This window comes from Archocentrus centrarchus, chromosome 7 (assembly GCF_007364275.1).
Source record: "Archocentrus centrarchus isolate MPI-CPG fArcCen1 chromosome 7, fArcCen1, whole genome shotgun sequence".
In the NCBI taxonomy this organism is placed as follows: domain Eukaryota; kingdom Metazoa; phylum Chordata; class Actinopteri; order Cichliformes; family Cichlidae; genus Archocentrus; species Archocentrus centrarchus.
In genome coordinates this window covers 22,688,556-22,824,270 of record NC_044352.1, presented here as the reverse complement: position 1 = coordinate 22,824,270, position 135,715 = coordinate 22,688,556, and the positions used below count along the sequence as shown (strand labels likewise).

Below are 135,715 nucleotides of genomic sequence, written 5' to 3'. Positions count from 1 at the left end.
TAAAACCCCTGAAATTCGAGATTAGAATGTGATGACGGGCTTTGTTCCATGCCGGTGTCAGAGTGCTCATACGCTCAAAGGAGGGGAAGATAAATGTTTTTTTTCCCCGCTTTCCTTTTTCACTGTGGGCTGAATTGTGCATCTTTGCGAGCGTGTTTGTGGGAGAAAAACCGAAGGCTGTCTGCTGAGCTGTATCTGTGTCTCCAGCAGGGCAGCTGATTTGGTTTGTGAAGTATGTTAATAATCAAATGATCAACAAATAACAGATGTATTAGTTCATGCAGCTTGAAATGTCAAGGAGGCTAAAAGCGGAAATCTAATACAGAAAGCCCAGTTGCATTGTATTATTTTCTGTGACAAACCCTCCGGTCCAAATTATGTAGGGCCTCCTACAGTGAGTAATCTTTACAGAAAACGGCGCCAATATTTTGTAATTAAGCTGCAGTAAGACGACAAGTGCTGCCACAGATGGAAGTTGCAGAACTCGCATCATTTTTTCTTTCTCAGTGTGGAGGTGGATGGGGGAAGTAAAAGAAAATTGCCCCATGATTGAAAAAGAAAGTAATAAATGAATACTTGACTTATTGAATTACTCACTCTGTCTCTAGCTAACAAGAAGAGTCCATGAGTGAGAAGAAGGGATATCAGCTTGTGCCATTTCCACTTCCATCACATGGCCTTTATTGGAACGCCTAAAAAAAAAGTAGAGGGACCCCCCGCACATTTCTGAGATACAGTCCTGGCCTCCAGATTATGTTTAGTTATTTGAATCGAGATTAAGTTGTACCGAATGATTGGACGACATTGCAGTTTGCTGTTTTATTTTTGTTTTGTTTGTTTTTTCCTTTTTGTGTGTGTGTGTGTGTGTGTGTGTGTGTGTGTGTGTGTTGAGTATGGTTCAGAGCCACTGTAGTTTCAGTGACTGGTCGTTTCCCTGTAACTTACTGAACACTGTCTTCACTGCAGCTGTAACTGTAATAAATTTGATTTATCTTAAGAAGAATCTCTTATTCATTTTAAACCAACAGCACACACTTCACTGTACATTCGCATTAAAAGGCATTTCTACTATTACTCGGATTTTCATGTTTATGTTGCAAAACTTGAATCACACAGAACTTGCTCTTTAAGTGTTCAATTTTTGGTGCTTTTAATTATATGAATTAATGTGGTGTGTTCAGTTACACATGAGGTAACAGTGTTTGGTTTTTCATATATTATCTCATTTCTATTTGAAGTAGTTTGTGGGTTTTTTTTTTTTTTCTTTTTTTAGCAACAGGATGTGTGTATATCAAATCATTCACAATCAAAGTCTTCTGAATACTAGAATAATTTATTAGGCCTTTTTTTTCTCCTTTGAGGTGGGGTCTCCTCAAAGCTGTAATCTGCCCGTCACTCCAGTACCAGTTGAAAATACTACAATACAATACAATACATGTATACTGTAAGCACATATCCCTCTACTTAATTTTCAGAAAGCATGACAAAGCAGGGACTTTTTTTCAGCTTTCTCTTCAGAAATGAGCGGACGTGGCTGTACATTAAATGGGTGAAGTTACGTTTTTTTATAGATGACTCATCGGTGCCTGTCCTATGGTTTATTATTCTGTTTTCAGTACAGTGAAGGTGAAAGACTTTTGGGTGACACAAGAATAGATGCAAAAGGAAAGAGCAGGAGAACAATAATTGCACAGATGATAAACTGATGGTAATGGTCTTTTTTTCTTTTTTTTTTTTTTGCTTTTTTTGGGGGGGGAATTAAGTTGGTAATAGTAAAATTTAATTATTCGGTATTCTGGGCCCTCATTTCTTTGAGAACAAAGGCTGTATATGAAAGATGGAAAAACCCACTGTGATGTCACCCATTGGTTTAAAAAGCAGTTTTTGAAGCTTTTGATTTTAGCATTATGGCCATCATCATGGGCTTTTCTAATCAGAGTTTACTATACTTATATATTATAAATACATTAAAAATGCTTTAAGAGGCACCAGCACCAAGTCTGTTTTCTAGCAGCCATGTAGCAGTTAGAGCCCATCCACCTGTCAAAGCGGCCACACCTCGAACTTTAAAACTTCGAGGTGTGGGTGAGTTATGATAAACAATCTGATGTACAGCCATTATGAAGGAGGAAATTAGGTATACAGAAAAGTTTTTTGGACCTGGTTGCAAACAGATTTAATTCTGCTGTTTAATTCTGTGAGTCAACACAGGGGTTGACTCACTTTTGGAGCTGGACTCAAGTAACCATTCAGAGAACTGCAGGTTTTGGCTTAGTTTCATTTTTTGGCTCTGGAGGTTGAATTGTTTTAAAAAAAAAAAAAAAATGTAGAGATGGGTTTACTATTAGTGGGGCAGAAAATATCAGGGATGACCGGAGGAGAGGAGTTTTATCTAAAACCATAAAGTTTATTTTAGCAGATCTGAGTGAACTTGTCAGGGCTCAGCTTTACACTGTCAGACTAAACCAACAGGCTTCTCACATATTGTTATTCCTTGTCAAAACCTGGTGCCTCTATTACCTACAGTGCAAGTCATCAGCAGACACTGTCGTTGGCATTAAGTGTGTCAGTAGTGGGTAATGTAGACATGACTCACTGGCCTATCATCACATTTCATGCAGCTTCATCCCTGCAGTGTCAAAGGTTTTATAAAACTTTTTTTCCACATATGCAGAAGTACTCCTTTACAGACATCGGTGGAATCCCCCTTTAATTGAAGGCCATCTGATATTTATCCTTTTCACTGCAAAAAGAAAAAAAAAAAGTACTGAACTAGCTGCTTATCCTTGGAGTCACACTTCAAACAGAAAAAGCTGGAGTGGATTTTACGGCACTTTGTGTCACCTGTTCAGCAGGTTAGCAGCCTCCTATGTGAGATGCAGAGTCCACACCTGCTCTTCCCTAAAGATTTCACATCTAAAAACGAACTTTTAGGAAGTGTCTGGAAACAATTCTGTGAACTTTCATTGACTTTACATGTACAGCTTGGGCTGCTGATGAATCTGTGGGCTTCTAAGCACTGACATCACAGATCAAACCCTTGCCAGGTTATATTCTCGATGTGCATTTTTCTACGGATGGGCCGAAAAATGCATTTTTCCATCTGCACAAGGCATTCTGAATATTGCCATACATTATCAAATGTATGATTTTAATTTATCATAGGCTAAATGATCAATAGCATTTCATATATTGATGAGGTGTATAAACTTCTCTGAGGCTTGATACCACATCCCTTTGTAATCCATTAACCTCTCCCTGGAGTTCAGGCCAACCTTAGATTTATAGGGACCTACAGTAATAAATCCGCTTGTACATCGTTTTGTGTCTTGGGGATTTTGCAGTGCATTCCAGGCGAGAAAGCGCCATCTATCCTACCCTCATATTCTCATCTGCATTTTAACAGCTTCAACAACATCCAAAACAATTTGCATTCCCTTTCAGAAACCTTGTGTGACTGTTTAAATGTATTTCCTGGTTAGAGTTGGGATATTAGCCTCTAACCAGAGTCTCTCATTGTGGTAGAACGGTGAAGCATTGGTTGTCCAAAGCGACACCTTGGTTTTGACACCATTTGGCTCCCCGGTTGGGAGCCTTAACCTCATCAATCTTGCTGCTAAACGGAGAGCACTCAATAGGGTAGTGTATCGACGCGCTCTGAACTCCATTGTTCACTGGAACTGAGCACTCAGCAGGTTAGAGGGCTGAGTGTCTCCTTGGATCAATGCGAGGGCTGTTAGCCCATTGCAGCAGCAGAGGGCTACCGTGGCTCTGTCAGCATTACACACACACACACACACACATCCTCTCCACTCATTTAAAACTCCTTGACTACTTGAGTGTTGATCCTGGCTCAGTTTTTGTTTTTGCATCACACTGATTTGGGGTAATTTACATCCTAGCAACACAGATCCAGTTCTTCAAGCGTCAAGCCCCACCCAGTTTCCAAACATCTGCCTCCAAGGGGAAGTGTTCTATAATTTGCATTGGAAAGGTCACGGACAATTCCCAAAGAGGATGAAAAACTAACACTTCCTCTTCCCTGTGAGATAGGACAAACGCATGTATGTATCTGGGAGCAATCTATTGCAATATGTGATGCGTGGTCAGACCTTTGGAAACAAAGCCGGGTGGCTTACCCCTCTGGAAATATCCTTTTTCTCCATAGGAATCCATGTTTCTGACGATGTTATTGCCATCTGCAGTGATGTCTCTTAATTATTTCAAGATGTTTTCATCAAAGTTCTGCCACTTTAGTTTCTTTTGTATATTTTAGTGTTTCTGTGTAGTTGTTAACCTCATTAGCAAAGTGGCTCTAGAAACTGAAGTCTCTATCAGTAGAGATTGATCTGTCTGTCTCACTGGTCAAACACTTTGACCAGTGCATGCCACAAACTAGTAACTTAGCACAGAGACACTGATTGAGACATACTCATGCTACGTGTACTCCTATTTGTACTAGCGCAAATCTGACAAAATCTCTTACAGGTAAGTATGTACGGAAGCTTTTCTTCCATTATGTACTGTATCTCGAAATTTCAACTTCATTACTTGAAATTTCAAGTTAGAGGTCTTGAAATAATGACATACTCAGGAGTAACTTGAAATTTCAAGACACTCAGTAACCCCCAAATTTTGAGATACTACCTAAAAATTTCAAGTTACCTCTGCATGGCATCCCCCCCCCCCCCAATGTCTGAGACAAGCTTCCATAAGTATCAGATCAGATAATATGGGTTGGACTGCAGGCTTTAATGCTTTTCAGCTGATTAACATACAATTTGGTACACACATTTACGTTCCCCTCAGCACAAATTGGACTTCAGTGATCTTTGGACTTTTCATATAAGGCAACTTAAATTTAAAAATGTCTACTTGTGTAGTAGTTGCTGTTTCAGCTTTTCCAGATTTCCTCATGTACTTTATATTATATTTATTACTAGGGTTCACATGATAACATACTAAACTAAAAAAAGGAAACACAGGAAAATGGAGCTCCTACTAAATGCTAACGTGAGCATGTTAGCATTTGGCTCAAAACTCTGGAGTAAGTTACAGCAGAGCTGCTGGCTGTACTCTTTTTATTGAATATTCTACATTTGCTCATAGGTTAGCGGTTTTTCTCTGACTGATGCATTTCCTCAAAAGTACTTGAGCAGTGAATGTGAGGAAGCATGGGTCACCTCCAAAAGCTCTCTGCGGCTGTCTCTCTAAAAGCAGCTTACCAGCTCTGAGCGGCCGCTGAACACTGGCTCCTTCCTGGTGAAAATGAGAACATTTGACAAGCCAAGGTCACCAGGGGGCTTTGCCTGTATAAGGCTTCAATCGCAGGGCCCAGCGAACACCGCAAAGTCATAAAGCACTTTGTCATCACTCGCTATATAAACTCTCAACAATCAAGTGGGATCACATTCCCTGCCTCCCACCCTCCCACTTTGTGTGGCCTGTGTCACTTGATTTTTCTCCTGGCGCTGTTTCAAATCCAAATGGAGTATGTGGATACTGGAGGGCTGTCATGTTAAAGGCTGTGAGGCCTCTTTTGAACCTGAAGGAAAGCTTTAGTCACTTCACTGACAGGTAAAGGAAAGCGCTGGTAAGGGGCAATGAGGGAAAACAGCAGCAAGCTGTTAAAAGAGCAGGGAGGTGGGTACTGGCTGTATTTATGAATGGTCCAGTAATGAGCCATCAGGAGCGTGGTGGCCATGAGAACATGTGGGGAGACAAGAGGTAGAAAAAAACAAATGCCCTTGTCCTGCACTCGTAGAGAGATTGGATTATCCAAGGGAAGGCCTGTCAGCCGGCTGAGGGACCGCGGCTGGAGGCGGCGCAGGGGCAACAGGTGCGACGCTTGCCAGCATTTGTGCAAATTAGACTAATCACAGGGCCTGACTGTGGAACACCTGAAGCATGCTAGTGGCCAGGCAGGGGGGAGATGTGGAACAGAAAAGAAAATAAAGGGAGGAGAGTTCAGCACTGGCTTACAGTTTTTGCAGACACAATGGGTCTTGCATTCTGTTAGCACGGCTATTTAACTTTATACAGTATTTGTCTTAGCATTTACACATTTGCTGTGGTTAATCTGTAAAGCTGCAGACAAAGACCACAGACTGCTTAAAACAGAGGGACAAAGCCACCGTGACACTGCTTATTGGCGTTTTGAAACCCTCTTGGTTTGTTTATTTATTTATTGTTTGTTTTCTAACCATATTTGGACAGTTAACTCTAGCCCCGCTCACAGTGGACCTGTGATCCAGTCTATTAAAAATAATAATAATAATAAAAAAAAGATGCAAACAAGCAAAAGCACACCAGAGAAACTGAACAGTCCCTTTTAGTACAAGACTAAACAAGTCAAAACAGCACCAACCTGTTGCTTAAAGCAGCTCCAGACCCCAACAATGCATGACTCTAAGCAGTGAAATACCTTAAACTGGTGTGTTTAAATGATGAATGCTCATTAGCTTCACTTGCTGTCATGAAGGGGAAAATTAGCTAGTTGTGCATTTTAACATCAGAGTGGCTGTGCGGCTTCTAGACGAGCGTTATATGTTTCTGGTTTGCGTCACAGTGCTTAGCTAGTAGTTAGCAAGTGTTTGCAAACAAGTCAGTGTCTCCTCTGCAAACTACAGGCGACTGCGGCAATCTTTTAGCGACCAAAGCCCTGCAGGCCAGTGGTTGTGTCACAAATATGGCTCTCGAGCATTGTGTGCATAAAGTCACCAAGAAACATCTATACAGTTTATGAATGCAGCTTTATAACTAAGCAGTCAAGATATAATATCTATGTCAATCAGTTTGCAGATCCCAGAACTGCCTCTTGTCATTCTCAAACATCAGAAACCATGTATGCCATTTGTTTAACATGTTCATCACACTAAAATGCTACTTTTGCTAATTAGCATGCAAAGTAGGCTACAGCTAAGGTAAATTCACCTGGCCCACACATTAGCATGCTTTGAGCTACATTTGTGTGTGGTTTAAAATAACCACATGAAAAGAATATAGTCTTCTACAAACCTGCCAATCTTATGTTTACAATTCCAAAAATGTTTCTGATAGCAGGGCACATTTTTTAGCGCGCACACACACACACTGACTTTATTTTCATGTTTGTATGAGAGATGAGGGTTGTGTTCTGGTTATAAAAGCAAGGTTGCCGAGCGCCTATGTCATTTTGCTGTTAAATTGCCATCCTGCAACTTGTGGAGCAATTTCCAAATTTTTGTTTCAAATTTATGAGGCTCTGACTCGACTCTGAATGTAAGTCGTTCCTGTGAAATTCTCTGCAGTTGCAATAAATGTCTCATTGTTTACAGTTAATTGATGTATTATCACAAATAGATTGAATGTAGTTGCCAACTTGACCCAGTTGAATTGCAAACTGATAGCAGACTGATAGCAGAATGACACCCTCCCCCCCCCCTTGTTGCCATTTTATTGCTGTTTTGACCCATGAAAATCGCTTTGAAGATGGAAACTGACTGTGACTGGCTGCAGGTCTGGCCCGTGTCTTTGAAGTAACCATTTCAAAGGAAACAAGATCACAAGTTCATTGCACACGGTTGCAATCATTTTGGTTGTGCTGCAGTCTCCAACCACCTTCTTCCGTAGTGTGACTGTAGCACAAAATGTACAAACAAAATCTTGCTAAAACTACTCCACTTAATTGCGCAAACCACAGAGGTTGCCAGGAATTTATAGTTTCTTGCAGTTGAGTGATAGAGAGACTGCAAGTAAACATTAACAAGAAATACTTAACACGTACACAAATACACTAAAGTTTTTCAATTTAAGAGTGTTTAGCTGAACTTTTTCAGCCAGGTCGAATAACAACCCTCTGCAAGAATGAATCATCAGGTTTGTCTCTTTTGCAGACCTGCTGGCAAAAGTTAGACGAAGAGAGCTTCCACATTTTTTTTTAAAGAAGTTTTCTATTTACTGTGAATATTTTCAAATAATTTTCATCTTGAACTCTGTTGAAGGCTAGTGCGTACTTTTAAATCCAGAAGAGGCTAAGCTTAAAATTCACAAAATTATATTCTGTAGCTTTCAAACTGTAGGCATTGAATCACTTATAGAACTTTCCAGAGGCCTAAACATTCACCCACCAGACACATGTGAGTATTAATGAGTAAATAGGGTCTGTGAAAAGGGGGAAGGCCGTACATTCATCGACCTTGTCCTCCAAAATTGGCATGGATTGTCACAGGGAAATACAATCCACATTTTCATGCCTTTAGAGGGGAGGAGAGTGAGAGAAAAAAATAATCCCAAAATCCCTCAGTGGACACCCAATGTCTTGTTTTGGAGGGTCTGCGGTACTCTGGATTCTTCTGGTAACAGAAACCCAAAGTGAATGATGGATGTTTTCTATTATTAGCATCAGCAGAATCTTCCCAACCTTTGCTACAAATATCACATTGCTGATGTATTCCATATTAAATTACTGAGTTTTAACTGAGCCGTGCTGAGCAGTGTCTGTTATCAACAACCATAATGTGGAAGATTAGCACACACATGATGCCCACCTGTTGCCCAGCTCTGTTTTATGAAGGTCGCAGCTGTGATACTGAAACCGGTCTTTTTAAAGGCTCTCGTGTTGTTCATATGGGGCTGGTGATATTCAAGAGTCATTCAGCAGAAATAAAGCTGATTGTGACATGTTAATTTTAAATCTCTCCCAACAGTTGTGCTACAATGTCACCAACCAGACACAACATGAAACTCTCAGGCTCGAACCTGCTCAATCCCACTTAAGCATTTTATTGAATCTTTAAGAACAGATCCCACCACATGCTGCGTTTGAAGAGCAACAGTTGTCACGCTGTTTAAAGTTCAGTATGATCCTGCAACCAGCCAATGTGAACCACACGAGAGAAGTGACCTTAATGGTACATTTCCCCTGTTTTCATAGCAAATATGCCTTAAAAAGCTCCCAGAGAAGGTCGCAGACCTTATAATACAATCAGGTAATCAAAACAGGGCAAGCAAAACTAATGTTCAGTCTTGTGTCTGCCAGAGATTTTATTCATTAACCAAAGCTAACTACATTAACGCGTCTTTTGGCAATCATTCACCGCCAGCGGCCGACTGCCAGCACGCTGCAAGCAACATCTTTCGGTTTTGTTCTTACGTTTATGCTGAACGAGGGAAACTTGAGCACAGCAATGTTAAAAGTTAAGTTAAAAAAGAAAAGAAAAGAAAATGGGACTACTTTTTAAAAAGACTGTCCATTCATTCTTGGTTCTTCTGTTTCTATTGATGTCAAAGATACTGTGCAGGACTTAGACCAAAAGGTGTCAGCAACGACAATAATTCATTACAGCAGTTTTATTTCAACTTTTCTGCTCTTTTGACTCAGAGATTATTGCAGCAATTCACCCAGTTCCCATATATAAACACATTTTCTGTTTTGCTTCCACATCTCTGACCAAAACTTCATCTTTTTTTTTCAGCTTGACCTGCAACTGCTCATTTTCAAAAGTCAGAAACGAGTGACACTTCCTGTATCGTGGGACCAGATAAATTTGTTTCTTCACGTAATTGAGACTGTGCGGCTCGCAGCGAGGGGAATTATTAAGGCCACACAATGCAGGTGCATACGCACGCCCAGTAACGTCTAACGCTCTTGTATGTACAGACAAACCACTTTAAGCTGCTTTCATCATCATTTTCTTTCTGCTGAAATTACCGCTGAAAGGCTTTCACATTATTAACATAAAAATGAGTCACACTGTGCTGGTGCTAGAGTCAAACGGTTTTACAGCTCTGTTGAACGCTGTCTGTTCTGTGTTCCAGCCGTCATCGCTGAGCAGAAACACCATGTTGGACCATTCCAGCTTATTGTCAGCCAATATGCCAGGCTTTTTCCCTGAAAGAAAATGATCCCGTTCCCCTCGGACTCACGTCAAATTAACTAAATTTACAGCTTAGCACTTAAGAACTTCTCCGTTTGCCAAGAAAGCAGCAGCAGCAGGCCTCGGTTGCCAGTTAGCGGCGCTTCGCTGTGGCAAATGAAGTGGAATGAGAATTGCTCTAGCTTCTGAGAGAGCACCGGGCCATTTGACTTTTTTTTTTTTTTGCTGTGAGCTCTCTTCTTTTGGATCAGACTTATAGAGTGATAAAAGACTCCCACTCAACTCTGGAGACCTCTGGTCCAATTCTGAAGCAAAACTACTTGAAGGGTAATGGCCACGTGGCTGTGAGCCAGCCTGGATCAACCATTTTATGCACTTGTTTCTGCTTGCTGTCTGCAACTAGTTGTTTGTTCTGCTGACAAAGTTGTGTTTAACTCCGTGGATGACTAATCTGTGGCAATGGGCAAACTTGAGGCAAAGTAAAACAAATAGAACACAATGTTTGGTATTTCTTAGTAAACATTTATGTAACAGGGTTGACAGGAGGCTCATTTTTCACAAGCTGTTTAAAGGGCCTCAACGCTAATCTTTCCACTGGATTCAGTTTGTGTTTGTAAGATGACAACTGCATGTTTACCGAATAACATCTCCCACGTAACGTTACACCCCCCCCCCCCCAACCCCCCCCTCTGTGAAAATGTGTTCACTTCAAACAGAGCTCACAGAAATATGGGAAGTGTGTTTGTTCCCAGCAAACCACGTTTAATTCTGAGCGTGACGGTCACATCTTAACTTACAGTCAAAGACAGGAAGGCAGTGGGTTTTTGATCAACATTTAAAATGCATCATCAGGTGTAGGCACCTGGCTCCGACTCATCTAAACGCTGTGTTACAATAAAGAAGTTCCTGTTTCGGGAAACTTCTAAAGGCCAAACTCATAACAAAAGCTCGACTAATCTGCAACATTTATCTATCACTGATGAAGTCTTCATGTAATTCCTTTTTTTCTATTCAAGTGCAAACAAAACACTGTAATCCTGCCTCTAACACACCCTGAATAAAAGAAACTAAAAGGAATGAAGCTTTTCAAATGGAAAAAAAACCCCAAAAAACATGAAAAATTATCTGATTCACAGCCGTAAAGATTGAATCAGCAGTTTCTGCACAGTTTGTTCCACTTTCTGTGTGAACTGGCCAAACTTGAATCCAGTTTTTCTGGTTTTTGATGTTAATAACATACCACCGTTTGTTTGTTTTTAGTAACCGAATGTTCCAGCAAAACTGTGAGAAAAGAATACATTGTTATCAGTATGTTCTTATGGGAAAAAACATGTTTAAAGATGAAGGTTTCTAGATACTCTGCCCTCTGAAGAATGTGAGATAGTTTATGGGGGGGAAACAAAAGAGAGAGAGAAGGAAAAAAAAATGTTACCAGACCAGAAACAAAAACACAGGTGTTGTGCAAGAGGAGAGATGATTCAGCTCTGCTAAACATATAGAGAAGTACATAAGAGCTGCGTGCTGGAGAGAGTGCATGAAATCATGCAGCAGGAGGATGAAGTCGATGCTTGTTTGACCAGCGGTTGCTATGTTGAAGGGCTTAAAAACATCCTAGTTCTCTTCGTGTGGTTGGCCATAAATGTGGCAAATATAAAACGGACGGAAATCGCTTGATTTTTGCAGATCTTTGTAGACCAACTTTGGTGTTTGATGTTTGAAACTATCTCAAGTTACAAGTCAGACTTTCCTATGAACGGCTTTAATAGTGATTCTTCTGTAGACATGGAAACTCCAGTCTTGGCTACTGTTCTGTTCTTGAAGTCTTACTCTTAAAGGGACAGATCAGCACAAAATCAGATATGCATATTTTCCTCTGGCTTGTAGTAGATTGTTTTGGTGTGACTTAACTAATTTTGGAGACATCAGCTGTAGAAATGTTTGCTTTCGTTTGAACATAATGGGACCAGATGGTGCTTGGTAAGTGCCAAAAATACATCTGAAAATAGCAGCAGCATCATTACAGAAATTATGACCAGTTTAATAATAATTATTATAATGATGATGAAAAAAATCAACAAATCTTGTGAGCAGTTTTCTGCTGTCTATACTCACTGTATATCAATATCAAATCAACCAATCACATGACAGCAACTCAGTGCATGTAGACATGGTCAAGACAACCTGCTGAAGTTCAAAGTGAGCATCAGAATGGGGAAGAAAGGTGACTTTGAAAATGACATGGTTGGTGCCAGAGGGGTAATTCAGAAACTGCTGCACTGATGAACTGATGCACTGGGATTTTCCAAAAAAGAGAAAATATCCAGTGATCCATATCCAGCAATTCTTTGGGAGAAAATGCCCTGTTGATGCCAGAGGTCAGAGGAAAATGGCCAGACTGCTTTGAGCTGATAACAAGGCAACAGTAACTACTCGTTGCAACAAGGGTATGTAGAAGAGCATCTCTGAATACACATTGTACAAAGTGGCAGCAGAAGACCACTCCTAAAAACAGGAAACTGAGGCTACAATTTACATGTGCTCACCAAAATTGGACAATAGAAGATTGGAAAAACATGGTCGACATTCAGGTGGTACGGTCAGAATTCGGTGTAAACAACGTGAAAGCATAGATCCATCTAGGCTGCTGCTGGTGGTGTGACGGTCTTCTGGATATTTCCATTATGCCACTTTTGGGCCTTAGTAGCAACTGAGCATAGTTTAAACACCTCGGTCTAACTGAATATTGTGGCTGACCATGTTCCTTTGTACCCATCTTCTGACGGCTGGTTCCAGCAGAATAATGTGCCTCACAAAGCTCATATCATCTCCATCTGGTTTCTTGAACATGACAATGAGTTCACTCTACTCAAATGGCCTCCACAGTCACCGGATCTCAATCCAGCAGAGCAGCTTTGGGATGTGGTGGAACGGGAGATTCGTGTCATGGATGTGCAGCCACTGTGTGATGCCATCATATCAATATGGACCAAATTCTCTAAGGCATGTTTCCAGCACCTTGTTGAATCTGAGAATTAAGGCAGTTCTGAAGGGGTTTATAAATATAAGGGGTGCTGCTAACTAACATTACAGCTCAGCCCATAGCAACACCAGTAGTATTTTTTTCTTCTACATTATTTTTGCCTGAAGCTGAATGACAGGCTTGAGATTTCTGCACTGATCAAACTTTGATCCTGGTTCACAGATGCCAATAATATCACAGACCCAACATTCGAGAGGAACAACAGCATATCTAAACAGAGCCACATAAGGCAAAGCCACATGTTTCTAAGGCCATGCATCCAATAAGGTCTTGTTAATGGTAAATTGGATGAGTGTGTGTCCAATTCTCCATTTCCTCAGAGGTGTCTCAGCAGCAACAGCTGCTACCAATGGCAAAGCAGCGTTTTTCACACAGCCCCCTTTTCTGCAGTGTGACTGGGGTCTTTCCAAAATAAGCTCATACACATGCAAAAATAGATAAATGAACATCTATTGCAAAGGGCAGCGGATTTAAAGAGAGGTCTAACCGGGGCACAGCGCTGAAAGCGATGACGGAAACATCTCATCCAAAAACGTAAACTATAAATGGGCCAATGAAGCAGTAAAATGAGAGGAGCAGACATGTCATACATACACGACACACAATATATTATATACCTGTGGGGCCTATCAACAGGAAGTTACTCTTATGACAAGATATGACTCAAGACAGGTCATTCATTTTATGCAAAATGTTTCTCTATTTGTGGCCAGAACCCCATTTTGCAGCTTCAGGATTTAGTTATAATAACTTTTCTTGCCCCATTTGAGGCAGACATCAGCTGTTGAAGCTGAAAGTGTGTCACAATCTAAATCTGTCTGTTGTTAAGCTCTCATGAAACACCCACTCTCATGTTCCTCGTGCGGTGCATAATTTTGCGTATTTTCAGGAGTACTTAAAGAAGTTTCACTAACAACACACTCGCAGGACGCTGTAATAAAATATTTTGGTGATATAATGGTGTGGGCTTGATAAGATTTGTAGCTATCAATTCTAATGTAACAATAATGATTAGTGTTTCCATACCTACCTTACACTGCACAATATTAGCATGAAAAAATGCAAACCAAAAGCCAAGATTGTTGAACATTTTTGACCAAAAGAAGCACTGAGCACAATAGATGGGCTAAACCACAGAGAACACGGTGAGGATATATTTCAGATCCGAGTACTGTGCAGTCTGGTTCCAAAGAGGAAAGCTGGTGCCACTGGATTTCAAATGGGCTTCAGCACAAACAACAAGCCTTGCTACTTCTATCTTCATTCAAAGACCACAATTTTTTATATTTCTCTACTGCAATTTTTCTTGATTTATGCTGTATTGATGTCACATATCACATGACTTAAGTGTGATTTATATATATATATATATATATATATATATATATATATATATATATATATATATATATATATATGCCATGAGAGAGAGAGAGAGATAAATAGATATAAGTTGTCAGAGTAATTACACTGACAAAAAATTTTGAAGTATTCAATACCACTTAAAACTTAATATTGAAAACCTGACAAAGCACATTATCCATTTGTATAATTGTTTAATTGGGTTATTGTTTAAATATGTCAACGAGATTGGGGGCAGTGTTGGGTAAGCCAGCTCAGGCATAATAGTAATCAGGTCAGTTTGTTCCCAAGCGCCTCCAGGTCACACGACAGTGTTTTTAGGCGAGATACCAAATTCAAAATGACCCCAAAACACTGTCACAAGTGTATGTGAAAGAAAAGATGCCATGAGATCATGTTCTGTAGTGTAAAGTGCTTTGATGGATAGAAAAATGCTGAGTAAATGAATTATATTTACCATTTTGAAATCATATGAACACATATTTGTATAGCTGCTGTTTGTAGCTCTGTAGTTAGGCTTTTCTTGAAATTGGTTTCACTGGTTCAACCAATGATTATAAAGAATGAGTAAACAAGTATTTGTTATTTCATTATTACTGTTGTGCTGAAACTACAAACTCCTGTGACAATTCACCCGCAGGTCAGTGGCTTATTGACTCATGTATGCTAACCAAACATTTTTTTTGTTGTTTCACTTAAAATCATGAGGGAATTTTCAAACCGCAGAAAAAGGCACATGGCTGTATAAGTTTGTGCAAAGAAAACCCCAACAACATGTTTTTTAACAGATGAAAGGGGTTTACGAGCTAAGGCGGTAAAGAAACAGTAGCATCAGTAAGCTAGGTAGCGAGCGCGCTAACTATCTAATGACCACAAATTGCCATTAAAACTGCATTACCTGGTTTTCTTTTTCCAACTGAGTGGAAACAAATACACAGTTGCCTCTTTATACCATAGATCATGTGTTTAAAAAAAAAAAAAAGAAAAAGGATGTAACCACCATGACATCAGCTACTGGTTAGAGAAGTCCTGACTTGAACCCTCAAGGTGATCATGATGAGCTAAGAGTGGGTTTTCCTACCCTAAACCATACCCTATAGAGATTAACAGTGATCGCCCACTTTTTTCCCCTTTCATTCTCTCCATTGAGGTTTCAGAAAATCGTTATATTGCATTGAACTAATCCAAACAGCTATGAGGTGAATCATGACTATAAGAAATTTGGATTTGGAATAAAAGAAAATAGAGGGGAAAAAAAGAAAAAAAAAGCTAAAAGACTGTGTGCATAATAACTTTTAATAAAGGAACTACTTATCCCATGTATGCAATTTGCAATGTATTCCAAATCCCAGATTCTATTGTGAATAACTTTAAACCTTGAATTTAATCCTTTTCATTACTGTAGTGTTGTACCATAATAATAGTTTTGAATAGATTTTGTAGTTGTGTTGTGTGTGTGGTACAGTGCTTTGTTACTGACTGCAGTCACCGCTGGGTCAGTTTCTGAAGTTTTACGCTCACTAAGCTCAGGGGTTTAAACGTGACCGTGGTAATAGTGACCTCCACTCATCTCCACTGTTTCAGTTTCTGATTGCAGGTAGTCCACAACATCGCAAATAAAATGCATTTTTGGTTAAATTAAAAAAAAAAAAAGGCGGATGTCATACAGACTTGTGGTTTCTACCATCATTTCATAGCATAGCTCGCAGTAAGTCTGATTTGGATGTTTCCAATATTATGGCTAATAAAAAAATTCCCTATGGAGAATGTGAATGAAATTTTTACTTTACTTTAAGCTCACTGTTGTCCTCCTTTTTTAGCTTTACTGGGGACAAAATAAGCATTATGTTCTGTTCAGTAAAGCTTCTAATTAGTGATTGAGGTCATAATCTGTTTAAGAGAGCTTAAAGGTAATTTTCGCATAGATTTCTATGCGATTACTTATTTTTGCAACTAGAAGAACCATCCCCTGCTGGCTGTTGGAAGTAATGCAGGGTTAAAGCACTTAGACTTGGGCTTCACTGGTGACTTGTCATTGTAGGTTTATACAGCATATCAAATAGACACAGGTTAACACTGAACTGCACAACTGAGTGAGCAGATTTAAGTTCATCATTATGACTGTCTGTGGTAGTTGATCCCTAATATGCATATTATGCACTGTTAAAATTAAAATACTGATAACAACAGCTTAATTCTTCTTTATTTTCCCACTTCATTAAATTAACATTTGCCAGTTAGGTCTGAAAACAGGTTCCAGTAACTCATTTGTGGCCTTACAGTAACAGGAAGCAACAAAGGTGGAGACAGGCAGAGCAGACCAGGAACAGTGTGTTTGTTTCAGTCACGTGTACCTGGAGGCAGTTTTGGCAAAGAGATACAGAATTAACCAAAGTGCACTGTAGATATATCTCACTGTATTCGCGTCAGAGGCCGTAACACAGGGTGCTGAAGATGCTCCTTCAGGTTGGCAGTCATCAGTACATACTGTACAGTGCAGTTTACACCACAAACCTTTAGCTCGTATGACCCAGTTGGCCTTACTGATCTGCAGTGGTATATTTTCTGTGGATTTCACACCTGTGTCTGTTCTCACTCTGAGTGAGAACAGACATGATTACACACATTAACACCTTTTTTTTCAGCTGTGCCTAAATGAGTATGAATCAATACGTAACACCATCCATATCTACACTTTCACTTTTTAGTTATCTTCAAATACGCCATATTTACCCTTTACTACAGTGCACATCTTCATGTGACAACACTTTGCTTAAAGCTTTAATTTCGGATACGTGCATATTTTTGCATGTTGTGCTGGCATGCCTAAATGAGTCTCTGCCATGTGATTGGCTGGTTAGCCAATTGCTTTAATGAGCTACAGGTGTCCCTAATGAAGTGGCAGGGAAGTGTATGTACAGTAGGCTGTATTATCTCAGTTTTCCCAATCACCTGGTATGCATGTATATTCTAAAATGTCAGTTTCCTTGATGCTGATATTTTGTATATTGCTCAGTTTTTCTTGATTTCTGTGCCTCCTCTTACTTTGCGCGGTTGCAGTGGCTGACCATCCACACAGTTATTATAATAGTTTATTCTCATTATGTATGATCACACTCCATGGTATCATGGCTGTCACATTTTTTCCCTCTCCGAGCTCTCCCTCGCTGTCTATTACTGCAGGACTCGGGAACAGGCAGGCAGCGAGTCCAGGACAGGATAAATCCATAAATCCTTCCACAGTGGCTACCCTCTTCAGACTACACTGTACAATATCTGTCTTCATCTTAGAGTGCACAGGCCCAGCCACCTGCTTTTCCTCTGCCCCCCCCCAATCCACGCTTTGTGAACTTAATAAAAGCTGCCATTAAGCAGCGCTTCATCTGTTTGGGCCCTAATCTGCCTTATAGGCATCATGTGACCACATATGCAGTGCACACCTGTCGTGTATGTTCCCAGCCTCAACTGTTGCCTCTCCCCGCCGCTCACACACTCACTCAACCTGTTCCTGACACATCAACCAAATGTATGTCAGTGTTGCCTGACACACACACACACACACACACACACTCTTTTAATACATAAAACTTGAGGGCATTTTGCGTGAAAGCAGAAAGTATGAACTGCTGAAAGACATCATAGTCATTGTTTTTTTCCCCTTTATTCAAAAACACACTGACACCACAAACAGGCCTAAAGTTATCCAGTATGTTTTTTTTATTTCACTGAGTGAAAAGCTCAATATTTGCATAAGACATGCAAAAACATAAATATAGAACAATGAAGATGAACAGCACTGTATCCAAGTGGAAAGAAGCAACACGACGAGAATGAATGGTAGTGCTGAGGGCAACAAATTCAAGTAGAGACTTTTTAAAAAAATTGCTTCATTGTCTAGTTTTCATATAAAACGTCTCATAAATCGAGCCAAATTGAACGCTAACGGGAGATGGCTTTTAGTCCAAAAGTGCAATATATTTTACAAAGTCTAAATTGTTGCTCTGTTTATCCACTGCTCTGCAGTGAGCAGGCTGCTTTCATATTACATTTTTCCAGCAGTGGAAATACATCTCTGTTTATTTCCCCCCTATTTTTTTATACCATCCTTTTTACTCTGTTAATTAAAACAGTAAAACGATCTGTCGTTTCAGCAGCAGCCTATGCAGGATTTGGAGGTCGTTTCCGTCTGGTTTTGTGTAATATAATTTTCATGTTTATTCTTTTTTTTTTTTTTTTTTTTTCCCTGGTAGATTATATACAGGATACCAGCTGGCTGACAGATGGTGATGCCTTTACCCGTGCTTTCTTTTTCCTTTTTTTTTATTAAAAAAAAACATCACAAGGAAGAGAAGGAGGAAGGACAGGAACAGCTGTAGACGAGGGGACAGACAGTCAGCACACTGGCCACTGGGTGACATGAGGGAGTGGGAGGAGAACCAGCACATGGCTTAAAGAAAAAAAAAGGTAATAATAATAAATGTGCCCTGTTACCAGTGAGCAAGACACGGAGAGCCATCTTGTTAGCAGTAGCGGGCCTCTAAATCTCAATAATGGTCCTCACTCTGATCCTGTTCTCACACCAGAATGTGAAGAATGAACAACGGGCGACCCCGACAACAAATATTGTTGATTCCTCTACCTGCGTGAATGCAGATGTTTTGTTTTTGTTTTGTTTTTTTTTTTTGTTTGTTTGTTTTCTTCCATTTCTGTGAAAAAAAAGTTGAGTTTATAGAGGAACAAGTAGGAAACTGAGGTTATGGCCTGGACTGCAGGTCTCAGTAGGTGGGACAGAAGAGCCGCAGCTTATCTCTCTGAGGACGCACACACACACACACACACACACACAATTCAGTAGTATCACTGACTGGGAGCGCTACTTTTGCACTGCTGTTGTCCAGCAGCAGCTTCCTCCCTACACGTGACTGAAGCATTACTGAGCATGTGTCTTGTCGTAATAATTATAGCTTCTTTATTTTCTTAAGTTTTTTACAAATTCTGCTATTTTACACCCTTGCAGACACACACACACACGCACAAAACTGAATTCAAGTGCACAACATCTCCCAGCCCCTGCAGTTATCTCAGCAAATGAAGAGAAAGCAAAACAAACGTAGTAAATGCCTCTGCTTTGCAACAGAGTCTCGGGAGACAGTTCAGTCTGTGCCCACAGCAAAGTAAATACAGACCAAGATTTTCAGTTAATGAGAGGGGTGGGGGTGGGGGGGGTGAGGAAATCATACACAGAAAAAAGACAATGAATCAAATGAATCAATAAATAAGAGAAACATCCATGAATGAATTCAAATCAGTGTATTTTTAGTTTGAGAGAAAAGAAATCAAATATAAGGCAAGTAACGGCACCTGCCACTGCTATAATATGAACAACTTCTAATTAAAAGAGGTCACGCACACAAGCAAACTATGATGAGGCTATTTGAATTTTTAACTTTTTATTATTCATTTCTCCTTTTTTACCGTTTTCTTTTTAAAGGAAGCTGTTCATCAAAGAGCATTTTGTTCATATATAGTCATTTTTTACAGAGGAAAATACTGTACAACCTTTTTTTTTTTCTTCTTCTTCTTCTTCCTCCCAAAACAATATCTTGAGGAATATCATCTACACACATTATTTTGTTTCCCTATATTGTGATCATTTATTTCCAATGCTAAGCTCGGGAGATAATTCATGATCAGCGAGTCCACTCCTCAGTCGTACATATTCGCTCGATAAAAACCAGAGGGTGGTTTGACAGATTTATAATTTAGTACTACAGTAAGTGAGCGTTGCTATGAACTCCTTAAGAATGAATTGAAATCACAGTCCGTATTAGTGTTTCATACAGGGGCGCCGTTTTTCTGACGCACCGCATTTCCTTTTTTTTTTTTTTTTCTTTTTTCCTTTCTTTTTTGGGTACTGTCCAATCACAGAAGAAGCAAAAATAAAAACCAATCTTTAAATAAACCACAGAACAACAGTTCTTTGTCACACTAACATCTATTTGTGCATCAAAGCAAAAGTGAACTAAAACAACATCTTTAAAGCAAATTCCCTGTTAAAAGATATATATCATTCTTTTTTTCTTTTCTTTTTTTTTTTTCTTTCCCCAGACGGTAAAAATGAACCTAAAAAGTGCAATAACACTCTAAAAATTTCTCATTGGAAGGTCACATAAATATTAAATAAAAACCATTACAACAGGAGCTCAACCACAGCCATAGTGAATGGAAAACAAAACGCCGCTGAGGCATTTTCGGTCTGTACATTTTCAACATAAAACACACTCCCTGACGCTTCCTCTATACCCCCCAATCCCCCCCACCCCAACCCCTTCCCGTTGCTGCATCTGAGTGACTCATCATTTCCTCCGGTCAGTCTTGAAATACCCCCCCCACACACACGCGCGCGCACACACACACACACACACACACACACACACACACACACACACACACACACACACACACCCACCCACCCCCTAACCAAATAATCCTGCATGACTTGCCGGGCATTAATCAAGACCTCTCCGGCTTACAGATCGATATGCTTCTGACTAAACAACACAACAAAAGGACTTTTTTTTTTTAATGCAAAGATGCAAATGGTAACAAAAATATTTTTAAATATACTTATGACTTATCTATCATCATGGTCAGCTAATAGAAAAAGTGCACTACCCACGCACAAACTTGACTCCTCCACAGGGGCCTAAAATTACAAAGGTTTAAGCTTGGATTTGGTGCTAGTTGAACATTTTCTAGCAGAATGTCAGAGAGAACTGTCGTTGGCGGCTTAAAGGACGCCGGACTGCAGCTGAGACCGACCAACCAGCTGTTGGTCGAGTCCGTGTATCATTGAGAACAAAGGAAAATACCAAAGAGATGGGAACAAGCAAAATGTAACCCCGTTCTCTCAGTGTCTAATAATAATAATAATTAATAATAAAATAATACAGAAAAAGATCAAATGTTTGAAACACATCCTATTTCCCCTTAGTGATTCACGTCCCTTTTTCTATGTATCCACGGCTCTGCAGTTCATGTCGCCTGTGCCAGCAATTTCCTTTGTATCATCTTTCGCACGCACGCACACACACACACACACACACACACACACACTTACATATATAGTTATATAGAGAGATTTGTTTTTGTTTTTCTAACGTGTTTTTTTTTTTTGTCCACACAAAAAAGTGAAAAAATGAAAATAAATTAAAGTCAAACATGCACGCACACAAAAAGACTGATGTGTAGTAAAATGCTTTACATTGCTGTCCCATGTGTGAAACAGGGCCTAACTCTGTGTGTCTCCATTCGTATTTTTTAATGCATAATTGAATTAATAATGTTGGTCATCTTGTAAACATCATAATAAATCATTTCGGGCCATCATTCTCTCCACGCTGTTGTTGTTTTTTGTCGTCATCTGAAGTCTCTCCACATGATAAATGAGGCCACTTTCATTTTCGTTTATTCATAGTACACAGAATCTTTCTGCAGTTTCTAAACTCAGTTTGTTTGTTTTTTTATTTATGGGTCAGCATCTTCTTGCTTTTCCAGTTGGGAAGCATCAGTGTGGTTAACGGAAGCATTGAAACTCTGGCCATTGTCTTTTTCACCGTCAGGCTCTGCCATCGAATCATCGTTTGAGTCAGTGTTGATATCATCTTCTGCCTCTGCCTCTTCCTCCTCATCCTCCTCCTCCTCCTCTTCTTCATCCTCTTCCTCTGCCTGCACCTCCTCCTCTGGTGACATGTCATCCTCAGCCTCCCCGGATGTTCCCGTGGTGTCGTCCTGAGCTGCCGGCAGACCCAGCGGGGTTGAGGGGTTGTGGGCTGATCGTGCTGTGTTGTGGTGCATCTTCTTGCTGAGGTCCAGGGAGTCGCTGAGGCCCAGACCGGCGGCATTCTTCAGGAAAAACAGTGAGCTGCTGGTGTCTGTGCCCAGGTTGAGGGAGCTGTCCAAATTGATGGAGGATGGTGGGTATGAGTGATTATAGTCAGAAGCAATGCCACCTGTCTGGTAGATCATGGAGGGAGTACTGCTGTTGATGCTGTGGGACAAACCGTGGAGGCCACCAGGTGAAGATGTAGACAGACCCATGGAGGACGGAGGGACTGCCGCCACATTTCCTCCCAGGTGGTGCGCCCCCTCCTGCTTTGGTGACACAGACGGCAGCTCGCCTCGCTCCTGCTTCTCGTGTTTTCTCTTGTGGGAATCCATCTGGGACATGCCCACCACTGTGTGCTTACACTCGGGGAAGGTGCAGTGGAAGTGTGAGCACTTGAGCTTATATTTGCAGTCAGGAACCTCACAGTCAGCACTGGAGCTGAACTGGCAGAAGCCAGCAGCGCTGATCACATCTTGCTTGCCGTGGTGCTTGCGGTGGGCCGTCACCTTGGTGCTATCAGTGCAGCGGAAGCCACAGCGCAGACAGTGGAAGTGGGTGCTGTTGCCTGAAAACTGGCAGTCAGGAAAGTTGCAGCTGAGCGAAGATTTGAAGCGCTTGAAGTCGTCCAGGACCAGGTTGTCTACACGGTCGTGGTGCTGGGCGTGCTTGTACATGTGGGTGCGGCCACAGAACTTGTAGCCACAGTTCTCACGAGTGCAGTGGTAGTGGGTCACTTTTAGAGAAAACTGGCAGCTGGAGTCCTTGCAGTTCTCGTAGAGGTCATAGCGCCGGAATCCCTCCAGCATCATCCCCTCGTCCAGCATCTTACGTGACGATGCAGTCTTTCGGCGCTTGCCATATGGAGACATGTCCTCGATTATCCAGAAGCGCTTCTTTGCACCAGTGGCTGTGGGAATGGAGATGGTGTTGCCTAAAGAAAAGAGAGAAGCGCATTAAAACAAATAATCAGGTGGTTTATAAATTAAAACCCACAAATTACAAACAAATGACTGTCCTGGTTAAAACTCTAATGTTCAACCCCGGTCAGCCAGGAGTGGTTCACAGCTGAGTAAGCACAGCTAGCCACAATTTTTTTAATTCCTAATTTCCTGAATGATTAAATAAGGAGGGGGGGGGTGATAGATTGACTGTAAGGCATGACACTTTTACAGGGTGTCTCGGGCCTCCAAAACAGAGGCGGAGCTGGGAGTCTTAACCAACCCTCTTATCTCCATATTTGTTTTATGAGGGGCACCCACCTTTTTTGCAACACCCTGGGGTCACTGCTAATGATGTGATCCCTGTTCTGCAAGACAGGAAGCAGCGGGCCTCGATAAAACTTGAGGCGAGATTAAATAAGAGCTTTGCTGATGCAGCCTTGTTAATGGAAGCTAAACAAGGCCCAGGGTTCACAGAACAGGTGCCAAATTTACTGCTCTCTCGCTAAATCCTAGTGATACTCAAAGGGAAAGTACGCACAAAGGTGCAAGTGAAGTGATTACAGACATATTTGCTGTTCTGTTAGCCACACAGTAAGCATGCAACTTTCAGCATTTCTGCATAAATGTTCTCTTTTTGCATGCTTCCTTTTTTTTCATCTTTTCATAACAATAGTGCAGAATGAGAAAGGCTGGATCACACAGTTAAATGCTGCACAGGACTCAGTAATTGAGAATGACAGCTGCAGTGTTGGTTTGCGCCGGGGATAAGTACCTGCAGCATCCTGCACTATAGGGACGTCATTTTTAACCGGAGACGGAGTGGCAATGATGGGGCTGAAAGCTGGTGTGTTGGTTGGCATGACAACACTCCGAGTGGCTCCCAGAGAGGCGCTGAGCAGAGAGTATGACAGACAGGATGGAGAAAGGAGGTATGGGAGTGAGGGGAGAGGAGGTCGGAGGAGAGCAGGAGAGAGGGATGGGGCCTGGGACTGTAGGCCAGGCTGAAGAGTGGAAGGAGGAGGAGGAAGAGGAGGTGGTGGTAGTGGTAGTGGTGGAGGAGGCGAAGAGGAAGAAGGAGGTGCATTCTGGGTAGCGCTAGTGTCAGCAGGGGTGGTAGGAGCAGAAGTGGTGGTGTGGCAGCCTTGTCCTGGAGAGACAGGTTGACCAGAGAGGGTGAAGGACAGGCAAGAGGGAGAAAACACACAGAGACGGGAACAAAGACAAACACGGGGACCAAATCATACATACACACACACCCACACACACACACACACACAGAGGGATGGGAGGCAAAAAAAAGGGAAAGATAAAAGATAAGAGAATGATACAAAATGAGGCCCATTCAAGACAAGTAACCCAGCCAAAACAACAATGATGAGAGCAGTGGATAATTCTGGCAACACATGGAGAAATGTGAAAAATCAGAGACAGGCTAAGATTTAGGAAAAAATATAGAGGAGAATCCATTTATTCAATAAGTTTGAGGAAAAAGAGGCTGTTTCTCATTTCCTTTCTCCCAAAACTCAAACCACTAAAAGTGCTAAAGTAGACATAAAGCCACAGGGATGATCTCTGGCCAGAGGAAAATGTAATAAGCTACATACAGTGCAATATCTCAAACCACTGATGTACAAAATGGAGGTTTTATGAGGATGACCAGACAAACTGGAAACCGTCTTGTCCACAACTCATAACATAAGAATAAAGCATTGTCATCAGCCACATATATTATGACTAATGCATCTTATTGATTGTAAATCAGAATTGTGACTGGAGAACGCATGAAATGACAAGTTGCTAGCTTTCCGGGAGGAGTGTGGACTGAGTGATGCATGACGTGTGTTGCACTGTTCATCTTTAGACTAAACTGCACCAAATGTTGGCATGCTGACGTGTCGAGTTCACATATTCTCACCTGCTGGAGAGCTATCGTTGCCCACAGGTGTGCTGGTGCAGCTTCGGTCCTGGTTAGAGGACTCAGAGGAAAGGCCCAAGGGGCTGCCGCCTCCTCCCATGTAGTCCATGTAGTCATCATTCTCATCCGCAACATTGGAAAAGCTGGAGCTGATGCCAGGCTGGGTCGTTATGGACCCGGGCACCATACCCGATGCATGCTGGTGCATCTCATCCGCCCTGCGGCTGAGTGACATCACCTAGAAGAAGAAGAAAAAAAAAAAAACAAGTAAATTATTGCACAGTGACTTATGAAACAAACATCTTGGATTATAAAGAATCAATGCAGGTGTTGGCTCTTGGCGTACAACCAAGCATTTCTCAAGATGTCAGAAGTACATTTTGAGAGAATGAACTTCATACTTTTGTCATTATATGAAGGCTACAACAACAACAACAGCAAGAAAGAAAAACCAACAAACAGAACTAGAAAATCTACATTTTTATCCACAAAGGGTACAATCCCACACCTACTGCAGAGGTTAACTGAGGAAATTACGTGTTAAAAAAAAAAAAAAAAAAACTTCATCAAAAGAATGTAATGAGTGATTTGTTATTGACTGGTATGGCAGGATATGAGCAGTACTCTCTTTTTTACAGAGCATCACATGTCTTCTGTAGTCTTTCCTTGAACATGAAAGGAAACAGCAGAATGCTGAAAAAGAAATACGTAAAAAAAAAAAAACCTGAGAAAACCAAACAAACCAGGTCAACAAGTTACCAAGACAACGCAAGATCTTAAATAAAAAAAAAAATCATAACAGGAAAGGACTTTCGCCGCTTAAGATTTGTTTTACAGTTGCTCGCATGTTTTTAATCCTTACTTTTCTCTTTATTTTATGTTATCAGAAGATTTTTGAGCCGCCCTTATTGGAAGGGAAGCCCCCCCCCCCCCCCCCCCCCCCCCCCCCCCCAAAAAAAAGAAAAAAAAACCCACCCAAAACCACTAACAGCGGCGTGTTTGCATGAACATAAAATATAAAATTTAGATAAAAAATATAGGCAGACAGACACGTTATCAATCCCGTGAGGGAAATTAGCAGAATAATAAAAGCAGAACTGCAGATCAGCAGAACAAGACACTCAATATAGGAGAAAAAAAGATACGTGCAGTATACATCTGAATGTACAGTGAGAAATTAAAGAGCGATATGAACACGTGCGTTAAAAAATAAAAAAAAAACGTATGCACCGTTAGTAGTGCAGTGCTGATGGGTGAGTTGTTATACAGTGTTATGATAAAAAAGTAGAAATACTGAACAATATTTATGGTCAAAACTGACGATAGCAGGAAAAAGATAAAAATATCTGCAATCAATAAATGCTCAGTGTGGCAGCTGAGGGAAAGTACATACAGTACACAATTTAATCTCTCTGTAAAAGGGCGTGTGATTCCTTATAATATGTTTGAATAAACAACTATTCAGCACAGGTTTCGGTTCGTTGAGAAGTTTAACCTGTATTTTTTAATTATCTTTATCAAAATGTGTCACACGTTGCCGTTTGCGTGCTTGTACCTGGGATGGGACTCTGTCAAAGTTCTTCCCGAGCATCCGCCTCATGTGCTTGCGTGCATGTGAGGTCATCTGGTGTTTGAGCAGGAAGGAGAACTGGCAACCCTCACGGATGCAGTGGAAATGGCTGTTGACTTGGTTATACTTACAACCTGCAGGAAAAAAAAAACAAAACACAAAAAAATAGTAACAGCTCAATTTGTCCTTGGCTCATTGTGCCGCGTCCAAAAACGGCTCCCGTGCCAAACGCAATATTATCACTGTGACGGCGTTATGATTACATCAAACACAAAGTGAAATATTTTGAGGTTTTTTTTTTTTTTTTTAATTTCATGATATAGCTCTGACAAAAGAGGGATCGGGTTTCAAAGTGTTTCAGAGTGTACATGTAGGAGGAATATTAGATCACTCTGGTGTCATACTGAGCAAGTCAAGGCTTCTTGTGCACTAAACCTGTGGAGCTCTTTTATTACACTGACATGCTTTATTCAATTAGGAATTTACATAAATAAATTCTCATTTTCTGTGGGCCAATAATGCACACACCCCTGCAAACCAAAGTAAATATACAATTATTCCCATATTAAATTCATTTTTCAAAGTATCTCCATTGTCATTTTTCCTTTTGTTCTCCGGTGTGTTGCTGTCTGCTCTATATTCTTCTGCTCTTTTCCAGTGTTTTAACCGGTCTACCTCTAATTGCTTTATGATTTCAAATTAAATGAATGTGCCGTTTTGTGCCTGTTAATCAAATACCATTATATAAAAGCAGGCAGAAATAATTGAAAGAGTAACATGCTGGGCAGGTGCTAGCATGTCAGTAACCATGGCACCCACTTTAAGAGAAAAACATGTCTGTGTCATCAAATAGCTTTTGCACACACAACGTTTTAAACACGCAAAGTTGAGCAAATAACAGTAACCCCCGTGACACGGAGGGCCTTTTGTGAGACAGAAACCAGGTAACATCAGCAGCGGTGCTCAGTTTAATGTTGCTGCCATGGATACTGGCAACCCATCAATTCTTTATAACTGGAGTGCCAGCAATGGTAATCCTTTCTGTTTTTTTCCCCCTCCAGCCCAAACAATACACTTGGCAGATCAGGCTGGGGACAAAAAACAGCTGTTTAGGGCCTGGTTTTGTTTGCTTTGTTTCTGCGCTCTGAAAAGCTTGTGTAACCGCCTGAAAAAAACAGATCACTTTTAATTCATTTCTGTGTGATGGCAGCGGTGGCTGTGAGGCGCAGCTTCACAACACAAACAGGCTAAACCAGACAAGCCAGATAATTAACAAACACAAACCTAATTGCTCATTTCTGACAGGGGCAAAAGAAAGAAGAAAACAACCTGGATGTGATTGCCCTCTTTGACATTATTGCTCATATAGTACAGGCAAGACTACCTCTGGGACTTGAGGTGCCATTGTGAATATGCAAAATGCAGCAACAAAACCTACGAGGCAGACTTGTTTCATGCTTCTTAAACCACTCACAATGCATGACACCCTGTTTGCCAACACTGGTCTCTCTCCCTTTGTAAACACGGGGAATATCCTCTTGCAACAGACAGTACAAATTAGTCTACATCTTTCTCAACGTAACACCTTTAATCCACACATCTCTCCTGGCAAACTATTTTGAAAAGGTGTTCCGGTCGACGTGGCTGATGCGAGGAGCGAGAGGCAAAACTTATACAGGATCAGAAGTTTTTGTTTTTCCTTACCCAGCCTCCCACACTCCTCCCTCTTGGTGAAATATTTGAAGCCATTAGCGGCGCGACGCTCTGCCTTCTCATGCTTCTTGATGTGCCACGGCAGCTTGGTGGTGATGTTAGTGACAAAGAAGCAGCCAGGCCGCAGACAGTGATAGTGGCCCCTCATTCTGAACTCGCAGTGCTGCAGTGGAGACACATAATTTCCAATTTCATGACTCAAATGTCGTGAATGTTTGAAAGCCAGAGGAGCTGATTAATTTTATTTGATCTTTCTTTGTGAGCAAAGTTTAAGCGAACACTACACACAGTTCCTCCAAAAAATAAATAAATAAATAAAAATAAAAAATAAAAAACATAATCAACACCTCGCAGTCTTTTCCTCTCTGGTTATTTGGTACAATTACTTTGCTTTTCCAGGCATCCCACAAACACCCCTCCGCTCTAACATGTCTGTACACCACCATCTGTTTGTGAGGCCCAGATCCCAAAGGACCGGGCCAAATAAGATCTTCTCAGTTCAGGAGATGGAGACTGGGGTGGGGGGGTGGGGAGGAGAAGGAGAAGGGAGGGGGACTTTTTTTTGAGAGGGGTGATTTTCGACACATTAATGAATTCATTTAAACGGTTTTCCAAATACGGGCTCATGAGAGCAGGCAGGGGCTGCCATTTAGGTTTCATTTGCGAAGCATTCCCCTGATTTTTGCCCTATTCCAGACAGCCTTGTTTACTGTGCAAGTGACAATGATTTATTGGGTAATATCAGCTAAATTGGCCTTTTCTGAGAGGAGAATGCGGCAGTCAAAATGACATCATTGACATATAAACAGGCATTACTGGGGTGAGTCGACTGTCTTTCTCAGCAGAGATGGAAGGCGGGGAGCAGTGGTTGTGAAAGCCTTGAGTCAAATAACCTCAAATACTGGTCTAATAGATAGCATACTTCATGCTTAGAAACCTCTGGGAGATGACAGTAGGTGATTCAGCTCCTGGCTGAGTTATCAAGCCACACTCACCTGGTTGGGACAGAGACACTGAAGAGAGTAGTAGGAAAACTGGTCGCGGACGTTGATCAGGTTGTTGTTTGGGTTGATGTGGTCCAAGCAGTGGGATTCTGCCTTTCCAGAGGTCTTACACACATACTTGCAATTGCCAAACAAGCAGTGGAAGTGGAACTTATTTGAGTATTTACAGTCAGTAGCCAAACATGGATCACTGCATGAAAAAAAAAAGGAAAATATAGTTTAATCAACTTGTGGAAAGTACGAAGGAAAGCAGCACACTGTGTATAAAACCCAAAGCTTTCTCATACTTCTCCTGGAACTGCAGGAAACCAGGTTTGACTTGTGGCTTAGCATTTTCTAGAGAGGTGGTGGCCAGAGGGGAACTGGATGGCAGGTTGGGCATCGAGGCTGGCATCTGAGGGATGCTGCCGGTCAGCTGCTTCCAGGCCAGCAGGGAGGGGGGAGGAGAGCTGTAGCCACCAGAGGAGGAAAGGTGTCCAACATCCATGGAGGGATTGTTGGCCACGGAGACAGGGGCAACAGGCTGCAGCTGGGCTCCCTCACCGGAGTCCTTGCCCTCACCGAACGGAGGCTCCGACTTCACTTTCAAGGTGGCTCGGAGGTGGAAGCTGAAAAACAAGATGGAAGCTCTTTTTTTATACCGATCAATAAAAGCCAAAAACTAAAATGCAGAGAGTGAGGGTAGCGTGACACTCACTTAGCATGTTTTATAGCCCCATCCACAGTGCTGAAGAGGGCACCGCAGTCCTCTACCAGGCAGTGAAAGTGAACCTTGTGAAGGAAGTCGCACTGAGCTTCACAGAAGTCATCTGTGTCAAACCTTAACAGACACAGATAAGAAAGACTGTAAATTTACCACCGTTTAACAAAAACACAGCCTGTAAGGACATCTGGTGCAACTTTTCACCTGACGGTAAACGTCCTTTGGTCTGTCATACTGTAACTACCATACTGTCATTTCAAATTTCTGCAAGAGCATATTTTTTATTTTTCAGGGGGTTTCCAGTGATACAGTATGTGAGGAATAGCATTTACAGGAAAAGACTGTCCAAGGACGTGCACAGCTTTTTAACATTCTGACTGTTTTCTCGCTATCATAATGAATCCAGTGACTCTAGGCGCTTTTTGCATATGTGTGTGTTGTTGTTGTTGTTGTTGTTGTTTTTCCATACCTGCGGAGGTATGTCCTCCAGATCTCAGTGGGTTTTTCTGGCAGGGGCCTCTTCAGCACTTTATTCAGATACTGTGCTGCCTCAGAGGTGTCACCACCCTCGCCTGCCTCTAGTTCTGTCTTCAGGTTCATGGCACTGAAGAGGGCAGGGTTCACCTGTGACATCTACAAAACACACAGCACAAAAATCACCAGCTGCTGGGTTAGCTGCGCATATATAAGCTGAGCACACTCATATGTTAGTGAGAGTATGAGAATGAACTCCCTCCCTCCCTCACATACACACAGACACACACACACACACACACACACACACACACACACACACACACACACACACACACACACACACATGTGGATGGTTTGGCGAAACTAAAAAGGGCAGCCAGATTTACAAACATCCGGGCTTTCGCTTGAGTGAAGGCCAAGCGTGTTTGCCAAGCATCCTCTGGGAGCTCCTGTTAACCCTTTTTATGTAATGTGGTGGCTTGCAGCAAACCAACAAAAAGCTACGATGGCAACAGCTGAGCTGCTAGACAGCAGCTCTTCTCCGACGTCTGGGTGAAATGACTGCAAGTCTGAAGGTGAGCTGTCCTAGAGGAAGGTTAAAATGACAACGTGCGTAGAGGTGCACGGAGGGGAAGGTTGGGGGTGGGGGTGGGGGGGAGTTATGATCAGTTGGCGAGAGTAAATAAATGGTGGCTGATCTGCCATTACATCATCAACATGATGGAAACCACCTGGCAAATTTGTACCAGTCAGATGAGATATATGACTAAGACAATGTCCATTTTAATCTTCACAGAAAATCTACATTTCCATACGCTAACATTTAGACTTGTTAAAAAATGAGGGCAGCGCCTTCCTGCTTTTTTTTTTTTTTTTTCCCTCCACTGACTTTTTAATCAAATAATTTATAAACCCTATGAATAAATGTAGAGTGAGGCAGGGGGAAGAAAACGTATAAAGGAGGAGGAAAAATTGGACGGCGAGTTCAAAACAGCTCATCAAAAAACAAACATCTCTATATATCTGGCATGGCACCCAGCTACTGCTTCATTGTATTAATTTGTGAGAGGTGCAGCGAAAATTACACTCTATGAAAAATGGCTGGAAAATTTAAATGATACAAACTCATCTTATTAGCCGTGAAACATTAAAAAACAAACAGGCCCCTTCGTGTCCCGCTAATTTGTCTTGGGATGAAAGGCGTTTGATGGATGGATCTTACCTTATTCATAAGCGAGGATAAAAGAGATGTATTCCCTGGTACAGGGTGTCCGTTTGATTCATTACTGGAACAAGGAAAATGAACAATGTTTAGTCAAGATTTGCATGAGAACAGTAAATATTACTATTTATCACACAAGGTGTGCCTGTATAATGAAGAAGAAAAATGCTGTCTTCTTAAGAAATAAGATCTGCTGTGGGTTGGAGGGAAGATTGGAGTTGAAGGTTTATGTAAACATCCTTCTCTCTCTCTCACACGCACACACAAAAAATAATGGAGAAATATGTTGAGACTTTTCTAATTGTATGCACGTTCATATAAATTAAATATTTTGAATTTAACCAGCGCTGCCAAACATGTAGAAACCATTTATCATTCAGAGAAGCTGAATGTTCTTGTTGATTTTTGATTTTTTTGCATATATATATATATATATATATATATATATATATATATATATATACATGTAGGCTGAATTGGTTAAAGACACACTAATTAACATCCTTCATTTTGAATTAACCCTTAGTGTACCACGCAGGCCTCATACCTCTGTTCTTTCTTGCTCAGGTCCAGGCTGTGTTCCTGTGTGGAGTCTTGGGAAGCCCCAGAGCTGGCGTCTACTGGCTCCTTCTTCACTTGAACCAGATTGAACTGGCTCGCTGATGCCGGCTGCCCATTCCCTGAGGATCAAGCCAGAGATGCAGAGGAGAGAAGAGACAACAAAGTTATTGTTGGTCAGCATTATTACTCTATGACAAGATCCAATCTGACTTCTGTCCTGGCCCGAAAAGAATACTCCGAGTGATAATTATTGCGAAATTATGTCAGGCCGTCAAGCCTTTTAAATGGTGATTGAGAGGCGGGAGATATGAGGGAAAAAGACTCCTTTTTCTGCAGCACTTGTCACAACTCATTTGCCAGGCTGCCTCTTAACTGGTCATTAAGTGAGATGCTAATGCTGAGGGAAAGTGGCAGTCTCAGATTGGCCACCCCCTCCCTTCCCACCTTCCCGGGCTCCTTGTTGGCCTGACAACGGACGGCAGCCAATGCCACTGAGCATACCCACAAGGAACATGGGTGCTATGTCGGTCAGATTGGAGCTGACAGCCAATCAGATTGGTTCAAATAGCGTGACCCCTCGATCACATTCCCCTCCAAATAGGTATTCAGTGAATGCTGTGAGTGAGGACAGGAGCGCTGAATTGAAATAAATAAACACCAGGGGATGACCTGAGGTAAAAATGCTGACAGGAAGGTGAATTCTGGCCCCCCCTCCCAATCCCAAGGGATTGAAATATTAATTTATCCCGGGGCTATACAGAGAAAGCTGAGCCTTTGGTTGACAATAAGTGGTAGTTTATTTTAAAATATATATGTGAGTGGGAGGGGTGAGAGCCCTGGCGTAGCCTCTGAGACACTAAAACTGGAGTGCACCAGCAGCCACGATCGGTTTGGTGAGAAATCTGTTGTTTAAAAATTAGGGCTGGTGTTGAGGGATTGTGACAGGCAAGGTCATGGGCAACCAAGTGTGTGCCCTTGGCCCTAAGCCTGATGGGGATCCTCTCCTTTTCCTTGCTACAGAGAAAACAAGACCAGCCTACGTAAGGGGGAAACCAACCAAAGGCCCCCCCCCCCAACTACAAGATGACCCAGAGACATATCAGGCAGAATACAAGTGGAAAAGCCAGTCTTGGGCCTTGTCAGCTGAAAGCTGGGAGATGGGGAAGTGTCAGTGTCAGTTCAGTTTGACAATGGCTGAGGTTGGAGGGGCCGGGGGTGGAGCAGGGGTGGGGCTAAAAGAAAACAATAGTCAAACAATTTTGCGTCTGGTTTGAGGTCACTGAAGGCTCACCAAGTCTCTGTCCAGCTCTCCTTCCCTCCCCCAACTTGTTAAGAGTATACCCAAAATTAACTACCCAGACAAATCCTGCCTTGTCATCAACAATTAAATCAGCTCTCAGACAAAACGAGAGCACATTATATGAAGAGCACCCACTCACTACATGATCTGCACATGATCACCATGCTGAGTAAAGTATATTTTTAATACAATCAGTGGATGCTTTGACTGCTCAAGGTAGATCATAGTGCAAAACAGTGTTACTCTGATGCACATCATGATTTCTTTCTTTTTTTTTTTTTTTGCATGCACTTTGCAAGGAGAGAGAACAAATGAGTTTGACTCAAAGCAGCTTCTTTCTGGAAATTATCCAGGAATAATGTACCACCATGTAATTACTCCGGATAAGATACAGAGCTTGTGAAAGATCATTTGTACTGTGTGTCTAATTAGTAAACCCTTCAGATGCTTGAATCTCTGGGAAAAACACTTAGGGGTAAATTAGAGCGGAACATTAATGAAAAAAAAAGAAAAGAAAAAGCTGAGAAAATACTGAACGCAGAAACAGGAAAAATGCACAATTCACCGCAAAAGAGGCGAAGTTTCACAACCCGATGAAAAAATAAACACTGAGAAAAATAGCCACAAACACAGTGACTTTTCTCACACCTTTTTGAACAGAGAAGCACAAACCACTTCCTCCTCATTTTAGCCCCAAATGTCCTGTTCACACATTTTATGAAGCAAATATGAGAAACAAAACCACACAGCAACCCCCCCATCCTGTGTCTGCTCTAAAGTTTTACAAAAAAAATGTGTGCGATTAAAATAGGAGAGCTTATTTGAAATAACTTGTTTTTCAGCAAAGGGATCTGAGCTGTAGCTGAGTGAGCCATTGAGAGGGGTGGTGAAGACACCATCTGTGGAGGCCCCTCCCTCAGTGGGGGCCTTTGCCTGTGCGTTCAGACTACCTGCTGGAAGCCCAGAGGTGGAGCTCAGTCTGACAGCCTGGGCTCAGCTCGGCTCCTCGGAGCAGCTGCCCCAGCTCTCTCCCAGGGCCTGTCCTGCTCCAGGAGCACCACCAGGAATTGTAATCCTTCCCAGTCCCAACATCCGGAGCAGTCCCATTTACAATCCATACCCCACCTGCTCGGGTTGAGTGCACGGAGTATGCACTGCAACCGAACGCAAGACTATGCTCTGTTGTGCATTATCAATTGAAGACTTTAACTTCATTTTCATTCAGAGGCTTTGTTTAGAGCACTGTGATAAACATAGACAAGCCAATTACCTCTGAAATTTATGTGAATTACATTTATGCTAAATAGAGGCTGACATGTTTTGTGGAAACAGAAGGTTTCTAGAAATTCAAAAAGTGCGTCTTTGCTGATGACTGCAACTGTGACTGAATTCTTGTATCAGTGAAAAAAAAAAAAAAGCCTGTTTCTTAGCTCTGGTGCATCGAGTCATTTCTGCCTGAGTGATTTCTGTTTTTTTCTTTTTATCAGTTTTCATAGAGGATACAAAATTTTTTTATTTTTTTTGTTCTCGCAATTTCTGAACTTAATTTCATTCCACCTCCATTTGCTTGGAACGGGCGCAGACAGAGATAAGAGACCAATGATGAGGAAACATGTTCAACACAACCCCCAGGAGCCCCCTCTCTGAACATCATAAGAGACTTTTACAGGCTCTACTCTCCCCTGTCAGCGCATTTATCTCCAAATGGATTGTGGGTATCTAACAAACGATCAACACAATAACAAGCCAAGAGCAGAGGACCATGCCTCCGGAATGTCCCTTTAAGCCTGAAAGCAGCAGCTTTTCTGCCCTTCTCACTGCTCTGGGATAGTTACAGAGATGACCTCTGAGTGCTCTCTCTCTCTGCTTTGTCCACAAAGAGGAAAAAAGGATGTATCATATTATACACATTTGGATATGTAGTCTCCTGTTTTTCATGTACATTTTGATTCATCTGTTTTTGATAAAAACAAGAGAGAACTGAAATAGTAACTTTTAGATGGATAGCAAAAATTACTTATACTCACATTATGTTATCTATTCATTAATATATAAGATAAACATGGCTATAAAAACATGACTGTTAACTGACTGACCTGTGTCTGGGCTGCTGGATGGCTTGAGGGCAGCAGCCGCCAGTCTGGCCATCATGGGTGAAATCAGACCCTTGCTTGCAGAGAGCTTCTCCATAATGGAGGAGGTGGCAAAGGAGGTTGGGGTGGATGCCATGGCTCCATCTGCCCCCACTGTGGAGCAGCCTTGGGTCAGTGAGTCAGTGGGCATGGAGTGGGCCCCTGAAGACACAGCTGATATCAGGCCAGCGGCTGGAGGAGGTGGCTGGAGAGGAAGCCTGGGCATAAGGGGAAAGAATGGGCTGGAGGTGGCCAGGGCACTGTTGGAAAGAGCAAGGGCCACCGGCATGTTGCTGGGCAAGGCCTGAGACAGCAGGGTGGACATACGCTGGCCCGCACTGGGCAGCGAGGAGGTCAGCTTGAGGGCGTGGCCCGATGTGGATGAGGAGGAGACAGCAGTGGTGGGCGTGGTCAACAGGTGTGGTACAGTGGTGGACTGCTGGGTCGTAGGTGAGGCACTCAGGCTGGAGTTCTTGCTGCTGATGGCCGAGAAGTCCATCAGGTCATCGTTGCTGGATTCCTCTGGCTCATCCTTTGGCACCAGGAAGGTGGAAGAGAGGCCCATGACACCGGAGGAGCGAATGTGTCTGCGTTCATGTTTGCGCTTATGGGAGGTCATCTGGCTGGTGGAGGTAAAGGTGAAGCCGCAGCCTGAGCGGATACAATGGAAGTGGTTGGTGGCTTTGCTGTAGACGCAGCCCTCATACTTGCATTCCTCATACTTATAGAACTTCTTGAAGCCATCTTTGGCGTAAGCATCATCCTTGATGTGGTAGCTCTTGTGCTTCTCGATGTCACACTTGTTCTTGAAGGTGAAGGTGCAGCCTGGGCGCCTGGAAAACAAGCAGAATAATGTGATCAGGTGTGATGAAGCCTTGTCAGTGCCTCAGTATGATTCCACTTTATAATGAAGTGGAATGATAACTGGGGTGGTTCAGTGACACAGCAGCAGCTCACTGACACATCCCCACCTGCAACCTTTGCCAGAGGATTACATTCCTGGGAGGGAGATGACTCGACAAAGTAACTTTCCATTATTATTATTATTTACAACTATTCCTTTTTCCTGGTGTTTCTTTGTAATCTCATATAAGGATCATGTTAATATTTCCTTTCTTCTGATGCTGATTCGTTTGCTTTATGTACTCTAATGACTTTTGTACATTTGCAAGTCACAACACAATGAGATCTCAGTTGATCGAAGGAGAAACCACATTAGGTCTGTTCACCTGCAGTGGAAGTGTGTTGTCTTCTGCCCGTAGAACTGACATCCGACTGTGCCACAGTCCTCAGTAGCGCGAAACCTCTGGAAGCCATCGTTGATCAACTGGGCGTTCTTTTTATGGAAGTTTTCATGGGTCATGACATCTGAAGTGCTGGTGTACACCTTGCTGCACCCCACCTGCAAAGCAGAGTCGGAGCGTGTTAATCGAAAGCCAGATCTGGGCCCGAAGCGTGCATGAGTTTCACTTTGCAAGAATGGTTTGTAAAATGCTTTAAAAGTGATCTGATATACTGTACTAGATGTATAGGAGGCATCTCATTGTGGTTAAGTAAATGCTAGTGGCCTAGAAATGTGTAGAAGAAGAATGTTTTCTCACATTCAAGATTTAATTTGTGGTAACACCAGAGCATTTTGAGTTTCATCTCAAACCTGTGAATTGGAAACAATCTTGCCATTGTGACAATTGGAAAGAAAGAAGAAAAAAAAGATGACTGAAAGAGACAGTGGCCACAGAAGGCTGCTGAAAGTACAGTACCTTCCTGGCAAAGCAGCCTTTTAGAAAAGGAAATTCATATTTGGAGAGTGACGGTGAGTCGCCACAAACTAACTTACTGTAACTCAGAACAAATTTCAGTAGTGGAGGGGGGAGACAGGAGTAAGATGACTGTCTCAGGCTTTAGTTTAAAAATGCTCTGGTACACATGAGCCCTCAGAGCCAACAAAGGGGGGGAAAAAACAGGTAATGTTTGAATTAAAAGCAGCAATTGTATATCATCCATGGCACTTTTCACCCGCACAAACCGGGCAACTTCTCCATATTGAGTCAAACAATGAAAAAAATTCCACTCGGTTCTTTTCCCCCTTAAATCAAGAGAGCCGATGCCAACATCTGCAGGTTCTCAGGGACTTTTAAAACAAGGGCTGAAATGTCCTAATAACAATTACGCCGTTACAGGGGTTTAAAAAAGAATATATCTCAAGCCATCCTGGGCTGCACTGCTGCCCTGCTGGTGAGAAAGCTCTCGGCACAATGACACATTGAAAATAAGCAGATGTAAAAAAAAATTAAACAAATCCAGAGGGGGAATAATCTTCAACTGGCTGCTTGGTACTAAAAGATGAAAAATGTATAGTTCATATAAACACCTAACTGAATTTTAGCCATGCCAATTAAGGAGCGAGAGAGTGAAGAGGTGGGTGAAGCACAAGCAGCCTCACGTGTATTTACCCTTTTTCAGTTTTCTTTTATTTCGCTGAGGACACGTTTTGCAACCTGCTCTGTGAACACACTCTAGTAGAAATGGAAAAAGTGAGTTTCCATTTCACAAATATGCAGGTAAACTGTGACTTTTAAACATCCTGGAGTTGTGCATCTTGCAAGTGGCCTGATTTTCCAAATCTGGCCATGATTTATGTAAAGTTGCTCATTTTTGCCTGACTTATCCTGTTTTAAACAAAATTATGTCATTGCCCTTAAAAAGCTGCTTTAAGACACTGGGCAGAACCAGGCTGAATAAACATTTTGTGGACATCATGAATGACGCATTTATCTATATTTCACATTCTTTGACAGCAAGGAAGCAGTGGTTGTTTTGTACTATATGTAATGCTCAAGCATGTGGAACCATATCTGCATATTTGTTTCCATGTTTGTGCATGTACCTTTGTGGGTTTATTGCGGGTACGTGTGTAGGTGGACGGGGAGATGTGAGTCTGTGTAGTGTACCTGCATGCAGTGGTAATGGGTGCTTTTTCCATTGAGGTGGCAGCCATGATAGTAGACACTGCAGTCGTCCAGAGGGCTGAAGCGCATGAAGCCATGCTGCAGGGAGTTGTCCCTCTTCTTGTGCATGTTGTAGTGCCTGATTACATCCTGCTTACTGGTAAACCTCTGCAAAAGGGGAGGGGGAAAATGTACGGCAACAGGTTGGTGTTTATTTAAACCAGTCACAGAATCAGCAACAAGTCACTTTATCTCTGTGGAAGCAGCAGCTGCAACATGCAGGAGCCAATTGGCAGTTGGGGAGGGATGTGCGCATGGCAATATAGAGGGACAGGATGTCTTTAAACATGACGCATTCTGTGGTTATTAATTTACTTTGCATATCTCAAAGTTGTGCCCTATCCAAATGCAGCGCTGAAGGCCCTGGGAGTCTCTGAATGCAGAGGCTTCCACGTGGAACATAAAGTATGTTCCTCATACACTCTTTGTTTCTGTTCCCCCCCCACCCCCCCCACCCTCAACTTTTTTTTAAATTAAGATGAATCAATTGACATGCAAGATAACAGTTCTGATGTTTTTGTGTCTGGAAAAATTATGTTCCATGCAGATGGTTTCTCAGACGTGCACAGGGGAAAACAGAAGACAATAAAACAAACAAACAAACAAGTGAACCAAAAAAACAGTTTCCCTTTCAATTCGCTGAGATATGATTCCATTTTTAATTAAAGCATTAACGCTCACTTTTGGTGCAGGTTTCGCCTGTAATTATAAACGAATATGCTAAGATGCCTGCCCTCGAAAACTGTAAAATATATTAAATAATAATAATAATAATAATAATAATAATAATAAATCCCTCCCACCCCCAGGAGGCTGGGGGGGGGGCAGAAAAGTCACTCCACAGAGACCTGCAGCTACCAAATCTTCTGTAATTGGGTTTAAGCTGATGTTACAGAAACTGTAACAGGAGAAGCTTAAATCAATGAGACAGTTCTGTCTTCTATCCATATTTATCTTCAGTTGAGGGAAAAACATCAGAAAGAACGATTCTAAAAAGCAACTAATTGCTGTACAAAGTAGGGTAATTGCTTTGTGTCATGTGTTCCACTTGTGCTCAAGTAAAAAAGCCAAGATCATTCCCTTGCCGCTGGCCTGTTTCCCACTGTATCTTTCTGACACACTTAAACTAAGATTTTAAATCTGACTGATAATTGTCTCAGATTTGGGGTTTTTTTCGAGATTTTTTTTTCTAAAAAAAAAAAAGAAAAAAAAGAAAAAAAAACAGATCTCAGGCCTGTACTTTTCTGTTATCTAACGGTGACAGGTTGAAGAGTGGTCGTGGTACATTCGATCCATCAAGCTGTCCAAAATAGGCCATGGAGAGAGCTGACTGGGAAAAAGATCTCATTTTCAGTTGAGTGGTGATGAAGGTTGGGAGCCACTTGCTACATTTATTTTAGGATTCCCACTAGTGTGGCAAGATGCACACTCTCTCCCATGTACAAGCCCATGAAAGGAGAATGTTAAGACTCAGCCAATCGCCCGGAGGCTGGCAGTGGGATAATATTCCAGGAGTGTGTGTCATGTAACATTTCATGAGTTATCGCTTTGAAAGGGGCTGCTCATCACTGCCTGCCTGTTTTTTTCAGTATTGACATCCTGGGAACTGGCTTCCAAAGCATATCTGTGTTTCCATGCGACGCAGCAGCAACAGAGAAATGTGGACCTGACCGTGGAAATTGCCATGATAACCTGAACTAACACTCTAAATAATGACATGAAATGATTTTCCTTTGTATTCCTCCAAGAATGTGTCTCATCAGACTGTGAAGTGGGATTCAAGCAGAAAATGAAAGCTTAGATCTGTAATGCTTTTCACCACATAAACAATATTTATCAAGCGGTAATCTCTCTTGATCAGGAGCAGACTGGAGATTACATCTGAAGATGGCTTAATTCAGAAACTTGTTAAGAAAGGAAAGGAAATACACACAGCTCTAGCTGTGCGTGGATTTTTTTCTACATCTTCGACAAATCTGCCCGTGTTTGTCTAACTCTTTTGGACCATATGCTACAGCAAACACAAGGCCTGTATCATGATCTGCCTTGTGTTTTTTTTCTCCTTCCTGTGCCATACATGACGCACCTCATGGGACCGGGGCAAGATTAATACCGTGAAAGTGGATTAAAGCCAGGCCCCTTACGGTGCCAGTGTCATTAGGATAAAAAAAGAACAAATGGATTTTTTTAAAAAGGCCATATTTCAGGATACTTACAATTAACCTTTGTAATGAAAGGCCAACTGTCAAAGACCAACTGTTCCCGAAGATGCCTGAAAACTGAATAGATGCAAATACCCATAGGCTGCTTGGTAAACTGAAGACCAGCAAACTTTGGCTGTGTCCTTAACTTATCTAACCGTGCTGATAATCAACGCAATTTAAGTGCTCTCTAGCTGGTTTCAATCTGTGATGGTGGCCCTGGAAACAAAATGACCTTTGTGTTATTTATTAAGCCGTGAACAGTCAGAATGCTTGAGAAATGTTAAATGTATATAAGAGATTAGGTACTCACACTCACCTGGTAGTTACAGTCAGGGTCCATACAGTGATAATGCTCTCTGTACTGGTAGGCACAGTGCACGTGTCCACAGTGTTGACTTCCAGAGAACCTAAAAAAAAAAAAGAAATTACAGGACACATTTTAACAGCCACACCGAGCAGTGACAACAAAAGCACATCAGAGCTCATCACACAGAGAACGACCACGGGGATGGAACGGCTGAAGCTTCCAAAGAGGTTGGTTTAATTAAAAAAAAATGATCATCAGCAAATCGAGAATGATTAATGAAGAAATTATTTAAAATCCCTGAAAACAAACCAAATAAAACAGGCGGAGAAGCTTTCCGAGGCATTACGCTCGTGTCGTACTTTCACCTTCAAGGTAACACAGCTCAAACCTTCAAACTGACTTCTGCTCGCAACAATTTGCCCGTCTGTCACACCAATTTCAGCCAAATTATCTCCATTTATTTCTAAAGCAGCCGTAAGAGACCCTTATTACACTGAAACCCCGTTACTTCACAGACATACACACGCAGCCACTCAATCACCAAGAACCCTATGACTACTTTATTTCTCATCGCTGTGAAAAAGCTTGTCAAATCAATGTGCACTTCTTTCAGGTTACCCACAGTTTTGCTCTGTGAGGTAAAGGGTCAGGTATCCTGAGACTCAGTGGCTGTGTCTGCTTTCCCTCTTCAAAACCCGTTTGCTTTCTTTTATCTGGAGTGCACAAACCGGATATTAGTCTGGTGCTACTTCAAAAAAAAAAAAAAAGGCAGCTACTTGCCACAGTACAGCCACTTTTACAGTGGTGATTATAAGCCTGACGATGATGACTGTTAAAATCCTCCAATTACCAGTGAAAACACACAAATAAACATTTGCGCTGCTGCTGCCAAGAACTCCATCTGTTAGTGCAGAGGAGAGGGGGAAAAGGGGGCTAAGTAATATTTTTTCCATCTCTCTCTCTGTTTTTTCCTTGTTAGGATTATCCCAGAGCTGCATTTACAGATCACTTTGCTGAGTTCATTAAGTTAATTGAATGGCATATCCACTACTGTTTTTAAGTTGGCTGCGTGCGCGCGTATGCGTGCATCTGAGCCTGGAAAATAGCGATGGAGAAAGACGGGAGCTTTTGGAAAGGTCTGATGGCTCTTTTAGAAGAAATCAAATAGAACCAGAAGACAAAATAGGTGCGAACGCACTAAAGGCAACATATGGCCAAACTATTAATGGTTTTCCATACTGTTCTTTCACACACATACACACGCTAGTTCACACTGATGAACACACAAAGACCCCCCCCCCCCTTCATCCCCCTGAGACTATGGCCCACCCCTCCGCTCAGTGCCCAGCTGTATCACTTTGCCTCTGGACAATTCCCACTTGCCGCGTCAGGGGGCCTAATGGGCCTCTGCTATTCAGCAGCAGATTAAATATTAATATCGCCACGATACAGAGATTGCAGCGCATCTCCAGTTACAATAGAGATACACAGATCAAAGTGCCGAGGCAATGGTTGGTGCATGAAAGCATTTAAAGAGTGAAAACTGCAACTAAACACTACCAGGAAAGCTCTTTAAATCATCAAACTGTTGTGTGGTGAAGAGATGAACTTTTTTCCCCCCTCTTCCTTTTGCAACACACGTGGATAGAAACACATTTACAAAGCTGCTTTTTAGTGTTAGTGTGCACTCATTAGCCTTGGCTCTAAAGAGGACACTCCCCTGCTTCTACCTCCCCTCTCAGTGCTACATTTGCCCTTTTTATGAGCCCTCCTTTTCCATTTTTTTTCCTCCCTCCTCTTCTTTGCTTTCCCTTTTTTTTTTTTTCTCAACCCCAACACGGAAATTGAAACTGTATCTGGGCTTATCTGCAACCTCCCCGTGCATCAACTGCCGAGATGTTTAGACAAATTTTATGCATTATGCAGCGCAAATATCAAAACAGTTCTTGGCAGTGCCAGCAGAAGCCTCATTAAAAATTCCTTAATTAAATCTTCTTGCAAAATGTAATCAGTCCAAGGAAGGGGTTTTGTGTGTGCGCGTATGTGTGCAGAAGAGGATGTGTGTATGTGTGTGTCTGTCAGTGCCAAGGCTTTGATTTGTGCCCTTCATGTTATGGCTTGGAGAAGTAATCATTAACGCCAAAGCCACTTTGGCTTTTCAAATGCTGTTTTTCTTTCTTTTTAAACGGAATAAACAAACAAGTGATAATCACCTTTCTAGTGTCGCCTCAAGATGAATCCAGATTGGGGGACATTGTTCTGTGTCCACTGAAACATAAGATAGCTCCTCTCCCCTGATGCTTTTGTCTCTGTTGGTGTGAATGACTGAGTTTTTAGATCAGTCAGTGGCTCAGATTTTCAACAATAAACTGCAGAAGTCAAGAGGAACTCGGCCTGATCTCATATCCTCTCATAACGTCAGTCACAGCTAATAATACAAAGTTGCACAAGGATTATGTTCTTCTTAATGTTTTACTGCTTTACACACTGTGAGCATTTATTCAGCCAGTTACAGTAAGCCATCATCAAGCCATTTCTCTTTCATTACCCCTCATCCTTCAGATTCCACTCAGCACATAAATTTCAGTCTTTTCTTAATTAATTTACTGTGCACAGACACTCTCATACCACTGAATAAAATGCACCATAGGTGGATAATAAAAAAGGGTTGCCTCTGTTTTCAGTATATTTTTTTCATTGGTGCAGCACATTGAGGGATTTGCATACCTGGCAATATATTTCTGGTAGAGGTTGATGTCGTCGCTGGCGGGTTTATCTGGTGGCAGACCATTCCTAATGCAAGTGCAAACACAAAAGAGACAGGATTAATGGCGAGGTTGGGCTGCCTGTTGTTAATAAAAACAAACTGACACAATATTTACTTACAAGCCGCTCCCAAACTTTGGACTATCAATATACATTTTCCCGTGGCATAACAGCGTTTTCGTGCGAAGTATGAATCAAGGATGGAAGCATACACTCTTTGATGCATGGTCTCCCAACCAATGAAAGGCAAAATGCAGGAGCAAAAGGACATTAATCTTTTATGGGGGTATTTTGGTGAGTGCTTATATGCAAAACTGGATAATGGGCAAGTGGAGAAAAAAGCTACGAAAACGCCTTTTCTGATACTCTCTAGAGGCTCCGGCTGTAATGTTGATGTCAAGTCGTCTCCAATCAGTCTGGACTCCAACAAATATGTAAGGCCACACTGAGGCTGTAAGTTCACACAATCAAGCTCACTGTATCGGTTTCAACTCAAATTAATTCATTTTAAAGCGGGAAATCAAGAAGAATGTATCACAGGCATGGCCAGGAATGGCACTTTTTCTGATTCCCTTTATGAAGCTGGCAGCAGTAATGCCTGTATAATAACAGTCATAGTACCGTATTGGTCCTGTTTGCTCCCTCTCAGCAAGTGGCATTTAGCTCCATGTGAGCAACTCCACACAGGGATGACCTGAGGTTAATCTGGCCCAGAGGGGAAGATATGCTGCCAGACATTCTCCCTAGTACCCCATCTCCTCCCTGTACACAAGCACCAGACTGGGTCAGTTAGCCACGACTGCAGCTTCACTGAGCCCCAGCCTAACAAAGGCCAAAACCTGAGGGAGAGGTGCCTGAGGGCTCTTGAACAGTGTCTTTGATAGGTCTTGACTAACTAGAGACAAGGTCAGAACCAATCAAACAGACTCTGGGAGCTGTTTCCTACTGGTAGAGCACACAACTGTAGGTTAGCTCCCCAAACCCCTCGTTTGGTTCCTTTAAAGTGCACTCGTCAGGCAGTGTTGAGTCGGCCCCTGTGACTCGCCGGGAGGTTAGTCATGGCTCCAAAGTAATTAAAGGGAGAGTTGTTACACCCTAGCCAAACGAAGGAAGTCAGTCACTTTGCGATGACTGTGCTAAATCAGTCTCCACGGAGTGCTACAGCGAGTAAACAGTTCATGCGCCTTCGCAACTCATCATGTCGTGGATCTATTGGGCGCTATGCGCCATTTCACACTACATTCCCGTTGGCTGCTGTGAAGGTAGCAATTACCTTTGCGTGAGGCTAACTGACTCACAGTAGCAGTTAAGTGTATGTGAGCCTCACATTAGCTCCAAAGGGGTTCCACTGAGAGAGAATCAGAGTGTAGCAGGCAGACCGGTGAGCTTGGTATTCTCCAGTAAACTTAAAATTAGAAATTCTCTGGAAGGCTATCTAAGTTTTCAGCACATTTTAGCAGAGTTAATCCAAAACAAATGCAATATGTCAAACAATAATGTGGTCAAATGCACATATCAAAGTTACCAGTATGAGAGGATTAGCAGCTGGATAATTAGCATTATCTATTGTCCACCAAGTTCTGTATATTTTATCACCTTTTGTTATCTAAGGAGATTAAGTTTTGGGGTACATTTTCAGCTGCACAGAATTTTTAACTTTTTTTTTTTTTAACAACTTCTATGAATTATAAAGTTTGAGCAGACTCACTTAACAGAGGACACAGTGCCAGTGGTGATGGAGTCAGTCTTAGAAAAGCTGGACTTCAGGTAGTCAGAGGCATTGAAACTTATGTGTCCTGCCTGGTCGACCGTAAGCCCCGGGGCAATGCTGGCTCCAGCTGTACCCACAGTGGGGACACCAGGAGCTCCAGGGTTCCCTGGTGCTGTAGAAATGACATTGGGCACCAGTGACGGCTCAGGGTTTCCTGGCATTAGCTTCGGAATTGTTCTGATGTCATATTTTGAAGGGCGACCCACTTTGCCAGTCTTAAAGGCGATGGAACCGCCCATGTCAGGGTTGCCCTCGCCAGGCTTGAAGGGAAGCAGAAACTTGATGTTCTCCAGGTCATACTTTGAAGGTCGCTTGTAAGCATTACCATTCTGCTGCTGTAAACTCTCACCCATCTTCAGCTTCTGAATAAAGAAGTCATACTTGGACGCTCGAGAGGCCATGTTCTGCATGTGAGAGGGATTAGTTGGCTGAGAATTACCCAGCTGAGGTGCTACTGGCTGTTTGTGGTCCAGGCTGGGGGGGTAAATCTGTGCCTCGGCTCCCGGTAGGCAACCGGAGGTCTGGAGCATGGTAGCACTCTTATCTTGAGCCAGTTTTGAGTTGAGGTCGTCTGGTTTAGGCGGGGAAGCATGCATGGGCCAAGGTAGGGTCTCTCCAGCTTTTAGCTTGCGAATGTACTCTTCGTACTTAGAGAAGCGGGCGCGCCGTGAGGCTTCCTCACTGCTTAGGGATGAGGCGTCTGAGGTAGCAGCTTTGAGCTTCTCAAAGCTGATCTTCTTGGTCAGCTCATCCCTTACCTGCTGGTCATCATAACCGAACATTCCCAGAAATTCATTCATGGTGTTGGCTGCATAGTCTCGCAGGGCAGATGCTTCTCCTGCACAAAGACAACAAGAAAAGATCTCCTATGTAATATGTATAATTCTGATAATTAAAGTTTTTCCATTAGCATATGTTTAATGTGTACTGATCTTTCAAGCAGCGAAATTAATCACAAGTCAACCCATTGCTCAAGACATCTTAATCAGTAGTCTAATTCAGGTCACTCAATCAGTCTATGAAATGATTCCCTCTCCCTTCATACTTACTGATGCTCACTAAAACATGTGTTACTGTGTTTTTTCATTAAGTTTGTTAGTTACAAATGGATTAATCTGGTAAAGAGAAAAACATATTTTGTCAAGCAAATTAATGAAACAACATTCTGGCAACAATACTGCTCTGCTGTGGTCATGCAAGATTACTAAATTAACACGACTACATCTACTGCAGTGCACGTTTCTGCACAGTAATAAAAATAATAATAATAACGATAGCAAATTTGACAACAGGAAAAGTGCTTCTGCACTGCAACCTACAACATCTGTAAATGTTGGTGTATTTGTGTGTCTACAACCAGTCTGAGGCAATGCTCTTCCTGTTTTGGTTGCACTGTAAGTCAGTCCTGCAGAATTTGCAGGAGACTGTACGAAAGGACACACTCACTTATGAAAAGAGAAATCTAATCTTCAAAAAATCATTGTGCTCTTGATATTATATATATATATATATATATATATATATATATATATATATGCATGCATATAAGATACTTAAATACTGAGTCACCCACAATATAAAAAATATGAAATTCTGATTTTATAACTTTTAGAAATGAGGATTTGAGTGCATTGCATTTAAAACTGAATTATTATATTATAGGCATTTCAAATCATCCCCTTATGAAACTTCAAATAACATATTTTAAAATAACAAGATTACTGAAGCCAACTTCAAAAATGAAAACACGTTTGCAAACTGAAACATCACTTTTATTTTAAGAGTCCATTAAATTGGACAACTTCCCCAAGGACACGGGCGAAATATAGTTGATGTATAGTTTAATTGCATTATGTGGAGATTAATTCTGCCCCATTAACTTTCATCCAAGTTAGCGCGTGGGGTCAGAGAGTGGGGAAAAGGGAAAGATGATCTGGCCTGAAAGCAGTGACGGACCGAGCTCTGCCTTAAAATAGAGGAGCGTGGATAGAGAGGAAATAACGCGGCAAGAACATGAGAGAGACAGAAATCAAAAGAAAAATGGGAGAAGGAGGAAACACTTGTGTTTGCAGATCCACCTAAATAAAAGAAGAAAAAAAAATGTAATTGCTGCTTTGCCACTTTGCATAGTACACAGCAGGCCAGAACATAGATATGCTAGTAATGCAGCAGATGATAATGTCAACTGAGCCATGTAAAACCTTTGGCCTTCTTAACTCAAGCTTGGCACAGTCACAGGGCCAGGGTCCAAAGTCTTTTTTTAAAAAACCATTTTATTGCTGTTTTCATCACCAGAGCACACACGAGCTGGCGAGAGGTAATATCACCTACCACCAAGGTAATTAATACACAAATATTTCTGCTCTTGTCTCGTATTTCTCAGTTATTGCTAAATCAGTCGCCGTGCCCTGCTTTTCACATCTCTTGCGCAGCATGTAAAATAATCCCCAAATTTCCATCCACCGTGTTGGGGCTGTTCCTCTGCTCAGTGGATCAGTATGAAACAGTATCCGGTGGATCGAAGGGGCATGAAAAATTTAAGAGAAATAGATCAGGTATTTGTGAGGAAACGCTTACATGTTTTCCTCAGATTATTTTATCAGATGTGCCGTGTTTGCACATGTACTGAAACCACAGAATAACTAACATAGTGTACATACAGGTATTCACGGCACACCTTATTCTATACTTTTTAATTTTTACCCACAGTGTTCAATACATCTGAGTGAAAAGTCTTTTTAAACTGTCATTTGAATAAACAAATCTGACTCAATTTTCACAACTTTGGGACTTGTTGGATTTTACTTCTACTTTATTTATAAGGGCGTCTCAGGTCACAGTGTATCCATTTGGCTCTAAAGTTAGGGCAGACTCACCCACACCAGTATGAGTCAGAAAGTGCAACTAAACCTTTATGACTGAAAAATGATATTCAAAAACAGCATGGCACAATAATCATAGATCTCTATTTTCTGACTTAAATATTACATAACACCTCCGGAACAGAGGTTCAGGAGCATACCTGTAACTGCCAATGACTGCAAAGAGAGTAGTTTCTGTCATGTGAGCGCCACATCCCTATTTTCATATTTCCTCACAGTATTATCACCACCTTCTCCCAAAAAAAAAACAAGCAGAGTCTCTTTGTTCATCAGCGCAGCCACGTGACGTGCTATCAATGAAAGGCAAATGATTGGACTTGAAGGGATTATGACGGGGACCGACAGGAGATAACCCTTCTAAAACACCATGTAAATGAGGTTTCTACTCAAACACTATCTGGCTGCCTCTTAATCGTGTCATGTGACACCAAGTGGGAAACTGTGTACGGGTGGAATCGAGATTGAGATGTTACAGCGCACCCCTATTAAATAAAAAATAATAATAAACTATCTCTCTCTCTATTTCACCTTCATCCATTTCACTGTTCGCTAACACGTCTGACATTTCCCTCCGCACTTGCTCGTGTGACTGGAAAATCCACAAAGAAGTGGTTTCTAATCTTGACACTTCAAGCAAACAAAACCCATCACACGACATAGACCTGCCTTGTCTATATTTGAGGCAATTAGGCCGCATTTTCCCTCCCAGATATGATAGCAAATGGGCATTATATCTCCTTTTGCTGACCAAACATGGCCATCAGTGTGGCATAGCTTCAGTGCTCAAAGGACTGAGAGGCAGAGGTGTTGCTGATGATAAAGATGCATGTTAGCAGCTATATATGGACTAATCTAGAGTCTGGATACCTTGTAAACGCCATCCATTTTGAACAACAAATAAAAAGTGCAAACCACACAGCTAAAACCCATGTTTTAATAAGTTTAAGTGGTTCCAGTTTTATCTGCAAACATATAAAAAAAACGGGCTTTTTCATAAAGTACAATAATTTAAATAGAGCTATTTATGTTCATGCCATTGAGTTTAAGTGTGTTTTGTTTAAATGGACAGTGCTGCACTAATAAAGAGCTGCTTTGAATAAATGACACTATGCGCATTTGTTTGGAGTAATTTGTCACACGCACAAAACTATGAGGCTTCAAACTTCCTCACTGTTGGGTTAGTTAATTAACAGGCAGCAAATAGAGAGGGCTTTGAAATAGCTTGAAATGAACAATAACCTTTTACAGTGAACCCAGAATTGCAAATGGAAGTCATGGTCAAGCCTGTTTGATCCATCGCTATGAGCATCTCTGTCATTGCTTTCAAAGTTTTTATTCATTGAGTTTTTTTTTCCATTGACTGGCTTATGAGGGCTCTAATGCGACATCTAAATTATCTAGGAAAAGTATTCTGGGGTTTTGCACTGATAGGAAATCCGCACGATGCCTCAATGTGAGGAGTTAAATGTTTTGAAGGTCGCAGTTTCTCTCATTGATCTTGCAATGTTTGTTAATTACATTGTCACTGATGTTGTGAGAGATAATTAAGCCACTATGTTTATATGCATAATTATGTGCACTCCATATCAGCCTTTGAAAGACAGTGGCGAGAGAGGGAAACAGAGAGAGGCAGAGAGAGAGAGAGAGAGAGAGAGAGAGAGAAGGGGAAAAATGTTTTAATTGTGAGCTGAGCAGAAACATGGCAATATAGATGCCCTAGTTACAATCAACAAAGAGCAACTCAGAAAGAAAAAAAAAAAAACTCTAAAGACAAGATTTGCAACTGATGCAGAATGCTCTCCCTGCAGTCTTCAAACGCCGGCTTTGTTCTGAGATTTTAAAATAGTAAGAGAGCCAGTGAAGGGAAAGGTGCAGGCCTTCTATAGAACAGTAATGCATATTTACAGACATGCTTTTTTAAGGCCATGAAATAAACAAAATGACTAATTAAAACCACAAAACCTTTTTTCATTTGCTTCTGAAATGAAACCTGCTTCACTTTCTGAGAAGCCCCTGCCCCCGACTCTGTGTGTGGCCAGAGCCACGGCTGTACAGTTTCTGAAAACAAAAAGAAATGAAGACAAAAAGCAGCATGTGTACATGACTCTGAGGTACATACTTAAACCTAGATGAAAGCTCGAAAACTGTTAAAGTGAGGTGAGCGAGCACAAAACGAGACTTGTTTGTGTACCGCAACAACCGGTCTCACCTGCAAATTGCCCCCCCCCCCCCTTCTATGGGTGTCGGTGAAGCAGGCTTTATCTATTCATATAACCGAGCTCTGTTTTTTCGCCTTTTTTACAGCTCCACGTTTTTAACTTCTGCAATACAAGCCCAGTGTTTCCGACAGCGCGTGCGTGCGTGTGTGTGTGTGTCAACTTTCAAGGGTCACAAAGTGTATGACACCGAACAGCACTTTCTTTAAAAGATTGTTTGTGGCATTAACGCGAGCACTCAACCTCATTCAGGGGGAGAGTGTGAAGTCTCTGCCGGCTTTATCTATTTGATAATCAGCGAGTTATACCGAGGGAACATCATGTCAATATTAAACAGGGGTTACTGTGAGTCATTTACAAGAGAACATAGTATTGAGGACTTTATTAAATGAACACACGAAGTCACTCTTGTTTGTGGGAAGGTATTAAAATACTGTAGTTAAGTGTGATATTGCACTGCTCTATAACTTCCCCGTTTCTGACTTATTTGACAGCTGATCTCTTGAATTTGACAACTGCAGAAAAAAACAAAAAACAAACCCGAACTCCTCCATGTGAGACTCCTCCGTGTAATAGAGGAGCTTGAAGCAGTGGCTAAGTTTAGTGAGCTTAGGGAAAAAATCAAAGACTCAATATGTAATCCTGGGTGTAATATGAAGCTTAGCCTGGCCCTGCCATGTGCTCTTAGCCCTCAGCTGCTGGGAGAATGCATAAACGCCTAAATGCCTTACGTTGTAAGCCTACTCCAGTTATGAATTTCTTCGTACAGTTAAGTTCATGTTTTCCCCCCCTGGCCTGCCAGCTGAATCTGTCTTTAGAGTAATAATGTCACTGACTATTCATAATGTAACTCTAGAGTGTCTCTTTCCAATAATGGACACACTTAAGCTTATGTGGATGTGGCAATGTCACCTCTCCTCTCTCTAAGCCTTTGAAGGCCAAAGGTAGTGTTGGTGTGAGATGTTTATAAAAGGGTCAAGTATAAGTCAAAGTATGAAACAGACTGATTAAAGGGCACAATCAAAATCTACCTGGAGAGGAGAAAGGTGCTTGGCGACTCTGGGCCTCACTTGGCGGCATGTAGGCGTCATCTTTTGAAGGCCTGTCTTCAGCCTCTTTGTCATCAGGGTAACTGCCATCTTGGGACACCGCCACAGGCTCAGCCTCCTCTCCATTGTCTTCCTCGTCACTGCAACCTTTGGGCTGTACCATGTACACGCCCTCAGGAGGGCAATCTTCATCATTGCTGACTTTGAGTTCGTGCTCCTGCTCATCATCGGGAGCTGGGGGCTCCTCGCCATACTCGCCGTTGACCCACTTCTCAATGGCCTCGCGCCTCTTCTGGTCCTCCTCCAGGCTCTGACTTAGGCTCAGGCTCTCGGGGAAGTTGGTCTCGTTGTCATCGTAGTGGGAACTACCACGCTCGCTGTTTTCTGCTACACTCTGGTCTCCCTCTGCGTTCTGGGAGCTGCTGTCGAACACCACCTGGCGGCTCAGCTTGGCACAGATAGCATTGAGTTTTAGGCCACCTTTTCTTTTGGCGGCCATCTTGGGTTTTCCTGAGGTCGTTTCAGTGCATAAACTCCTTTCAGCTGATGGAAACAAGAAGAAAACAGGTATAATATTAGCTGCTGCTGTAAGTTGTTCACTACCACAGTTATCTGTGTTACAGTTGAAGTAATATTACTCTTCTGTGAACGAACGTCTGCAGACATGCTTTCAGTGTCACGGAAACAAAGTTCGAACCTGCTTTTTCCTGTCAGTAACTTGTACTGATTTTAAGCACCACAATGGAAAAATAAACAGGCATAGACAACAGTGACTGCTCCTATTAATAACATCCAAAAGCACTTAACAATAACAGCTCGAGACTGGAAGGACACCCAGAGATACTGTACATATCTTTCTAAGTCACAGTTCTTTGGTCAGCTCAGAGTTTAACAGAGTGTGGTTGGAAAAAAAAAGAGCGAAAAAAAAAAAAAAAGCTTAAGCAGCTGAAACCATAGGCTGATAGATATCAGACCCCCTGCAGTACTACAAGCTGCAAATACACGGCTACATAATCCTTCACATGACAGCGCTATAGAGACACTGAAATGTTATCTTCACTCTCACCTCAAGAGGCTGTGGTCCTGCCACTGAGTGGCAGGGGGGGGGGGCACTGCAGAGCATTAAAGCTGTCAGGATGTGGAGTGAAATCGTGGCACACTTTTGGCCTTTTTAGACCCCTGATCTCTTATTGGTTATTAAGTGAGATTATATGCTTTGACTGTTCCTTTTTGTCTTTACTAAAAGAAAAACAGTGTGTGTAAAACGTGTCGTTTCTGTATTTTGCAGATCTTTGCTTAAACAAGAACAAGAAAGTATGCATCTAAACAAGTCTTAAGCATTTTTCTCCCCCTGTGTGGCCTCTCTGAACAATAGCACATGATAGTATGTGCTTTGAGGCAGGAATGGGTGGCATTATTTCAACCCAAGTGGGGCTATCTTTATAACATGTCCTGTGATGAGGCAGGAACAGCTGCATGTGGCATTCCATATCCAGAGCTACCTTTTTAGGGCAGAAACTGCACTCTGTTACCTTTCACGTTATTTCCAGAGCAACCAAAGTTCATCCACCAGCGGCAATTTCTGGACAATTTGCAAAGAGGTTTTAAAAAAGTTTGAGGTGGCAGTGACTAATAGAGCATTCACAATATCAAAAAAAAAACACAAGAGAAAAAAAAAAAACCAGTAAAATAACCGGGGACTGTGCTGCGTCGAGGCTCAGTGAAAACAGTTAAAGACCCAGCCACATCAGAGATCTTTCTTCTTGTGCGATGGTGTATTGAATCTTAACTCAGGCACACTGTTGTTAAAGATAATGCACAATATTGACTTACGGATACACCGTTTCAGCGGAGAAAAAATGTGCGATATCAGAGGTAACAAAGTTCTATCTTAAAGACTCGATTCACTTTCTGTATCAGTGAGTACGAGCCTCTTCATTTTCCCTCAGCCATAAAGCCAAGCACAATCATGTGTGAGCCATTGCCTGCATTATGTAAATCACATCGGTGCAACATAAAATCCTGTTTTCATTTTCTTTTGCAAAGCTGTGGAATCATTAGAGGATATGCAATTTGAGGGAGTTTACAGATCACCCCATCGCCAGACAATGCACCCCGCGCGCTACCCACACATGCTTTCTCAGTTACTGTATTTACATTGCGGGCTTCCTCTCTGAAACAATGACTTCAGGAATTATGTAGTTTTGAGGGGCCCGTATATCACAGGCACATTACTGTACAATTTAGAGTCAGACAAATTCAGGCGGGGTGGTGGGGGTGGGGGGGTGGGGTGAAAGGGTCACCTTTAAGAAGACAGCAATTTTGAGGAAAAAGAAAATCAGCTGGAAAAACTATTAGGAAGTGGAAGACATAAATTTTCTTTCTTTTTTCAGAAATGCTCTCCGAAGGAAGATTGAGGTCATTTGGGTGTTGCTGTGGAGGTCATTTTTTCTGTTTACTGTGTTCAGTATTTCATGCTTTAACTACCGATTTCCTTTGTATTGCCATTTCAAGCTCCTTGTAGGAAATGACCCCTACACAGTTGTTTCTTTCCATTAGCGCCTATTTACGTATGATTTTCTGTTAACAATAAGGAGAGTGACTGGAGGACCGAGTGCTACTGATTCAGTATCTAAGCAGGCCATTAAACTGAATTATCAGACATCTTAAGCACATATTCAGTGTTTTCTTTTAAAGGTAGGGTGTGATTTAAAACAAATTAAATATTCTGAGCTTCCCCCGAGGAGGAACATGCTATGGTTCAATGCTTTATGGAAGCAGTCTGAACTATTATTTGTGCTGTGGGTTTTCTGTCCACAGGACCTTTTTTTTTTTTTTTTTTTTTTTTTTTTTGCTATTGCTTACAATAAGGATCACTATGGTAACACTAAGCTGTTTACCTCAAGTCGTTTGTGTGCATGATGCCGTACAATGAGATAAAATCTGTGGGGACTTACACGAAAGAATAACTTTTCCCTCTGGGACCAACTCCCCCACCTCCCCGAGAGTCCAGTAAGCATTCTGCCTTATTAATGAATATCAGAAAGAAAAACAACACTGTCACATGCATCGGACATTATTTACAGTCTGTTTTAGCCTGGTGTGCTAATTGTCAAGGAGGAGACACCTCAGTAAGCACTGGGAGTTGGGAAAAACAGGCAGGTCTGAATTTGAACGCAACAGCTGAAACTAATTTTTCCGACTGCTTATGTTAGCAGTGACATTATTTTTACTGGAAACAGTGCAGGACCACAAAGGAGCGCCACGCAGTGTCTGTATAAGGCCAAAACCTGAGGAAAAAGTCAAGAAACTATTTTGAATACATTTCGACAAGGTCAGGTTCTTTTTCATCTTCAGTCAAAAATAAGCGCAGTGGTGCATAAGTGCAAGTTCTGCTGGGTCCTGCTTCTTCTCAGAGGTGGATGACACAGACTGCGTTTGAGTCTAGCCCTCTGCACTGACAAACTAACTGCTCCTCAGCTCCAAGCCCCACAGGTCTTGTTGGTTTTTTTTGATGCAGAGTGTCTGTGTGCCAGAATGATATCATGCCCAATCAAGTGGTGTTTCAAATCCTAATAACGCTGTTGGAAGTGCATTATTTGTGTGAACGTGCACAGACTGTAATCAAGGCAGCTACGGGTAAAAGGGTGTGGGAGTTAACAATGGTCGTGACTGGCAGGGTCACGGCTTTTACCTCTTTGTGACAAAAAAAAAGAAAAAAAAAGAAAGACCGAGCAGCTCACATCCAAAATGTTTGCAATGAAGAAGCAGAACTACATTTATAACATATAGAAAATTGAATAACTTGACTTTATTGTTAATTCAGAGAGCAGCACGCCATAAACAGCCCAACTCCCTGCAGTGTTTCAGTTTGTATGGAGCGAGCACACAGGAGGGGTCTGTATATAAGAGAGGTAGATATTACCTGTTTAAACTGAAGCTTATCTCTTCAACTAATCAAACAGATACAGGGCCTGTTGTAGATTCCTGCTGAGTTTCAACATGACTGACACAGGGACAACCCCCCCCCACAATATCTCAAGTTAATTAATACAAACAGGGTCTGGGAGATGTCTGTTCAGCTCAGGATTATTTTACAATATGCAACAGAGAGGTGCATTAGCTCTTTAATAAAAAAAAAAAAGAAAAGTCTAGTTATAACTTCATGAACCTATGGCAGATTAATCGACAAGGCTGCAGCTCCCTGTGTGTAGCTCAGTGAACCTTTCATGTCTCTGGCTCTCAAGGGAGATGTATGCGCGAGTGTGCGTGCATGTGTGTTTCAGAGAAATCACTGAGCCACACACAAACATACACAGACAGTCTTGAAAATTACCATGTTTTTATTTTTGTAAATTTACGGCTTGCAGGAAGAGAATGTTTTCCTCTTCTCGCTCTTCCCCCTGCATGGTAGAGAGGCTGCGGCAGCCGCAAGGAAGTCAAGCGGAAAGTCACTGATGGACAACTACGCCATTGCACCCAGACCCCAGCATCTGGCCCCTCTCTCATTTTTATTACAGAAGAATAACAATAAGCAGGTCGCCGACCCCGCCGTGAGATTTTGCCACAGTTTTCTAACAGTCGGTGCAGCCGATGCTGAGAAATTTCCATTTTTCCACATGCATATTTAATTGAGTTTTGTCCCAGTGGTGCGGAAATGATTTGTTTTTTGCTCTCTGTTCACTTGACTCCTCTTCGGAGTCGCTAACCCTGATTAAGACGTTCCCGTTAATTTCCCAGCGCACACCTTTTTTTGTGCATTAATGGTTCTGATCGTCTAATTAAAACTTCTCAGCTCGGCTGCTGATCACCGCTCGTTGTGCCTCTGACCTGAAGTTTTAATTGCCGCATCAGAAGCGATAATAATAATTTTGAGGTTCTGATGATTAAAAACAATGCCATTGCCAACTAGTTGATAGATGGGGGTTTGCGGTGGGCACATCTGAGGAGTTTATGCAGAGAAGAGATTTACAAAAGGGGCTGTAAAGAAAGCTTTATGCTACCAAGGAGCAAGCAGGGTTTGGGGGTGTGTGTGTGGGGGGGGTCCTACCATAGGTGATGGGGAGGGGGTGGCAGAGCATATGGAAATCTCAGAGTCTTCCTGAAGAAACAGGTTTGGCTGGGACTGGGATTTAGCGTTCCCCACCTCAAATCTAAATCTGCCACTGCCTGATCCACTTTGGAGCTCTACTTACTTGGCAGGTTTGCCAGGTTGGGGACGAGAGAGAGATGGGGAAAAAAAGAGCGCAAGAGAAAGAACGATAAAGGCACATAAAAGATGACGACAGTCCAATACCTTCTGCTTATTTTCATAAAAAGATAATAGCACAGTAGGCACGTTACAAAAGGAGCATTGTTCATAAAGTGACTGAAAGGAAAAAAGGAACCTGTGGTGAACACGGCCTTTGTCATAAAACATGATACTGATGAGATATATATGATATGTAGATTACTGTCAAAACAGGAGAAGTGAGTTGCTTGTGATCTTTTTTGAAACAGTACTTTCACACTGTACCATTTAGATCACACAAACTGCAGTAATGATAGGAAATGATTCAGTCATGAAGAGAGAGGCTGCACCCGGGAAACTGCCACCAGCACCAATGTGTCACATTTTGTTCTTTTTTTAAACCACTGGATTTCTATTGGATTTTTTTTTTTTTAGGTTTAGTACAAGATCAATGTTTTGCTGACAAGCTACTGTGCACGCAAGCAGGCAGCCGCATTCATACAGTGCAATGATACATTGACATAAAGTCAGGAGGTAGCTTTCTTCTCCACCCTGCCCTCCTCCTGTCCCTCTCTCACAGATCTATTTTATTATTAATCAGTTGGTTGCACATCTGCCTGCTTGTTTTTTGTTTTTTTTTGCTTTTTTTTTTTTTATCAATAAAGCACTTATTGCTTTTAGTCTAGAATTTGACCTTGCACATTGTCTGCTGTCTTTCTGAGGCTGCTGACCTTGAAGGACCTGTTTGGACTATTTCACTTCAGTTCAGTCCACAGGCTGTTAACACAAGCCCTCAGCCAAGTGCCACGCTCCCGTCACACCGCCGTAAAACACAAACAAGACACTGCAGGACAAAGGCAGACACAAATGGCCCCAGTAACACACTCGCTGAATGCACAGGACAATGGCTGAGGAAAACAATGTATATTACAAGTATAGATGGAGGAGGAAAGACTGTGAACTTGAGGGCAATCAGGCAGGAAAGTTGAGATCTAAGGACAAATACGCCCTCAAGCTTCATCACAAACAGGGTAATTATGGGATTTTCCAGAATAGAGGACAAGCAATCTAAAATGGTCTAAGGGAGAGAAAAAAAAAACAATCTGACATGAGTGACAAGAGTCATTCTGACAGCTACGTACCAAAACAGCCAACTTTTATTCAGTTTGCTGTTAGGGTAATTCATGGGACACACGGCTAACTTGTTAAAATTGTACATCAAATCTGGACTCACAGCTGGCACCAGATGATGACTTAATTTGCAAGCGGGTTGCAAGAGGCAGAAAAAAAAAAAAAAAAGAGACGGGCTTTAAAAAATACACAATCGCACACGGTCCCATGCTTCCACAGACTGAAACAAGGGAAATTTATTCTTGAAGCTTTGTTTTGAGGCTCGTGTTCAGTTTCAAGACACCAGGAGTGCAATTTGATAAGCCAACCGCCATGGTAAATGAGCAGACGACCCCTGTGTCCCTCCCTCATGGTTGCTGTTCTTGGTGAGGGAGCAAGGCAGTGTGGGTAGTACAGTGCAAAAGGGGCTCAGCGGTGCACCTCTCGAGGGCCCTTGAGCTAATATCTGTACAGATTAACTGCTTCAGTTGTATTTTGGTCACGGGGATCTCTCTTTGCCTTTGTGGCTTGTTGGGAGGGAGAAGGGAGATGCGTGTTGAGTGTGTGTATTATGCTCATACTGTGTTAGTTGCACTCTTTCTTCGGCGGTGAAGTAAACGATCTGCTTGCCAAAGAGGTCAGCAGCCCCTGGACTGATGTGTGTCACTCCACATAATTATCTTTGGGGACGTATTTAGTTTACCAGAATCTCAAAGTGTGCTGCTAACTAAGTCTTCAACACCCTCCTACGATCACCTACCCCCTCAATTTCTTCGCAGGACACACACACACACACACACACACACACCCACTGTCAATCCTCCAGGGTAAACTCAGCACACGCTGCTCCATTAGTTATCAATTAATTCTGGAAATCTCCACCTGGCTTGCACACGCAGATGAAGCCAGCGCATGTACGTAGCACCACTCTAAACAGGAAGTTGAGGAGAGCGTGCCTTGTTTGACTTGCGAATGTGGGTGAGAGAGTGTGTTCGTGTGTCCATGCGGGTGGCACTTTTGTCCATGAGGTTAACCTTGATATGAGGCCCTGTCAGGCCAGATAATGTCAATCAATGACAAGCCCTCACAGATAACCCCTAATGTGAAGCCTAAAAAGCAAAGCTGTTTAGATCTTTAGACATGCCCCCTTTCACCAGCATATGAATTGCATTACAAGGAAATGAGCTGTGGCATTTCTTTAATAAGACTCTTAAGACATTTTGACAGCATATAAGGCCCTGCGCCGTTAAAAAAAATTAAATAAGGCCCCTGCTGACAAAGCCTCCTCACACGAGGCAGCGTTCTGATGGGCAGACCCAAGTTCCTGTTAAGTAGAGGAAAGGAAAAGACAAGGGGGGGATGGGGGGTGGACCTTTCCCTCCTTTTCTTTTTTTTTTTTCCCTTTTCTCCAGCTCCCAGGGACTTCTTAATTGATTTCCAAGGTTATGTTTCAAATTTGTTTTTCAGCTCCGGGGGCCTTGTGAATGAGACTACCAGTCAATGTTTTTCATCAATTCCCCTAAATTCGGCCCGGTTCAGACCGTTTGCATCAGATCCCGCCGAACCCCACTCTCATCCCACCTCCTCCCTCTCCTCCCCCTTTGCCCCTTTTTTCTCCCTCTTCTCTCCTTGAAAAGAAAGACGGAGGTGACATTAACCCAAGAAAAAAAAAAAAAAAGAAAGACAGAAAAAAAAACCATGTATTTCCAGACAGGATGCCTGCGTTGACAACATCGATCCCTGGCTACCATTAAAACATTTGCTCTGCCTGACAGACTTTCGTCTTTTGGACTTTATATGCAGCAGAATGAATCACAGGTGCCTGTTAAAATGTCATCCCGTGCAGCTTCGCAACCTATCCGGAAAATAATAATTCAGCTTTTTTTTAAAACTCTTAAGTTTTTACCACTTTCCACAGTTTTGCTATTCAAATAATAATCTATGAAGCACAAGTCCATTTTTTAATTAAAATACATGTTTTCTCAGTGTAAGAGAGGAAGTGATAAGAATGAGTCTTCCTGCTTGTAGGAATTTGCATTTTTTTTAACCCATGTGACTGAATCTCCTGCCAGAACTTTAGTTGTTCTTCTTTTCTGACAAGCAGAATGGATGTGACTACAGGGTTTGTGATCATGCAAGACAATTTAAAGTGTTTATTTGTACTGTGTGTGGTTGGGAAAGTGTGGTTGTAAGCATACTGTATACGTTAAGTGGCTGTAACCAATATTAAGCGTGTGCTGGTGTGTGCACACTGCATGCCTGTTTGCAGGTTTGTAAACAGCAGGGCACTGAGCTCTGAGCTCTCCTTCTGCTCCTGTATGTGTAGCGGCTGCAGGGTCACATCATTTGCACTGAGATCCCACACAGTCAAAAATGCATACTGACATTTTGACAAGCTCAGGAAAAACTGATCCACGGCGAGGATAATAAACACGCCACCGTGTCAGTGGCAGGGGGAAAAATAGCGTGGTTTACCGAAAAGTTCGACGTGAACTGCAGGCAGAAATAAATGTGGCAGTTTTTACTTAAAACAGGAACATTTGTGTTTCTGGGAGTTCAGTAGAGGGAGGACTGTGCTGTGACTGAATTTGAAGGTGTGATAAAACAACACTCACAATAAGGGGAAAAAATAAAAATGAAAGAAGCAAAGCTGCTTTACAGGAAAAAAGAATGCCGTCTATTTTGGGTCTCAGTATACAAAAGGAAGTGCCGCTAAGTTGACTCAAACAAATAAATTTGCTTTTGATAAAACCACAGCAACTACTTTTGCATTCTACACCAAACCCACTTTGTTTCCTGCGTCTTTATCTTCATGACTTGCCACATTTAGTAGAAGCCAGTCAGTAAATTGTCAAGCACAAACAAGTGAAGGCTTTAAAATGGTGCAGTGTTGATGGCTGAAAGTGTAATTTTATTTGAAAAGTGACAGTTTAAAGGAAAGCCTCAGAAGTCAACACGGCGCGCTTGCCTATTTGCGCTGTAACCAGCTGCCCGCTTTACATTTCTGCAACATTAATATTCCTCTTATTATTATTTTAAAGTGAAAACGGATACTCTGTTGAAGTGCAAATCTGATGAATTACAGGAGCAGATTGCTGCTATTAATTATTAAAACCTATTTTATAAATATTCAGGTCTGTCATGCATCTAATAATGAACGCTTTAGAGGAGGTTACTTCCTGCGCGCATCCTAATGTGTCAGAAATATCGCTTTTAATCACACTCGTGTCAGTGAGTGTGCTGGGTTTGAACCTGCCGAAAAAATCTAACAAATCAAGGAAACTCAGATGGCCAACTACCGTGCTCATCACAGCTTTTCCGTTCCTGCTGTTTCGCGTGATCCAGGTTTGTCTCCTGCCCCGTCTAAAGACGGAGTGAAAACCTCCCTGCTGCATTCTTACTCTGGTAATTTGAATGGAGAATAATGCATCGGCAGCACTCTACCTTCTGGACACACCTAGTCCCAGCGCTACTGCTGCCATATGCTGTGTTGATACATATTCATAACACTTTCTCGTGTGTGAGAGCGATGAGGCTTAAATGAGTGTATCACAGCTTCAAATGGGAAGGGGGGGAAAAAGCAAAAAGGAAAAGCCGGGCACAGAGAAAGTTGGACATTTCCTCATATCTTAATCCTTTTCCTACAAAGGAAAGTTCGGGTGCTGGTAGGTTATCCCAGTGCTTCCATGAGGATAAACTAGAAGCTGTGGAGTTTCAGGATCGGCTCCCAGAAGCTGCGCGAGGCGACTGTCAGGAGTTGGATAATCTGTCAGGTGGGCCGGATGGTCTCACTGGTAGGATGAGAGTCAACAGCACTGTACCACGACCTCCATACACCCCCAGCAGTATCTACATATGCTGCATAGGGCATACACACAACCAGATAGGCGCACACACAGACACACTGTGGAGCACTCTAAGATTAACACTGTCAGAGCTACAATGATACCCCTTCATTATCTGCACACGGGGCCTCCTTCATGCGCTTGCTTGCCTCACTGTCCTCTCCACTGCTTCTCTGTGGAGGTAGTAATTACTAAAGCTAACATTTCTTTCTCTCTATGCCTCCACCTACCCTCCGCTTCCCCATCATTTCTTTCTCTTTATGCAGTGCACTCAAGTGCCTTGCCAGCTTTTTGCCAACTGATGACACAGCTGAAGGTACGCCACTGTTGATGGCAGTACCAGTGTGACTCCCTGCGTGTATGTGTGAGTGCCGTATTATGAGATTATGCCCAGCTGATGTGCAATAAAGGCGCAGTGTGGTAGCCCAGATTCAGATCAGTCAGCTGGGGCAAACACTCATTCTGGTACAGCAACAGAGAAATGCTTGATGTACCACTGCAGTATCTGTTGTACTATACATTGTTGATGTAACAGGCTGGGATCAGAGAGATGTTCCCTCTTTCATGGCATTTTTCATTACCAACAATGCTCCTACTCTCTAGCTTTCTTCTTCCTATCCCACTGGAACTATGGCTTTATCAAAGGTGATAGCTTGCTCAGGCACATTTTCTCAAACGTCTTCTTCAGCCAGCCATTTCCCAAGCTGCTCTCGGGTAAACGTCACTCATAAAAACTGGGGAAGATTTGATGGTGAGATCAAAAAGAGAGGAAGGACAGCGAGGAGAACAGGGAGATGGAGGGAAATAGGAATGATACCCTCCTCCCCTATCTGACACCAGCAACTGCTGAGGGTAATTCCTCCAAGCAGGGCCTCTGTTTTCAGACGCAAATACAACAAAACGCAGGGTGCTGCCATGAGACATCAAAATGGGCGATTTTGACTTCAGAGGGTCTTCAGATGCTTGAGGAGTTGTCAGTGTTGAGCCAGTGGGACTGAACAGAGAGAACAGAAGGTACCAGCAGGCTGTTAACAACCAATACGGGAACCACGCCAGAAAGACCGTCTCCTCCCAAAATGCCAGTCGGCACCAGATCACTAAAGGCTTCCACCATACTGTAATATCCCACCTGAGCACTTTCATCTGTTCAAAGTTAAATGGCTTAAAAGTTTATCAGCTGCTGTATGCCAGCTTTGTATGTGATCAGTGCTGTTTGCTTGTTTGCCTGCCTGGTTATCTATTTATCACCAAGATTACCCAAAAACTGCATAAAACCTTGTGGATAGGTGGCGTATGGGCAAGCACGGCCTTTGATTACTTTTTTTTTTTTTAATGAATGGAGGCCCTTCTAGCTGCACCACTGGGATAATTTCCACATGTATGTGCCTTAAAGGCAGGAAGACAAAAGAAAGAGATGAAATGTAAAGCCCTTTTTTTAAAAAAAAAAAAAAGGACTAAAGCCTCAACAGGTGCTTTGAGATAATTTATCAGGAATTTCATGTTCTCTGCTTCACAGAGAGATTTTCATCAGCCAATCAAATACTTGCTTTGTTCTTTGGAGACCTGAGCTGTGTTGTGACACGCTGAGAGGGATGTCCACGTTTTCTCCTGTGTTGCTCCCGCTCATTCTCGGAGCATTAGGCTGAGTCTAAATAGCCTCAAGGAGATTAGGGTAGCTCATATTCAAATGCACTTTTCTTCTAAAACCCACTCCACGAGTGGGCCAAGGAGATCAGCGCAGGAGCCTGGTGAGATGGTAGTCAGAGATGATTCTGTCATGTATAAATCAGCACAGAGGAGGAAAAGAGACAGAGAGGAAGAGGAAGAGAGAAAGGCTGGGGTAAAAGACAAACAAGTGTTGGCTCTGCTATATGAGTTTAGTTAGCTAGAGAGTTAGTGCATGAGTTATGGCTAGCGAAGGGCTGAGGGACGCTGTATTTATGAGGGGACTGAGTGAGTGTTAAATCCCTGGTAAGAAATAAAGTCGTCCCTGAGCGAACAGGGGAAACATTTCACTCAGTCTAAGAGGTGCATTGAAAAAAAGATGAAAGCCATCCCTCTTTCAGGGGAAGCACTCGTCTACATTCACTAAAATTGCTTTATTCCTTAAAAAATGCTATAGATCACATCCAAGTGGACAGAACCTCATATTTGAATAGAGAAGAGGATTCTGTGTGTGTGCATAATATCAACCGAGTTCAGGAGCCAAGGAAAGGGAAAGAATCTGATTCTTCTAAAATTGCATGCGGATTTTGTGAGGGATCTTTGGCTAAGAGAAGCTGCCAAAACACACAGTGCACTTGTTGCAGTGCAAGGGTTCATCCAAGAAAAGTTTTCCATTGTGGTTTACCCAGGAAAAAAGTAGTTTTTTTTCCAATTCAAATATTTGATTTTAGCTATCTAAATGACTATTTCCCAATATATGCCACCAAATAGTTAAATGCATATAATTTCTTTATATTTTATTTTCTTACTAAAAACTTTGAGTGTTCTATGAAGCCTGAAACAAAGGAAGGGCCAAAGAAAAAGGAAAAGCTTAACACTGCACTTTGTGCACATCCAACTCCAACTCAGACCTCTCTCCAAACCCCTGCAGTAGTAATAACAATTATTACTTAAAAAGGCAATATTTTTGCATTAACTTAAAAGGCTATATCTTTTTCTTCCTCTCCAGTCTGTGCAGCCTCACTTACTCTAAGTATCTTCATAAATCACCAGTTACTGTTAACATGTACTCCACAATTCAGTCATCAATCTCCTACCAGGTCAGAGTGAAAACAGAGGGGGAAATGTCTGCTTAGTAAAATGTCTCTCTCGTGAATGCTGCTACCACCACCCACTGCTCAGACATATATGTGTGCTCCCACACACACACACACACACACACAAAGTGCGTGTACCATACACACATCAGTTGAATAGCAAACACACACACGCCCAGCACACTACAACACAAGCAGTCCTATGGGACATGGGAGCAGTTGCCAGATCGCTACGGTAAAGCAAGCCAAATTCAATTCTGACCTCACCTTTCACTCTGCTGCTTCCATTTGTTATAAAAACAAATAAACAGCGAGTGTGAAGTTAGAGTCGGCCAACTTCTGCCTCAACAAGAAATATCAGGCCCGAGCTCAAGCAGTGTGCTGCTTGGGAGACAGACACCCACAGGGCCACATGTAAATCTGTGTTTATGTTCACAGACACAGTATTTATTTAACCAAAAGGAGAAAATCTAATTGTACACAAGGAGGATTATTGCTCTCAGAACCGTGTCTCCACAAGAGAAAAAAGGACTCCTTAGCCTTTCTTCAACAGACACTGTTTACATCAGCAGAGTGGAAAATCCCTGCGACGACAAACCGCTCCATCACAACATCTGTATCTAAACAGCCAAATCAATCTCGACCAACACCGCAAATTACCTCATAACAGATCTGAAAAGAGCTGCACTTGACATCAGAGCAGAGGGATTTACGTGCTTTTTAAGAATTTCTTGTTTTTGTTACGTTTATTTATGCATAAATATAAATGTATAAAGTATAATAATATTTCCCTCTGAAGTAAGTAAAAAAGCACATGTATTAAAAGCATGAAAAATAATATAATGCAAAGTAATTTAAACTGTATCGTATTTAATTATAGTATGATTTTAATTTACTTGCTAAATAAAAACAAACTTTCCACCAGTGAAGTTCAGAAACATCCAACTGCAGCACAGGAGTGCTCTGAGGCCTGGTGCAAAAAGTTCGAGACAAAACTTCTGAACAGGCGAAAGATCATTAAAACAAGTTTATTACAGACGTGAATGACATTTAATGCACCATAGGCGGAAATGTGCAAATGTACATAAAAACGAAAATCTTTTTTTTTTCCAGAAAACAAACATTACACCTGCTATTTCCTCACTCTCACACACAGACAAGCACACACTTTGACACCACCCACTACATCACTACACATGCGTGCCTGACTCATGCCAACAGCAAATAGTAGCAAACCCGTTCATCTCGAGGTAGCACTCAACTCCTGTGTGAGAGTGTGTGTGCGTGCTTGCGTGTGTGTGTGTGTGGGGGGGGGGGGGGGGGGGGGGGGGGGGGGGGGGGGGGGGGGGGGGTGAGGAGGGAGGGAGGGAGGGAGAGAGACAGAGAGGGAGAGAGAGGGAGAGAAAGGTATGTGTGAGTCTTACCTGGCAGCAAACCGCCCTCTGCGCTCTGTCTCACCTCTCCCTCCTGCCCTGGAAGAATTCTCTCCACAAAGCAAGGCATTTTCTCCACAACTGCTCTCTGCCAAGGCTCTGCTCTCTCTCTCTCCCCCTCTCTCTGTCTCTCTCCCTCCCTCTCTCCTTCACACTCCTTTCCTCTTTCCCACTCTGTCCTCTTCTCTTGCTGTCTATCTCTCCTCCCTCCTTACCCTCCCCCTCTCTCCTCACAGATGTCGAGGCTGTACGAGTTTACCCACTTTACCAGTAGGGGTCCTTCAGCGCCCTTCTCCACCCCATAGCCACATGGGAGAACACACACACACACACACACACACACACACACACACACACACACACACACACACACACACACACACACACACACACAGGCCCTGGGAAGAGAGAGCCACTTAACGGGCGCCCTCCTGTCACTGCTACAATGAGAGCCCTCTGCAGAGCAGCACGGCTGTACGAGCTGCGTGCACGTGTTTGTGCGTGCGTGTGTGTGTGTGTGTGAGAGAGAGAGATAGACAGGTGTGAAGTGGGTGGCGTGCACCGGGAGCTGGCCCTTGGCCCTTTCCAGTCCTGTTGAGCTAGGCTCGGCCCCGGCTCCTGAAGTGTAGTACAGTAGAAGCCTCACTCACACACACAGATACACACACACACACACACAAACACACTCATGGGCATATGAGCACACAGATTGACTTACAGTGGGTCCCTCGGAGCCAGCAGCCAGTGAGGGAGTGTGAGAGAGAGAGAGAGAGAGAGAGAGATTGTGGGCACGCACAAACACACACACTTTCACTCGTACGCTATACAGACACACACAGAACAACTGCTGCTGTTTGCCACGGCTGCTGTTGACAGTGATAACATGCGCTCTGTGCCCTGTGTGTGTGTGTGCGTGCACACAAACACACATGCAACACACAGCTGATGCCTATCGGCGCTCATATTTCAGGTCTCTGTTCCATCTTTTTTTTTTTTTATATTTTAAAAAAAGAAAACAGTCTTCATTGACACTGGCATGTTAGATTTGAAGGCTCTTAGCTAGTGTACAGTGGGGAATTTCTAGTTTCTCTCCGACTTGCGGGGCACTTTTCACATCGCAATATCAATACTGCAGAATATTAGCTGTCCTGTTGAAGAATGTCACATCTCCGCTTGCTTTTGAATAAGGGCACAATCCCCTGGGTGAAAACCGGAAGATCTAACTATTTGTGTTTAAATAAGCTTTTAATTATATTTTGTGTGCGACAACATGTTAACAGCTCAATTAAAAGTTAAAATGAACCTAAAATAAATATAAAATTACTGCCTTAAAGTAGACAGAAGAGTCGATGTGAATGTTGTTTGCTTATTAAGTCGTAACTGACACTAAGCAAAAGAGGATTAACATTGCTTGGAACTTGATCCCACAATTTTATCAAATATTGCCCAACTTTTATGACGGTTAACATTGTACAATGGCTCTGATCGTGATTAGGATCCTTAGCTGTTAAAATATCAGAACAGTAATTATCAGGTCGAGGTTAGTAGGAGGACTGTTTTTCCATTTATTGCTACCTGGAACAGGATAAGGGTACCTGCACCCAAGACACACTATCCCGGACCTGCTGTAGGCATCATTTGAACAGAGGGTGGATCACCTTTATTTGAGTCAAACAAAACCTTCTAATGACACAAAAATAGTCACGACTTGACAGACAAGCCTCCAACGCCCAATCAGACTTCCTTCAAAACGTTGACAAAGGGCAATAAAGAAAATAGGATGTTAAAAGAGCAGGACACGGATGTTGAATAAAGCCACCAGAAAGTGTACATACTTAAAGTCATGATAAGCTAATGAGGGAAACAGAGCTGTACTTTTGGTTTACTCTTATCACTGTTTGCATCAGTAGCAAATCTCCCTTGACGGCAAGACTGAAATCAAATACAGTTTTTAGGCAGATGAAGAGAAGTCATTTATATTTACAGGAAATAAGAACGATGCACTCAATCATTATTCCCTTGTTGTGCTAACTAGAATGCATCTCCTGTATTAAATGTTGGAGGAGCAGCACAAGGACAAGTAAAACATACCTTAAATAGACTACAAATGAAGTCACTTAACACCCACTCGTTCCCTCGCCACCCCTTGCTCTGTCTGTCTTCAACAGAAAAAGCCTGTGTTTGACTATCTCCCTCTCTGGTTCATAGTTTCTTTTGCTTTTTAAACAGCCACTTCGCCTGTCACAGCACAGGAACGGGCGCATTCCCCTTAAATGGCTCCTTTTGACAACTGATCTGTAAATACAGCCGGATCTGCAACTTCCCCCTTTCTCTCACTGCTTCATTTCTGCCTTCTCGTCTTTGCTCTCTCTCTCCCTCTGCCCAAACTCCTGCCAGATATACACACACACACACAGACACACAACATGAAGGTCTCCCTGTGACACCCCCCGCACACACACACACACACCTAAACACAACCATACACACACATTCACCCCCCCCCCCCCCCCCCCCCCCCCCCCCCCCACACACACACACACACATCCCCCCTCCCAACTTCCCCAACTCCATTCCCCCTGCCTCTATAAAAACACAAATATGCCATAACTCAGGCAGCGCTGCCACATAGCCTCCATCTTGCCCTGTACCGGGGAGGGGGAGGCCTCTCAGGAAGGTCACCAACAAATGGTTTTCCGATTCACTGCCCCTGAAATAATTTTGTGTATTAAAACCTGAATCTGCACTTTCTGGCCTGAAAGCTTTTCTAATTATTCCAGCGTCCTTGGGACAGACACAGATCCTTCACACGCCGGGGGAAACAAGCTATAGAGCAACCACTACAGCCACAAACACTCCACCACCACCACCCTCCCACCCTCTCTCTATCCCTCCATCTCCCCACCTTCTCTGCTCTGCTCTCCTCTCCTCTTTACAGCCACCCTCCCTCCCCAATCTGTTTTCAAAGCGTGTCTGTCCTTTATTAAATTGTTTTCTTTTCCACATTATCAGTTGCCATGGAGACCTCATCTCTCGGATTATTTGAATTTCATTATATCTATTGATTTGGGAGCATTTCATCTTTTTTATTGTTTTTCTGTCAATTTTCGAAACGAATAACCATCTAATTTGCGTCAGCGCTGATTACGTTCGTCCCTCAATAGAGGTCGGCAGCTGCGCCGGGGAAACAAATCAATGGAAAAACATCATAAAACTCGAAAGTACAATCAACCAGGATATGGGTGACATTCCGTGGTTGCTGAAACGAAGTCATCAAAAAATATATACTTTTTTTCCCTGCGCCTCTGCATGTGTGGGGGTGCAGTGAGGAGGACACATATGTGTCTGGGCAGATATATTACTATATTTCAGCAGATAATATACTATGGTAAATTTCCATACTGATAACAGCCCCTCCCAGCCCAACCAAAACAAAAAAATGCTTACTGTATCTAAATAATTTATGCAATTTTAGCATTTCTATATAAATTTTTTAATAAGCTGCTTGGAGCAAAGTGGCCATTAACAAAACACACAGCTGTCCAATGGGCTAAGCCCAGCAGATCAATTGCACTTTTTTATGACATGATAAAATGCTTTTAAAGCAATTTACACAAATATGGAAAAAATGACTTCATGGGCTTCATTTATTCATAAGGACGTGTATTAGAGGAAAAAAAAAAATCTTACAAAAGCCAGACAGGAGAGATGGTCCCGGTCCTAACTGGAACGGACTTGCTGCCCTCTCCGCAAGGACATAAAGTTTCATTACTGATGCACGCAGTCAAAGGCAATTTAGCAAACACAGTGTGCAAAAGAAAACATCAGCATATTGCAAGTGTTCCTGTATTAGGCAGACCTTGCATGTTGTTTTCCAATTTTTATTCATTTTTGTGGAGGGGCGGGGGTGGGGTGGGGTGGTGGTGATGGTGATTTTTTTTTTTTTTAACTCCACCTGCCCAGTGTCACCGTGACCCAAAGCCAAGGGGAAGTAGCCTCAGTTAAAGGAACCAAGTCAAGCCATGCACCAAACAATGGGGCCTTGCAGCAGGACAAATGTGTACACACAACTTCAGTTGTACAGTGGCATACAGAACATGTTATGCACACTCATTATGTGAGAAAACAGGCCCACAAATATTCAGTGGACCTGATCATTTAGCATCTTAGTGCAGGCACACACACACACACACACACGCGCACGCACGCACACGCATGCACATTTGGCACAGGAGTATGGATAGGGAGGGCATTTGGAGGCTAATCTTGTTTCAAAGCATCCTCTTCATGTGCCGACAATGTGCCTGAGCTTCTCCACGAAATACTGCTGCTGAAGGCCTCATGTTTGCAACACATGTCAACATTTGACAAAGCATTACTTTTCCTCCCAACAATATTCTCCTGCTCAGGCCTCTGAAATGAGGGCGCTAACAAATTAGCTTTTTATGTTTATTTGTGTGTGGGTGTGTCGCGTGGGGGGGGGGGGCAGATCTCATTTTCTAAGGCACCAGTTCTCAACTGGAAAGAGGGAGGGAGAGAGGGAAAGTGCGAGAGACAAAGGGAGAGGAAAAGAAAGAAAAGGCTGAATGTTTTGGAGTCACGATTCTTCTCCTGATTGCCCTAGCTGTCTCAGTTGTGCAAAACATGACCCTCCCCTCCCTCAGCCACGACAGAAACACGGGCGACTGGATAAACACTATTTTATGCAGTGACTAGATGAATCGCCAGACAGTAATTACAGTCTTCCTCTCGCCCCAACAAAACTCTACTGTACAGGCTCTTTCTCTTACACCAAACTGCAGTAGCACATACTACAAAACTGCAGGTGTGTGACATGTTTGTCAATGCCTCACCCAACTAGATAAATATAAATATTAGACCCTGTAACAACAATGAAAGGCTCTGTGCTGCTTTCAGTGATGTGTTAATAATCTGTAGCTGAAAGAGGACTTGTGTGGATGGACGATGTTATCATGTGCAGTCAAACGTTGTCGGAGCTGGCTTTGTAGAGAAAGTTTGGTGATTTTTTTTTCTGCTACCCTTGCAGTTTAGGCTTTTCTCTCTTCGATGCAACAAAAATAACACGCTTGCGTTCGTAACTAAACATTCCCACACAGTGGCTGGTAGTCTGCTGGGTCTCTGACTCCAATATAACATACCCACCACAGACAGCTCGGTCCTAACCAAATTTAAGGAGGAAAAAAAAAAAGGGATCCAAACCTGACGTACGGTTGAAGTTCATCAGCGAAGGGATTAATTTTGCTCATTTGGTGTTGGCACTTATTGACATTTCAAAAGATCACTACAGCTACGATCTGGTGGTGTGAGCAGTGAAACACACTCAGACACTCCTTCTCTTACTTCATACTCATTCATCCGGTCAGACCGTGCCCCAAAAGTGGTGCAGTAAACTATGTTGTCAATGTCCGAGCTCTAAAAAGCACAATTACAGAGGACCTCGACTGAATAATTTAAAAAGCATAATTACTGACCTCTATCCAAATTCCTCTGAAAGGTACATTAAGATATAGAAAAGCACTGGAGGTGGAAGTGGAACTGAGGGGAAGCGAGAGAGTGTGTCTCTCCAGGCCTCCCTAATGCACTCTCCTCCTGTACTCTAACTTCCTGTGGACCCCTAATGTGCCCGCTGCTTGCTGGCCTGATGAAGACTACAGTTAATGAGGCCCTTGTTTCTGAAATGAAGTATCTCTAAAACCATCAACATGCATTACAATCAACTTGCCCCCCCCCCAGCCAAAACACACGAACATCACCACCCCAGACCACCGATCCCTCCATACCTTTTAGGGCCACCTCGGGTTCCACTAAGCTAGGGGTTCCACTGGTTGAAAGGAAATGCTTTTCAGGTGTGTGTGACTGCGTGGGTGGGTGGGGTTGGTGGGCTATGATTAACCTGGGCAGCCATCACTGCTAAGGTCACCAGCTCTCAGCTGATTTGGCTGAATGTATGAAACTATGAGTGATCCTGGCTTCAAATGAAGGATCACAAGCATTTGTGCTGCACATGTGTGCCTGTGCGCGTATGAGTACTTCGGGGGCGTGGGGGTGAGGTGGGTGTTGAGTGCTGGTAGTGGGCTTGGGGGAGGATACAGAGAGATGAGGCCTTTTTAATTAAAAGAAAATATTTGTGTTTGCATACTATCGCTGTTGGATCCTGGAACAATTCAGAGAATTCTGGCTGTTAAATGGCTTGCTCTTTAAAGTGATTTGAGGTATTTCAAATCCTCTTTGCATACATGCATTTTTAAAATTTCAATTATACTATGCATTTTTGTTTGAGAAGTTGTATATTTTTGCACTTTATTAACTTTTTTCTGATATAAAGGACCTTTTTTATTAAGAAATATTCAAAGAAGAAATTCCTTTACTGATGAGCTTATTTATCAATATTGGAGGGCTGCTGTCTCTGCTGTATTTCAAATAGGAAGGATAGAGGGCACTGAAATAATTAGGCGACTTCTGCAACATCCTGAATGCCAAGGACAGGTGGATTAAAGTATTAAAACAATCGCATTTCAGTCTTGAAATAGTCCTGTGCACGACTCAGCACCATGCGCATCCGTTCAAGTTCAGCTGCCAGCTCCATATCGCCACAGGAGAGGGTTAGGAGAAAAAAAAAAGCCCAATCCCATTAGCTAGCGTACATCTCAGCAGACCTGCTGGAAACGTGAGCAAATCTAAGCGATGATTATCCTTCAGAGCTCTCAAATGATAATACATAATCGAACGCTACAGGTTTTTTTTCCCTCTGTAATTGCACAGCTAATTTGTGTTTCCCCATTTAAGGTAGAATCCGGTCTTTTCCAAATAAAATAAAAGAGAAGACTGGCACAGTTGCCTCTGCATCTGAGAATACATTAAAACTACTGTTCTCCAATTAGAGGCTCAAGAACTGAGTTTCCTACATTAGGTGAAGAAAATGATTTAAGAAAAAGTGAAGACACAAGACCACATTTGAGTCTATTTGGAGTGCAAAATTAATAAGGAAAGTGCTTTGTAGTGCTGCTTCGCTCCTACATTGGGGTGAGTGATCCTCAATTTAATCAGTGGTGTTTAACTTAACTCTGTACTTTCATAATCAGTATGAGAGTACTGAAAATTTTTTTTAAATGATTTCTCTGTAAAATTTGTTATATGATAATTACAAAAAAATTAAACAACAGTCCAAATTTGTAGCAAAAGACTGATTTTGAGTATTTAAGTGAGAAAAGTGCATTAATGGGTGTTTTATCTATAACAAGCTATGCAAACTCAGGCATCACTTTTAAAAAATGTAATTAACGGAAAATAAATGATGAAGGGATTTCTGTAAAATTCTGTATGTAAATACATTTACCCTGAACACAAGCAGTGAAATATCCCTTTTTTAAGGAACTGGCAATATGTAAGGTGAGCCGTTAATAAAATTTAAGCCTCTTATCCCACCTCCCACCATCTGTGGCTCTAATATACGGCCTGTGATGGAAAAAGAAGGCTGCAAGTGTCGTCTCTTCTATGACTTAGAGTAACAAAGTCAACCTGCTTTCACAGCCGTGCTGTGGAGGTGGAATGAACCTTCTGTGACAGAAAACAAACAGGAAGCTGAAAGCGGAGAGGGGACAGAGTGAGCGAAAACTATGCCCTTCACTCTCCCCCGGTGAAGGCACTCTTAACCAGGTCTGACAGCTAACAGCTCCTTGGCAACTGGGGTCAGTTAAAGGAAAAGGAGCTCAAGTTTTGTTGGGGCTTTGGCTTCATAGATGTTCAGGAGCTGCTGCCCCACTGCAGCATCAAAGGGGATTATAGGGACAGGGCCATCTGCCATCGGTGCCAGAATAAGCGTGATCCCTTTTATGTCTCTGTCTATGTTTGTGTGCATGTGTGTGTTTGTGGAAGAAAGACAGAGAATCCCTCATGTCTATGTACTTTTAACTTAAAGGGCAGCAGAGGTGTGGGGCGCAGCATTGACTAGGGCAGAAAGCTAGGACTAAAGGTTTACATCTCACCACTCAACTTTTACCCTTTGAATCTAGCGTCCGCGTCGGGACTTTGTTGGAACTTGGGTTCTACCCCATAGAGACTTGAAGTACTGGGATAAATCCATGTCCATCACGGCTTACCGAAAAGAGATCTAAATCGTGAACGGTCTCTCTTTTGTCACTCAGGCAAAACACAGAACTTGTTTTTTGTTGTGGGTTTATTGGAACACACTGCCACCCTTGTTTCCCCCTTCACCTCTCTAATTTGTTTTGGGTCTTGTTCCTGGCCTCCGCCTGGGAATGTTTTCTGCTCAATAGTCTGCTACCTTTTAGCTGAGACGCCCAGTGCTTGACCTACTGCCGACACTTATTTTCAGCACTCTAATTGTCGTTTAATCACATATCAACCTGTCATTTAAAAGACCCCTTTTTTCAAGGGGGGATATTTGCATATATTGTAAAACTAATTCCAATCGAAAGCTCCAGTGACTGTGAAAGTCTCTCTCTTTTACTTTCACACCCATCTAGACACAGTTAAGCACAAGAGAGAGTAAGACACACACACAGCGCAGTCTACTGCATCTCACCTAAACAGACAAAAACACACATAGGCAGACGCCATACCTGATATTCTCAATTCAGGTGGTTTTATCACATTTGTTAACAGTGTGTGGTGACACGTAACGTGTTAGAATAGGGACAGCGACAAGAGTGATTCAGAGCGCATGTACTCATGTGAGCCAAAGCGAAGGTGACAGTGAATGTATAGTGTTATAGAGGAATCAATTAGAGTTAATAATGTATCACTCCTCCAAATGTTGCATTCATTTGTTCACACTTAGATAAAGCTACTGCAAAATAGGTTGTGCCGGGTTTGCCTGGCAGACTACACTACATTTACATTATCACCCTTATACATCGGAGAGCCATGTTCCACTTGAGTGGTGGCGGTAGAGTGTTGGGGGGGTGGTGGTGAGAATCGTGTTTTTCAGGCCCAAGGAATGCCAGTCCTCAGGAGATCACCCCCTCTAATTACAGAGTGGGAGAAAGACAGCTCTTTGTTCTACCTTTTATTACATTAATTGATAAAACAGAGCTAGGGTGGAGCCATCTTATGGGGGGAGGAGGAGCGAATGGGGGTGGGATGAACTGAGGAGGGATCCTTTGGGCAGATGAAGGTGGATGAGAGGCTTTTGGTACTGAGGTCCTATTTTCAGAGGGCTCCTAATCCCGTTAGGGGCCTCACAGTCCTGGCTTTCCCAAAGGAGGACTGGAAAGAAGGGAAGACTACGGTGTGGTGGGTGACAGTCCCAGCAGTGTTTGCCGGGCCCAGGCATTAATTAACCATCTCTTCAGGGGGTACTGATGGTCACACTGAGAACCTATATCACAAACACCAGCAAATACTGAGAACCTTAAAGAGGAAGTAGCATCTCATCCACTATGGAATTATCGGGAACTCTCCGGACCTGTAATATGGACCCCATGTGGCTCAAAAGCCATAGAAATGTTGCAGGACATTAGCAGGGCTATTTTATGACTTTATGGTTATTAGCTTAACACAAACTGCACAGCTGGATGATATTTTTAATATCACAGCTATTCAATTATAAGTACAATATATATAAAAAAAAAGACAGTCTGAAACACAAAAGGAAAAAAAATTCTGAAGATAGGATTGACTCAAAATATGATTTAGATATTATTACTTTTCAAAACCAGCCAATCAATAAGTTCCATTTCTATTTGTGCAGGATTGGTCAGTCTTATTTGTCAGTGGTTAAGTAGCTGTAACAGGCTTTGCCATGGCTATAATCTGCTCCTGCTTGTTTAGGCTACCTGCACACAACACGGGCTGAGAAGTGCTGGTACAGTGGCCAAATGGAGTTGGAATATGTTACAGAGGCAATTAAGCATGTTGGTGTGTGTGTGTGTGTGCATGCACACAACAGTGTCAGAGGTGCTAAGCTGGGCCAAACGTGCCTCATTGAAATGTCCATCTTAAAGCCACCCAAGTTCCTCATCTCCCCCCCGCCCTCCAAAAACCAAGATGCTTCAAGACTGTCAAAAGCATTTTCCACAAAGCTGAGGAGAGGCCAAGGGAAAAAAAAAAAAAAGAACCTGCCACTGTCACATGCATGCTTGCGCGTGCACACGCACTTGCGAGGCTGTCAGGTAAATTAGATCTGAAAGCTGACAATTTCTGACCATATTTCCTTGATTATTTCAAACAAATGCACACCAGCCGCTCTAAGGAGATTAAAGTGACATAAAAGTCCCGAGTGGGAGGAGGGAGGGCAGAGAATCCAGGTCACCCCCATTTGTCCCCCTGCCTGACAGCAGCTATATCGCTATCCAATCCAATAAAAGTCCCCCCCTCCTTTTGCTTTAATTAATTTTACAGCTAGCTTGCTTAATTACTTTCAATCAAAATCCTCTTGCCATCACAAAATTAGAAATGGTTCAACTCCATTAGTCTAAATTCTTCATTTACATACACAAAGACTGTCAGCTCTTGCTAAGCAAACGGCCTCCTGCTTGATGAGATTGTTTTTTTCCACACACTCTATCACTCTCTCAGTTACACACACGCATGCGACTGTGGTGTTAATTTTTTTGAAAGGAGAAAAGTAGCATTAAATTATTTGAGCCCCCTACTTAAGACATTCTCTGCCTAATCAGGGCTCAGGTAAGCTGTGGTACGCATCATCCAAGGTTCTTCTATAACTGGCAAAACTCCGTGTCAAAAGAAAACCGTCTGGCCTCATACGAGTGCAGGAAAGCGGAGAAAAGTATATGCTTCACATAAGGGATAAACAGAATTATTAAGGCAATGTCCATGTAAATGAGGCTAAGTAGTTCCCAATAAATCTGCCTCCTTTGTGGCAGAGTGTCACTAGACTGACTAGACTCTGGATACTAATGACGCAGTTGGCTGCTGTGAGCAAAGCAACTGGATTTTTCACCAGGATGAGGGCCCATGCCCTGCCTTACTTCAACTTGGCACACAGGCATCCTCTCCATCACACACACACTGCCTAAGGCCTGCACATCATCAAGAATTAAGGACATGCAGATAGGGTTTGTGCATTGACCAAAGTGAAAACCCAGACACACAAGAACACCACCACATGTGCGTGCACACACACACACACACTTCACACACACTACTACTGCCATAATTAGGTCCTGAGATGAGGACATTAAACTGGTGTAATGCACTCACTGCTGCAGTACACTAACACAAAATATATCGATACTAAACCTAGCTGCTCATCAGTGACACTTTCCTATTGCTTTTTCCCCCCTATTCACATGCATGCTACTCAGCAGGCCCTGTGTAAAAACCATACAACACAACAGGCTTTGATCTGGTCCACTCATATGATCTCACCAGCGGTTTTCTTTTATACAGGTTTGCAGGGATTTGCAGGGAGAGAAAAAAAGAACACCTTCAAATGAAAGAGGTGATAAGGATTTGTAGCATTTCTGAAGAGTGTGGAAACACTGCTCACAACTTAAAAAAATCCCAACAAGTAACCATGGGCTGGAGGGAGTAAAACGAAAAGAAGAAGAAGGGGTGTCATCCATAATGGGCCTGCAAACTGAATACAATGCAGGTTTGACCTGGCCCCTTTACTCTGTGTCTGCAAGCACCGGTTTCCCTTGCCCTCTTTTACCAGTACCCATTAACACTGTTAATTATCCAAATCCATCATTCTTGGGGTAAATGAAGACTGCCTCTTTAATTCAATTTAATAGGATCATTTTCCAACTCACATTCACTTTAGCCCCAGCTGCCCGCCTACTAGTCCCCCACTGTGTCTCCCCCCCAGTGTAGCTGTGACTCCTTTGGCTGAATCTTCTATGGTCTGGCTGTCTCCCATTGGTGAAAAGGGAGGGTGATGAGGGCTAAGGCTTGCTGGCAGTGATGGGCCGACGCGCTGTTGATCTCCCATGTCTTGTCTTGGCTCGGCTGGTGGCAAGCAGCAGTTCTGGGCTTCCAGTCTGCTGTGCACACTTTCTGCCTGCCACACGCGCACACACACACACACACACACACACACACACACACACACACACACACACACACACACACACACACACACACACACACACACACACACACAGGGGCTCAAAGTACCATCCATGCTCACCGGGGCTTAGCTAATCCTGTCACATCAGGCTAGGTTGGCTGAGTTGAGGCCTTTCTTGCACCCCCGCCCCAACACACATACACACGACCACCAACAGCAACCACCACCTCCACGCTTTACCACCACTTCTTCACTGACTCCTCTTACTCACTTTCGCTCTCTCTCTCTCTCTTACCTTTGTTCATTTAACAAGGTCACGCGTGGCCGACTACGGCATGCAAGTGATGAGACAGGACAGCTGACGAATCTCTGTGTGTTCCTGTGTGATCTTATGGCTAATGACAACACAAGTAATAAATTGAAATGGAATGATTTCATATTAAAAAAACAAACAAAAAAAAACTGTACTTTTACTGCAACTTGGAAACTTGCAGTGCAATGACATCTCTTTAAATGTTTCATGTATTTCAAATGAATCTTTAAGAGGCCTTTCTGTAAGAGACGGGCATGCATGTCACCTGGTATCGTGGCACGCCACCAAAATTTGATTATAAAATTTACAGGTGTCATATTGTCTTTTCTTTCTTGTTGTGTGTCATAGTGGTATCAGTATCAAACCATATTTTCCATGCAACAACAGCTATATCAAGATTGACTTGAGGCTGCGTACTTCATGCCTTTTCCAATTTTCCTTACAGAGCACCGACTGGACTGAGGCTTTTTTCCATCCATGAGGTTCAAATACGATAATAAATCAAATACAGAAAGTAAACTACTGATTCCAAACTTGAAAAAACAAACAAACAAAACAACAAAAAACAAGAGCACATGTTACCGTGCCACAAAGGCTGTCCTTTGAATTCTCCTAAGAATTTGTTAAATATTAGCTCCTCTTATCCCATTATTCAGTGTGAGGATAAATTTGCCCCCATTTCCACAGTACACCCCCCCTCCTATCCCCCGAGACTAAACACACTCAGACCCACACATACATATGCACACAGTGTTCCCTTTACAAGTTTCCCAGACATTCATTTGAGACAGACTCTGGGAGAGTTTCAAATGATTTTAGCCATGATTTAATTTGGTTTGTTAAAGGGTGATGTCAGCACAATGGGAGACGAGCCTCTAAATCCACTACATTCACCCAAAATGCGCAGATGAGATAATCATTGGTGACGTCTACGAAAACACTTATTATATTTGCCCATCGCCTGGCTGAAGCTGTTAAAACTCATCAGTGTTATTCCCATTTTTCTTTCTCTGGGAAAGAGAAAATAGCTCAACTTATAGTCAAAACTGTCACCCCCTTTTAAAGAGACAGTGGCAACACTGTTGTGGCTGTGGACAGAGTTTATAAAGGAAAAAGACGGGACAGGCCCATCTATTCAATACTCCATTTGTTTGCACCCAATACTAATTAAATAAAACATGCACAACTTTTTCTTTTTTCCTGATCAACAATTTCAAGGAAGCTCAAAGCGTATGATTCACATTGTAGTTACACATATATATATATATATATATATATATTGCTTATTAGTAATTAAAAAAATAATTAAAAAAAAAAGATACTTATACATGTTAGAAACTGCATGAATGAGTACTGCTGCTCCCTTAACTTGTCCACACAATTCATAATGGCTTAGGGCTGGCAAGGTAGTGGAGGAGATAAGAAATGGATCAACGTGAGCCTTTCTCATAGCTTAATTTATTTTAAATCCAAGCCCTGTTTACACACTGCACACCGACAGGCCTTGTCAGCTCTAACTAGCATTGAGATATTTAAAACCATTAATGCTGTACAGATACAGCCTGAACCTGTATGACACAAGCTGTTGCTGTATGAAGTGAAGCCAGATCTCTGACTGCCACAGATTCCACTTTCAAACAAAGTGTAGCTAAAAAATTTTTTATCATGCACTCAGATAATATGACAATACCTTAACCTGCAGGGCCCTTGTTTTTTTTTTTGTAAATGTGAGGAAAAATGTGAAAACTACACACTCTTAAAAGGGAGTTATAGAAGAAAATAGGGCAATATTTTCCTAATTCAGCGTATATTTAGCACAGGGGCTAACCCCATAGAGGCAAGGGTCAGAATATGAAACACACAGGCTATCTACCTCCCAACAGGATATCCTCATGGATCAGCAGTGGTAGCCATGTTGACCCACCCAGTTATTAAAGAGGCTAATCTGTTCAACATGTCAATGTTAGCACTTTTAGCTGCGATTAATAAAAGAAGACCCCAAGAGTGCTGTGTGTGCTTTTTCAGAGCCCCAGGTTGTTTTCATTTGGTTTGTATTTTTAGTGGTTTTTGCTGTTTGGTAATTCAACAGTCCTCTTTTCTCCTATTAGCATAAACAGTGTAAATTATTAACTTTGTTAAAAGAATTATAATCAGCCATGAATCCTTAGCTCTGTAGTACATTTGTGTGTGTTTTTCCCTCCCCTTTCTGCCACTGGCAAAGACTCACTGTGGCATTGCAGGAATCATTAAAGCAAATGTAACTTTATATTTTATAGATATGGAACAATGTGCATGTGATGCCTGACTTTGTGGCTATTTCTTCGTAAAATGTATGGCCTGGTGGCTTTCATAGGCCAGCAGCAATAGAACTGCTCTCTAACAGACTTGCTTTCTAAGTGCCTGGTGCTGTGTCTTAATTTGTAATCTAGTCAAACCAATTGTCCGCTAGCTAAAAAGGTCACAGAGACAATAGACTACACAGCCTCCCACAATGTAGAGAAAGCCCAGGGTGTCTTCTGTAGCTTTTTAACCAAAGATGTAATTAAGACACCTTCATCTTCCTGGGTGAGAAGGGCACCAACAAGCGTCTGCTAGAAACACAGGAGGAACTTCACATTACTGGAAACAGCAGGTGTGAGACGCACGCTAAGACATAGTGTTTGGTTAGCAGTAAAGGAGAAAAAAAAAATCACTTGTCTCTACAGCAGAGTGTCACCCCTGAGGACATTTGGTAAAGTTACCTGCTCGTGCAGTCAGTGTGTGATTTTAAACATTGGGACCAGCAACTGTGGCAAAGCAAGCTTGTTGGGAAAAACTGAGTAATGCAAAGCAACACAGGAGAGGCAGAGGGGGGACTTAAAGGACGTGATTTATCTGGGCTTGATTGCGTGTTAATCGAGGTTACGTGTATTAAGTGGAATCTAATTGGAACAGACACTGGCAGTCTGACAGATCGACATGATGCAGATGGATTGAGGGGGGGAGGTGGAGAAAGGGGGGAGTGAGGGAGACAGGGAAAGGGAGAAGGAAAGGGAGAGAGAAGCACAGTGCGGTCGAGAAGAGAGAAAACAGAGGCAAATAAACGTATCGTTTTGTTTCTTTACGTGACCAAACACTGAGAGTTTTATGATACCCAACATTAAAAGAGAGGCTTTGAAACCGTCCAACCATATAAGCAAAGACTCGTCTCACGTGCGTGTCATGATTGGCGGCTGATGAAACGTGTAGAGGAGGACACACACGAGTGAGATTTTGAGTGACGGGACACAGCACTGGAATCTGCTCTCCCCCTACAGTTGCCACAAACAGTCATTTCTGCTTTATTGGAAATGAGAGAAAAAAAAAATACCCCTCCTAAAAAAAACCGCGAGGTAAAGAGGTCGAGTGACAGCTGCTGGAAAATTTCTCACCTCGACGAGGGGACGAGCAACTGTTCCACCAGTTCTTCTGACTCTTTGCTTCTCCTGACAGGCGACAACTGTTTCGAAGGCCCTCTCCCCAAATCTGAGGTATTTAGCTGGTGGGCTGAATGATGCTTTCAATGTTACCAGAGTAAAAAAGAAGACCACCTGTTAAGGTCAAGCAACTGCTAACTCACAGCCAGTGTTCCACAGACTTGAACAAAAGGGGAGAGAGGATGTTGAATAAAGTCCAAAAGGCAGAAATTAAGACTCGAAGCTGAACATACAGTGTTGCATTTAGACAGTTTCTACCGCAGCATTTCTGTGAATTGGACAGTGTGGCTATAATTGGTAACAGTGGTATACAAAGTGTGAGTGACAACAGAGGCCTCAAAGCAGCCAACAGGCCAGGAGCAAAAATGGCTGTCACAGCGTCATTATCTAAATCAGGGTTAAAAATACAGTAGTTCCAAACAAAGGGGTCACTTCTACTGATATCTCTCCAAATTAAACCTGGGAAGAACAAATGGATGTTTAAAAGTGCTAAAAATGGGAAATTAAATGTACACAAAGAGCTGAGAAAGGACTGAAAGATGTGAGAAAAAGATATAAAAGGAGAAACAGATAAAGTGGGCAACTATGGGCATAATTCAGGGGAGGTTTGCAGGACGCTACAGCACTCGAAACTTCACTCATCAACACAAAATGCCTAAATTGTTCTCGACATGATCCCGTCATAGCAAAGAGACAGGGGAGTTGTTTCGGTCATCCGTTGATTTGATCTATTATGACTGTTACACTAATGGCATTAATAAGGGCAAAATTGCTATTTTGAAACTGAATTTTCATCCTCTTCATTTGGCTAACCTTTCTCCTCTTCCTACATGAAAGCCTGCGACTGTGAGTGTGCATGCGTGTGCACGTGTGTGTGTGTGTGCGAGTTTATTTGAGTGTGTCTCTGCCCCCACCATGTAATGGCTATAAGGTCATCTCTATTTTCCAGGCTTGGTGTACAATGTCATTGGATTGCAACATTTTGCATGGTTAAAAACAACAAGATGAGCTTTGATATTTGACTCCCTGCTATTTTTGATATGTGGCCCAAACCTCATTTAACGCCATCACAATATATATATTTTAAAAAGTTGCAAAACTAAGTAGGCCTTGCTTAAATATTAAAATGGACAGTGCTGTCTGACAATGAATGCACCCAAACCTGCTTTAAAGAGCATAGTAAAATAATTGTGCCCTTGAACTGTGCATTTAATTTACTGTAAACTTTATTGTATCAGTACACAGAATGTGTGTGCATGTTTCCTGTCTATTTGTGCTGAATGCCAGTACTTGTGATACTTGTGTGTATGTTCAGCCCTCATCAGCCTCTAACATTGAGAGGAATGACACTCTGTGATCAAGGACATGAATTGCTCATTGATTTTTAGGGGCCAGCTTAACTATCCATTCCAATTGATTTTTAGCTTTGCTGGGTGTGCGAGTTATGGCAGTTTTAATGTATCATCTGTATGTGTACTCATCACCCGCTGCAAGAGGATTTACAATAGTCTGTGGATAATGCATATACAGCAGCATGTGAAAATGTGGGACAGGGACTTTATCCTGTTCTGCTGCTTTTTTTTTTAATTATTATAAATTCCTAGAAGTAGAAACCATAAAAACATATTTTTATAATAGGTTAAAACAGAATCACCTAGGTTATTATCTGCTTCAGAACTTAGTAAATGATCTATTGGGAATATACAGCATTGTTTTTTATCTTGATACATTCGCGGAAAATAAAACCAAAGCATGTGAATGAACTGTAATCCTCTTTAATGCTAATCAGTGTTGTTTAGAGCATTCACGTCAGCTTTCACTTCCACATAGTCAACCAGAAAAAAAGTCGAAATCTCAAAAAGGCCCCGTGCCCTCATGCTGCACAAATAGCTGCACCATGACTTTGCCACAAACCATCACCATGAAAATAAAAAGATGTGTTCAAGACTCTTTCAAGACTTTTTACTTCTCTACATTTAAAAGCAGTTTGTCGAAAGAAAAAAAAAACCCTCACATTACCATGAATTAACAATTCATATAAACTATTAATAATCAATGATTTGGTGATGTAAGAGACAAAGTCAGAGCAATGTGATCCAAAAGCCAGTCTAAAGTCATCTGTCAGGTAGAAAGTCATTAAAATAGGGGCTCATTTTCCTGGACCAAGCTTAGGTTTCACTGAGACAGGGATACATTTCTATTCTTCAGCAAAAGGCTGCGTGCTCTCATATGATATCATCTCTTTTAGAACATTGCTCTCAGTGGCTTGTCTTTTTTGTCTTTTGTGTTTTTCTTCAGTTCAAATTGCCCTTTTTTCCAAATGGTTTGGGTGAAGCGGGCCTCTGTGTGAGGTAACTGCCTTTTGTTCGGGTGAAAAGCACTGCATAAAGCACACTTTACTCCATGCTTTAAAAAAACAAGTCTGCTTAATTAATGTTTTACAAGTGCTGCTGTATTCTTAGTAAAAAAAAAAAAAAAAAAGCCTCTATCAAAGCCGGCAGGTTCAGATTACGTACCCTAATTGAAATTCTGAATTTCTAAGCCAAATTCTTTTTTTCCCTGCTCCCGCTCTTTCTCCCTGCACACACAATAAAGCCTAGTGTTTTGTAGTCCACAAATGACATCAAATCATCTAAGTAATATGGGCTTTTCTTTTTTTTTTCCTGTATTCTCATGTTCTGCTAGTGGGTTCATGAGACAGCTTAATAAAGCAGTAAATGCTTGGGGAAGCCTGAGAGCCTACTGTGTACGGGTATATGTGTGTGTGTGTGCCTATGTGCACACGCATGCTCTCATGTTTTACCTCCACCGGGGACCTCAAAGCAGAAGGCAAAGCCTGGTTCCACACACTCAAGCAGATTTTCCAAAAGAATAAAGCAAGAATAAAGCCAGAGAACAAAAGAGAATGACTAATACTGAAACCAAAGCCAAAAGTAAGACACTTATCTCACGGGTTGACATTCATAGAGCCCATATTAATGCAGTCTGAGCTAAATGAATACAGCATAATTTACAGGTTATACATGCATTAGGTGCTGGAGGAAGGCAAGCTGTGTGAACAGCTGCAGGTGTGGGAGCAGCCAGGCTGAGGCTGAGTTTGGACAAGCATCACAGACACCAAATGGCACAATAGAGGAAACATAGGTTTCTATGCACTGGTGACAAAGATCTAAGATGCAGTTGGAGATTGGATCAACAAGGATATGGAAAAAAATCTGTTTAGCTCAGCCCACAGTACATACAGTTTGTTTCAAAGGAAAAATTCAACCTTTCCTACCATCGCTGATTATCTGGCAGGTAAGTGTAGCAGGTGATTACATAAATTACAGAGTTTAAAAAAATGTCATCCCTGATAACCTTTGTTCTGAGTTAATCATTGCAGCAAAAAGAAAATTGCTTCTCTTCTCTTTTATATTTACCCAAACTCCCTCCTTTCAGTGGGGTATTATTTTATTGGCTTGTTTTGCAAGCATTATAACTTTGCATTCTTCTCCCAAGGTCAGTTTCTACAATGCCACGAGGAGTATTTACACACGGGGCTTTTTCAGGTCAGTTCAATTGTATTTACATCAAATAATTTTTGATAAGGGATGTAAAAGACCTATAAACCCAACATCATAAACAGGAGAGGTGTAGCTGAAATAAGGACAAAAGATCAACGGCTGAATTTTTCCTTATCTTAGACACGTTGATATTTTTGAGTCAACTCTTGTCACTCCCTCCCAACCCCCGCCTCTCTCTCCCTGTGCCGAGCAGGGGCATGGACTTGTTAGATTTAGTCCAATGGCTTCCCAGTGCGGCCAGCAAGCGAGCTCTTGTTTCATAGAGAAGCAGCTCCCCTGTTATCTCCCTAGCACTATAATCACTTAACAAAGACTTGGGCATTTGCACAAATTAAAACATCAATAATGCATAAGTGCTTTTCAGTTTTGAGCTATAGTGTCCCTGTATTGGGATGAAATACCCCCTCTGTCAGTGGAAAAACTTCTAGCTCGCCATCCTCCGTCCCACAAACGACTTAAAGAAGCCACAGTTCTGCTTTGAGCAACAACCCCTCCTTCGTTTAAAGTTGAGGCTAAAGCTGTGGCGAACATTTGGGATCTGCCTTGGTAACGGGACAAAATGGCTGGGCTGAGTGGGATGCGGAAGTTGTTTTAAAGCGAGAGGCGGTAAGTGGTGGTGGTGCATCAATGCAAACAGGCAACACCCTTGAGTGGCGCAGCGTGGCATCCTTCCATAAACAACACCACCACCATGTCTCCGACATTTATGATTTGTGGTCAGAATGGCAACGCAGGCCTGATTCTAATCCAAGTCTGCATGTTTGCCCTATCCTTACATGGCTAAATCTGCCCAACCTAGTCTCTTATTTTCCCAGATGAAAACACCAGACGTTTCATATGGCTGTCAGAGAGCTTTGCTTAAAACAAGTTATATGAGAACATTACACTTGGACAAGGCAAGGGAAGGGCGGGGGCATCATGGGAAAGAAACTAAGTAACACTTTGTACCAGGATGCTGTTCGGGCTACTGTTTAATTTGAGAAGAAAACCTCCTTCATATTTATTACTGCAGTTGGGACTCGGTCGCACTGACGATGGAGGAGTTAAGTATCATTATTGGACTAGTAAATCCATGACCAGTACCATTCCAACACCAATTGAGGACGAGCCATTCTATACAGATGGCCTCAAGGACAATTAGCAGTAATGATTGGTTGCCACATAAATGAGGGGAATTCTATTTGCTGGTGCACTTGCGGATGATCACAGACCAAATGCCTCTGACAATAATATGGATGGCTGCTTTAAACTTACATGTAAATGCTGGTTAAATATACAGCACACCAGAAAAGACTGTAGTTTCTTCTGACTCTCTAATATTTAAGTAATATCCAGTAAAGAAAGGTTCAACTTCACACATTTTTTTTTGCAGACTGCTCACTTTGCTGAAAAATAAAGAGATGAGACAAAATAACACAGTGATCTAAAATATTATCTCTTCAATCATATCCCCCCCGCCCCGATATCTTCATTTTCCCCCTCCCTTCTCTGTCAGTTAGTCTGGCAAACAATCCCCTTGTTAGCAAACTGTTAAGACAGCCGCTTGGTACACAAATTGCGCTCGACCAAGCGAATTTGTTTTGCAAGGGTGACCTGTTTAATCATCTCATTTTCTTTGGCGGACATTTATTCATCTGGTTTCCACGGTTACAGAGAACATTAAGGGGCTACAGTAATAAGGCTGGAGAGTCAAACAGGTAATAAAAAAATTAACGCCATTTTCCAGCAGCCGAGGACAGTGGGTGAAATGAATCAAGGGAGAGGGGAGAGGAGCAGCGGGGGGAGCGGGAGGGTGGGGTGAGTGTTGAAGAGGGAGGGTATGGGGGGGTGGAGGGGGGCTTCAATATTGTCCAAACAATAAGCCTTAGCTGTTATTTTACTCTGTAGATCAAGTGGTGCTGTTATGGACATGACACTTTGGGCACAGAGCAGGAGAGATAAAGCTTTTAACGTGGCCCTGCTCCTTTTTTTTTTTTTTATTGTCATTTAGCGATTGCATATCAGAACAATTAAAAGTTAGCCCAAGATATCTATTAACTTTTCTCTTTCTTTTTTTTTTATTTCTCCTGTGCTTGAGAGGGAAGATAATTTGCACTTTTGGCAACGCAACGTGTCAATAACATGCAAGGGGACAGCGTGACATTTAAAAGCCCCGGTGAGAAATGCTTCGTAGTCCTCCCAAGTTGAATCATGTTTTCTTCTATTGTCGTCTGAAAAAGAAAAAAAAAACAAGAAAAAAAAAACCCAAAAAACTGAGCAACGGCAGAAGAAAACAAGAAAATAACCTTGAAGATTATAGAGTTTATTGCTCTCAAACTGACAGTGATCTACACACAAATTGAGAGAGTCCAGCTTCTTGCCAAATATAGAAAATTCCGGTACAATAGGGGGAACAGGTGCTGAGGGCCCACAGAAAGTGACGACGCCAAAGAGCCGGGTAGCTGCTGAATGCCAAATAAGGCAAAGAGACACGTTGCACCAAAGCACAAAACAACCTACTGTAATGTCATTTTCTAAGTCTGATGACTGTCAACAATTCTCCCTATGAGTGGATTCCCTATGCGAATGCACTGTTTAGGACAGTTTCTCACTTTAATAAGAACTGAACAAGCGAAAACAGGCAACAGTTTTTATGCATTACTCATTTCTCCACTCCTTCCAAAAGTATTTCTAATTGACAGCACGGCTTTGGCACTCCTAAAATATGTACAAAACTTCTCAACCTAACCCTTAATCGTTTAAATTGTCTGGTTTAACCTGTATTTGGGCATTTTGTGACTCTGCCAACACCTGTCCCCCACCCTTCTGAAAAACAAACTAAATTGAATTCTTTTCTTTGTTTCTTGTTGTGTTACTTGTATATACATTGTTGCCCGGGTGGTTCCGGTGCGACTGAGGTTGGAGAGGGAAGCACAACTGCTGGCAGGCAACATCTCTCCGGAGAGGGAGGGGGGGGGGGGTGTCAGCCAAACCCGGTCTCTCTCCCTCTCTCACACACAGATACACACACACACACACACACACACACACACACAAACGTAGGATACGCACTCTAACATCAAACATACACCACTCGCGTGTCACAAGGAGCGCTCTCCCCTCCTCACTCCTCCCTGAGGCAGGAGCCTGAAGAAACACACTCTCGTCATACATGCAGGGTGAAATCCCCTAAAGGCGATACAGAATGGACAGAAGAAAGGCTAAGCTGCGGCTATGGGACTGCCAACTGTTCTGCTAACAGCCTCTTAACAGGTGCGGGCTCTAGAATCATGTAATCCTATCAAGTTACCCAGTAAAAAAAAAAAAAGGAAAGAAATCCGGCAAACTGCATACTCCTGGACTCTTCTCTCCCTCTCTCTTCCCCCTCTCTTTCTGTTGTGACAGAAATGAACAGCTGGGCTTCAGATTTATCATGTACAGACAGTAATTATTGCTGGTGCTGCTTGCTACTGACCCAAGTGAATAGAATGTCACAGGAAAAAACACACGGCAGAAGGGGAGCTTGAATTCGAGGGGAGCCGGGCTGGGGACTGTGCGGAAGATGTGTGGGTGACACAAAAGACAGAGCAGGGCAGTGTTTAAACGTCACTGCGCTCCTGTTTGCAGTCAATTATGGTTGAGGACAGGGGTATTGGCTCTGTAACCCGGCAGAACAAACATTTTGTCGCTCGCAGTGAAGGTGACAGGAGGGGGGGGGAGAAAGAAGAGGTTTGATGTTTGTTCCTGCCTTTTTTCTTTTCTTTTCTTCCAGTCAGAAATAAAATCAGACATATCACAGCAGGACCAGAATTCCTGTCAAAAGAAAGGTGACAGAAAACTGAAACAGAGAAATGAACTCAACACCAAAAAAGCAGCAGAAAGGTGTGAAGATCGATTTGTTTCAACACCTACTATTCTCTGTGCTTTGCTTTTGCTTTTTTTTTTCCCTTCATACATGTATGACTGACTAAACTTGCCAACAATTATACCTGGCGATAAAAAAAATATGAGGGAAAGCAACTGATACTGGACAACGCAAAGTATTTCCTTTATTATCTCAAACCAGTCTGACCCCACCTGCTGTATTTATTCCAGAGATAAGAGGGTCAGAAGATAAACTATTAATCTATTACCCATGTCAATCACTGTCCTTGTCATTAGATAGCTGACCCTGCGTTTGCTTTCAGGCGAAAGTTGTGGTCCGCCACATTCCATGCCCACTAACCTACGTACGGCCTGCTTCACACCTTAAAGACCCCCTGCCACATTTAAAAGGATTAGTCACCACATTTTGTGCCGGCTTAATCTCTCTTTCAGCTGGCCTAATAAGTGCGCTTCGATAAGCGAAGCATGCAAATTCATTCATGGCCAGTGGAGACCACGCTTTCAGACAAATGCGCCAAAGTCTTGCACTCTGCTAATTACCTCTTCATTTTCCCCTTTTTCCCCTCTTATATAGCATATCAACAACCAGAGATTATTCTCCTCCCTCACTTTGCATGAAATTATAATTTCATATGTAAGATTAGGAAAATCGCAGGCAGGGAAAAAAAAAGAAAAAGAAAAAAAGTTACTGGATGTATCTCTCCTGACTCTGCTGCGCACCAGAATACATGACACGGCGCACTCAGCTGAGAGAGAAAAAGAAGGATTTCTGTTCCGCTGGTTATGCTGAGAAAAATGTGGGAAAAAAATAATATGAAAAAGCGTTTTTTTTTTTTGTTTGTTTTTTGCCTTTTATGTGCTTTTCTAATTCATGGTATAATTTATAAACGACTGCCTTCCATTTTGAGAAAACATAATTACAAAGGATATTTCAGCATTTCCACTACTACTATTCTGACTACAACAGTTTCACAAACAGGCAATATCCGTGACAATAAAAACTTAGCAAGTTATGTTTTAGATAATAAAGGCAATGAAGACCCAAGGTGCAACCTGTTTATCATTCTGGAATATTTCTTCACCAAGTATTAATTAGGCCATTACTCCAGATTGGTGACGGGGAGCTTTGAGGTTTTAATTAGGTGCTGGCCACTGCATGAGTGCACAGGAGTGAAGAAAGGGGGTGGTGATGCCACTTGCCTTACTCCTGGCCCATATCAAGTAGCCCTGAACACTTTGGCTACTGCGGCAAGATGCATAGCAGCCCACGTGCATCTGGAGTTTATTTGATCATTTGATCTCTGGTGCTTCCTCTTCCTGCCGGTACAAAAAAAAAAAAAAAAAAAAAAAAAAGGCCAGTTGGTGTGATTTGTGTATTAAAAGATGGGGGTTAAGGTAATTATGGTGTTGGGTGGTTTGTGTCTGGTGACTGGGCACAGGCTCAATCAGGACTCAGCTGTCCCTCTCTTTTTCTTTACCCCCCCCTTTTACACACACACACACACACACACACACACACACACACACACCTCCCTGCCCTTGTCTGCTGTCTGCGTCCCCCTTTCTCTACCCCTGCCACTCTGCTAAAATCAGGCATAACGCACACAGCCTCGCATAACATCAATCAAATACCGAGAGCGGACCATAAAACTACACAAACACTATACGCTGCCATTAACATCTGACACTTTGTAAAATAGGGAAAATGAATTTGAAGGCATAAAAAGAATTAAAGGATAAAAAAAAAAAAACAGGTTTTGGGATTTAAAGTTTTTAAATATACATTAAAATGCTGAAATTAAATGTCTTTATTTTTAACATCAAAATGAAAACAAAAAGAAAAGAAGATGCCATTTTATTTAAACACCTACTTCAAACCAACCAAATGAGGGCTGACTCATTAAATCCAAACACATAAGTGAGTGATAATAAAAATCTTATATTTTTGGTATAATTTTAAACATTTATTAAATAAATAAATGCTGAGAATGCGAGTGTTTTTCCTCGGTTGACAAGGCGATACTAATCACCTCGTTGCTGAGAAGCACTCTTCCCTGACAAGGCTCCTTAGAATACAAGGATCCCCCAGGAGAAATCGGCATGAAAGAGGTTAAAGACAATGACTCGCATTTTTTCCCCTCCAAATGTCTCTCTGTTAAATTTATTTCAAAACTCTGTTAATCTGCTGTACACAACATTTCCATTAGCATAGCCCGGCCCCCTAATAAAAATTCCAGCTAGTTTAATTAAAAAATGTAAATTTACTGTCATCCAAGGAGCTGCAGAAATAGGAGTGCAACAGCATATTTTATTGCTTAAGACATCAAATTGATTCGGGTTATTGCTAAATTGTGATAAAAGGTTATTGAGGGCCTTCAGACCTGGGCTTGTTTTTCTCCCTCATTTCATCCTAGTTTTGTAGAGGGCCGTAAACGATGGAGAGGGCCAGAAAGGGTTAATGAGACAACTCAGTGAGGGAGAAGGCAATCAACATTATGACTCATATGAGGGGAGAAAAACATTTTCCAAGCTGACGAAAAGTTTGAAATTAGGGTGTGTCACAATAACAGTTGAACTTGTTTGTTGTTATTTCAAACTATAATGCAGGACACCTTAAATAACCAGACATAATAACCGAGCTCTCACGTCTGTGTCTCCTGAGTGTTTGTGAAACCCTGTGGTCACAGTGGTCTACTATACAGTCTGTCAGAGTTTTATTTGATAAAGTCAAATCAGCTTTAATTTCCATTAATCCTGCCATGTACAAGTTTAAGCCAATATAGTGCCAAAAGTCCCGAACTGCAACGCCATGCAATGAAAAAGGAAAAAAGAAGGGGATGAAAAAGACATAACTGACAAACATACTAAAAATAACAGCCTCGAGCAAAAGCTCGCTTAAAAAAAACAAAACAAAAAGAATTACGTGTTTGTTTTCTCAAGAAATATTCAAAAAAGACAAAAAAGAAGAAATACATTTTTATGATAGCCTTTCTGTAACAAGTCTGACATCCGTTTAAAAATACCCTACTCAAAAATACCACAATGTCTGCTAAATATTTTCACACTGTGTGAGTTTAAAATAAGGCGTTTCAAAAATAGGGCAGATAAGCTCGATCAAAGAGGACCCATTAAGTCTATGAGAACTTGCTGTACAGTTACCGAGTAGCAATAGTACTAGCATTAGTAGTAATATTTATATGTGGTAATAATGAAATATACTGAGAGTATCATTACATACACGCGCGCGCGCGCACGCACACACACACACATACACACACACACACACAATGAAAGGAAGACACCACTCAGTGTGCAAGCAACTGGAAAACACACGCATACATGCTGTACACGCAAAACAGAAAGCACTAAATGTGACCATAAAATGTGACTTATTTTAAATCCCACTAAAAAAAAAAAACCCTTCTTATAAGAGGCGAGGAGAGTGACTCTTACATGTATAATCCGGTTTACAACGGGACAAGTTTATCTTTCTAGAAGTACGAGCAGAATGACTGATGTTAACCTGGCAGCTGCAAGTTTTCTAAAATTTTCAAATACCCTGCCTCACAGGTGTGTGTGCACATGTAATGGAGAGTAACAGAATCATATTATTAAATAATTCAAATGAATATATGGTTTGGTTCTAATTTTACCTCACCTCTAATGCATTTAAATTTATCAGCCTGTTTAATACATCGAACAACCTGTGCACTGTATGTACACTATTAAGAAGTACCTGGAAAGGTGTTACCACTGCTACGCTTCCCTTTACATGTGGACAACATAAGCAACACAACAGTTTGTTTGCTTTGTCCCCCTGGCAACAAACCCTTAGGCCATTCAGGTTATCCTAATGGCATTGCCAGGGCTTGCGTGTGTGCCAAATCAACATCTTTATTTCTACAGAGTCAAACTGTGGCTTATCAAAAACGTATAGCTGAAAGAAAGGACTAATTAGCAGGGGGAGAAGGAGAGGAGAAAAAGGCTGACAGGGAGTTGTGCTGGTCTCTAGAAGAGAAACACTCTGACAAGAGAAAATGAAACTTGCTGTGTGAACTTTCCTCACATGTGTACTGAATGTAACACAGTGTCTTGAAGCGTGTGCTGAGGAAACAGGCAATCATATTTGATACTGCCGTCACCTTTGGGCACTGTCAAAGAGCTATAAATAATGGTGTTGCAACACTTGGGTATACGTACGAGCTGGCACATAGTTTAATCATGAACAACTTCCCCTCTCTGTATATTTAGTCAGAGATAAAGGCACACCTTAAACTGTCAGCTAATAAAACACATCTGACAAAGATAGAAAAGAAGAAGAGTACTCACCATATTCAGGGAAGTCGAAGTTAAATCCTCTCAGACATGTAACTTTCATAATATTACTCAACTCTGTTAGAAAGTCATTCGAATGTTGGTTGGTGGAGGGGGAATAAAGCGGAAAAGTAACTAGATTTAAAAAAAAAAAAAAAAAGGCTTCCTTCAATCAAGCACTAAACTCCTTGACATGTAATCTGTCAATAGTTTGTTGCTGAGATAATGCCGGCTGCCACGAGCGGATTTGATTGGCAGCTTAGGGTCTGGCCCCTCCTTCCTGTGGTTTGACAGGGGGGGTAGGTGAAAGAATATGGAGCCTCCCCCTTGCCTGCTCTCTCTCTCTGTGCCGCTCTCTCTCTGCCTCTCATGCGCTGCCTCCCTCTCTGCTTTGCTCCCGTACATACACACACACACATACGCATACACACACACACACACACAGACAAAGCTGTTGGTGATGTTGTCTGAATAGGCTGATAGGAAATTATGGCAGAGGAACCGGAGCAGTTTTTTTTCTCCCTCCCTCAGTGGGCTGGCCTTTCCATCTTTGTGGTCTTCTAGCCTTTCAACTCTCTTGGGTGGAGCCTCCACTGCCTCTATTCAAATGAGGGGGGCACAACACTTTAAAAAAATAAATTAAAACAGGCTTTCTAGAGGACAAGAGTATACGTTTATTAAAACATATTATCCTTTAAGACTAATTATTTAAATCAAATGCAGTGTGAATACATGTAAAAGCAGCTTTTGAAACACATATTTAATTTGTGTTCTATATAAAGTGCAACTACAGTAAGTGAAGGAATATTTTGTCCTCACTTACTAAACCATCAGCTGTATGTTTGACGTGTACATATTCAAAGGGCAGAATTATGCCGAGTACATTTCTATTTGGTAAATATACTTGTCCTCATGTCTCTCACAGAAGCATTAGGGTTCGAAAAGATTTCACAAAATACATTTTCCAGCAGTGTAGCTTGAAGCAAGTAACTCTTTCACTCCCTGACAATACAGAAATCCTCTCTATTTCAGGACTGTGTGGTAGACTTTCTTTGCTTCTCTCTCTTAGCGCGCACTGGTTCTCCTTCCCTCCCTCTGATAAGCTATCAGTTTTCATTGTAATTTCAGGTGAAATGATAAACGACAGCCGTTACCAGGTGACAATGAATACTTTATAAGACAAACCCCTTATTTGCCTGGCAGTTTCTTCCGCAGCAGCATGCAAAGTGCCTCGGGACCATTTGTACATAATGCCCATATACTGTAAACATGGTGGTGTGTCAAGAATGTGGAATTTACAGAGTGACACAAAATAACAAGAAAGTCTCAACTTTCAAAGGTAACTGGATATTCCTGTTTTCCGCAGCAGGTTTATTCTGAATAAAGGCGTTGTATAACTAGCATTTACTGGACACAGAAAAGAGGAAATGAACAACTTTATGGCTTTGGACGATAATACAATAATACATGGCTCAGGCTTCAGTTCCTGAGTGCTGTAAATAAAAAAGAGTCTGAAGTATGTACATAAAACTGGTTTTGGTTGATTCTGAAATTATGATGACTCATCCTGGTTAATAATGGAGAAAAAAAAAGGGCTTTGTCTCGTCCTTCCTAACCCACATAAAGGAAAATGACCTTAAAAGAGTTTCTATCAAAAGGTTCCACCCTTGAGTTAACTTTGTACTGTAAATACTACTTTTATTAGCCATGATCTAATGAAATCTAATTGTTTTTGTTGTGCATGACCTGACTTGGCAACTGCTCTTTCATTCTATGTGCTGGATAAAATCTTTAGGGTCAGTCTCATTCATATATATATATATATAAATAATGGGTCTGTGATACGTGGTGAAGTCTAACACCCATGTGAATCATTAAATTAAAACTTTAAAATAGTTGATGAATGAATGCACCCCACTAATGCTGCAATTTAGAAAATTTAGAAAAGTGGTGAGCTCTCATGCTCAACTCAGTATCAACTACACAACACTGTGGCTGAAAATAAGACAGAAAAACATCTGTGATGCTTTTTGTCTCATACAGGTGCAGCAGAACAATAAAAACTTCCACAGCATCTCAAAACTTGATATCAAGGGACGAGTGCGGGGTGAATTCTATTCATGTAACAATGTCCACAGGAGGCAGGGTCTGTCGTCCATGCATTACAGACTTCTGGACCCTCGAGCTGCCATCTTTGGGGGCGAAACCATTACTTTTCAAAAGGAGCTGTGGGGCTTTTCGTTTGATGTGGTGTGAGGGTATTGTATGGTGCATGCGGGAGAATGTTGAGGGCAAGGTGGAGTGTGTATGCGTGTGAGTGTGTGTGCGCGCTCCTATGCATGTGACATGGTAGGGGTACATCAGTCAAAGGGCCGCCAGGGCCAGACGTTTGGCTGCCCCTGACAGTGCACTCCAGGAGGGACTGGTCTGGTGCAGGGCCCACTCCGAGTCCTCCATTCCCCAGGACAAAAGCCATTGCCCAGTTGAAAGATGTGAATTCAGTGGCTTTTGTGCCCAAAGCCCAGAGACATGCCGAGTGAGAAATCTGACCTTTGCCGAAAGTCAGATTGTGTTTTTGAACCCCTCTTGCTGTCTCTGGCAGTTCGGGGGCAAAAAGTGACTGAGCGAATAGGCTGGAGTGGGTGTGAGCCGGCGTGGGGTAGGGGTCTGTCCTAACTGGTGGAGTGCACAGGTGGGGGTGGGAGGGGATGCACAGAAGTAACAACACTTCAGCATGAACCGCTCCAACTCCGCATCTTAAGTTTGAAGACAACAAATTAAAACGGTTTGTGTTTTTGCAGCAGACAATGAAGCAAGTTTATTCCTGATATTCACCGTCATGTTGTTTAAAATTGGCAGGAAATTGAACGTGTAAAAGCTTAATTCTGAAGCAGGGGCTTTTAAAGTGGGATTCAACAAGAGTTCACCCCAGTGTTACTCGAGGTTGTCTATGATGTGGAATATTATTCCCTCTCACGTCTGTTTATATTGCATTATATATTTATTTTTAAGCAGAGAAGGAGCGGAATATTAAACTTACACACAAATGCAGCCACAACAGAGATGATCGCAACACACCACATTTTGATGATCATCATTTGCATGACTCATGACAATGATTCTTTAGAATCTCATTTGAGTTTCATAATTGCTGTATAGCTGCATATGCATCTACATACATACACTATGAAAATCGCAATGAAAATCTCATTAAAGGTACATACTTGAAAGCAATTAACATGTATAAAGTAGAAGGTATATTTGGTGTGCTGATATTACATGAATCATGATGGAGCATGTTGCTTGGCGGCAGTGTGTTGAGAGCAGAGATTTTGTAGATAGAATAGGCCTATGTTTTTCAGTCATACATTTTTCTTGACACCGCTTTCATCCCCCGGCCGTAATCATCATATCTCCCCCATTGCTCTCCCGGATGCAGACATCCATAATGCAATCTTCCTAATTTTGATCCCTCGCAATCTGGTTTTAAAAGGGAGGAGAAAAAAGGGACATATTTCTGAAGGCTCGCTCGGTAATCATTTTAGACAGATAGCCTTTCCCATCGCAGATGAGCAAATATTTGTAAACCAGCTATCTAATGGAAAATTATAGTGAAATTAGAGTGAAATTCATGACAGTGAAATCCGATTATCTGTAATTCTATTATGCCATCTTAGCCCACACAGCATATTTTTGTAGAGTTTTTTCCATAAATACCTATGCCAGGGGTCCTGCTAATCAAATAAAATTGAAATTCATCTTCCCATTAAATTCAATTAGCTGCAATTTCTAAAGCCTAACAAAGATTTTAATTACTAAATTATAAAATTCTCCCTAGCCAAATTGGGGAGAGAAAAAGTGCATCCCCTGCATCTGAAAAACAAACCCATGAAAGGAAATTGTTGATCAAAAAAGATATCCAGGGGAAAATAACATTAGGGAGAGCACTGGGGCCCTTATTCAGCGAGTCTGGGTGGGGAGTGACGTGTGCCAAACGCTAGGCTCCTGGGCTGGAGGAAATGAACTTAGCTGAGGTTCTCTTTGTCTCTAAATGTCTGCCCTCAGAGTTATTATGCTGTAATTGACTAATTGACACCTTAATTTCATTTATGGGGCTCCTGTGTTCATAAAGCAACCTCTGGGTGGGGCAGTGGTCTTGAGCGGAAGCAAGGAAGTCAACATGCAGGACACCAGGTAGAGCCTTAGGCCTTCGGTTCTGTCCTCGGCAGATGACGATTATGTATTTGATAATGAAATGGTCAGGAAGAACACACTGACTTAGTAGAGGCTTAAAGAGAAGCATCTTGCTCGTATGTTTAAATCCCTCTGATGCATGCTGATGGGTTATAATCATGCACGTCCAGCCTTACAATCTGTCACTGCAGACACAAATGACCTCCTTGAGGGTCAAAGGAGTTTATTTTTAGAAAGTAAGGTTCTTAAACTTCACAGGTGAACATGGCTGCGTGTTGTATTGTTGGAATTATTGTTGAACTTAAACCAGGAGTTACTACTAGTAATCTGGAGAGAAAAAAAAAAACAGTGCTAATAGGACAGCTCTGGGATCTGGGGTCAGCTAGCAGGTCCATTTCCCAGCGCTCCCCTTCTTCTCACCAGTGGGCCACTAAAATAACAGCTCAGCACCCACTGCAGACTACAAAGCTCCATCTGAAAAGGCACCTGCTGCTGTTATTCACTTTAGCCCTTTTGGCAGCTCGCTCACTCTGTTTAAAGGACACGTAGAAGAGAAAGAGTGACTGGGAAATGATGAATTATTTAAGTATGATGTCTAATTGTTTCAAGGCAGACATCTTGTTTCTGGAAGGTAAAGCTTGGGGGTGGGCGCACACACACGAGGGGAGGACTCTTTGTGAAGAGGTCTGTCTACTGTGTATTGCAGACAGTCTCGTACTTGAAGAGGCTGCGTAAATATGACCAAACTGAAACTTTAATCTGCTTTTTCCACATCCAAGCTGGCTGGGTATTACAGATAATCTTTTTTGTGTGTCATATGGTGGGAGATATAGATGGAGCTAATTTTTTAGAGACAAATCTGATATTTGTCAACTGGTTGAAAAAAACCTGGGGATTTTCTCCTAATCCTCCCTTGGATGTGAAGGCGCGTTAACAGCAAAATGCAGATGGTGTTTTGTGCACGGAGAGTACCCAGCACTCAGCGCAGTACATACGGAAAGGCGCAGTTAGCCTCGCTAGGGCTCAACACAACCTGCAGATAGCGAACTCCCCCCCACAGTCAATTAACAAGCCACTTGTGAAGGCAAAGGCATGTTAGTTTATTCCAAAGTGCAAACTTTGCAAAATATATTTCTTGGTTGTTTCTCTTTACTTTTTGTTTCCTTGCTGACATAACATCCTTACTTCTAGGCTGTGTTCATCAAATATTCAGTTGCAACTCAATTCCAATAAGGAAAAGAAAACAAATTATAAATAAAAAGGAGGCATAAATCTTTCAGGATCCTAATTCTAACTTTCCCTCGGAGTGTTTCTGTCTTTATTTTGTCACATTAAGCAGTTTTGCTTTCCGTTCCCACTGCTAGGCGTGGCTCATTTTACACTGGTGGAAAGAGCCTTTTATTCTTCTGTTCTCTTGTTTTGGAACACTGCGCATTTTGTGGTGTCACTTCTTTTATGCACAATTATCACTTGTGTAACTTCTGGTTTTGTTTTTATGAGAGACAGAACAATAAAACCTATGTGACGTTCCTTTTTTGGTTGCAGAGGGGCTGTTGTAAGTCTGCACTCACCCCGTCGAGTATAGCTCCAGCATTACTACAGCCAACCGCCACAGTGATGCAAAGCTGTCCTGACTGCCTTATCTTATCCAGTATTTTGGGAAGATATTTGCGCTGGTCATTTTAGCACCAGAATGCAACATGGCAGATGCATTCTTTAACTGCTTTGTGGCTCCGCATTAGATTTGACATTGCATTGATAGTCATTCTGAGGCCTTTAACACACATCTTATCTTGCACCGTGATCTAGCTCCAAAAGAGACTAAACAACTTAGAAACCTTAACTGAGAGGAACATATGGTGTATGTGCTGAGATCCAGTATACCTCATTATTGTTTAGATGGGCTTAAGGGTGTGTATTCCTGAAGCAATTACTGAATATATAGCTATGAGTACTATGGTGGACGGCCAGGAACAGAGCAGATTAATGTTTGGAGGCCAAGGAATATATGTGCAGAGGGACAAAATTCTGACTTAAACTTAAACTTTAACTAGATAGTTAAACCGAACACTTACTTACACTCTTTCTTACCTTTGATTAGGAACAACTGTTGTTTCTCTCATCTAAGCTCCAAACAAAGGCAACTTTTCAGGTTGTTTGCATCTTTATTTTTCTAAAAAATAAAGAAAAAATCGTGAAACTGAAACTGCACATAATGCGGATCTTGTTTACGTATTTTATGAATCTGCTTCACCTTTGGACAGCTGGAGCTATGAATATTAAAATCTTTCTTGTATATATAAATCAAGTGTCCCAAGTGAAACCCTAAAAGCTCATAAACAGCTGAAAATTTTATTAAGCTGCCCTTTGCTCTTTAATCCATTTAAGAAGTGACGGGAGTACAAAAGGCTTCCAAATTTAAATGCAACAGGCTAGGAAGTTATATTAACCTGCACTGTATGTGTTTGTTCCGCACAAGATGAAGCTGGCTTATATTGATTAGTCCTGCTACAGAAAAAAAGATGACATTATATGCACTATGAAATTCAGCAGTTTTTTAACCTTGAGCAATGCTTGTCATTCGCTTGTTAAATAAATATATAAATATACGCCAGGAGAAGGGTGGGAAAAAAAGAGAAGAAGAAAAAAAAAATCGCTAAAGCTCTTTTGCTGTAATTGGCTGAATAGCAAGGGCAGCAGAAAATTTACAGGCAGACAACAGTGTGAAGGGGACTCGGTCACAATGCAAAACTAAGCCCTCAGCACCAGCAAGGGAGTAAGCAAGCCAGAGAGTCAACTGAGTGTCTAGGTGCCTGTCAAGCATATCTTAACTACCATGAGGCACTTGTCTCTCCCTAGCTTTGGCGTTAAGCTGCAGATCACAGTCCATTTTCTGGACAAGTTAAGTAAATAACCCAAGCAAGCATGCAGAAGACAGTGACAGGGAAAGAGAAATCCCCCAAAGTCACAGTGGTGACACTCTACTAAATCCAATCAAACTGAGGAGAGAGAGGGAGAGAGACACACATGGGGAGAGCGAGGGAGGGAAGGAGGGAGGAAGATATCCTCTTTGGTGCCTGTGTGTGTCCAACAGCATTGATGCAATAACACCTCATTCAGTGTTTAGCCCTTCTCAAAGGACAGGCAGGGATAACACTTTAAACCCTGTGGCTTTATCTCCTGCAGATTTTCCATAAAATGCCAAGCCAGGGAGCCGGGGCCATGTGACAACCATGTAGGTCAGGGCAGATGGGGGGTAGAGAGTGTGGGAGGTGAAGGGAGAGAGAAAGAGTGGGGGAGGAAGGGAGTTTTCTAATGGAACTGTTGAAAATAGCAAGCAGTAACCAGATTAGATCAATTAAGATTCTGTCTGTAGCTGGTGCTGAATACAGCAAGACTGAGAGTTTAAACATATGAACGCAGAGCAACCAAAATACCAAGCAGAAGAAATAATGTCCACATTATCCATTTTTTTGTATTAGTTGTTAAGTTTTTGTGAATGAGTCAGGTTAAAGTATGTGAATAACCAGCCAATTCTTTTTGCAAGGGCAGTTCAGAGAAACTGCTTCCACAATTGTGCCTCTGAAATTCTCCACATATCCTCACCCCACATTAATGAACAGGAGTGCAACAGGTACAACATAAAATAAGCCACTTTCTGTGATAAGTTTTTTTTTTCGTCACGAGCTTTTGATGGCGCTGTGAAGCTGTTCTCTGGTCGGGCATACTTTTTTTTTTTTTTTGAAAAGTATTAATAGATTCAGAAAACTTAACAACCTTGTACTCTTTACAATAGTCAGCAATTAGCCAGCTCTGTATGACCAATGAACTGAAATACATTTCTCAAGTTTTACAATTTGTTATATCTGTGGATAAAGTCTATCTCTGTGCAACCAGCTGGCAATAATGGAAATTAACAGTGATCACTGAGCATAACTAGATCTGTTATGTAACCTCTACACACCACTCAACCCACTTATCACAGCTTCTGCAAAACACCTGGTTTACAATAAGATATGTATTATTTTGTGAACACCGTGTGTGATAACAATAGCCTTTGGAAGAAACAAGTTCTCGTGCTTATCAGACGCACATACAGGCACGTATCCTGACCTTATGGCCAGTTTACAAATTCAATACGTTCTACATCGTGACTCAAAATCTTGGTTTCTGTGAAAACATTTTCTGGTGAACAGCCTGATCGTTATCCATGACATTTCCAGAATACAGAGATATGTCAATATTCTGAAGCTCATGGGTTTGTATAATTGAACCAGGGGGGTCTTAGTTTCCATATGCTGGGGGCACAGAGGTCCCCAGTGGAATACCAGTGATGCCTGATGGAATACAAAAGATGGACCGGATTATGCTTTGTGCTACTGACTGACCTTGACTTATGTTTTGACCCACATCCACACTCAATCACATGGTTCTGTTTGGATCAATATAACTCAGGTGGATGTACCAAAAGATGTGGCCAAATTGTGACTGTATCCCCTCTGAATATCTGCGTGTCTATACTTGTCCTGAGCACCACTGGCTAGCTTTGTATAAGCTGGCCTCAATCAAGCTCAAAGGCACCATCCCTGTGAAAATAGTATTGATCATAACGAGCATCTATCCATGCATAAGAGCTTGTTTCAATTGATTTTTCCTATTTGAGCTGAAAAACATAATAGAGTTGATATGAATTACAGGGTGTTTTGCCTCAGTTCATCAACACAACCCAGATAATACTTGCCGTTACCAGGGAAACATGATAACAGTTTTTGTCTGTTTTTCAACAATCAATTACTTTAATGCATTTATGCTGATATTTACACAGGCAAACAACACTCTGTATAAGTCAGCAACACAACAACTAGGCTGTTTTGTTTTTTTTTACGATAAACATATGGGGATGTGAATGGGCTGTAGATGATCAACAACATTTCATTCCGCTGCAAGAAAAAAATTATATCTTTGCTGCCACTAATGTTTAGCTACATGCAGCATAATACTGGCTGTTGACTAAATGCAGGTTACTGTCATGCTTTTGTTCTGCAACACTGTATCAAGTGTGGTGGCCTTTACAGGTATAATATGCAGAATAAATGGAATTCTTTATAATAAGCTACATAAAATAACTTGTTCAGCAAAAGTTTCTGCCCACTCTAAACTCTCTCAGTTGTCACATTATGCTGTAAGATTTGCTGTCTCTAATTCCCAAGCTCAAGGCTGATCAGTGTTATTCTACTGACACTTCCCCTAAAGCCTTCTGACATTAAGCCTTTATAAGACAGTTATGGGTATTACATTGGTCTTGCGGCATAACTACTTTTTATTCCTTTACCATAATGTTTAAATAAAACAGCTAAAGCAACAGATTAAACTCAATAGGCCAATAGGCTACCTCCGACCTTGTTAACAGGCAATTATTGTACTGTTATCCTTGGAGTGTCTTACGTATGTAGGTTTTAGGCTTGGGGCCTTAATATTATTGAAATAGCTTAGGTGCAGTTTCATAAAGGAATACAATGACGTCCGTCTACATTTATCTCACTGTCCCTGCCCAAGTCTTTACCTATATCATTCTGGGCCAAATAAGACAGATAATAAAAAAACAGTATGAGAAGATTTGCTCTGGATAGTATAAAGGAAAAGAAAACAGGGAAAATCAACTTACACTACCCCCACAAGCAAAACAGCCTATTGTAAAGCAGGTAATAAAGCAGGTAAAGAGATTAAAGTCTGGGTTAAATCACAGGGTTACATTGGGACAAAAGCTTGGCTATGCTGACCCCTCAACTTGGAACTTAAAAAAAATCAAGAAATAAAAATTATCTTTAAAATTATTTTAATGCAGTATGCTCATTTTACTTCACTGCCAATCTCACAAACCTCCTGAATAAACAGTTACTATGTGACGCACCTTGGTATTACATATTGGTATATTATTGCATTTATTTTTATAGCATTTTGCGGCAGTTTGTGCATCGAATATATGAATTTAAAAACATTTTACTGTCATCATCAAAGAAATGAAACAATAAATAAAATGGATTCTTGGGCTCCGTTAAGAAAAACTGCATTTAATGTAAGTGAATATCAAGGATTTGGCACAGGTGTGTAGCAACAAGACAGTCACTTACATGGACGCGTTTCAGGCTTAGGTGTCCTGCTTCTCACTCACTTTGAATGGGGTGACATCAGGCATTGCTGAACTGAATAATTAAAATAACGATTTGTTGCTTCACTTTGCTTGTGCTGCTTGCTGTGGAAGCTGAGAGAAGACGTCATCCAATCAAATCAGGTTTATTCAGATTCTACAGGACGGCCAATGAAATCACGTTATGCAAATGGAATGTAATTTGCCACAAACAGCAGCTACCCTTGCTAATGCTAACTGATAATTGAAGCTCAGCTAGCTTGCCTTGTGCTGACTGGCTATTATTGCCATGATGAAGATGTATTATTTTTGCTCTTTGGCAGGTGTGTCAGACCTACTCAGTGTCCATATAAGCCTTATAATAAAAAGGCAGTTGACTGTTATGTTACCTGCCTAGCTAGCAATACCCAGCATGACATTTGGCTGTATAATTTTATTAAATGTCAGATTTGTAGTGCTACATATGCTTAGAATTTTAGCAGTTAGCTACGGACTGCTATCGTACGAAGGAGTATTTGGGCCACATTGAGAAAAAAAAAAATTGTGCATTTTGAGAATAAAGTCAAAATTTTGAGAAAAAAGTCAAAATACTATTTTGAGAAAAAAGTGCAGGCTAAAGTGTTTCAAGTCAAACAACTGCCATGCCATGTCTGCTATACCCTCCAGAATGTCTTGTATTATGAGTTAGTGAAAACTATACTTTAGAATCGGTTATAGTAACAAGAAAATTATTTCTCTTTTAGTAGATAAACATAATGTAGTGATAAGTATGAGATGGTGCAGACAGCTGCAGAGGCTCAGAAGGAAAAACCACACAAACTGGCAACGGACAGATGCAAGGATATGATGATTGCACCTTCCTGCAGTACAGAGGGGATATGTCGAATCACAAGACACAATAAGACAGCCTGATCAAGTTGTTTCGTCTACCGAAGGCATTTTGTACAGGGTATAGCAGTCGTGGCGTTATTTGAGTTGAAATGACAACTTCGACTTTATTCTCGAAAAAGTATTTTGACTTTTTTCTCGAAATTTTAACTTTATTCTCAAAATGCACATTTTTAATATTTTAATACTTTTAATACTTTGTAATATTGTAACAGCTAGCGACACGGCCGTTAGCATTAGCAAGCAGTTATTCGGTACATTCGGTCTGTACACCCCCCTCATAATTCTGATTAATTTCATGATAATGTCAGTCTTTGTGCCATAACGCACCATTTAACCTACAGTATTTCTAAGTGGCAAAACAAAAAAAGAACCTTTTAGCTCAGAGGCTTTTTTGAGATATAGAAAATTGTGGTGATTTTAGAATTATTTTGACACAAAGACTTATTTGAACAACCTTGTAGTGAATCTACAGTCTTTTAAATGAGTCTTTACACAATTTTCACTAAGCCAAGACAGTCACAAAACCTTTTACCTCCTACAAAGCAAACACTGAAAGCAGCCCTCCTTTAATTGCTTTAAAAAAAGAAAAAAAAAAGAAAACATACTTCACTTATTGACAAAGTTTCTTAAAGCTCAACAGTCTTACTCTATCCAGGTCTTTGGCTGAAAATAATATGACGCTCCATCTTTCAAAGATGTACTTTTCCTAAAGCATTGTTGATTGCCCTGTGTCCATTACTTGGAAGGATTATGATAATATTCCACATTGTGCTCGGCGTGATGCACAGGAAATTCAATACTCAAAAGGTTAATGCAATCAATTAGGATGACAAAGGAGTAAAGTAAAACCCTCCTGCTCGTGGAAAAAAGAGACAGGAGAAGAGTGGGGGAGAAAAGGTATTGAAAGCTTGAATGGATCCAGAGAGAAAAGAGGCACTTGAAACAGCAGAAAAATGGCATTTATTCAACGTGCATCGTCCAAGGCCAACTAAATGAAACACACACAAAGTGTATACAAAAAGAAAGAAAGAAAAAAAAGAGCTCTCAGATAGCGAATTGCATCATTCAGCACTCAACCAGTTGTAATTGAACAATACAGGAGCAATATTTTTGTTTGAAGGTAATCAGATACCTAAGCCAAGGAAAAAGTGCCCAGTACTAGAGGCTTGAGCATCGATTCATAATGCTCATAATGTTCTATGGACTTTTCCCCGTTCTGAGTCAAGTTTTGTCTCAGCACTCCATTCCCATGTGTATTGTTGCATGGGCTGAATATTAACAGCACAACAATTGTGTATGGGAGAGATATCTTTTGTTATTTAGATAGATGTTACAATGCCATACAACACAAAGGAGTCTCATCATTGCAGATAAATGGATAAACTTGGATGGCGGTATTGAGCTCTACAACCGTTGTAATAATCCATATTACCTTTTCAGGCTCACTCTGTCAAAATGGTGATGTATTAATCACATTTCAGCAATCCTCCATGGCTAATGATAATGTTATGAGAGTCTGGGTGGCAATATTTCGCTAACGTCTGCAACGCCTATTTTCTGCCGATAAGTTGTGCAAGAAGAAAAGCCTAAAACCTTGTAATCCACTTAGGTAAGGCAGTAGACTTACCTACTTCTGCAAACACACAACCTCATAAATCTACTGCACCTTCACATTCTTAAAGACTGTCGAGCCTGGAAAAAAAAAAAAAAAATACAGCAGATTCCTTCATCCCACTTTGTTTGCACCGAATGAAGACATGTTTCACATTTCAAACCGTTGCACAAGGTAAAGAACTGTGCATGCACAGGCCCCAACAGATACTCAGTGTCTCTCTGCTGGTCTCATTCACAGCAGAAGGAGTGAATAAAGCCTAAAAATCAGAGCTTCAGTACAATCTCCAACCTAATATAATTTAGAGAACATCTTCAGCAAGTAAGCTATTCGACATTTTGTTCCTGGGCGGAATGTTATAAATTAGAAAAGAAAGAAAAAAAAAAAAAAAAAGCAGCAGCAAAGAAAGGATTAAACTTAAAACATTGATTTTCTGTCAAAGCACTCTGAAGCACTGCCTTTTTATTCTTACTCTTAACTTCCAGTTAGCTTCACTGTGAACAAATAAAGAGGTATGTGAGTAACAGCAGGCAGTGGAGCTAGTGTTAGTGGTAACCAGGGCTTTATGTTTTGACCATAAGAATCACATTTTTTTTCCAGGGGCACCTGACCTACATCACATTTTTCTGTTTGGGCATTTTCAGGTCCAGCAGCCACGTCACAGAAACAATGGACCAAAATGGGCTTTGAAGTCAGCCCTGAATGAAAATGGAGGGGCTGACACATGAAATGCCCTCACAGCTGGGCTGCCCCAAGTCAAAAGAAAAACAAATACTTTGAATGAGAGGGGGACACGCCGCTCCTGTCTGAGCTTCCTAAGGCCCTAAGCCACCACCGGGAGGTGGGCTTTCACGATATGCCGGTAATGATGGATGGATTGGGAAGAAAGTCTATTCACATGGAGATGTTACATCATAAATATTTACACAGGGCTGCCGTTTCCATGTAGCCTTTGCTTGTTTTGACACACTGGAAAAATTTAAAAGGACAAAAAAAGCACAGGAGAAAGAAAAGCACAGAAAACGAAAGGCAGCCTCTCTTTTTTTGTTATTATACTATACTGAGTGATACAATAATACTAAATTAAGTTACATGAGTTGTTGCTCTTTTTCTCAGTGAGACAAATTATCTTTCCTACGGCGAACTGTGGGCTTTATTTACTTTTATTTGTGACTGAATGAACTCCTGTTTATTAGAGAATCATTGCCCTCCTACACACAAATTCTGAAAAACGAACAAAACACCAAACAAAGAGAGCGCGTTTCAATTATCTATCATTCTCAAACCAGTCATAAATGTTCTGTGAAGATCTACAAATAGGAAAAAAAACCTATAAACAAATATAGAACAAACAATTTAGTGATGATCACCTTAGTTAACAATCACACCCAGTCTGCCTCATCTATCACTGCGACCAAAGAGAAGTAAAAGGGAGACATCAATGTTGTTTGTAAGCAGCCATACAAATTTCTGCTCAGTGAGCTCAATTAAAAGCCTTGAGGTCCCCTGAGACCCCCCTGTAACCAGTGAAAACAATTTTGGCAGTTTAATTTTCCTCCCACTGTCTAAGAGAGGGACTCCACTTTCTAGCCTTTACGTCTGCGGGAGCCAAACACACGGGGGGGGGTTGTGTGTTCATGCCAGCCCTGTGCTAGAGCAAGTTGGCCTTTATGATTAGTTGCATTAACATATATCAAAAGCCAATTAAACTAACTGTACCCAGTTATGCTGTTGCTATGTGGTCAGACAATGAGAGGCTGGAGTCTGCATGCAGTCTGCACAACAGTCAAATCTTAACTTTGCTTCAAAGCACTTCCAAAACAACTTTTTTAAAGATGTCCCTGCATGCCTATATCCATCTAAAGAAAAATGGCTGCACAGAACATCATCGGTCACTGGGAGTTATTCAATCTATGTAGAAATCTGTGGATAGTGTCATCACAGTATTGCAGGGAAGCATACTGGGTGTGTATCTTGGGTTCTGATTGATACAAGGAGTGTGTCTTCTTTCTGGTGCCTGAGTGACACCACGAGAAACAAAAGAGTGTGGTGTAGCCCTCCACCTCAATTCACGGCCATGCGCCCCCCCACCCCCCCAGTGATAGCGAGGGGTCTCTGGTTTGACATGAGACAGCCCAGACTGTCACTTCTGAATGTTTAGATCCCTCTTGACTAGGAGGCCAGGGGCAAGGGCTGTTGTATGCATCCTTATGACAGACTCCCACATCAGCATTGTGCTCATACCAGCTAACATCATTAGCACAGAAGGTTTCATCTGAGGGAGAGAAAAAAAAGCAACCCAGTTTCTTCAAGTCACAAGTCATTAGTGTCCTCTCGAGAGTCAAATTGTACAGAGGCAGATTTTTTTTTATCAGCAACAAAAGGTTTTATACTCTTGTTAATTTGGTGGATGTCATCTGTACTTAGATGTCTGTGTCTAATGTCTGTTACAGTAATAAATGCCATAAAGTGGAAAAATTATATTATTTTGTCAAGATGACAATGTGGGATGTTGCTACAACAACATCTAGACATAAAGCAGACATAAATGAACAGCTCCCAGATAAGAAGAATATGGCATGCAAAAATAGAGAAACCATGGTGCTATAATACTCTTTTTTATTACTACCAGTATAAAGTTCCAGTTCTGTAATAGATTATTAATTGTATTTTTGCATTGTAAAAGTGAATAATAACTGCGAGTCAGTTAACACACTTCTCAACAGCTGTTTACGTTAAGAACCAAAAATGGCTGTTGTTACAGTTAAAAGAATATTTTTGTTGTTGCAGCTTTCAGTCAGCCTGGCAGGGTTTCTCACACACGATGTTAGCAGTGCATTTTGTTCAGTATAGATCTCTCATTGTAAAAGAGAGAGAGAAACAGAGAGAGAGAGAGAGAGAGAGAGAGAGAGAGAGGGGCCTTCTTTGGAAAACAGATACATCAGTGAGCCTGTATAGTGTACAACATCGCTGTGAGTTAATCAGTTGGAAAATAAAACGGTGGGATTCTAATAAGTCATTTGTCAATTTTTACAACCCCCAGACACATTGATCCACAGGGATTAATGAAGATGCCTGATATTGTTGGAGATATGAACAGGGGAGATGGTGGGGACAGTAATCAGTCATGTTGGGGATTTGTCCTACCTCGTTTTCTCTTCCTGGGGAGTCACTGCATACAGGAGCTCACCTCATCTGAGAAGAAGAGCAAAGGAAAAACATTAAAAAACCCAGGCACTGATTATTCCGACGCATATGCACGTGCATACATGTTCTCCAGAAATCCATACATTTACCCAGCTCAATCTAATCTGCAGTGGTTGACATAATGTAACGAGCCTCCAGATGATGCAAAAGGAAGATGGGTACTTTTGTTCACTCCTTTCCTTTTGATATGCAGAATAATAGTGCACGGATACCCAGGCCCCACGTCCCAGCTGGGGGAGAGCAGAAGGGGGCTGAAGGGGAAGACTATAGTTTGTAAAGCCCATTGAAGCATGGGGAGCAACTGTACAGTAGTGGATGAACTATGTTTGTTCATATTTTAGCAGTATGCCTGAAATAAATTAACTTAGGAAGCTACTATTAGAATATTCCAAGTCATAGCTGAAGGTGAGTTGACACAGTCTTATAGAACAAACAATAAAACAAATCACTCTCCTATGAAACCTTGGGGGCAAAACTGACTGGTTGGCAGGGATACAAAGATTTCAAAAACTGCTTAGATAAAGAATGTACAGTAGCTCAAGGGTCAGGGAAGGTATTATGGGAAAATATATAGTGACTGCTCCTTGTTCATTTATTGTGGAAGAAAATGTATGCACTGCTAAAACGTGAAGTCAATGCGTTTTCTTACGTGAAGAAAAACACCCCCTCATATATGACATCAATAAGCACAGACAAAGTTTTTAATCAGGACAGAAACTGACTTTGGCAGAACCAGTTGAGTCACTCTTAAATCCTCTCAAAAGTTTCCTAACCTTGAGAGCCCATGCATCCCAGAAAAAGTAATAATAATTCTAACCTGATCTTCCTACTTATTTTATATCTCCCCTCAGCAACCTAACTTCTTCTCGGCAACAGTGCAGTTATTAATTCATGAGGCACTAATTAGTTCTTTGTTTAATTTTGTGTTAAACAGACTGACCGGAATGATAACGACTCGCGCTGTAGCGCTTCGGTCCCATGCCACTCCTGTTTGCTACAACAAGGGAGCATCGTGCGACTAGCATGATGAACCCAATTCCCTTCTAAGTTGCACTTCATTAAGTCAAAATGTGACAAGGAGCTTAGAGGAAGAACTGGCAGATCTGATCATACATAACAATGCAGGCCCAGTAAGTTTGAGGGTGGGGGGGCGCGGGTGGGTGCTGGTGCAGGAGGTGGTGCGCGGGGTAGTGGATTCCAGCATGCATGTTGATAATTTTCTATTTTTAACCCTTGGGGGCCGTCTTTCATTTTCCTTTAATTGTTTTTGTTCAGAGCTGCAGTGTCCTCTTTTTAAATTGCAGCTCCTATCAACTCTGCTGATCAACCCCCTGTGCAACATTGCAAGCAGACAAGTAAACAACAGGGTTGCCCTTTTCCATGATGTAGTGCAAATGCTCCAGTAACATGGGTGACACTGCACGCACACACACACACACACACACACACAGGGTCAGACATACACATTACGTCCGAAGGAATAGTGAGATGGTATGTCGGCGGTGCAGTGGTGACAAACAAACTGAACTTCAAAAATATCGTTTTTGGCCATGCAAGTTGAAAAACCTGCTGAGTGGAAACAAAGGTAAAAGACAAATACTCAATCATAATGCAAGAATGCATTAAGGCAGTTCCATCTCCCCATATTTTGCGTGCCTTTTTAAGAATGTTTTTGTTGAGTAGTTGAAAAAAATGTAGTCCACAAGAATCACAAATGTGTATTGTTATCTACAGAGCTGGTACCAAGCTTTTTGTCTCAAAGCTTTTAATTAGCTGTCCCCCAAAAGTTCAGCTCTTACTAAGAAAACTCCACCTTCTATATCCACACACGGCATTTCCTTCACTTGACGCAATGCCTGAATCTTGAAAGAAGTTATACACACACATTAGGTAAACCCTTCAGTAAACTACAGTCACCGGTTTTGTACATGTGACAGATAGCACATTCATTGGGATTTTTTTTCCACTCCAAATCATCTGCTGACAAGCTCCGCTAAGATGTTTAGCCTCTCCAAGTATCTTCCCACTGGCTGAAGATATGATAAAATCAAAAAGCAGACAAGTAATTACACTGTATAATAGGCAAGATTGGCATTTTCAAAATCATTTTCATGTGGATGGAAATGACATTGCATAGACTATTCTGTATTCACTGGTGCAGATAAATAAACAAGGCATGGAGAAGAAGGGGGGCATACAGAATGCACAGTACAATGGCAAGCAGGTCAGTAATTAGAAACTCTGTTTGCACAGTAATAATTTTAATATATTCATCAGGAAACAGAGCATGCCTAGCATGATAAAATCCTATCAAGAAACATATCCCAACTGCAGCAACCTTTTAAACACACTGGAAGCACATTGTTGAGAACCTGAAATAGCAAAATAAATATATAAATACACAAAAATTATAATAACGCGCAGCTACACTCGTCCCTATATTTTGAAATTTCACCATTACCAGTCGTCACTATAGCATGGCAGGGATATGCAACATAAGGTGAACATTCTTCAGTGCTGATCAGCACCTGCACATAAACGTGCTTTTGGAGCTTCTGACCTCTTTTATCCAAGTGCAAACAAACTAAAGCCCTCCAACACTGAAGTATGTTCATCTCTGATTGTGTGCGTGTGAGGAGCAACACGTGTGTAACCTTGTTTGTTATTGGCGGCGGCAGTGATGATGCTATGGAAATTATTGCAAATTGCTTAAAGGACTCCTGACACGTAAAAACCTTGACCTCGCAATGCCATTTCCCAAAGTCAGAATAATGCGTAATTGTTAGAGAAATTCAAGGTGGCGCACAAAGGTAATCACTACCAACAACATTTTTACAGAAGTTAAAAGAGCTCCAAGCTAATCATCTATGAAATACGTGGCTGCGTGCATGCATGCATTCATATGTCAGTGGCATATACGCAGACAGTGCAAACCACAACCACATACAGTAAAGGTTTTCTAAACTTAAAGATGGTAAACAAGCTGAGCTGATCCATCACTCTGTAATGTTTCAATTATTACCAATTTAAATAACAGGAACACATGAAAAGCTACTCAGCTGAACAGAACAGTTTTAAATAATAACCCTCTTTGCTGTAATGACTGCCAGTCTATTGTCTAAGTTTCCTGGTTTCATTTCCCACACATAAACTCAGAAACTTACTAGTTTACGTGACCTCATTCTACATGAAACAACCTCTAATTACACGAAGTGGAAGCCGCAACAAGAATACACTTCTCACTGAATAGGTCTGTACTTTGCGTCCTCTAGTCTGTGTTTCCTTCTGAGTTTTTAAACACGCTGCAGAGTGAGCAACTGATCATTTACTCATGCATATTTGACAGCACCTAGTAGGCCCCTTTTTGTTCTGTTACTTCTGGCTCCTATTCTCCCTTTCCCCCTAGGAGAGGACAGAGTCAGGGGCTTGAGGGCAGCTACCTCCACAGTTCCGCTGTCCCCTCCTCGCCTAATTTTTGTTGTCCAACCCTTTGAAACCTCAATCTCACGCCGAACCAAAGAATGGTGATCCATGTGCAACAAGTGCCGGTGCCATGGAAACCCCCGTTTTGCCCCCAAAATATTCCTTTTTATCCCTTTTGAAGACCTGTCACCAGGCAGAGCAGGCATCACACGACCCTGGGCCCAGCCATGACAAAGCCTATTTTCTGCCTGCTTCTTGATTGATTAAAAAAGACTTTTTAGTAAAACCATGTTAAAGGACACAAAAAGTGACACACAGAAGAAAGGGGTCTTGCGGACGGCCCAATCAGACGGGTTCCGCTGTACTAACGCGCGCGCAAAAAAAAAAAAAAAAAAAAAAGAAAGAAAGAAACAATCTCATAATCTCCACAAAGGAAAGGTCAGGCTAAGCATGAAACTTGACAACAATGGTAATTACAAAAATGAAAGAAAAAAGTTTGGAATTCGGTAGGTGCGTTACATCAAGGTACACATTGTATCCTTTTACACAAACTGTGTGATCTTCCTGGCATCAGATAACTGAAAACATCTTCACTGCAGCTCTAAACACTGTAGTGCATTTCTCCTGTTATCTCAGCATATTCCTCTCAGACTGATGCTCTAGATTATTATAAATGCTTATTACATTAGGTTCCTGCCACATTTAGGGATAAAATTATACATGCAGCACTGTAGTTCAAGTCTGATGTGGGATCGATATTCTATACATTGAACGAGTGACAGAGTAAAAACAGAAAGACTGGCTCAGCTGCTCTGCATGGCACCAAAGGGAGACCATATTATTAAAAGAAAAAAAGCACGGTTCAATAAAAGACTTTTTTTTTGTTTTTTGTTGGCACAGTTTTAAGCACATGTCTGATTTAATAGTTGACATGGGGGGTGGGGGGGCAATATGTACAGAAATGAGCTGAGTTATGTGAAAACTGTTGATGTATCATGTTATATGTTTTATTATATCAAACATATACAGGAACACTTTTATCAGCATTGAAGAAAAGAAGCTCCTCTCTTTGTTTCTGTGTAAGAGATGTGGAGCAGATATTTACCAAGAGGATAGGCGGGGTGGGGGTGGCGGGGGGGTGCAGAGAGGAGGAGAAGCATTAGAAGCGTCCACACATGAGCAATTAGTATTCCAGATCCTGATGGTTCTAAACACAAAAAGGCCTCACCAAATCCCCACGGCGGAGGTGTCAGACAGAAAATGACGAAAATCTGCTCCTTGACAGGGAGTCATTTATATTTTAGCTTCGTTCCATTATCTTAACGAATCCATCATCAGCCAATGCAATATTAACAGCAGAAAATCAACTCATTAGATCCAGGGGGATTTAATCAAGATTGCAATCATGTATGCGGTTCCTGGAGAGTTGGCTTCTTCTTTTTTTTTTTTTATTTTTGGTCCTTTCCACGTAATTGCCGCATCTCAGATCTTAATAAATTATTCTCGATCTGAGATTGATGCCTTTTTTTTTCATTGCCTCTCACGCCATGCACTCACTGTCTCCAACTATAATATTTACCATAAACATTATTATGTCATGGGCACACAGTTTAAAATGGCCTTTAGCTAACTCGCAGAAGTAATTGGCTTCTCCAATTCTCTCTCGTTTCCTTGCTAATTGCCCAGTGATATTGCTAACAGTTCCCTGAGAAAGAAAGAAAAGGCCTCTTTTGCACAAGCTGGGATGTGTTGCTAGGATTTTTCAACCTTTATATGTGGATGTAGAAAGAATTTGCTGCGTTTGATATTGCTTAACAAGACATGCAAGCAGATGAAAGAACATTCCACTTTTGATATGTAAAACTTTATGGGAAACCCTGGAGGCAGAGAGAAAATAGAAAGAGCTCAAATTTCAGGTGGATTTTTTTTTTTTTGTCACTTTTTTTGTCTTAGTTTCTGAAGAAAATAAAACACCACCACCGGATACATAACTGACACACACACACACGCGCACACACAGACACGCACATAATGCTTCAATTCCTAAGATGTTTTATCAGTCAAAAGAAAAAAAAATGCTGTCCTACCCTGAAACAACTGCATACTGTACGTTTTCTTCTACATTTTGCATGATCACAAACACCAGACATTTCTTATTACCTGTTAAATGTATAGCAATTCTTTTAAATCCTCCATTCCATTCAGTTGAAAATAATATAAAGATATTTTATATGGGTTTTTTTTTTTAAATACATGCTGTTTAGACAGCAGCATGTTTGCTACTGTGTTGACCATCTGCTATAATTTTCAAAGTATATAAGTACCCAATAAGAAATATTGTTAAAGGGTCCTCCTTTGTAGTAATGCTCCAAATGTTTTCTGAACTAAAGGTCTGAACTGCAGGCACACCCCAGTTTACCTGTGATTCTGAAGTGTTTTGCTAAAATAGACAAGGCCTTCTCTAAAAGTGCACATGCTCCTGTACGGCAGCATGTGCTGATCCAAAGTCTGTAAGTACTGTTCAGCATTAAAGGTGCCATCACAGAGGTGCAACTTACCCATGCTGTGTGCACTAATACACTCTGATGCCAACAGTGATGCTAGCTTTTGAACTGTGCAGTGATAACATGCCAGATGGTTATTCTTGTCTTTAGCTTGAAGAGTGTAGCATCCATGATTTGGAAAAAAATAATTTCAGATTAATGGAATGAAGGCAGCAGGACCTCTGGATCTTATTTATCTGGGGGTTTTTCTCTCTGTGTGTATGGCAAAGTTTAATCATGTAAGTTTTTAATATTATGCTGTCTCGGAGCTCGAAGATCAAGGGCATTCATTACTGTTTAATGGCCTTGTTCCCTGCAAACAAAGATTTCTCTGGATTCTTTCAATCTTTTAAAGATGCAGATGATGAAATCCTCAAATTCCTTAAAATTTCAAATTGACTATCTTTAAATTAAACATTCTCATTTCTCATGCCACAGCTGCAAACCCTTCCTTTACTCATTAAATACTTGTATCCATCCATTTTCTTCCACTTATCCTTTTCAGGGTCATGGCGGGGCTGGAGCCTATCCCGGATGTCATAGGGCAATGGGGGGGTACACCTTGGACAGTTCGCCAGCCTGTCGCAGGGCTAACACAGAAAGACAACCATTAACACTCACATTCACACCTGTGAGCAATTTAGAATGACCAGTTAACCTAACCCCACTAACTGCATGTCTTTGCACTGTGAGAGGGAGCCGGAGTACCCGGAGAAAACCGACGCAGACATGGGGAGAACAAGCAAACTCCACACAGAAAGGTCCCGGCCAAGGTGGAATCGAACCCAGGACCTTCTTGCTGTGAGACAACAGTGCTAACCACTGCTTCACTGTTCTGTAAAGCATTGCAAATGTTCTGAAAATCATCTTTAATAAAAATAAATATAAATCCAGACTTCAGGAAACATAATCTCCTTGTTTTAAAGAGAGGCACATATATAACTCAGCTACAGCTCTACACACATTTTTTAAAAAATGCATTCACCTCTTCAGATACACTGAGAACAACAAAACTCTACCATCTATATCACAGGAAAACTAAAAAAAAAACTTTGCAGCTTCATCACTAAATAAGTAAAAATATGTAAAAATTTAAAAAACAGCCCAAAGTGGAGTATTTATACATTATATGCGGCTTTGGGAGATAATCCAAATAAGCAGATGGTAGAAAATAAATACCAACGTTCTTCAACTATGTGATAGTGCATGTGACTCTGCTTTCTTTTCAGTTTATTAGAGAAGGAAAATAAGGAACTACAAAACCCACCCAAATCATAAGAAGACATTAACTGTTGGAAAATTATGCAAAGGTTTCATTATTTTTATGTCAAGTTTTGTCTTCTCCGTTCCCACCGCTCATCCGTGTGGCCACGGAGCTTCTTCCCCTCACAGACAAGATTAACTTCTAATATGTTCAACATGATCCAAAAGTGTAAAAACTGTCAGAGAGACCTTTAATCTGCCTATGGAACAAAGCCTTTTGTACAAGGACTTACCTGACCTTGTCACTGCAAGTTTAACTTGCTGTCTGTTAGGCAATATAAAGCCCTAGCCAGTCCTTCTCTTCCACCTCCCTCCCTCTAAGTCTTTCTCCCTCCCTCCTTGGTCTCTCTCTCGCTCGCTCTTCGTATGCACAGAATGGGGGTGTGTAAGTACAGCACCAAATGCTGTGCTAATCCCTGTTTCTCTGAGATGGCCAATAGTAAATCCGAGCCCTCTGTAAACCAATCTCGGAGTTTTTTATCTTGATTTATTAGATTACGTGGCCCGGGTCCCTGAGCCCATGCTACACATACTAATCCTAATCGGAATAGACAAGTATTAGCCCAGTTCAAGGGGAGCTAAACAGCAGCGGTGGCCAACTTTCAGTAAGAGGGAAACTACAAGCTTATAGGCTTGATGGAGCTTTTTATCCTTTTTCCTTTTTTCTCTACTTACATTAGCAGAATGAGTGTGTAATTAAATACATAAATCCTGACACACCAACCCTCAAAAGGCCTAAAACCACTGAACCCCGTCCAGTTTGGCTTTCTTTTCCCTGCACAATGAAGTTACTGAGCCAAGCCCAATCATTTGTATTTTTCTCAGATTTTTAACTGTGAGCAAAGCAAACATGAAAGTCCCACTGAAAACAACTGCAAGAATTAATTTTACATCTCAGTGAATTCAAGGCAGTGTGCAATTATAAGCAACAGGGCTATGTAACTAATTTCCCTTGGTCCAGAGCCATGACAGTATTTTTCACTTAAGTAATTTCATCTGCGATAATAAATCGCATATAATTAGTAAGGTGTCTGTCCTCTGTTTGCCTTTTGCCACTAAAACACAGTCACATTATTGCTACTAACTTTAAAGCAGTATGAAAGGATAGTTTTAGGCATACTGCAAATTGTTGGTCTCACACTGTTTTCAACCAGTTCAGCCACTGCGGATGGCAAGTGGGTTAGGCTGGATGGAGTCCATGTGACACATGAGGCCAGGACTGGGGAACATTAAGAAGTGTCTGCTTGTACACTAATGCTGGTGGCAGCTGTTAGTCTGCCAAAAACTGCAGCAGCAGCAGCAAGGATATCCTGAAATACTATTGAAAACCGCTAAACCTCCTCCTCGCTGATGTAAAGCTATACAGCTGCTCGGCGCCAGCACAATCACTGATCAATCTGGGAAAGTTAAAAATGGAGCCAGGTTTGTGGACTAAACACGCTGCTTTTCAGCTTAGAAGGTCAAAGTGGTGATCTCCGGGGAATACCGAAGACTAATTTTGCTGTATTTTAGAAAGTTTGTACAGCAGCCAGAACAAATGCAACATATGCTTATGCATCTGTGTGTTTGCGCTGCAAATGATGTGTGCCCATGTCTGCTCGTGTATTTCTATCTCTCCGAGAGTACGTGCAGATTTTTGTGGCATCACCAGAGTGCAGAGGTTGCCCCTGCCCGCTGCCCTCAGGGGTGACAGGGGGAAGCTAAGGGAGATGTGACAGCCATGTCTGCTCCCTGTATGTGTTTGTTTGCCCCTGAAAATGAGACACCGATCTCACTCCAGCCCCCTGGGCATGTTTAGTTGTGCCTCCACCGCACCGCCTTCATCTGATACAAAGTGGAAGTCCACCCGGTAATAACATGCATCTCCGCTGGTGGGGTGAAAGTGGATACGTATACACTTCAGAACACGAAAAAAGTTGACTGATTAATCCCCGTGTGTTTCCGCTTCAAGCCCGCACTGAAAACTTCAAATTATTTTTCTGCATTATTACAGCGACTAGTGTCGGGACGCAGCAAAGCACACTTTGAAGTAATATCACCACAAAAAGCCCAGTACAGCATGTAAAGTGTTATGAGACGTTAAAAACATGATCCACTGCTTCTCTATGGCAAATAAAAGTGAGGAATGAATTTCCTTTGCTCTTGTGTTTTGTCCTTAGACCCAAGTGTCACCAAGTGTACTTTGCAAGGAATATTCATTTCCTTAGGATGGCCTCGTCAGCCTTGCGACCCAATCCATATCCATTCTGTCCTGTCTGCCCTCCCCAGTCACTGCCTCTTTTCTGTAAGTGGCAGATATTTCACCTGCCTATCAGTTTCCCTTTAAACGTGCTGCTATATGCAGGAAAGGCGCCCATATAGGGTCACTGACTGTCCTCTACAGGCCCTCTTCAAAGCTACTATCTGGCTGTCTCTACTTCCCCTCCTTCTTCTATCACTCAAATTACAGTGTGTAGAGGTCACTGGTAGAAATGGGTTCAACAGAGCTGATTAACTTTGATCTAGTTTTACATATTATTGGGATGGAAAAAGTACAAGCCCTGGGAGGCTCATGACTTAAAAAGCAGATCATAAATTTAGGCCTCCCTAATTTATATTTACAACAGGGAAATAGTAGGCTTCTTTAATTTTTCTCCAGTGCCTGGATCAGAGCCTAGAAGATGTTCTGCAATGTAGCGAATGCCTGACTAGAGAGCAAACTGTATTAGTAAGAGTTTGCTTGTGTATGCAGTCCACAGCAAAATCCAGTTTACTACCAAATAATGGGAATCAGATCATTTCCATGCAGAAATGTGCAGCGGGAAGGAAAGCAGCTGCTTCAATGTGAGGAAGGTAGGAGGAGGTTAAATGGAGTCAATGGAGGCTAAAGAGACAGCAGGTCTACCGATGACAGAAAGAGTGGCCAGGGACTGCAGTTCAGGACTTCTGGAAACCACATCAAACAGACTATGGAGTGCTGCCAAGATGAACACACACCAACTGTTGCAAAAAAGGAACAGGAGAGAGGAAGAGGGGAGGGGGGACAAGTGGAAAAAGGACAGTTTAGTAAAAAAGAAAAAAAAGGGAGGATACAAAGAGAAATTTAGGGGCAGAGTAACTGGTTTTGCTACAGAAAATCCCACCCATAGATACATACAGTATGTTTTCTTAATACTGTATCTATGTTCCTTGGTGAACCTGCTGTCTGTCAGTTTTATCTACTTCATAGTGGTTAGTGCTAGTGGTTAGTATTTCCAGCTGTTCCACAGAATGCTTTCTGAAGAACAATTTTATGCTAAAGCAATAATTTAAGTTTATTATCGAGCAAAATAGTAACCATTTGCTGATTTCAGCATTCACATGGGGACTTAATTCACTGTATATCTAAGTCCTTCTATATACTAATATTACTAATATTCAATACTAATATTCAATATACTATTGAAATGAGGAGCACAGAAGTAAATGAGTAAAGGAGCAGCACAGAAGTAAAATAGGTGCCTTTCCACAGCTGCAGGCATGCAGGTGTGTGCAGGAGTGTTTTCAGGTGGGAGGCCTGCAGGTGATCAAATGCATTTTTGTTTGTGGGTTTTTAACTGTGTTGGCTTTGATATGTGACAAAAATGAAATAAGTTGAAATAAGTTGCTGCTAGGTGTTTTACAGCAATATTTAGCCCTGATATCACTTGATTTGTAATGAAAATACAAAATGATAAAGTGAGCAATACAAAACCTGTTTTTTTAACAATACTCTCACCAGGTGAAACAATTAGCTAATTGGTTTGTCGAGCTAGAACTTGTCATGTGTTTCATATCTTTACTTTGCTATTTTAAAAGTATAAGCGCGCTCACATTGACAAGTATGGCTCGTCGCCCACGACTTTGTCATTGGTCGCAATCCCGGGCTCTGGCTGCGTAACCCTTTATCATATGTATTCCCATCATATGTATCAAACTTTGCTCTCAGTGGTAGCCACTTCAGTCACTCGCCTTGAAACTGAGAGAAGAAAGCAGACTACATTTACACTGTAAATGCCCCGCCCACTTTGCGTCGCCAGCAGTTGCATTGCCTGCATCACTTGAAGTTGTCGAATGTCAGTGACCTTCTACGGCCTCTGGCTGCTACGTCGCTGCAAATCGTTTCCTGTGTGGATCTGTTGTGTTGCTGTTTTGACTTAAATATGCACGTTAAATCGACTATTGCTGCGCTCGATTTCAGGAAACACGTCGTCTAAATTTAGAAACAATGCAAACAAGTACATCATGGATGGAGTGTACTACAAAGTGTTTGTCATACAGCACATTATTAAACTTACTAACACAAGGTTCTACATTGAGGATCAGTTTAAACTGAAAACATTTTATAGATTAATAAAATGAAGAAAAGTGGAGGATTAATTGTGAATAGAAATAACTCTTTCTAGACTACATTAGTAATTAATGTCATTAACCTGGTTATTTCAGGACTGTGTGTGATTACTGCAGTTATGTTGTCTGTATGCTTGTTTCTATTCTAACAAAGTGAGTAATTCAGGGCAAGTCCTCTTTCTTTCTGTTTTGACTAAGGCTCCTACACATTTCAACTCATACCCAGAAAAAAAAAATAGATTGATGACAGGAAAAGCTACGCAAAGAATCAACAAAGTTAAACGCAATAGCTTCTTGATTTCACACAATGCTGTCAAACCCGAGACTGATAGGGCACTTTAAATATTCTACAGAGCTTAAAGCTGTTTAGAAGAACTAAAACTGGTCTTATTTATCCTATCTACTCGATTATTTGTAGTGTGTCCAAAACCCCCGCACCCACCCACTCCACAAGCCTGCAGTCAGGCCCCATTCTCAGGGCTATCAGGAACCAGCCACTTGTTCAGCACCTGACTAATACCCACTATAATGTCACTTCTATATTTGTATCCTGCTAATCTGCTCTCAGGCTCCAATCTTTTCCACTTTCTTGCAAATTTATCACTAGACTGAAAGACTGCTGCCAGATCCTAAGTGCCTCACCCTTTTAAATTAAATAGTGGCATTTGTGATAAAGCCACTAAATTCCTTATCTAGCTGACCTGAAGAGTCTTTCAAGGCAAAGTGTCACTTTTCCTAAACTGGAGCACTTGTGACGCCATATACCCCACCCTATCCAACTGCCACACAAACACAGACACGCATGCGAGCACACACCCATGGACTGTCAGTTTTCTTGTCCTTTTCAAGGACAGAATCGGGAACAAAGCACAAGTGAGGCTTGTTGGGGAACAGACAAGTGCTTTTATGAAGTGCATCTATAAATAGGCAGTTTGCGGTTGTTTCCATTTACAATGTAAATGTAGTTTACTTGCTGAACTAAACTGTCTTGTTCTTTCAGTAACTAATCCATAACTGGAATAACAGTTCTGAGGCTTGGCTAGCATATGACTGGAGAGCAATTTTAAACCATAATGTTCAATATTGTGTCTCTTACAAGCCAAGTTATTCAGTTACTCAGTTTGCTCTTTAATAAGCCCAAGACAATGACATATCTCTGTGTATGCCTAGTACATCCTGAGCCCCGCATATTTTTACCTTAACTAATTCAACTAAACCCGTCTTAAACTATGCAAAACCTTCTTAATTGGTCTCGGAGAAGAAGTCACAGCCAACAGCTCCAACTTAGGTTATCTTGTCCTGTGCCTGGACTCAAAGAAACACTCGCCTTGTCAATAAATTTTTGTACACTTCCTTCCCATTGTGGATTCATGACCTAATAAGGCACTGTCTGAATTCTGGGGTTATTTTGAGTTTATGTGATAATGCTCACTCTAACTTTGTCCCTCTTTAGAGATTCTAACAGGAGGCAGCCAGGAGCTTTCAGATGATGGCAGTTAGATCAGATAGAAGAGAGAGCTTTAGGCCTTTTAATGCCATTACTTTTTCCAACATATATAATAATTATACTTATAATAAAGCAAGCAGCAGCCACACAAATGTGACAATGCAGAATATTTCAAAGAAGGGAGAAAAAAAGAAAGAATACTGAGTGCTTTCATTGTTTTCATTGCCAGCGCTGTTGTGTTCATCCATACATGTATTTTGGCCTTTTCTTCGGTTTCTAATCTGTTTTTGATATGGTGAGATGTGACTTCCTATCTGAGCCGGTTCCATTGTTTTACTGCATTTTTAGAGGAATGAGGCTAAAAACAAACTGTTCCTATGTAGAAGGTCAAACAACACTGTTATGAAACTGAGAAAATGAGACTAAAGGTAAAAGCGTACAATCAACAGGGCATTCCTGTTTCAGAGCGAGGACCTGTAAACAGCACTGTGTTGATCTGTAATTAAGAGGAAAAATCTTCACTTTAGCGCTGTGGGCTTCTTGCAGTGATACTTCCTCTTAATCTCAGTCTCTTGTGTTTATTTATCAGTTTCTAAAACTGTACGCTGAAGGACTCCTTGATTATTTAGACAAGACACAGGAGTATTTCCTGGGCCAACAGAGTGAAATCTCTGATGCAGGGCTCCAAGCAGGCAGCTTGCTTAATACTTGACCCATGACCTCTCCTGGGTAATAATGCCTCCATATCTATCCTCACACACGTAGCGGCACAGAACAATCACATATTCAGATGCCTGGAGAGGTTTCACAAAGCCGTGAGAAACGCAGTCGAAAAAAGTTCATATTTCTGGCGGCTCTTGTGATTTTTAGGTCATCCAGTCCTTTCACCTGATCTAAACCATTCAGTTATAATATTAAAATATTAATATGTTGAATTAAAAGAGCATTAAGTTAGAAAACCACCCATATAAAAGTCCCTGATCTTTGTAAAATGTTTTGCCTTTCTTTCCTTTCACTACAGCATAGCCACAGGAAATCAGCTTTTAGCACTCTGAGCAGCACTTCCAGACATCTAGATTGCTCTCCGTTTAACATCTCTGGCATTTTCCATTTTCTTCACATTTTTTACACACACTCACACCCACAGCTGTTCCTCCCTTTAGTCATACTCACTTCACACAATTCAGAAAATCTGCCATAAAGTCAAGCAACTGCAAGCTGAGAACTGCTCGCAAAAATAAAGGGCTCTCAGAATAGATAAATAAAATCTCTGTTATCCAGCTGCCCTCCCTAAATCACTCTCAAACCCTTCAACAAGTGGTCACAAGCCGGGGCAAAACAGAGTCTTTCAATAGCACATGACAACCACAAAAGAGGATTCTGCTAGATTCCAAAACTGATTGCTTAAGTTTTACAAGTAAAAACTGGGCTGAATCTGTATCTTTGAACATAATTACAGTATGTCCTTGTATCATCCTTCCTGTTGGTAAAGTAACCGCTTAGTGCCCTGCATACATTCCTGGGAATTTAAAAAAAAAAAAGCATTCTGAAAGAAGGGAAGTGGGAGGTTTGTCAGGCTTATTTTCAGCCAATATTTTAGGACTTCGGCTTTTGTGAGAGAGGAAACTGACTGTGAACACCCATGAGCAGAAAGTCACACTTTCCCCACATTTCACATATCCTCCACGGTATAGATGTTCATATGTTGACGGGAGTTACAAGAGGTTAAGAACTGTAATAACCCGATTGTTTTCTTTTCCACGTTTCTTAAGTGAGACTAAATCCCACAGATCCACTGCCTGCCAAAGTGACTCTGTTTTTTACTGTTTTGGCACTCAGATTTCTACAGAGCAGCCTCAAACACAAATTCATCTCTGAAGGCCCAAACATTCACTCGCAGCCACAGCGCAGCGCAGCGCAGCAGCAAACATAATTTGCCAGAGATATTCTACATGTGCTGCTCTGAGCTGACCAGATTTTCAGCCAGCTGCTAATATTACACCATTTTAGCTTTTCTGGCGATTGATCAAATAAGCTCAGAACACTTACAGCGCAGAATAATGAAATTGCTTTGAGTGAAATTCAAATGGCTTTTGAGTAAAAAGCCTGCTTTATTACACTCTATCAGTCTTTCAACAATACTTAAGGATTATATTTTTGTAAGGGTATAATGAAGACAATCTTTTCAAAGCTTCTCAAATGGCAAAAGACAAACATTAGGCTTCACAGAAACACTTTCTATCATGAAAGGTGGTTCACAGAAAGCCAAGATGCCCACTTGTCCACTTCTGTTAAGGTGTTTGTGACCAGGCACACAGCACACACAGAAGCCACTGTGTAAGCAGTGGTCCCTGTGTTTTAATACAGCTAACAGTGGTCAGACTCACCAAGACAATAAATCCACAGTCAGCCCAGGGATGGTCTCAAAAATCCCTACAATAAGGTTGCAGATAAATGCCATTTTGTGCTGACTGCATTGTCTGCTGTCTCTATTCTGGTAATCTAATGTGTGCTACATGCTCTTGGTCACCTTGACTTTGGTTGCCATAGTGCTCAACACAAACATATCCCCACCCAGAAATGCACCAAATAAGGCTTGGGGGAAAATCTCATAATCAGACGGCACAGAGGGAGAGGCAGATATAACCTTAAATATATTGTAAACAGGTCAAAGCTATTCCTTTGTGTACATATCCTGTGCATGCAAGAGGTTACTGGTGACACACACGCACACAGTCTGGCTAATTAGTATACAACAATAATTGTCCTAAGCTCAGCTATTGTTGACTCAAAGAAAATGATAATTGCATGGGCATCAACAAAAAATAAATTGAAGTTCTTTAGAAGAGAGAGGTCTTTGAGGACAAGTCTGTTTGTACCAAAAATGACCTTTAAACACCTTCCTCCAACACAGAGGAATCAGGCTACAAGAAGGCAGCCATCCTGTCTAGCTGTCGACCCCGGCAGATGTGAGTTCTGAAGAGTTCAAAAGAATTCTGCATGGGGGCACCGCCATTTACATAATCCTCCAGATATATTCCCCTGCAACCTAATCAAATTATTCACAAGTCTAGCCCCTAACTATGTAGACCATGCGATACACAGCCTTTCCATTACCAGCCTCTGTGTCTTAATCATATCGAAACAACCAATGTCACTTTTCCCTTTAGAATGGCCAACAGACACGGCAAACAAAGCATGGCTGTGTCTGACACACAAAGATTTCAGACAAACAACATCCATCCCCCCCTTGTCCACTTTGTTTGGCATTTTCTTATTGTCCTGGGATTTTATTTACTTTTGAAGAACAGAGTGCACTAAGAGAAAGAGAATTTTATCACTGGAAGAACACAATCTTAAGACAATAGCACATTATGTTCAAATGATGCTTTCAAGGGAAGTTAGCTGTTGTAGTAATTAGCAGGGCAGAGTTGGAGCTATTGAGAATAACTTTGAAAGACAACTGCAGATGACACGAGGGATTTTGATAATCACGGGGTTGGGTCCCTCAAGGCCTAATCCGAAAAGAAGATAAAAACAGAACTGCTGATTCAAATGCAAGTATGATTTATGCAGAAATCTGAAGCTTGAAAATATGGTTCTTTACATTGTGCAATTGCTTATACCATTTGTGGTACAGTCCAGGTTTCCAGACTGGTTGTACCACTTCTGTTTTGTGGTGCCGTGCAAAAGAAAGAATGCATAACGTTCTACAAGTGAATAAAGTTGCTTTCTTCTCTGATTTGAATCTATGATGAAGTTAAGAAGATTAAAGTGCTCAACTGTTCAATGCAATTTGTGTGCGTGTTTGTGTATGTGTAGACCTAGTCGGATGGTCAAAAACAGTCAGGAGTCATACCTCTGGGTACCATTCAGTTCAACTACAGTAATACCAAAATGTATGAGTCCACTCATGAATAAAGTTAGAGCTCACATTCATACAGTAAGCTATGTAGTGGAGTGGCTTTGTGTGGCCACAAAAGTAGAAAAACAATTCGAATGTGCTGCAGTTTCTAAAATATTAATGACGAACATCTCTAACCCAGCAACATAGTCAAGCTAGTCAAAATTATTGTGTTCCAGTTTGATTGCTTGAATAATGATTGGAAAAGTGTCTGTGATAACCTCAAATAGCATTTTTATAATTTGTATGGACAGAAGTGCTGGACCACCTGTTCGGCCATGGAAACCCCTACACTACCATGAAGCTCCCGGCACACTGTTTATGTGCTGATGTTAATGCCAGCGGAGATTTGGAACTCTACAGTTAGTGAGTCAGCAGAGTGTTGGTGACTTTTATGCACTGTGCACCTCAGCACTTGGTGACCTGCTGTGTAATTTTACATGGTCTGCCACTTTGTTGCTAAGTTTCTGTGGTTCCTAAACACTTCCAATTTGCAGAAATACCGCTTACAGTTGATGGTAGAATATCTACGAGGGAAGAAGTCTCACAAACCGACTTCTTCCATTGGCCTTACAGTGCCACTTTCAAATTCAGTGAGCTCTTTAGAGCAACCCATTCTTTCAGAAATATAAAGGCAAACTGCATGGCTAGGTGGCTGAGTTTATTCAGCTGTGGCAATGGGACTGAAAAATCCTTCAAAAAGTAAGTGATGTGACCCAATACTTCTGTCCATATTGCAGATTTTGGACATAAAATTTGATATCTTTTGAAAAACATTTTATATTAGACATTTGTGTGACATGTTTTTGCCATTTTTTTGTGAGCTCACAATGACCAACCACCAAAGTCTCATCAATTCATCCTCAACTTCGAGCTAACATTTGTGTCATATTTGAATTGGAAAATCCTCAGAGTGTTCCATGGAAATTTTCAGGAAAGTCGCTATGGATGAAAAATACCGTGTGACATTGTTTCCAAATTCACTAAAAGGCATTAGCATTTAGACACATGCAGTGCCATGCAAATTTAGAAAACCAAACCAACAAGTTGAGCTCTTTCATGCGAGGCTAGCCCTCTTTTGACACCAACAACTTTTAGGAAGTTTAAGCAAAACTGTTAAAATTTGTTAAAGTTGTTCTAAATGCTTGGCACGGGTATGTTTTATCATTTCCTACATTAGCAAATGTTACTAAAAGTCTTCCAACACCAGCTACGCGTACTACAGTAATGAACCTATGCAACCACTACAGTGATAATGTCATGGAGATAATTTACCCATAGTTTCCTGCTTGTTTCTGACAGCATCTCTGATTATCACTTCTAATGTGACATCACAGCACACCAAACCACAGAAACTGACTTTCTATATATTCATTTTACAGTTGTACTTGCGCAACCTCTGGATAAACCTCAAATAAATGCAACCATTCAGTCACCGTCTGGAGCGCTGTATAATTTCCATGTTGCAGCATGCGCAGATCATTTTCTTTTATCAAACTTACATTTCGGTTAGATAATGCAAATTGTACTGTTATAAAAATATCAATTATTTTAAAAGTTACAAAAACATAACATACAAATACCTTATAATAAAGTATTTGATCTCACTGCTCCTTTATTGCATCTGGCTTATCATTGTTTGAGTGCGAGAAACAACATCCCCGTTGTTAATCAGCTTGTTTTTGCATTGTGTTCAATATGCTGCCAGGGGGTAAAGGGTTAATGGATCAGCCAAAGTTTACATCCCATATGCGGTCAATTTTCAATGACTTCTTTTCCCACATTGAAATAAACTTTATTTGTCTCCAAATATGCAGATCATTTTGCTTAATGAAAGATGCTTGACGTCTCAGATCCAATTAATATGCAAATGTAAGTGAGGATTTATTTGTGACATTCTGTATGGGTGAGAGAAAACAAAAAGGCTTCTTAACAGTAACACTAATTGCTGTGACTGATTGTCACATATCATCATTCACTCTGAATCTTCTAAATACCAAAATTCTGATAAAAATTCTCATGCACGTGGTTAGATATATTCATTTGTCTTTGTTTGTTGGTTTGTTATTGCTCCACAGTGCACTGTGCCTTGTTTTGGCGTGTTGACAGTGCTTAACCAACCGACAATCTCTTACCCTCTGCAGTCTACATAAAAAATAAATAAATTCAACACACGGCTGATCTTTAACTTAAGTTGATTTTAATGTTTTTTTATTCAAATAAAGTGATTTTTTTTATGAGAGCTGTGAACACGTGCAGGATGCTCAAGTGGAGAATTACACAATTTTAGTGGATTTTTGTGCACCGTACATCAGATAACAAATTAGAATGCGCAAGGACTCGGGCTACTGTAGTTCCTTCGTCTGATTACTCATTACTGCTTTGTAAAACAATAGTGTGAAAAGGCTGTACTAGCACAGTTGTCACATATACAGACTTTATGGCTTTCACATCCAATCTCTATTCCAACTGTATGAAAAGCCAGACTGTTGCAATTCATCTTTGATGTGGAAAAACCTTCAATCAGTGATGTATTTATCACTGTAAAATAAAATCAATAATGTAACTCAACTATTAAAATCCTTTAATGGATGGAGCAATATACTTAGCCGTTTGCATCATCCTCAAGCTTTAATGCCCGAGGCACTATACAGAATGGGACTTGCATTTCAAGAACCGTAAAGCGTGAATGACACCTATTGTTACATATTGCTTTAATGTACAGTAAATATTAAACTGACAAATTTGTCCTATACAGGACTTTTAAACCAGTGACCACTCATCCAGAAATTAATTTATATAATACAAGGAAATCAATTTCTCAAAAATATTGATACAATAAAAAAAATTATATTAAATGAAGTCATTTTTAAGGTATGTTTGCATTATTTTAATGAGCAGAAAACCTGATAATATACAAGTGAATTTGTGTAGCTGTTTTACTGTATTAAAAAAAAAAAAAACCCACAAGAATGTACCCCCACTGGACAGCAATTTATAGATTTCATAGTGAAATGATGATTTAGTGCACTCTCATCGAGAAACACTACCGGGGCTGTAAAAACAACAATCAGATACTTCGGATTAGGAGACCATATGTCCTTTAAAAAACAAACAAACAAACAAAAAAAAAAACATGCTGACAAGCAATAGGTAGGCAAAATAAAATGATCCACTGACATTGCCTCTAATGCTTTTAATCTTCTGGTGATATCTTTATAGCTTGCTACGTTGCTTTGAAAGGCAAACAAACCTCCCCATCAGGCTCAGTGTTAGTACAAAGGACAGGACTTGGATCCAGATGTTTTTGAGTAGACTATACAAGAAGCTGTTTCACCTGTTCCATGGATATTGAGCTATCTAGGTTCTTTAAAACTGGAATTAACAATATATTAAACAGTGAAGGTAATTCAGCTTAGTTTGCCCCCCCATCATCTGCAAATATTTGGCTAGCTTTAAGGTTATATAATTTTTTTTTAGTTCAGTGAAAGCAGTAAGATCTGAATAATTGGGCAATATATAAACTTTTTCAATAAGCAACAAAAAATGCTCAGAGGAAACAAATTTAAGATTGTTGTTTGAAATCTGACGATAGTACGATCGAGTGCAAAGTTGAAAGTAGACAAAATCACTGTGATTCAAAATGTTACAAGCATCGTGTAAAAGCCTGAGTGATAAAAGTGGCCGGAGATCCCACTGCAGTGGAAGTTGGATTTCCATCCAAAACACTTTATTAATTGATTGATACTTTATTGATCCCACAATGGGGAAATACTTAATATATCCTGAAATGTAGGCGTTTGCTAATGTGTAAATTAAACTTCCTTTAACAACACATTTGATCAAGTGAATAATCTGCTCACGCTGATACCATTTTAGTACTAGGTAATACATTGTTTTGGGGGTTTTTTGGAAACAAAATATTGCTTTTGTTTATTTCTTTAATGTGAGTGCTTAACCTGAAAAGTATTTTGAGTATGAGTTTCTTATGCTGCTTCTGAAACAGGGATAGTAACATTAGATACTCGGGCCTACATACCAGCAAAATAACTGTACTGCACAGTGCGCATACACCACTATAGATAGGCCAAGCATATTCATACCCAAAGCTTAACAAGACCCTGCAAAGTCTTGAGCAAACGTATTGCTTGTGTCTGAATCTGTCAGTGTTTGTGTGTGCACTTGATGTCTGTTTGCATGCCGACCTAGCCTCAGATTGCTGTTTGAGGATGTAATTGCTCTGCTCCTCTCCTCCTCGGAGTGGCCCAGGATGGATCTGCGCGGGCTGTTTAGCAGTCAATGGCCGGTGCAGATTGTAAACAGATCTCCCATGAATTGCGGGTTTAGCGGTTTTGTGAGTCTCTAAACAAGGTTCTACCGATAACGCCATTCTCTCCCTGACAAAATCAGCCACTTTGCTGCAAGGGTGTGATTTGAGAGGTGCCAGTCAATGTGATTGACACTATTAATCCCCCACAGGAGCAAAGAGGTGGAGAAAACAAACCATGCCCTTATAGAAAACATGTCCCTGTTTAAATCCTACTTTGGGTAAATATTTCACCTATCCATCTAACTGCACAGAAGAATCAAACATGTTCTGGTAGGTGGGAAAGAAATTAAACTTCATAACTGACTAAATCTTTGTTTAAAAGAAACACAGACACAAAAAGTTGCAATCTTGGCATAAGTATCAACTGAACACCCTCACAGTACTAACATGCAACCCCCAGTGTCTTAAATCGTATAAAACTGTATAAAACTGAGAAGAATAACCGGCATGTGTTTTCTTCCCCACAAATGCAGAAAAGTTGAAACTTAAATGCGAGTGTTTCTCTTTGCTTTCTAAAGTCATTCCTGATTTGTATGCTGTCATCCTGATTAAGACCTGAGACAGTTGCACGGCTCTGACATACACAGCACACTGTGGCTTTCAATTATAAATTAAGCTTTGCTGGCCAGTAGGAAAGCAAGTCATCAAGCATTAAGCACACATATTAATTTTCAAAGAACTCGTGGTAATGGGAACATCTTGGAGACAGTGGCGATGACTTGTCTGAAGCTGACAGGGCACCCATATTAAATACTTAACCATAATAGGCCAAAAATCCTTTTTTTAGACAGTTTTTAAACATGTATACACCCTTCCACATAATGTACAGTGTCAGCGCATGAAAGTATTTCATATGACGTCACGAGTCAATCCATGTCTGAAAACCAAACTGCTGATGGAAAATTTTAATTTCATGGGAAACGCTGCGGGAGCCATGATAAGACTAATAAGAGAAGCAAGACAAACACTGCAGAGTCCACCGCGCAGTTTGCAAAGCGTTTTTTCTTCTTTTTTTTTTGGTTTCCGTGATCTGTTTGACAAAAAGTATTAGGGGTGGGGGGGTGGGTCACAAATGAAAATTACAATTCCAATTACAAACCAAACTCTTTGATGTAATCTGGATTGCTTCCAATTATATCATAATATTTCAGCAATTAAATCAAGTATCTTTACAAAAGGCAAAGTGGCCTTCTGGACAAATTTTAATGTCCCCAGTTAAAGCCACGGTTCTCTAAATAAAAAGGTGCGACTCACAACAACCACTACACAATATGACGCAGAAAATCTTAAAATACAGGCAAACTTGGGGTTTTTTTTCTAGCTTAAGGAGACTAATCATTCAATTAACCAAATAAAAATCAGTCACTGCTGCAATTTTTCTTCACCAATCATTTTTTAAGATACACTAAAAATATAGATATATCTGTAGACTATATGCATGCACCACTAGTTCAGACTATATGTGCTGTCTGTACATGTGCTAACAAGTCTACCTGTGAAGTTACCAGTGCACTACAAGCAGAACCATGTGTTTGATGTTCTGTCCATCACTGTGCAGCACATCAAGCACTTTTAACATGCCAGCAATAAAAGTAAAAACTGACTTTACACTTTTAGCAAAGTGAATAACTACAAAATAATTGGAAGCAATATGTTGTGCAAAAAAAAAAAAAAAATGGCACTGAGAGCTTCCTCGTGCAGCTCACATGTAAGCGACTTTAAGCACTGCCTAATGATAGAGTTATTCTATATTAAACACATTCAGTAGTCGCATAATTCCAGTAAAGGAACAGAGTTGGAGCAAGCACACACGCTCTCTATCATTTTTTTTCCTAACAAATGGTGTAAAAATGCTCCATTATAACGAGGAACAAAGAGGATAGACCCCATGTTAGAGCCAACCCCTCACTGATGCCCTAGTGACTCGGCCAGCCACTCTCCCAAGGCCTACTCCTTGATTAAATGCATAATCCACTACTCCCCATCCCCAATGATTTAGTGTGCCTTTAAATCAGCTTGCGCACACATAAAAACCTCAAATAAAAATCACCAAGAAAAACCATTGCACTCTAACTGTTCTATTAAAATGATACCCAGCCCAGCCTTTCTTCTCTGCAATAGCGTTTATTCCACATGAATGCATATCTTCATTTTTTTTCATAGGTATGCATATAAAATATTTAAAGTTTAAAATGTCACCGTTGAAACATCAAATGCGGGAGTCTCTTATTAATCAGCAAGGATTGAGGTTCTCTTTTAAGGTTATAACCCTTTGAAAGAGCAAAAATTACATTTTTGACCTTGAAGATGAGACAAACTCATAAACGTAAAATAATTTGCAGTTTAAAGGGGAAAGAGATATCGGTTACCTCAGCCAGCAGTGCTCTGGGTTGTCGGGGGGGGGGGGAGACCAAACAAGTCTCATTTTCATATTACATCCAAGCTGTTGAGATTAATTGAAATCACATCAGAAAAAAAAGAAACAAAACTCAGAGAAAACATCAAAAGGGCCAACTGTCAAAGTTTCAAATCCATGGGGCCCTAGCTATCTCCAACGTGTGAAACGCAGACTTTTTTCTTGCAGTTTTATTAAATGGTGCATGACATTTTCATTACTCAAGGAAATTAAATTGACTAATTTTCTTACAAGCCCTGTACGTCTGCTATTTTAGGGAGGTGCACAGAGGATGTTTCAACACCTACACAAAAGAAATGCAAACACGGATGTGCTCCGAGAAGAAAAGTGATTTCAAAGCTTTTAATGAGGAAGTTTAGGGTTTTGCTCCTTTTTTAAAATTGGGTTTTGATCACATCCCCGAGTGCTGATTACTGTTCGTTCTTTCATTTTAGAGTCATGTACAGCAGGTGCACTACAAATTGGAGGCTCCATTTTTTGATATTTGGGATACTTTGAAATAAATTACAGTTTACCAAAAAAAAAAAGGCATTTAAAAAAAAAGACCTGGGTCCAGGCACTCAAGGCTTGAACAGGTAATAAAACACATTTATTTCAATGAACTGGAGACATCAAAAAAGAGCAACATGCTGACATATTTATATACTGCGTGTGATGTTAAAATGATACCCAGTATTGTAACTGTGAAGGTGAGAAAGTGCCCTTTAACCCATGGATACAAACTTTTAATTTATTCAGAATTTAGGCTCATAATCCAAAAACATATCCATTCTGTTAACACTAAAGATGGCAGCCCAGTTTCTGAGTGGTAAACATCATAACACACGCGCACACGCACACAAACATATTCATCCTCAAAATCATAACAATCATCATCAAACAAAGTGACATAGTACAGCATGATTAGGGAGATGGCTCCACTTAAGTATTAAAGATTTAATCCATAAAGAGTGACGCTTTGCTCCAACACTGAGAGGACGGCTGAGGAAAACATGGAGTCAGCCAGGACCTCGACATTGCCTCTTCTCTGGAGATGAAAAGGCTGATTACCTTCACCTCTCAGGGGTGTAAGCCACATGGCTGACAACATCATTGGAAAATAGACTACTGAGCTCCTCTGGGCCCTATAACAGCTTACATTTAATGGGGGGGGGGGGGGGGGGGGGGGTCACACTAAAAAGGAGTTGACACCACAACAATACTCTCATATTGTTGAATGCGTTGTGAAGGAAGCCACTTATTGCTCGTCGTTGGTTGCAAAACAGCGATGGGTGAAAAAGGATTGTAAAGACTGTGCAATGATATGCCGGGAGGTGGGAGCTAAAACATGTAGTCTGAGGAATGCAGATTGTTCTCACTTACTTAATGACAAATTTCTCAGTTCATCTGGAAAATTCTTCCTTATAGAACAAAATAATCGCTTTATTAATATTTGCTTAATTTTATACACATCAGCTGCTGTCTAAAGATGGAATGAGTGAAAACGAAAAAGTTGAAGCCAGAAAAATAACTTCAACCAAATGAGTAACTGTTGTTTATGCTCTCCACAGTGTTTCAGTGACACATTTTGAGTGCCATTGGATTAAAAAAAATGGCAATTTAAAAATGATATCCCAGTAATCCTCTGATGAATAAGCTGGAACCCTCTGTATGACCTCTGTGTTCATCAACAGCAACCACAATTTAGTGGCTGCCTGAACTCTATTTCAAAGGTTACTGAATTAACTTAAAATTACTTACAATGCTATTAAAATGCTGAGCTCTTTTGTTGTGGCTGCAAATTAATTTAAAACCTCAGCAATTTGAAATATTCTGAGACATGTCAGGCGGGGAAAAGAAGAAAAAGAATGGCAGAAGTTGGGCTTTCTCAATGCTTTTGGCTTGGCAAATGCTTGTCTTGAATGATGAGAAAAAGAAATTGGGCTTAACTAGAAACATATGGTATTCCACTGGAGAGGAAGCCTTCGTAAGAGGATCATGGCTGCGTAATAAAAGGAGACAGGAAAAGGGCACGTGTGGCGGTTTGGGGGATGGGGAGTTTTTTTTAAGGCGAGCTGGAGCCAAAGTCTTTTTCTGAAAGCTGTAGTGGTGTCTTACTCAAACCCTCTTGATCAGGGCACAGAAAACTGAATTAATAACATACGGAGACCTGGACACACGCAGGAAAACAGACAAAGACATTCATCATGGAAAGTCA

At 41.4% G+C, this 135,715-nt stretch overlaps 1 protein-coding gene across 4 annotated transcripts; it reads right to left on the bottom strand.

Annotated features, from left to right (window-relative positions):
• Positions 1–20,806: 20,806 nt before the first annotated feature.
• Positions 20,807–94,236, bottom strand: casz1 (castor zinc finger 1). 4 transcript variants are annotated; one of them, XM_030732959.1, is made up of 19 exons: positions 93,809–94,235; positions 51,871–52,431; positions 45,679–46,579; positions 43,932–43,997; positions 41,208–41,304; positions 38,637–38,801; positions 36,915–37,087; positions 35,650–36,518; positions 32,240–32,372; positions 31,693–31,756; positions 30,463–30,626; positions 29,988–30,110; positions 29,578–29,898; positions 29,282–29,480; positions 28,278–28,449; positions 26,559–26,707; positions 25,004–25,241; positions 23,861–24,235; positions 20,807–23,078 (listed from the first exon to the last, which is right to left on the bottom strand). In XM_030732959.1, exons 1-19 carry the CDS (start codon positions 93,855–93,857, stop codon positions 21,787–21,789), a joined length of 6,111 nt encoding a protein of 2,036 aa, XP_030588819.1. In that variant the 5' UTR covers positions 93,858–94,235; the 3' UTR covers positions 20,807–21,786. The 4 variants fall into 4 exon arrangements, with proteins under 4 accessions (XP_030588819.1, XP_030588821.1, XP_030588822.1 ...); XM_030732961.1 differs by having other exon boundaries at positions 41,214–41,304; XM_030732962.1 differs by lacking the exon at positions 23,861–24,235 and having other exon boundaries at positions 93,809–94,236.
• Positions 94,237–135,715: the final 41,479 nt, after the last annotated feature.

Bases quoted from the DNA above. Each gene is read 5' to 3' on its own strand.
- casz1 (XM_030732959.1), bottom strand. From the start codon at position 93,857: ATGAAAGTTACATGTCTGAGAGGATTTAACTTCGACTTCCCTGAATAT. The intron at 32,373-35,649 runs GTCAGTCAGTTA...CTTGATCCTCAG, and splicing joins ATCCAGCAGCCCAGACACAG to GGAATGGGCAGCCGGCATCA. The intron at 30,111-30,462 runs GTATGGAAAAAC...GTGTCTGTTAAG, and splicing joins TGGAGGACATACCTCCGCAG to GTTTGACACAGATGACTTCT.